This window comes from Oryza sativa, chromosome 7 (genome assembly GCF_034140825.1).
Source record: "Oryza sativa Japonica Group chromosome 7, ASM3414082v1".
NCBI classification, from domain to species: Eukaryota; Viridiplantae; Streptophyta; class Magnoliopsida; order Poales; family Poaceae; genus Oryza; species Oryza sativa.
Window position 1 is genome coordinate 2,711,527 of NC_089041.1, and position 141,984 is coordinate 2,853,510.

Here is a 141,984-nt window from a genome sequence, read left to right on the forward strand (position 1 = left end):
AATAACATTTTGTCAAATTAGCAATTTTGTAATGGATTAGCAAATTTTAATGGCAGGATTGAATTAACCCTCAAAAGAAAGTCGAATACTCAAAAATCATATTTGTTGCTGCATGCCCGGGGAAAGGTGGGATTGAGAATTACTTTTCGTGGGCCAAAATTTTAGTCAGCCTCCGTGGACCGAACTTGACGAAAACACTAGTACTAGAGTTGCCTGAGAACATGTGTAATGTTGTACTATTTAGAGAGTGTTTTATTAGAGAGAGAGAGAGAGAGATAACCGACCCTAACATTTTCTTATTATTAAGGCAATACGTATTGCTTTATATAATGAACGGAATTACCTAATCTATTGCAGTGTTTAATAATCGATACCGATCACTCAATTAAAGGAGTGAGGTATATATCTTATCTACGGCTATCCCTATGTTAGTGAAGTAGTAGTATGTTTGAGGAAAGACTAAATTTAAGAGAACTCCAAAATATTTTATGACCGGAGTTGTAGTGATTTTATATTTGTGTGTCTACTGTACACATCCAATGACTTTTCTCTATCCCTATGTGCGCGCGCTTTAATCTTCAGTAAGGTGGATAACTCGTTTTTATCGAATGCAATATATATTCGCGAAAAAAGGGCCAGCTATCCCTTCCTTTCATATTATAAATAATTTTAATATTTTACTTGTCACTTTTTTTAAGTTGACCAAGTTTTTATAAAAATATAAAAAAATATTTTCAACATAAAATAAACATATTATGAAATTATATAAAATGTTATAGTTTTAATTAAACTAATTTTGTGTTATAGATGTTACTAAAATTTTCTATTAATTTAATGTTTATCTAGGAAAAAGGTCAAAACAAATAATGTAAAACGGATGTAGTATAATAATTCTAAAAGGCCATTCAATTGCAATATTGTCGTATCGTGTAATGTTGAAAAAAAAACAATTTTGAAAATGTACGGGAATGTCAGTATCACAAAGACTCAAAGAGGTAATTAAACACGAGGAAATAGTTAAGATTAATTTGGCATACATAGCTAATTGTTCCAATAAATCATCACATCAACTATACTGATAGATGAAAAATCAACACATCAAAGAAGAAAGCTGGGACGTGGCATTGTTTGCAGTATACTACTAGTAATTTCTCTATCCCATATTAAATTTAATTTTAGCTTTCTCCATTTATCCAAAATACTTCCATTGTCCCATAAAATTTCAAACCCTAGCTTTCCAAGGTGAAGTTAAAAATATTAATATTAATTAATAGAAAATTTATATTGATAAATGGGTAGGCGAGGATATTGAAAGAATAAAATTTCATAATTTACGAACCGATGGTAGATTAAGTTTGTAGAATTTGATTTATTTTAGAATAAAATTTAAAATCTGGAAGTTAATTTATTTTGTAAGGAAGGGAGTAGTGGAGCACTACTCTTTTCTTCTACTCCTATACACTACTCCTGCTAGTACTGTCCAATGAGAACATCACACCCTATCACATCATCTGTAAACGCAGTAGGAGCTCTCCCACAACGCCGATTCGACCGTTCCACTCATATTCCTTCCGGACTGTCCAGAGGACAAACCAGTGCATTCTCCGTACAAGTGGCCAGCTAGCTCTATGGGTGTGTTTAGTTCACGTCAAAATTAAAAGTTTGATTGAAATTAGAACGATATGACATAACATAAAAGTTGGAAGTTTATACTCTCGCCGTCTCAAAAAGAAAGGCAAACCCTGGGTTTCCATGTCTAACTTTGACTGTCCGTTTTATATGAAAGTTTTTTATAATTCGTATTTTCATTGTTGTTAGATGATAAAACATGATTAATATTTTATGCGTGACTTGTCTTTTTATTTTTTTCATAATTTTTTCAAATAAGACGCATAGTCAAACATTGGGCACGGAAAACAGGGTTTGTCTTTTTTTTGGACTGAGGGAGTATGTGTAGGAAAATGTTGATGGGATAGAAAAGTTGAATGTTTAAAGAAAAAGTTGGGAACTAAACCAGGCCTATATATTAGTAGTACCAAGTATTCTACTTGAGTATTATTTCACTGTACTAAGGGTGTGTTTGAGCCTTTGAGGAGAAGGAAATTGGGGAGATTGGAAAGATACGCAAAACGAGGTGAGCCATTAGCGTATAATTAATTGAGTATTAACTATTTTAAATTTCAAAAATGGATTAATATGATTTTTTAAAGTAACTTTCCTATAAAATTTTTTTATAAAAACGCACGGTTTAATAGTTTGGGAAACGTGCGCGAGGAAAACGAGATGCTTTCTCACCCTATGTCTCACAAACGAACGCAGCCTAATTTATCCTCCGTCTCTTAAGCAAAGTCAATAGACCCTGTTGTTAGAGGAATACTCCTTATCTACTTTTAAGCTCATTAACCATATGTAAATTTTGAAACTTAATTTTAGAATGATTTTCTTTGTCATACGAGTAGTATATTTTTTACTACGTAGAGTTTAAGTAGAAAGGTTGCTTTGTTTATTTCTCAAAGTTTATATTAGGCTCAATAGATTCGTCTCGCGAATTAGTCCAAGATTATGGATAGGTTTTATTAATAATCTATATTTAATATTTATAATTAGTATCCAAATATTCGATGTAATACGGATTTAATTTTTAATTTTAGTCCCATCTAAACAGGGCTATGTAGTACTACGGAGTAGCACCAGTGGGATTAACGAAAATCAAGTGTTTTACTGTACCAAAAATCAGTGTTGCATGAGGTGATAGGTGCTCGTCTGGTCTGTTGGCCTGTTGCCTGTTGCTCGATAGGAGCAGAAAGTGGTGCAGACTGCAATATTGATAAGCGTGTCAAGATTCTTGATGCAATGATGAACCCAAGTCCTGTCTGTACTCGTATAACCTCTAAGAGCAAGTTTAATAGTATAAACAACTACTAGCTCTAATTCATCTACAATCAATCTAATAGCTAATTCATACAATAGTTACATACTATACTATTAATATCTGGTCCCATCTATCATAGACACATTGTGCATTAGAATTTGTACTACAGTTGGCTACAAATCTATAGCCCGCTCATCTTCTCTCTCCTTATTTATCTTCTTAAAATATGTTTATAGCTGGCTTATAGCCTTCTATTACTACCTCCATCCCAAAATATAATAACTTTTGGCTATAAATCTGAACACACGGTTGTCCAGATTCATAACTAAAAATATTTATATTTTAGAACAAAGGGAGTACTATTTATAACGATATAAAAGATTTTACCCCCTTCTACTTGTCCCACGATATAAGGGATTTTTTGATATATTATATGTAATATCCATCAACTCCAAATCAAATTTGTGCCTTTTTTAACCCTCAACCACCTGGGCCACAACCAAAATCATATTTAAGTTCTTTTTTGGCTTATCCTATTTGTCTCAAAATAAATTCATTTTTAGTAATCATTGCGTTAGAGTTTATGAAAGCAAATAATTGTACTACGAGTAAATAAGAAATTAATTGCATTCGGATTAGATAAAGTATAGGCATTTTATTCTTTTAGTATTTGTATTGATATGTGGGTGAAAAAATAAAGTTATTTTAGGGTAGAGGTAGTATCCTGCAGCTGATTAAATTATAGTAAACTTTAAATTTGGCAGTGTTCTATATATAAGTTCATGTTAGCTCCAAAAAAAAGATCGTCTTTTAAATTTAAAACCTACAGTAGTTATTAGAAATTTCACAAGCTAGCATGTTCCAGTGTGTATGCTAACAGAAAAAAAAACGAAACTTTAGCTGATAAAGCAATGGCTTAACAACATAGAGAAAAGGTTTATTGGTAAACTTTTCATATAGGAATACGTATCTTAGAAATCTAAAAACCAATATTAGAAAATACTATAATTCAAAAAATCCAAAGAAACATTTGAAAATTACTCCAACATAGGAGTAAGCGGCTCGAAAAAAAAATACAGTGGGGATAGGAGCATCCGAGCAGGGAGTTCTTATCGAGTTTGACATGCTTGCGTCTGCGCTGCTCAGCTCTTAATTGCTTCGTCAGGGCCTCAGGGGTGCAAGACTGCGAGCTAGTAGTACCAGAGTAGACCTACATCACATGTCACTCACCTTATTAACTGTTCATATGCAATGGCCGTGTTTAGTTTCAAATTTTTTCTTCAAACTTTCAACTTTTCCATCACATTAAAACTTTCCTATACACGTAAACTTCTAACTTTTCCACCACATTGTTCTAATTTCAACCAAATTTTCAATTTTAACGTGAACTAAACACACCCGAATTATTTCTGTTTATACAACTATGCAAATTTCTAATAGAAGAACTCATAAATCAACAACGGTTTAGACCACATAACTTCATATTTAGGATGTGTATTATAAAACTATAAATTTAGCACTAAATATATCACGATACTATAGATCTTGTGTCATTTGTAGTTTTATAATATGTCGTATTAAATATGTAGTTTTTCAATTGTTTATTCAAAGTATATGCAATTTTGTGGATTTTACTCTTTCTTGGAGTTCATAAAGTCAAAGGACGAAACAACACACCAAAGTAGATCAATTATTTGAATTAAGTTTTCAAAATTTCTAAAACCTCAAACCGGCCAGCTGGGGCACGCTAGCTATCACGTTTTAATTTTGACCTACCGATAGTACAATACTGCTCATTCGTGTTCCATAATTCTTGGTATTTTTAATATAAAGTTGCGATCGAACAATTAAAATTTTAACTATAATAGTAATTAAACTATTTAGTTTAAAGGCACTCAAACATGATGCATAGATTAGTTTTAAAAATATTTTAGTAAAATTAAATATTTAGTTAATTTTTGTGTAAATTTTATAAAACTCCACCTATTACAGCCAAAATTACAAAAAACTATAGGGATTTTGATAGGTGGCACATAATTTCAAATATTATTATCTTAAAGTTTTACAAAACCAAAATATTTATCATTTTAACTTCGGTCTACACACTTAATATTTATAATGTTTTACAAATAGTACAATAAAAACAAATAATCAAAGACATATTTTATTGGTCATGACGTTGTCTAAAACGTCAGAAAATTAGCTAGGGGTACTAGAGTAGTAGCCAAACAAGAAACAATTAAGGAAGAGTTTATATCGTGTGTAATATGGTTAAATGTTGGGCACGAAAATCAGAGTTTGTCTTTTTTAGGACGAAGGGAGTACTCCCTCCGTCCCAAAAAAAGACAAACCCTGGGTTTGCATGTCCAACTTTGACTGTCCGTCTTATATGAAATTTTTTTATAATTCATATTTTTATTGTTGTTAGATGATAAAACATGATTAATACTTTGTGCATGACTTGTCTTTTTATTTTTTTTTATAATTTTTTTAAATAAAACGGACGGTCAAACGTTGGGCACGGAAACCAGGGTTTGTCTTTTTTTTTTTTTGGACGGAGGGAGTACTCCGTATAGCTAGGGCATATACTTAAAAACTGAGTTTGGGGGGTGGAGTGGTGTGATTAATAAATCTGCCTCATTCCGACATTTAAACAGAAGCATGCATTCATGCTTAATTAGCAGAAAGCATGTACTGGTGCGTACAGGAGAAGAGCGTCATTAATTAATGCTAAGCACGTTTAAGGCTCCATTAGGAAGCAAAGTTGGGGCGGTTAGCCGGTTGTCTTGCCACGAAAGGAACTCAATTAACGTTTAAGGCCATTTTTTTTCCAAACAGTGTGCACGCCTCCTAAACTGTTAAATGGTGTCACTGCTAAAAAAAAAATTTCTTTTGCCGGCTAGAATTAGTCTTTCCTAGTGGTTAGGCTAATCACCTGTGACTAAAGGTCAGAGAAACTCTAAAGTCTTCACATGCGAGACATCAACCGTCATCAATAATTGATTTTTGCTGAAGGCTGTGTTATTGGACGGCCATCGATAATCGATATTTGTCGACGGCTATGTTAAGCCGGCCACCAGTGATAATCAATTTAGCGGGGAAATTGAAAATACCCACGTGCAATTTCCCTCTAACCACTTACAAAGATTAGTTTTGAAAAACAACAATGAAAATGACCACGTGCAGCTGCCTGCATTCCAAAATCGACATTCCCAAATTCCAAATCCACATAACAGAGCACAAATTCCAAAAAATTAGTCATCACATCCCGAATCAAAATCCACATCACCTCTGTCGTCGTCGTGGTTTGTTGGGTCGAAAGCCTTGCTCCCTCCTGGATCTGCCCTCCACCCGCCGTGAATGAGGCCACCGGTGTGGTGGACGAGCTCGCACGCCCACGCGACTTGCCGACACTGAATCCATCACGACGCGACTCGTCACTGGCAAATCTTGCGTTCAGAGGGATGGGAGGGCACGTTGAGGTCAACGAGGGAGGGAGGATGGACTCGGCGAGGTAGGGCGTGGCCAGCCAACGGCAGAACCATCACTCTTGAGGCCCGCTAGAGCCGTATCTGTTCTCTCTTGACTCGCCGGCACCGGATTTGCTTCCTCGCTACTCTCCACCGTCCCATTCCCCGAGCCGCTGCTGCCAAGCGTCGCTGTCGTCCCCGCCCCCTTTCTCCCTCTCGAGCGCCGCTACTGCCGAGCGCTGCCATTGTGCCTTCCCCCGCTCTGCTGCCACCAAGTGTTCGCCATGCCCCCTCCCCCACTCCATCGTCGCCGCCCCTTTCCCTGTGCCGCTACTGCTAAGCGTAGTCGCCGCCGAGCTGAGCTGCTACACCCCATCCATAGCTACGGATCTGGGAGAGAGATGATAAAAGGAGGGAGAGTTGAGGCAGGGGAAAAATGATTTGATTCCAGGTTGGTCAATGTGCACGTCTTCTAATCCTTCCCCATGATTTTTGCAAGTGATGCTCTCAAGACCCCGCCTAAAAAAATCAATTTTTACTCAAATGGCCGTATTTTCGCAAGCGGTTTTTAGGACCACATGTTATTGTTGCAAGGAAAGCTTTTTCAAATTCACCGATGAAAATAAAACTCAAATGTTATGAAAAAAATATTTTTCTAAGTAGTGTGTTCTTTTTTAAAAAAAAATATGCATGGAAGTTGCTTTCAAAAATCATAGTATTAATCTATTTTTTTTAAAAAAAGTTAATATTTAATTAATTATGTGCTAATAAGTAACTTCTTTTTGCCTGCACGAGAGATTAGTTGCCAACTCATTGAGCCGAACATAACCTAATTGATTACGCATTAGCTATTAAATACTTAAAAATGAGTTTTTTTTTTCATATTTAGTGAAACTATTTGATAAAAAGTTTGTTCATAAGTAGCACCGTTTAGTAGTTTGTTAAAGGTGCCCGCTATAATCTAAGGCGATCGATACCACTTTGTCGGAGCTGGTTAGTGGCGCGTGCGATCAAATCATTAAAATAATTAAGTTATAGATATTATAAAATCGGAAAAAAAATATTTATTTGATTTTTTGAAATGAACTTTAATACGTACTTCCTCCGTTTCACAATGTAAGTCATTTTAACATTTTCTATATTTATATTGATGTTAATGAATCTAGACATATTTATATTGATGTTAATGAATCTAGATAGATATATATGTCTAGATTCATTAACATCAAGTGTGCATTTAGTTCCAAAGTTTTTTTTTCCAAACTTCCAACTTTCCATCACATCAAACATTTCATACACACACAACTTTTCAGTCACATCTTCTCCAATTTCAACCAAATTTTAAACTTTGAGCCAATCTAAAGACACCCAATATAAATATAGGAAATGCTAAAATGACTTACATTGTGAAACGGAGCGAGTACTATATATTTGCACGATGCACACTGTTAGTTCGAAAACGATCGATAAAAGAGGAATTAGCCAAGAGCTAGGTGATAAGAAGTCAGCCTAAGCAGTTTTATTACATGCATGATGATAGTAATTAACAGTGACAGGGGAAGCGGGTGGAGGAGGGAGGGTTTAGTATCATCCATAAGACGACAGCGTAGGACAAAAGGTAGCGAGCTAGGAAACCCTAGGCCACCGCCACCGCCGCCGCCTACGAATGGCGATTCCCCGAGTCGCCACCGCGCTGCTCGCCGGGAGGAGGAGGGCGGCTGCGGACATCGTGTTCGCCGGCGTCCGCGTGCACCACCACCAAGGGGCGGCGAGGCTGCTGCAGCCCGGCAACCTCGCCGCCGCCCGCCTCTGGCCGCCGCCAACCGCCTTCTCCTACGGCGGCAGAGTCGGCTCGCTCGGGCTCGGCGCCAGGCGCGGGATGTCCGGCTCTAGCGGCGGAGGTGGTGGCCGGAGCTCAGGAGGCGGCATCCCCGGAGGCGACGGCAAGCGAAGATTGGAGGAATGGACCAGGTCGGTGGATTCCCAGCTTGAAGAGATCCTTACCGAACTCCAACAACTAAGTGCTGCTCAAATGAATGCTGTCAAGGTCTCCACTTCCTCTTTCCAAAGCCTTAAGAGGTAAAAAAAATTCCTTCCTTTTAATGCTTGACCGATCTTGTTTCTTTGAGGCTTAATTAGTTGGGATGTTCTTGATTTCCGTTCTGTTTTTCTTCTTGTTTTTTCATGTTAATTAGATCTATGGAGCGCACTGGAAAAGTCACAACAGCTGTAATTTCACTCAGTGTTACTGCATCTGTGTATCTTGTGCTGTTCGCGCTCTATTGTGTTGGGGTTAAAATGGCCTATATCGTTGACGCCGACGAATTTGCCAAAAAATTCGCACACAGTGTCTTAGATGATGAGGAATTCAAGGCAAAGCTAGATCAGACAGCAGATAGACTTGGTGCCATAGCAGTGTCCGCTCCCTTTAGGAAGGCTCAGGAGTGGTTTTTTGGTAAAGACAGCTCACCTCAAGATGATTTGGATTTGGAGGCTTCAGACACTTGGGAAGACTGGGCAGTTTCCTTTTCCTTCTTTGCTCTGTCATTGATCAGAGGAATGCCAGTTTATGAGAGTGAGTGAGTCAATTTTGTCCTTTTCACCGTTAATGAAGAAACCATGTAACCAAAATGTTTTTTTTTTAAGTACAGATGAACTGTGGATGCGTTTATACCAGCTTGGAGTTAGACGCAACAAGGAAAATGAAGAACTTCTGAACATTTTGGTTGCAGTAGGGTAATGAATTATGCTAGTAGCTTTAATATGATATTATTATTTGCATGTTAAAATCTTATCTAATTTTATTGTCAGGTTGATATCAAAGAAGAAAAAGGGTAAGCTTACTACCTATGCCCTTGTCGAAGAGCAATACAGGGAATGCATTGACGCAGGATTCAGGCCGAAAATTGTTCCGATCCTCAAGAAGGTATATTTTCCTTTTTCCTAGATCCTAGTATTTTATAATTTAGGTGCTACATTAGGGGTTTATAAGTATATTAATATTGTGATTAATATTTTTCAGGAGCGTGAACGGAGGAGTTCCCCCCCTACCTGAGTTGTTTCAATACCTACCTAATGTGCTTTCTAATGCTAAGGTTGGTAACCTGAAAACACAATCTAAACTCTAAATTTTGTGTAGTGCTGCCTTTTTGCCTGCTTAACTTCTTGTTGAATTACCTAGCCGCATAGATTGCGAGAAGCTTATTCAAGCTAAAACTGGAATTTAGGTCGCTTCTTTTGTGTTTGATTAGGGTATGTTCCGGGTGCTGAACTTTGGTTTCTTTAGCTTGAATTTAGCAGTCAGCGAGTCCGGAGGTTGTCAAAGGCACAAGCTTTTAGTTGGGGGCCTGTTAATTAGGAGGCAAATGCTTTAGTCCTTTGTGAGATTTAGGAGGTTATGTTTCTGTTGGAGTTGACGGTGTGCGTGGCGCGTTTCACTAGAATTGTTCCCATTTGTGTTGGGTCTGAATTGGAGGCAGTTTTGAGTGGAGCTTGGCGTATGCAAGAGGTTTCGTGTGCTGAATTACAGGGAACCAATTTGAACTCCCTAGGTTCAGTTTTTCCATGCCAGATTTAGGGTTTATGGGATTTTATAGTAATGAAAGCCACTAGTTTGTGTTGTGGTGTTGAGGTTTTACAAGTGCAAGGACTTCCAGTTTTGTCGTGCCATATTATGGTTTATGTGGTTTTAGTAATGGAAACCACTAGTTTTTTGGTGTGTTGTTGAGGTTTTACACTTTTACTAGTGCAAGGACTTTCATCTTTGTAGTGGCCGGTGGGTTAGTTCTGTGGCAGATTGGCATTTGCTGTGTCCTTGACATGTGAAAAATCTGATTTTGGTTTGTGAGCTGACTTTTGGTCTGGTGATTTGGTGTATATGTGGAAACTTATAGAACTAGGACGTGTATGTAAGTGCTCGAGGTATTTGTTTATGTGGTAGTTTTCGCCTTCAAAGTTCAAACGTGACTACAAGTACTTCCTCCGTTTCATATTACAAGACTTTCTAGCATTGCCCACATTTATATAGATGTTAATGATATGGGCAATGCTAGAAAGTCTTATAATATGAAACGGAGGGAGTACTTTATATACTATGTATATTGTTTTGTCTTGAAGCCAATTTGTTGAGAATAAAATTTAACTATTTATCTTGTCCTAAAATTTGACGTTGCATGTGAACTATTCAAAATCAGACACCAGGGAATACGACAAACTTTGCTTATCTGGTAAACTTTAGGTATTGGGTATTAGAAGGCAGGTGTTCTTTTTTTTTCAAAAAAAAAATCATATTAGGGAATTAGGGATCTTCTTGTTGGATTTTATGGTTTGAGCTTCGCACAATCTGTGTGAATGGTTTGAGCAATTCAGAGTTGACGATGGTGGTCTGCACTGGTCCCTGTTTACCCTGAAATTTTGTCTAAAGGAATTATTTTTGTTGTCTGCAGAGTCAACAGCTTTGGGGAATTCCGAATGTACATATGGTGGACACTTGTTTTGGAGAGCTTTGAGGTTGCCATGTTGCTCGACCCATGGATTTTGGTTGTCTCAAACCTGGATTTTGTTTGTTTTGGGGCAAACTAATGAATCAGTACGTTTCGTTTATTTTGGGAAGCAAACTGGAGTAATTTATCAGTACTACCTGTATGTATGAACTACTTGTCCGCTGGAGCCTGGAATATCACATGGGGTAAACGACTTTGATTTGTTAGTTCCATTCTGTCATCGATCACTGTTGGATCGATTGGTAAAAGGCCTTATTGCAGCAAACCTAGCGTTTCAGTTTGTTTGCATTCTGACTGTCACTGGAATGATCCCACTGTCTCATTTATGTTTATGTTTTGTTCGTATGGCTTATTAACAAATAGACAATAATTTATGAGTAAAACTTTTATATGTATATCTTCAGCTATTGAAAAGCAAATGCTATAAAATGAACCACAAAACAAATTTCAAAATTAAGTTTTGGCTTATAAGCACAAGGGAAAGGATGGGACGGTCCTGAATACCTACCTGAACGCCTGATCCACAATGCAATCAAATCAGAAGACGAAAACCCTAACCAGTTGGCGCTTAAAAGTATTCATCTATCTATTACTTATATTTTCAGGCTTGTAACACATCCTACATCATTTCAGCAACAAAATTACAGCTCCAGTTCAGTTATTCTTTTTCATTTATCTAGGGAGGATGCAGCAATGGAACTGCAAAATCTAGGGACGAGGAAAGACGACTGCAACTTGAAATAAGAGCTAAAGTTGAAGCTGCAAGGTGTAGGAAACAACATTAGTTGTTCTTACCCAGATTACTGAATTAGAAAAAAAAAAGGTGTGGAATGACCAAGAACAGCCAAAGAAACGCATCAAGAGAGAGAACTTTAGTTCAGAATACTGATCGAGAAGCTTGCATAGAAACGTATTTTTTTCGTCAAACTCAATAGTAACAAATAATTTAGCTAGTGTTCCGGAGAACTTGCACCGACCAATTACTTAAAACAAGCATGGCTGAATTTTTTTAGGTCAACCTTACAATAACATACAAGCATAAAATACGTTGTCCTTCGGTATCACTACAACCACAGGCAGTTTAAAATGACGGCAACTTGGTCTTACGTACATAAGAGGTGCTTAGTTTCAACACAAAATACGGCACATACACAAGCGTTGGCCCTTGCATACATATCCACCACATCTTCGGCATAAACAGAAGGGGGAACTGAACACCCCAGGGGGTAGTGCCCAGGCTAGTTAGGAGTACGTGGTGAATACTTGTTTTCCATCTCCAAGCCGACAACATAATACTCCCTGAGGGCCTTCCTGTAACTACGAGTATACCGGACACAGGAGACACCTGCAAGACCCACCCCAAGGACAACAGACCCCATTATACACCTTCTGTGGAACCTGTTGTACCTTATTATCTCCGCTATTTCCTTGCTATCAAAACAAAACAGAGAGAACAGCCATATGTTACTATCATGCCTCAAGACCATTTGAGTTGGTTTAAAACAATGTTAGTTCCTTCACCTTGCAGCTTCCATTTTAGCTACTTCTTCATGTAGCTGTCGAATTGTCTCGTCCACATTCTTCACAACCTTCATGGAAGACGCAAGCTCTGTAGTACTTCCATTGGTGTACTTTCCCTAGATTTAGGTGTTAAAAGAAAACAAGCTGAGATGGCAATATAATGTAGAGGTCCAAACGAACAATTCAGAGTACTGAGTAATAATAAGTAAATCTGAAAAAGAACCAGTTCACGCTTCAAAGTATTCATCGATAGACATCAAGTTTCCACCTACTATGTGAGGTTACCCTTAGCTGAAGGGCTGAGTACGTACTAACTAGCTTGTGTTCAAGGTGCAACAAACAACATGGGCAACATTAGTATAGCACCAACCAATACATCTTTGTGTTATCAGCAACTAAATTGCAGCTCTAGTTCAGTGATTTTTTTTGTTGTTGCAGTAAATGCCTAGTGTGGAATTGTTTGCGAGATAGAAATGGTTTGCATGATACACATTACCTTTCATCTGTATAGAACAAAGTATCTTGAACTGACAATGGTAATAAGCAAACAGAGATAACTGCACCCCTAATTTTCGCAGGAACCCATACCTTAAGCTATAGATTCTACCATCATAAGTTTCTTATGTTATAGGATATCCTATCAGATTTTTTTTTTGGGCTAGCCGCCAAGGTGAGGTCGATTCATTGGCAGACGCGGAACAGATCTGGACACGAACCGATCTTGGTCGATCGAAACGAACGATCTGGGACGAGTCGAGGGGCGAGCCGACCTGGGACTGGGAGGCGTTGGCGGAGAGGGATCGAGGGCGACGGAGAGCGGCGGCGGCGGGGGCGGGGGCCCGCAGCTTACCGGCGAGGTAGCGCATCGCCATAGCAGACGGAGATTGATCGGCGGCGGCGGGCTAGGGTTTGCTCAATTGGGGACGAGGCGAGGCGACGATGCTTGATGCTTCCTCGACTCGAGGGGGGTTCACTTCTCCGTTGGATCCCTTTCTATTTATTTATTGGAATTACGGGAAGGAACACGACTGTGGGCTGGGCCGGTCGTCAGAACGGATCCAATAGCTCCAACTCCAACACGGACTAGTTGACCAACGGATCAAACCGGTCCAACTCCTAAATTTAGCTTTCTGTAGTGAAGTTGTGGAGCTGTCTAAACCTAGCTCCACAACTCTAGTTCATTTTGTGAGAGAGCTCCACCTAGCTCCACTCCCAGTTTTAGTGGAGCTGAAACGGTTTGGTTGAGCTGGAGCTGGAGTTGGAGCTGAAGTTGTGCCAAACATGCCCCAACATTTTCTTTTCATTTTTCTTATATTATAAGTCATTTGACTTTTTATTTCTAAACCAAACATTTTTCAGTTTGATCAATTTTATAAGAAAAAAAATTAACAACATCAAATTAGGTTCATTAAATCAACATTTAATATATTTTGATAATATATGTTTCTTTTGCTTTGAAAATGTTGCAATATTTTTGACATTTTTCTAGGTCGAACTTTTTTAGATTTGACTAAGTCTGTAGAAAATTTAGCAATATTTATCAATGTTATAGATAAAATATACCTAATATTTTTGTGTTAGGATCTACAGGGCTTACCATATATTAAGTCTTCTACGGAATCCAGCCTCATATATGAAAGGTATTCCAGATAAGAAAAACATGCCGAGTTCTACTTGGGCACGGCAACGACTACTCGGATCATATCCATACTCGATTTTCCTAGTTTTACTTGGATATGGGACACCCAGAGTATAAATACAAGACCCCAAGGAGGAGAGGAGACACGCTAAGACAAATGCGAAGGCAAGCAACATGTGAGAGCTCTACGCCACTATGCTGACAGAGACTAAACCAGGTCATTCCAAATATTATACTCGTATGATACTGATATATGTATAAAGGTAACACCGACTTCAACCAACCACAAAGTATGGCTATTACCTGTCAGTTAGGGGCCTAAACATGTATAAAAACAATCTAGCACTCTCATGCTCCACCACCTGCCAACCTCTATTGGTTGTGCTAACCCAACAATCGTCGGTAGCACCTCACGTCCATGGCGGTCACGTCTCCACGCACTGCAACAGTCTCCAACCGTCACCGAGCCGCACCACCACAACGGGCTCGCCTCCACACACTGTAGCGGTCTCCAATCGTCGCCAGCCGGGGGAATTTACTATTTGCCACTCTCTCAAAATGCCAGTGCTCAAATGTCACTCTCCCAAATTTTCATTCCCAAATGCCACCCGGACCCACATGTCAGCCTCACTCATCATCGGGTCCCACATCACTTTTGTTTGAATGGAGAGTGAGGCTGACATGTGGGCTTGGGTGGCATTTGGGAGAGTGGCATTTGAGCACTGGCATTTTGAGAGAGTGGCAAATAGTAAATTCTCCCGTCACCGGCCGCGCCTCCACACCGTGCTCGCCTTCCCACGCCGCGTCGGCCTCGGCCGCTGCCGGCCGTGCCACCTTTTATATATATATATGCGTCTAGATTCATTAACATATATGTAAATGTGGGCAACACTAGAAAGTCTTATAATATGAAACGGAGGAAGTAGATAGAATTATAGTACCTCTGTCATATCAATTTGTCGTACCCCATTAAAATCCTTGATATGAATGGATACTCATATACTCTGTCCTGGACAAGTATATATCCAGATTCATAATTATGATTGGTTTTTTTTTGAACGGAGGGGTATTTAAGAGAGATCAAGATAAAATAACAACTCAGCACGTATAAGGGATGAGAAAACCGTTAGTGGTGTATACATGATTAATTAATTTTTAATTATTATAAACTTAAAAACTGACGTATTTAATATTGTAAGGCAACTTCTATATATAAATTATTTTTTAAAATAGTTTGAAAAACGTGACGACGGAAATTGAGATAAGATGATACGTGTTTACAGAACTCCGGTATGTAGGAGTAATGATGTAACTTTTTGGGCGAAGTTTATAATTTGATGGTATTTTAATTCATCAACATGAGCGTGGCGCCCTTGCCTGTCGTCCATAAAGTTATGTATACCATCATCATCATAATCAACCTGTAAGAATAGAATAGCCTCTTTTCATTTTTGGCCGTGTTTAGTTCCAAAATTTTTCTTCAAACTTTTAATTTTTCCATCATAAACTTTCAACTTTTTCGTCACATTGTTCTAATTTTAACCAAACTTTTAATTTTAGCATGAACTAAACACACCCAAAGGGGTACTTAGATCAGGGACTAAACTTTACTCCATATCACATCACTAAAACTTACTTCCTGTTACATCAAATATTTAGATACTAATTTAGAGTATTAAATATAGACTAATTATAAAACTAATTATACGGATGAAGGCTAATTTGCAAGTCAATGATTAGCACATATTTACTGTAGCAATACATTATCAAATCATGTATTAATTAGATTTAATAGATTCGTCTCATAAATTACTCTCCATCTATATAATTAGTATTGTAATTAATCTATATTTAATAGTTTAAATTAGTGTCAAATATCCGATGTGACCGGATCCAAACACGAACCCCAGATGAACTACCAGTGGAGTATACTGTATGGGACAGCCATTTTAAGCTACAGTATTACATGATACTACTATTACTAGTACGACCATAAATCATTATCCACTGTTCGTATCTGGCATTCTGCGAGTGTTTTTTTTAATCCTCCGTCCCAAAATAAGTGTAGTTTTGCACTGTTTATGTCTCACTTTTGACCGTTCGTTTTATTTAAAAATTTTTTACGATTAATATTTTTATTGTTATTAGATGATAAAATATAAATAGTACTTTATTTGTGACTAATTTTAATTTTCTCATAAATTTTTCAAATAAGATGGACGGTCAAATGTTAGACATGGATTTTCACCGCTGCACTTATTTTGGGACGGAGGTAGTAAAATGGAGAAGTACTCCAGGAGTATACTCCGTACGTGGCTGCCTTGTTTTTCCGAATCCTTGTCAAGTCCCATCTGTAGGAGTAGGATAGTGGAGTACTACTAGTAGACTCCTGTGAACAAAAACAGTGTGCAGCGCAGACTGGGAGCATCCCATCGAGAGAGAGAGGACACGTCTCAACGGCAGAAAGCGATGAATATCGGATGCAGCCTGCAGAGGGTACGGTACAAACTTTTATACACCGTCTGTCACGTTGCATACACTACTCCTTTAATTTCAAACCACATAACAACTTTGGGAAGAAGGAACCTTAAACAATTTCTTGGTACACTACTAACTAAAGTATATTTAGGTGTTGTTTGGATACAGAGACTTAACTTTAGTCCCTGTATTTAGACACTTATTTAGAGTATTAAATATAGACTACTTACAAATCTAATTACATACTTAGAGTAGTAAATGAAAGTTAATTTGTGAGACAAATTTTTTAAGCCTAATTAATCCATAATTAGAGAATGTTTACTGTAGCATCACATAGACTAATCATGGATTAATTAGGCTCAATAAATTCGTCTCACGAATTAGTCCAAGATTATGGATGAGTTTTATTAATAGTCTACGTTTAATATTTATAATTAGTGTCCAAACATCCGATATGATAGGGATTTAAAAGTTTTAGTTCATCTAGACAGGGTCTTACTAGTACTATTTTAAGGATTACTACCAAGTACGTACTGTATTCCTTAATTGACGATCAAGTTGTTTTGTTTTTTGTCAGTCGTCAGGCAGCACACAAGCGAGAAAGGTTTGCAAACACCCATAAAATAAGACCATGGCTGGCTCTCCCGAAGCGAGAATAGAAAGAAAAAAAAAAGCAGTTACGACTAGTCGTAAATACGTCATTCATTAACTGTTTAGGAGTATACTACTCCAGTAATTAATAGTACTCCAGTAGAAGTGTAGTGGTAGTGGAGTAGTAACTAACAGAAGAGAGAGGATAGCTAAGCTAATTAAGCTAGCTTACCATGCATGGAGTCTAACCCTAATCACCGCGCTTAGCTTACCAACCCACTCTCCTCCTCCACTCACAGAAACTCAAAATCTCCCTCCTCCCACTTTGGGAAAGCAAAGGGGAAAACCCTAGCCGCCGCCGCCGCCGCCGCCCACTGGCCATGGCAGCAGCTCGTCTGGCCTCCACGGTGCTCGCCGGGAGGAGGAGGGCGGCCTCCGTCGTCATCGCTGCCGGCCCACGCTACGGCGGCGGCGGCGGCGGCGTCCACGTGCACCCGTGGGCGGCCTTCCCCTCCCCGACCGCCACCACGCGCCACGCCGTCGTCGCTGCCGGCGGTGGCGTCCCCTGCCTGCTCCCGAGGGCGGCCTTCCCCTCCCCGACGCTGCCGCCCAAGCCACGGGCCTTCTCCTCATCAGGCAGCCTGGGTCGCCGGGATGGTGGTGCACCCAGAGGCGGGAGCTTCCTCGGATGGACCAAAACCGTCGACTTGGATCTCTCCCGGATCCTCACCAACATGGAGATGCTCGTCAAGACCACCGGCTCGCACAAGGCCCTCCTCGAAGAATACGCTCAAACACTTGAGAAGCTAACCATGTGAGTTTGAAATTTCTCTTCTTTTTTTTTCCTCCTCAATTTGTTTGCTGTTTGTTGTTTGTTGGTACAATTTAAATTTGTAGATTTGCATCTTTTTTTCCTCATCTCATGTTTTACTCCTGATCTATACTTATTTGCTCCCCTTTTCTTTTCTCCTGATAGAGCGGTGGAGAAAAATGAGAGGAGCAAGGGCAGCCTAGCAACAACTTCCTTATTTCTCATGGCTTCAGTGGTCACTATTTCTTTTGGTGTCTACTTTTTTGGGGTTTTCACTGGGCGAGTAGATGTTAATGGGTTTCTCAAGGGTTTCATCATCGATTTCCTTGATGATCCTACCATTTCCGTCAAAATGCACGATTACGTTGATGATTTGGCCGGCAGTGCAGTGGAGTCCATTAACCCAATCAAAAGATTTGTCCACTGGTTGTCTGGACAACCCAGGCCTGCTCATTATCAGAAGCTCAATGAGGAAGTCCTTAACTATTATACCGACTGGTCATCTATCCTTGCATTTGCCGTCAACTCCATTGCCAAATCAGAAGGGGGCAAAATATCTGAAAGTAAGTTAAAATTAGTCTTAACCAGTCCATAAAAAGCTCTTGTGTTAATAACCATACTATGTGCTTAATATTTTATTTGATTTTTCAGAGGCTTTGTGGCGCTTTTTGATCAATGTGGGGGTGCAGGAAACTAAACTGAACAAGGCATTGCTGAAAGTACTAGTGAGAGAGAGGTAAGTGCTCATTACTATTAGAGTAAATTTCACTTTGGTCAACCTTTTTACATTGGACTAGAGTTAGACTTATATTTTCACTTAACACCATATATTGTTACCATCATTTGCACTTTGGACCGGGTTTCACAAATTACACATAGTATAATAATTGTATATCTGATCTCATTTCTTTTGTGTTAGAAAACTTAGAATTCAACAATTTGTACTAACACTACAGTGTTGGGTATTGTAAAACATATAATATCTTTTCTAGAAAATTAGTTCTTAAACTCAATATTTCTCCAATTTTGTCTCTAGTATGAGGGTTGTGAATGTTCATATGTAGTAGTAATGAAGTCCCATTAATCTGATAGGATATCCTATAACATGTTACAATCGTTGTTCTTGCGCTAAGCATATTTGCATGGCAAAAATTTCCATATCATTGTTTCTTGTAAATTGCTAAGCACCTAGACAACAACTCGTGTAATGGTAACTATAAAACCAGGTCCAAAGTGCAAACAACGGTAATTATACGTGGTGTTAAGTGAAAACATGAGCCTAGCCCTAGCCCAATGTGAAATTTTGGTCAATAAAGATGATCCAAAGTGAAATTTACTCTTACTATATTATATTGCTTCTTTTTATTTTTGCTGTTTTGCTTATTTGTAACATCTTATCTTATATATGTTTGCTAGGTTCATTTTGAGACAAGAGTACAAAGGCGTCATCAGTTACAAGATGGTGGAGAATGAATACAAAACCAATTTCAAGGGCAAAATTCAGGAGAGGATTCGGCCTATCCTGAAAAGTGTAAGGCCGAGTTTAGATCCAAACTTTTTTTCAAACTTCCAACTTTTCCATCACATCAAAACTTTCCTACACACACAAACTTCCAACTTTTCCGTCGCATCGTTCCAATTTCAACCAAACTTCCAATTTTGACGTGAACTAAACACACCCTAAGTTCAAGTTTTGTTCTCCCAATTCCTATGGCTGCGAAGGAACTAATACAATTGAAATCTCTGTTTTGCAGGAGTTTGTGATGCCAGCTGCTGCACGTGGTCCAAAATCTAAGCCCAGCCATTAAGATGTACCAAAAGAAGAATGAGGCTCATCGTGCACATTGGGTTAAGAAGTTCCTAGAATAGCATAACCTGAGATCATCTAACTATTTAGCTAACCATTAAGGAGAGGTGACAGTGGACACCATATTTTGTATTTAATGATGGTTAAGGTGGTAGTGGACACCATTTGTTTTTTTGTAGGCTAAAGCTAAGTGCTGCTTAATTGGTAGTGGACACCATATGTTCTTTTGGTAGGATATATTTGGCTATGTGATGGTTAAGGCGGTAGTGGGACACCAAATTATGTATATTTGGCTATGTGATGGTTAAGGGTGGTAGTGAACACCATATTATTGTTGCATGATCTTTACCTTATGATAAATTTCATCCTTTTGCACTTGCTTTACCCTTGTTCATCCACTGGTAATGACAGATATAAACTTGGTCTAGCTATTTGCACTTGTCATTTTTCTTGCTGTGAAGGATGCAACTGATGAATAATAGTGCTGATTTGCGATGCGTAAGAATGGATTGTGAATTCTGATATGTGCTCTTTGTGATCCATGTGAACAGATTTTTGTTCGGCACTTGTTCTTCTTTTTCTAGCTGTCAGATTGGGAAAGATGGCCACTTTGATTTTGTTTTCAAACTGGATGACTATATGTACGGTTTATGTTCCACAGCTTCAAACAGTACTATCATAGCCATATGCCATTTTTCTGTTAGTTGTTAGTGAAGGATTTTTGTACTGCAGCTGATGGTGTACTGAACTAGTGATGCACACCATGTTGCAAACTCATTCATTTTTGCAAATCTGAGGCCTACTCTTACCTGTATCTTTTGACATTGGCTGGTAATAACAGATACATGTGCCTGTTATTATGCTTATTTTGCCTGAAAATTTGACAATGATGAGTTCTGATGTTGATTTTGCTTCCTACAACAGCGTTTTCATAAGAGCAGATACACTCTTGGCCTATTCTTTTGCTGTAGATGATAGTTACTGATAAAAACAGATTGACTACTATTTTTACCTTTGGTATTCCTGATCTGTTTTGCATCCTAATCCTAATTTATTTATTTGTCACTATTTCTCCTGTAGCACATGATGGTTAAGTAATGCACATTCTTCAAAAAACTGAGGCCATTTTTGCTTTTGATTAGTTCTTGCAAATCTGAAATAATTTTATGTTTTGCAATTTGAGGTCAGCTGAATAATTATAATCAGTTTCCAATCCTCACTACAACAATGGTATGAACAGGCGCTTCTCTTCTGTTGCAAATTGATTTCTTGAATCTCAATTCCATGCCTCGTGTGGTAACCTTAAATTCCAGGCTTGAATTGATGGATAACCAGAAACAAGCTGTAGCTAATTTCATGAAGGACTAGGAGCCCTTTGATTGGACCAAACAGCTTGATTAGATCTGTAAATACAGTCACCAGAATATCTGTAAGAAAAGCCCGCTGGAAATTGTTCGATAATTTTTTGTACGAATCTTGTACTAACTTGTCTTGTATTCATATTAATCAAGTCTGTTTCTTCTCTTGATCTTGAATGTTGCCTAAATCTATGATTTGGAAATAGACATCATATTATACCCGGGGTACCAATGTTCATCAAATAGAACAAGAAAGCTATGAAATTTGGTGCTTGATTGCATCGAAGCTGGTCAAAGCTTCCTTTCTTTCAATGGTTAATTTGAAGTTGAAAGTTTGGATTTTACGTATGAGTTATTGCAGTCTTGTCTAGGGTTGACATTATAAACCGCAAAATTATCAATACTCCAAAGACAGAATATTCTTTGGCACGTAATGAATCAATGCAATGCTTACAATATTTTTTTCTATCAGTGCTTATGATGATATTTAGGCTGTGTTTAGATCCAAAGTTTGGATCCAAACTTCAATACTTTTCCATTACATCAACCTGTCATACATGTTTAGATCCAAAATTTGAATCCAAACTTCAGTACTTTTCCATCACATCAACCTGTCATACACACACAACTTTTCAGTCACATCATCTCCAATTTCAACTAAAATCCAAACTTTGGATCCAACTAAACACAGCCTTAATGTATCTCAATGTGCATCATCAATGACCATATTTTTTTTCTTCAATTGTATATATCGACGTGCATCATCAATAACCATATTTTTTTTCTTCAATTATATATATCGAAGTGCCTTGCACGTACACGCTCACTGGTATATATAATGAAGATGATCAAGAGAGGGGAATGAGCTATCAACGAACATACACCGGACCGAGATGTACTAATCTTTTATCAGCTAGTGTTCCTGAGACCTACAGCCAACCACTTGAACATGCATGCATAACTGTATCTTTCATCTAACCCATACAATAGCAGCAACTTAACCCAGCATAAATATGTCATAGCCACAAGCTGTTTGTGAAAACGACTTCATTTGGTCTTACATAAGAGTTAATTGGTCTAACATAACACGGCACAAGCACATACTGTAAGCTAGAGTGTGCGCTAGCTAGCTCTTGCAAGCATTACCCCAAATCACATGCCATACGCCAGAGTCAAACATTATTACATGGCAACAAAAGGATAAGTGAGCTGGATCCCCAACCCAGGCTACTCAGGCGAAGATGTTGAATACGGCGGCATCCAAACGATCGGGTTGTCAAAATGCTCCTTGAGGGCCTTCCTGTAGCTACGAGTATACCAGGCACAAGCGAGACCTCCAAGGCCGAACCCAGCAAACACAGACCCAATTAAACACCGCTTGTGGAGCCTGTTGTACCTTGTTGTCTCCTCGATTTCCAGTCTATCGCAGAGAAAACAAATGTATGTTAGTTACTAGTATCATGCATTGGGACCTTTTGAGTTTGGTTTAGATAAATATAAGAATAAATAATGTTAGTTCCTTCACCTTAACTTTTCAAGTTTAGCTATTTCTTCCCGTACCCAACCCAGATCACCATCCATATTCCTCGCAACATTCTCTGTAGTTGCATTGCTGCGTCCTCCCTGGATTTAGCAGTTAAAGAAAACAAGCTGAGATGGCAATGTCCAGGTCCAAACAAACTATTCAGAGTAAGAGTATTAGTAAGACAGGACACAGGTACATCTAACCCTTGTAAACAAACCGATTCGCGCTTCAAAGTATTCATCTAGTTCGCCACATTTTCATGTGCCAACTATGTGAGCTCACTCTTAACTGAAGCTCTTAGGACTAGGTACTCCCTACAAGCATCTTGCGTTTTCAGCAACCAAATAGTAGCTCTAGTTCAATGACTTCTTTTTTCTTAGTAAATGACTAGTGTGGATTTGTTGGTGAGATGTGTGGCATCCTAGTGGAAATGGTTGTGCATGATACACATACTATCCTTTCATCTGCATAGAAGATACTTGGTCGACAACGCTAATAAGCAAGCAGAGACTGCACCCCTAATTTTCACAGGGGATCAAGTCTTAAAGCTACAGATTCTTGGCATCATAAGTTTGTCCCGTCATCATCAGAACCAACAGGAATGCAAATTTGACCGCTAAAAATACAGTACAGCATCATGGAAGTGGTACCTTTTCAGACAAATAAAGATATGAGATTTTGAACCACCCAATCTAAACTAACATCTTTTAAGAAAATTGACAGTAAGTCTCAAAAGTGGTGGATGAGGAAAAGAAAAAAACTAATGACCAACTTCTACCTCCACCTTAACTACCCCAGGACACATCAAGAGAAGCCAATAACTAAAGTATGCCACATACCGGGAGCTAAATTTGAAACGCGCGCAAGCTCAAAGTTTGGTGGTTTTTTCCCCAAGGAAACGAAAGGTGGGCATGAACACAGAACAGATCTGGACACGAATCGACCTAGCGAGCGATGCATACTAGCAGCTCAATTGCATGGAGATGCATAACATTCAACGATCAACACGAACAATTTGCGACGAGTCGAGGGGCGAACCGACCTGGGAGGCGTTGGCGGAGAGGGATCGAGGGCGACGGAGAGCGGCGGCGGCGGGGGCGGGGGCCCGCAGCTTACCGGCGAGGTAGCGCATCGCCATAGTAGGCAGCAGCTAGGAGATTGATCGGCGGCGGCGGCTAGGGTTTGCTCAATTGGGGACGAGGCGAGGCGACGATGCTTCTCGAGAGGTTTCACTTCTCGATCTCTTTTTATTATACAGGAAGGAAGACAACTGTGGGATGGGCTGGGCTGGGCTGGGCCAGTCGTCGGAATGGATCCAACAGCTCCAAAACTCGGAATAAGTCGACATTTTATCCCTCATCTTTACGTAAGTGCCCCTAAACCGCAATACCGGAAATCTTGACCCCCTAACTTGGATTAAATTAGGTCCCCTAGCAGTATGGATAGCTGGTTTCGCTGACGTGGCATCCTAGTCAGCAAGGAAAAAATAAAAAAACTTATAGGGCACACATGTTAGTGGCCATATCCTATACTTTCTGTCTCTTTTCTCTTTCCCTCATCTTCTCCATGCCAAGACGGCGTACCCGCAGCAGCAGCACAGTGCGGGCGGCTGGCTGCATGAGGAGTGCACGTCGAGGTCATCGCCGTCGTTGCTTATCGCGCAGACTTGCTGATGTAGCTGCTGGACCACGGTTGACTCGCTGAGTTAGCAGGTGGGATCCACATATCAGCGACTTCCACCTCATAGCATCCATTTTTTTTTACCTCCTATCTATCTTTCGTTTATTTAATTTTCATCCTCCTCTCTCTCTCCCTCACACACACACACGCACACACACACATTCCGGCAACAACAGAGGCGACAAACGGTGGTAGTGAGCTGGCTCCGTGGGTGGTGGCGACAGCGAGGAGGAAGGGAGAGTAGGCTCCGGAGACGGCGACAGAGGCATCATGGCAGCAGCAGGTGGCAACTCCGGCGGCAAGAGAGGTTGCAACAATGGCGTCGAAGCGGAAATAGCAGGTAGATGTTGCAGTGGGATTGCAGGTTGAGGTAGTGGCGGTCGAAGCAGCAGGCGGCGCCTGCGGCGATAAGGAAGAGGAGGCAACAGAAGTAGCAATAGCAGCAGGCCAACTGGCAAGCTCCCTCCCCAGCGCGCAGCCAGCTGGTGAGCTCCCTCCCCGTGTGTAACCCTCTAGGAGCTCATTCCTACGTGCGGCTGACCGGCGAGCTCCTCTACTCATGTGTGGCCGACCGGCGAGCTCCCTCCCCCACACGTGGCCCACCAAGAGCTCCTCCCCTGTGTGCTGTTGGCCGGCGAGCTCCCTCCCCAGCACGCGCCCGGACGGCAAGCTCCTTCACCATGTGCGGCCGGCCGACTCCTCCTCCTGGGGCGTGGCTTCCCGGCGAACTCCTTCCCCCGTGTGTGGCAGGCCCGTGAGCTCCTCTCCCCGTGCACAGTCTCCCAGCAATATTCTCCCTGGTGTGCGGCCAGCCAACAAGTTCCCTCACTAGTGTGCGGCCAGCCGACGACTCCCCTCCCATGAGCGGTGGCGGTGGGGGAGGAGGGACAGCGGCCGGCGACAGCGGTGGTGGATTGGAATGGGAAATGCGGCTAAGGCAATGCGATAGAGGAAGCGAAGGCGATGCGTGGGGAACGCGTGCGACGGCGGTGGGCCACACCATTTTTATTTTTATCCTTGTCACTGACATGTGGGTCCCACAAGCGACAATGCGCCTAGAAGGAGGAGGCCGAGGAGCCCAAGCTGGTCAGTGTCCTTCCAAATGGCCTCCATTCTTCCTGATTGCGCCCTTTACCATGGGAGCTAGATCTAGTGGGTGTTGATATGCCTCAAAAGCATGAGAAGGAGGAGGGCCACGAGATCGATGCCTCCCACCGCCCTTGTTGCCGATGTGCACTCAGGCTAGATCTAGCAGTGAGGAGGGCCTAAGCCTCTAGATCCCTTTTTTGGGGACGTACTACACCACCACCATGCCTGCACAGAGAAGCTCTCTGTGGAAAGGATGAGAGGAGGGGGGAGAGGAAAAAAGAGGGGCGAAGGAGGAGAGGCGGAGAAGGAGAATGGCGAAGGCTCAAGGAGAGAAAGAGATAGGAGGGGAAGGGATAAGACTGGATGGTTATCCACATATCCCGTCTCCATGAGATCCTATAGAGTAGTTTTTATGCATCAGAAATGGGCCTCTCTAAGGCCTAACTACCCAAGTTACATGATATTGCGATTATTCGTAAAAAAAAAAGGTGAAGGGGGGGGTGAGGGGGGAGGGATGGTGGTGTTCAAACTCAAGTTGCTTGGGCAAGAGTTCGCTGCCTACACATTTAGACTAGTTGTTTGACACTGATATGCCATATAAACATATTGAATTATAGGTTTCCTGCTGTGCATTTGAACCGGGGCGACCCGACGAATGGACCACTAGACCTATGAACTAGGAGTTCGCCCGGTTCGACATCCGGTCTAGTTTAACCCTTTTTTCAAATATGATTATTAATTGCTTTGTGTTCTCCGGGTTAGAATAGTACTCTATCCTAAAGAAAAAAAAAGTTCAATTCAATTTATCTCTAATAACATATATTTTATACCCCTCAATTTATAAAATTAGGTGAATTGCTCTTAGGTCGAATTCATGTGGTTTTTTTATCATATGTGGCACACGCATGGAACTCATTTTGGCCATGTGTTCGTCCAATTAGCAAGACTACATAATAAATTGAAAATAAAATTTGGCCAATCCTAAGAAAGGTATGTTTTCTTTGTAATTTTTGCTCTAAGTTAGCTTACAATGATATGTGTATCCAGGAGAACATAAAATTGAATTGTTGTTTCAGGAATTCGCCATGAAGCCTTCCACTGCGGCGTAACCTGTCTACTGTCTAAACATTTTGATCTGGTGATGCTACTAGCTAGCTTTTTGACGTGTACCAGTTGAACTTTGGTGATGTTTCTTAGCTTCAATTATAATTTGAATCTGCAGAAGAGCAGCTAGACTCGATCTGTCAGTGTGGCCGCTATACCACGAACTGCAACTCGATCTGTTCTATGGTTGTGCATGACTTTTTGTAATGATCGATGTTAATTAATCCGAACCCTTAGCAACTCGATCTGTTCTATGGTTGTGCATGCCTTTTGTAACGATGCTAATTACTCCGAACACTTTTTTTTTTGAGAAAATTACTCCGAACACTTAATGGTGCTCAACCTGTCCTATGGCTCTGTATGCCTTTGTTATGACGTAAAGACCGACTTAATGATGTACTGTATCTCTATAGTTCCTATATATGCTAGCTACTTTTGCTAACGTAAACATTTGGATAAAATTATACAATACAACGAGGAATATTTCCATGCCCTATATATACTCATGTAAGCAAATATATATGGCACCGTTCCTGTCAAATTTGCTAACATACACTACTACACCAAATATTTTCCTGGACACTAAATCTGTTTGTTTCCAGGCGGGCCATAATTGACACCGCATGGAATAATGAGGGGATCGGTACCAGGCTGTGGCCCGCACGGGAAAACACATTATCCCGTGCGGGGCAATTTACTCAACCGCACGCGAAAATGCCGTGCGGGCCTCCTTACTCGCGCACGCGAAATCCACAATCCCACTCCTTAACTCTCCCACTCCTCTCCTCCCACTCCAGTACTCCACTCCTTCTCTCCTCCCGGCCTCTCCTCTCCTCACAGCAGCGACAACGGTGGCGCCGGGAGACAGCGCGCGCGCGGCGGCCCCTCCCTCCCTCTACCTTCGGCTCCCCTCCCCTCCCCTCCCCTCCCTTCCCTTGCAGATCCGGCAGAGGGGAGGCATGGGGGCGGCGGATCCGGCGGCGGGCGCAGGCGAAGGCGACAGCTGCGGCGGCGGGCGTAGGCGGAGGCGACAGCGGCGACGGCACGGCCCCTCCCTCCCCTCCCCTTCCTCCCCTCGCAGGCGGAAGGGAGGCATGGGGGCGGCGGTCGATGATGGTGGTGAGCGGCGCCTCCCTCTCTCTCCCTTCGGCTCCCCTCCCCTCCCCTCCCTATCCTTGCAGATCCGGCAGAGGGGAGGGATGGGGGCGGCGGATCCGGCGGCGGGCGACGACGGTGGCGAGCGGCCCCTCCCTCCCCTTGCAGATCCGGCGGAGGGGAGGGAAGGGGGCGGCGGATCCGGCGGCAGGCGACGACGGTAGCGAGCGGCCCCTCCCTCCCCTTGCAGATCCGTCAGAGGGGAGGGATATATGGGGGCGGCGGGCGCAGGCGGAGGCAACAGTGGCGGCGACGGTTGACGACGGTGGCGCGCGGCCACTCCCTCCCCTCCCCTTGCAGATCCGGCGGAGGGGAGGGGTGTCTTCGGCCGGCGACGGGAGCGGGCGGCGGATCCGGTGTGGGAAGCGGGCGACGGCGACAGTTAGGGTTTTGGTTTTTTTCTTTTTTTTTCAATTTTTTATTTTCCTGTGCGGGCGCCCGCATGCGAGCTATTTTCACAGACGCGGGGTTCCAGACGGTCGAAACCACCACACGCGAAAATGAGTTTCCACCGCACGCGAAAATCGTGATTGTAGTAGTGATACTGTTTTTGCTGCGTTTTGAAATACTCACTTGTTAAGATTATTTGCATAAAATTTTTGAAAAAGACGAATGGTCAAACATGTGTGAAAAAGTCAACGACGTCATCTATTAAAAAACGGAGGTAGTACAATACAACGAGGAAAATTTCCATGCCCTATATACTCGTGTAAGCAAATATGCCGTTCCTGTCAAATTAATTAATTAACATACTGGTTTTGCTGCGTTTTGAAATATCACTTGTTAAGATTATTTGCTGCGTTTTGAAATATATTTGCAATGTTATCGTTACCTATAAATCAATACCACATCACAATTCACAAACAAAAGGGGAACTGAAGCGGACACCACCCCAGCCTACTCAGGCGTACTTGGTGCATATGGGCTGATGACCTCGAAGCCGGTAACATGCTCCATGAGGGCCTTCCTGTAGCTACGAGCATACCAGACACAAGAGAGACCTCCAAGGCCGACCCCAACTACAATAGACGCCATGATACACCTTCTGTGGAATTCCCTGTTGTACCTTATCGCCTCCTCGATGTCCCGGCTATCAAAACAACACACACACAGAAAACAAAATGTATGCCACTATCATGCGTTGCAACCTGTTTTGAGCTGGTTTAGACAATAAGATACTGCTTTAGTTCCTTCACCTTAATTCCTCAAGTTTAGCTACTTCTTCCTCAAGTTTAATTCCTCGCAACATTCATGGAAGATGTAACCTGATCTGTAGTTGCATTGCTGCGTCCTCCCTAGATTTAGCAGTGAAAGAAAACAAGCTGAGATGGCAATGTACAGGTCCAAACAAACTATTTAGAGTAAAAGAATTATTACTAAGACGTACAGAACCCAGGTACATCTAAACCTTGTAAAAAAGAACCGGTTTGCGCTTCAAACATCAAAGTATTCATCTAGTTTTGTGAGCTCACTGTGAACGACTGAAGCTCTAAGTAGTAAGTACTAGGTACTCCCTTCTTTTATATATAAAACAAACGTTATCTGTATTTTTAAAAAGGAGGCAGTCCTATTTGTGTGCTCCAGGTGCAACAAAGAACACATTTAACAATACACCACTACAAGCATCTTGCGTTTTCAGCAACCAAAATGTATAGTGTGGAATGATTTTTTTTCTCCGTAAATGCATAGTGTGGAATTGTTTGTGAGATATGTAGGCATACTAGTGGAAATGGTTGTGCATGATACACATACTATCTTTTCATCTACATAGAAGATACTTGATCGACAATGCTAATAAGCAAACAGAGACAACTGACCCCTAATTTTCAAAGGAGATCCTGTCTTAAGCTACAGATTCTGGGCATCATAAGTTCATCCCGACATCGTTAGAACTCAGAACCAACAGGTGGACAATAACAGTTACACTCTGCTAACATGTTTTAGACACGGTCTTAAAAAAATAATGCAAATTTGACTGCTAAGGGCACCCACAATGGTTATCTATAGACTCTCTATAAGAGATCCATATCAGCATATTTTTCTACTTGGAAGATATTAAATGAAGAGAGAGAGAGCAAAGCTATCTACTAACTTAAGATAGTTTATAGAGAAAAACGAGACAATACATGAGAGAGCTATAGATACCCATGTAGACATACTATTGAGGTGGTTTACTGAGATGTACATGTTTTATAGAGAGCACTTTACTTTACCATTGCGGGTGCTCTAAAAACACAGTACAGCATCATGGGAGTAGTACCTTTTTAGACAAATAAAGATATGAGATTTTGAAGCACCCAATCTAAACTAAGTAACTAACATATTTTCAGAAAATGTCTCGATAATGGTAGATGAGGAAAAAAGAACTAATCACCAACATCTCCCTCCACCTTTAATTACCCCCATGATCTCGAGAGAAGCCAAGAACTAAAGTATGCCACATACCGTATAGGGAGCTCAAAGTTTGGGGTTTTTTGAAAACGAAAGGTGGGCATGAACACAGAACAGATCTGGACACGAAATCGACCTAGCGAGCGATGCATACTAGCAGCTCAATTGCATGGAGATGCATAAAACTCATCGATCGACACGAACAATTTGCGACGAGTCGAGGGGCGAACCGACCTGGGAGGCGTTGGCGGAGAGGGATCGAGGGCGACGGAGAGCGGCGGCGGGGGCCCGCAGCTTACAGGCGAGGTAGCGCATCGCCATAGCAGACAGCAGCAAGGCGTCGGCTAGGGTTTGCTCAATTGGGGACGTGTCTTGCGCGGAGAAGGGGCGGCGGACGCGCCGGAGGGAGGAGCGAATTTTTCGTTTCTTTTTGTTTTTTTCCTTTTTTTCGTTTCTGTTTGGTTGGTTTTTTTCTCCGGTTTTTTCGTTTCTGTTTGGTTTTTTTCCTCCGGTTTTTTTTTCGGTTTGTTTTGTTTCCGGTTTCTCTTCTACTCGGTTTTTTTTCTTTTTTTTTTAAAGATTTTATAAATACCAAGTTTGTATTCGTACGTATAGAACGTTTGTATATGCGTATACAAACTTTCTATACGTGATATATTTTCTATTTTTTTTATTTTTAGTGCGTATACAAACTTTGTGTGTGTATATTTTTTTATGCATTGAAATATATTCATAAAAATATATATATACACACATATGTATATAAGTATATACATATGATGTATATATGATGTATATAGTACATATGAGAGAAGAGGGGGGTGCGGCTGACCCCCCGCGCGCGCAGCTGATCGCGTATGAACCACCCCCCCTTCTCATTGGGTTCACTTCTCAACTGTGGGCTGGGCTGGGCCGGGCCGGGGCGGGCCGGTGCTCAGATCAGGTCTCAAAAGGCCGAAAGCTTCCTTTTGTTCCCGACGCTCCTGGCGCTGGAGATGCAGGTGCGTTCCAAGAAAGGAAGGACTCATATATATGTATCTGTGCATCTCTTTTTTTGGTGGTGTTAGTGATCAAATCTATGGTAAAAATCATCCATAATCAGTGCACGATGCTAGTGTTTCTTTTTAATTAATTTAATTTGGTCAGGAATGGCTTTAATTGTTTAACTGCGAGCTCGTGGCTTCTGCAGCAAAAGCGCAAGCACGAGAGTATTCATCACACGCTTTTTTTTAAGACCGTATGTACAGTCTTAAAAAGCTATGTAATTATCATTTATTTTATTGTCACTTGATTTATCATCAAATATTCTTTAAGTATGGCATAAATATTTTTATATTTGCATAAAAATTTTGAATAAGACGAATGGTCAAACGTTATTCAAAAAGTCAACAGCGTCATACATTAAAATACGGAGGTAGTACTTTGTCGACGTTGGATGTCGCAATTCTGGTATTTGCATAGTATGGGGATCGTCGGTGCTAGGATATACGCGAGACTGAGATAAAAGAGATGGAGACAGGGATTTTTATATAGGTTCGGGCCCCTGAGTTGTCAGGTAATAACCCTACATCCTGTTGGCTGAAGCCGGTATTGCTCTTATTCATAATAATCACATCAGTACAATGTTTGGGGTAGCCTATCTAACTGTTGTCGACATGGCGGTCTGACGATCTGACTTGTAGTCGACAACAGGGTAGCCTTCCTCCTCGAATCCGTGCCCGGCGAGATCAGAGATAGCGCTTTCGTCTCTCCTGACAGTATCCGGAGACACCGGGGGACTAGCCGTGCTTATCCCTGAAGTCGATATCCGGTGGCGTGTCTTGGCGTATATAGGCTTCTATGTTGATTGTGTTGGGTGTTGATTGTCTCGTGGTGGGTGTCCCCTCTCCTCCTAGGGGGCTTGTATTTATACCCATAGGTGTCCCCTTGTCCAAGTAGAACTAGGGAAACCAATATAGATACAATCCGAGTAGTCCTTGTCGTTTCCATGTAGAACTCTGGTTGTCTTTTCTTATCCGGAACTCCTCCTATATCCGAACGTTGCTTCCGTATAGGACATGGTATGTGGTGTATCCTGCCGAGATTTAGTCAACTACTATTAGGTATGTGGTATCCATAACCCTGACATACTTAATTCCCGAATGGAATCGTGGGCGCCCCTGCTGTTCCTGGGCTGATTTTTGCCGGCGGTAGGCGCCGCTCTAGCTTGTTCGTCCTCACCGGCGGCGCTCTTCGGTTGCGTTATTAGGAGTGAGTTGGACAGTACAGCGGTCAAGCCTTCATGTGGGCCGCGAGAGCTAACTTGGTCGATCGCTCCCAGCGTAGCCGAATGCCCCTCTAACATAGAAGGATTCGATTCCGACCAATATATACGAGTCTAATTATACTAACATAACATACTTGTAGTAAAAAAAAATTCGGATCGACCGAACCAGCTATTGAAGCGGAAAAGAACAAAACCAGTAACCCTTATGGCTCGATTTACTATGAAGACTGTCCTTACAAACTAGTCAGAGTGAACCGGTGATGAGGACATCCTCCACTATTACCCGCTGGCAAAGACGCCAAAGTTGGGCGGCGACCGTGTGAGCCTTTGAATAATCCCACCTTGCTTAGCTTGGGAGGAGGAAGCCACCTTAAAAGGGAGAGCCATCCTTTCCCTATTGGACTAATCTTTTAGGGAGATTGGGCATTTCCCTGAGTGGGTCCAGGCAACCTTAAGTTATTGGGCCTCGGCCAACCCCACCTGGGCTGGATTGTTATCAACCGGGCGTTTAACTGTATAAATCGTCAAACTAAGACATACCGAACCGGCCAGTTTGTTGCACGATGGGCCTTCACCCATCAAAAAGAGGGGTTGTTAGAGCATAGATGCAGCCGAACCGGCCAGTTTGTTGCTCGATGTGCCTTCACCCATCAAAAAGAGGGGTTGTTAGAGCATAGATGCAGCCAAGATAGTATACTTTATGGAGGCTGACATCATCCCACATATTTTCTTCCTCATCACAAGTCTAGCGTCATCCCACCCCTACTCCACAAGCTCATGCCCCCGCGCTTTGAGCCTGCGCACATGTTGGTGTAGGCAGCGAAGCTATGGTAGCAGCAACAGGGAGTGAGGGTCGAGTCGAGGGGAAGGGAGAAGATGAGATCTGGAGGCGCTGGTGCTAGACATTTTGCCAACAAGCCAAGCAACATGTGCCTTTCCTCCCTGCAACCAATTAACTTGATACTTCACTGGTACCAGGCCTGATACTTATAAGTATTAGGCTATGTTCATTGCAAAGGGTTCCCAACCCCTTTCCCTCATATTCCGCGCGCATGCTTTTCAAACTACTAAATGGTGTGTTTTTTGCAAAAAAAAATTCTATAGGAAAGTTGCTTAAGAAAATCATATTGATCCATTTTTGAAAAAAAATAGCTAATACTTAATTAATCACGTGCTAATGAACCGCTCCGTTTTTCGTGTGGGAGGGATTTGCTCCCAACCAGAAGTAACGAACACAGCCTTAGCCATGATACTCATGAGGAGATGGAGATTCAAACTCAAGTTGCTTGGGCGAGAGTTCGCTGTCTAGACCTTTAGACCTGCAGCTGGTTGACATTGATATGGCATATAAACATATTATATTATAGGTTTCCGGTTCTGCATTTGAAGCAGACGACATAACAGTTGGACCACTAGACCTATGAGTTAGGAGAGTTCGTCCGGTTCAACATCCGGTCTAGGTTTTCCAACATCCGATTCTGCAGTCAGGAATTATAAGGATATCATCGTGATAATACTGGACACAAAATGGCACATGGTAGACGCATGGGAGGTCTTCGTGACAGATTTTACAAGTTTGGTCAATCAGTCAATGTGTAAACGCTGGAGAAATCGCGAAGAAATTCGATCGGATGCGCATATGGATCGGCCCGTCCAAGATCAGCGTCGGCCCAGGCGGAGATCGGCCTACGCGGCAGTTGGCAAGCAGGCCCAACAAGCAGTTGGCAGCCCACAGCCCACGCGGATCGTGTCTCGGTACAGACAGGACACGTGTCGATATAAGATTGGCGCGCACAGGGAGAGTCCGATTGGGATTTTCTGGCGTGGCTACAGGTTTGATGAGGGAAAGAGAGTGTCTCTCTTGGAAAACTTTACTCCCTCGGTTTTAATTTACTTGTCCTTGTAGTAAATCTCACACTAAATTAAGACTCATGACAAATTACATTGGTAGCTTTGTTAATTGTATTCTAATTACATTTGTTAAAGCAAGCACTAAAAAATTCCTTCCGAGAGTACTATTACTAATTTGGCTGCATGAATGGATGAAAGGTAGGAAGAAAAGGAGTTCATCTTCATGCAAAAAAGTTGATACGCTTTGAGGAGTTTAGTCAAGTTATGTTCCTTTTGTTCTTCGGATGTCAAAACGACGGCAGGAGGAAGGTCAGACCATGATTTCATCGGGTTAATTAGTACACTACGATTTTGGGGTTCTCTTATTTTTTAACAATGATTCGATCATTTGGTTTTTCCTAGTATTTATTTTTTTTTCTGATATACTTGGTTTATATATTCGATTCAATAGAAATCTTGTAAAAAAAATGAAACAAAATGCAAAGTGTGTATCATAGAAAGAGTTGGAGAAAATTTGATCCATATAGAAAAAAAAACCAATAAAAAAAATCTCATTTCCAACAAAAGCACAAACCACCTTTTTTTTCTTAGATTTGTAACACTTTGTTGTTTGGGTTAAGTGTTTACCCGTGAGTTGGAATGGAGAAAGACTAATTCGCCCTTGGTCTCCTTCCTCTTTGGCGTTCCCATCCTCGTCTCACCCCGCCTCTATCCTCTTCCTCTTCCCAAGACGACTGTCGACGCCCGATGGCACCATGCGCCGGTAGTCTCACCGCTCATGGGCCAGTGAATAGCGACCTTGCCCCATCTCCTATCCCGTCCCTCCCCCATGCATTTGGGGTTCAACACACTGGCGGTACCCAATCCTTCCTTGCGATACAGCTCTTCACCTAGGCACATTAGCTACAGAGTGCCTTGGATTCCTCGCCACTATTGCACTCCAGCACCAGCAGCAGCCACGCCCAAAGGCCCCCTTCTTCCTGGGCTATTTCAATGGCACCGATATGGGTGTGGCGCATCCGTTCCTCACTTCCCCTAGGATCTCCTTTCTATCGGCATATCTCATCATCTCCCCTCATCCCTTCCTCTTCTCCAGCGATTGAGATAACTTGCTAAATGTGTCGAGGAACTTTCGACATAGCAGTGCCGTGGATCAAGGCAGCCTGGGCGGCGAACTTGTTGCCACGGCCATTGCCTCCCCTCGGCCGGCGAGCCAAGGATGGAGACCATGGGTAAATTGGTCTTTCTTCGTAAGAACTCACAGCTAAATACTTAACCGGGATGATAGCTATGACAAAAGTGCTACGAATAAAAAAAAACGGTGGCATGTGCTTCTGGTTAAAAGTAGAAATTTTTTGGGCTATTTTCTTATACCAACTTGTTTTCTATGTTACATGTGTATGTGCTTGCACAAGGTCATTGACCAGCAAAAACTTAACCCGTTCTTCACTAAAGTTTGAGCCTCTATTCGTGGTTTATATATTAGTCAGGCCGGAGAAAGAAAATCAATAATTTATCAAAAAGTGACCAAACAGGCATCGACCATTTCCGCTTTCCAATTATAAATTGATTGTTCAATATCGATACACCTTTAGGGCTGTGTTTAGATCCAAACTTTGGATCTAAACTTTCAACTTTTTCCATCACATCAACCTGTCATATAGACACAACTTTTCAGTCACATCGTACCAATTTTAACCCAAACTTCTAATTTTAGAAGGAACTAAACACAGCCTAGGTCGAAAGATGCACAAATTTTGGGAATTTGAGTTGGATACGTAGAACTATAACCCTTGCCTGTAACTTGACACAAGGTAAAAGCGTCCTTTCTAAAATTTTCTCTCCAACTAAAAGAATATTGAAATAATGATTATATTAAGTTTTGGCAAATTACCAATGAATCGTGACAAGTTGGAGTGGAAGAGGCGACATTACTTACTCCGACACTGCACGAACAAAACCATATAAATACCAGTTGTAGATGTTGATCTGTACAAGGTTCGGCCCAATTACAGCCCACATCGATAGACTCCATAATCTGGGCCTTTTCTAATTGTGCTGTTGGGGCCCTTGGCAAGGCCACGAGACATAATAAGAGGAACAATTATATTCTTTTTTCAGTTTTGCGAGATTCAGGCTTCCACTGAAACATTATACCACTACAAAGGTAACAAATGTCTAGAAGAGGGAGGAGGAGAGACAAAAAAAATTGCTTATATATATTTTTACACAAGGAACAAATGCTTAGAAATATATAATAGACACTATAAAAATTATGTTTTCTGTCGTCACCCTTTTATTTCTATTGGCGGACTAACAAAACAAATGCTTGTAAACATATATTGCAAGATTTAGAGTTATGAGACGAAAAAAACGATTTTCACTGACGGACACATAGGAGGCCCGTCATAAAAAATAATTCTGTTTTTGAGGCGGACCTCTTAAGTTTCCACCAGCGACGCTGATGATAAGTAAAGATCACCGCTTGCAAAAAAAAAAAAAAATTCACGACACCGACCGACCAACAGGGCCGTCGACGACGGTGAGTTATATATTTGAATGAAAGTATATTTCATTTAAATTAGACATATAATTTTTTTCTCCAAAATTTAGGGCCCCAATCTATATTTTGTCACCATCCACCAAACCCTCCGCCCTCCTCGACTCCCTCTCATTTCCTCCCTCCTTACCCTTACCACTAGTCCCCCTATGTGCTTACCTGTTACCACTCCCTCTACATCCTCTCTTCAGCTTCTCCACCTCCGCCGCGCCACACGGTGCTCTAGGTGACGGTGACGGCGGCTGTGGCGGTAACGAGGGGCAGGTGGGAGGGGATGAGGCCAGTGGAAACGGCGATGGCAAGCCGCGGATCTGGCAGTGGCAATTCCTAGACGCTGTGGATCCGACAGCGGAATGGGAGGAGGCTAGTGGCGACATCGGCAAACTGCGAATCTGGCGGCAATGGTGCTTGGACGCTGTGGATCCGGCAATGGAAGGGGAGGAGGCTAATGGCGATGGCGACGGAAAGCCACCGATCCGTTGGCGGCAATGACTGGAGGCCATGGATCTGTTGGTGGCGGTGACCTAGGGGCGCAAATCTGGTGGAGGCAACAAATCTCATGGCATGGGCACGGGCGGGCTTCGGCGAGGCTCCTATGGTGGATCCTCGTCCACGATGCTGACAAGGAGAGCTCGACTATGGCAGCGGCAGACAGAGTGGCGGCGGATGCTATTTCATTTGCATGTGTTGTTGTTTTTTGCATGCTAAAAAATGGAGTGAAAATAGATGTAGTGCTATCTGGATGTGGATTTGAATATGGATATGATGTGTGTTTGAATTGATTTGAATTTGGATCCCTGGATGTCGATTTGAAAATGCACTAGCTCCTCTAGATGTTGATTAATTTTTTTTGGCAAAAAAACATTTTTTTCTTCTTAGTAGTGCCACCTGCAAAAATCCAATTTTCGCAGTTGTTCCTCTTAAGGGTCAGCCTGCGAAAAATCAATTTTCACAGCGCACCGCAACTGCCAGCAAAAATTGTTGATTTTCACTGACCTTAGCTTGTTGGCGGTTGTGCCAACCGCCTATGAAAATTATTGTTAGTAGTGAGATATACATCACCACTTAATAAAAAAACTTATGAAAAGTTCTCGAAAAATTACTATTAGTAGATATTGGAGCCATATCTTCTTTCTAATTTGCTCTCTATCGTTTCTTTTTTAGCTTATGGAGCGCACATAACCAAAATTTATATTTTAAAACTCAATTTTAAAGTTAATTATGATTTTTTTCATCGTAGTTTATTCTCAACATTACCGTTTAAGTTGGTAAGGACACATAATATAAAAGCTTTACTTACAAACTATTATTGTTTTTGTTTAGTAGATATTATGGGTTGTATAATTAATCAGTTATAGTTGAAACGTTGGGTCTTGTGTCATAAACTTTTTTAGATAATGAAAATAGATTACATTTTCGGCCTCTATCCGTAGACACACAGCCAAAAGGTTCAGAAGTAACTGATAGCTTAAACAAACTAAAACAACCTTCACTTAAACATAGAAATAACCCAGCCTATATAGCTTAATCATTTTTTAACCCCTACTGCTGACCAAGCAGCCAATAGGGCTCCGAAACGTGTCCTAGCCGGACCAACGGGAACTGGACAAGTGGCACCTAGCCAGCAAAAACTGTGCCCATACAACTTGGCACATTAGATTACGCAGGTACACAATTACATGGATTAGAGTAATCGAGCTCTAGCTAGCTAGGCCCCGGATCGATCCATCTGCTGCCTCTCTGATGATGGATTAAACTATGATTAACTCCCTCATGCCAACTCGATCATCAATGCACGAGCTTAGCTTAGCTAGCTCTCTAGGGTCTTAAACTTAAGCACAGCCTTTTAAGCCTCTTTTGATTATTAATTATACTTAATTAGGAGTACTAAACTATGTCTTTGCTTAATTAATTACTCCTGATCCTCTCGTCTCATGCATGGCACTGTACTATCCGTCCTCTCGGCCTCTCCTCCGCCGGCAACCCCCACCGCGTCACCGGCCACGTGTCGCCACCGCCCGCCGGCGAACCAACTAGCCATTCTCGATGACCGGTGGATCGGAGGTGATGCACATGGATGATTAATTTAACAATGTTGGAGGCTTGGAGAGAATAGTCATTGATAACTATTAAACGGCAGCGTTCGGGGAGATTGGAGATTAGATTGCACATCGTTTTCCGCGTGCACGTTTCCCAAACTATTAAACGGTGCGTTTTTTGTAAAAAATTTCTATAGGAAAGTTGCTTTAAAAAATCATATTAGTCCATTTTTGAAATTTGAAATAATTAATACTCAATTAATCATGCACTAATAGCTCACCTCGTTTTGCGTATCTTCCCAATCTTCTCTGTCTTCCCTTTCTCAAACACAGCCTAAGTGGAGTTAACAAGTTAAGTGTAGATTTGATGGGGGATTAGTTTAATTTATGCATAGGCCCCAATGCTAATTGCACCTTAATCCTTGTGGCATAGGTAAATGGGAGTACGAGAATACGCATCTCCAGCTTTTGGATATCGTTCTTAATTTTCATCAGGGCTATAGCCATGACCCATCATCTTTAAGTTTTTTTTTCTGGCCTCTCCTGTGTACGGTCAGTGCCACTTGTCAAATTTATTTTTCTCCTGCCCTGTGAAAGAGGCATGAGATCTTTCCACATTTCCTTTTTATTCTTTTCTCTCTTTACATCAGAGGAGGCAGGGGCAAAGTTGTCTTTTCACGCGGTGTGATGTGGATAGAGTAACCCATAATTTACCCACAGCATCTTGCTTTGGTGTGGGGGCTGTCATGCTAGCTGCTTCATCTTTTGAAGCAATTTGGTTAGGTGTGCGCGATCGATGGCCTCCACACCGCGTATAAAATTACTGTTGAATCTTGACGGGGTCTTCGCGATATTAGTTATTATTATGTTTCAACTTTAGCTGGCTATAATGTTCTAGCATATCTTGAATATATTTATCCGGAAACTCTTGTCGTGCCGCGGTTGAATGGTTGATATATTGGTACAATGAATATGATGGTAGGACAATAACACATGGGAATCAATACTCCTGGCTCAAGGAATATCGAACCACCGAAATGGTAATTAATAACACTTTAATGTATCATATTCCAACACCATAAGGAATATTACTTCTAACTCTATAATAGCTGCAATAACCAGAATGAACATTTCCCGAATTGGCATAAATGGAAATCCAGCTATTAGAACAATCATGCAAAATTGTAATTCAGCATTATTTTTGCTTGGATTATATTCTTTGCTCGCTCTCACAGTCTTACTCCATTCATCTCATTATCCGTTTTATTTGAAAAATTTAGAAAAAAATAAGTCACGCATAAAGTATTATTTATGTTTTATCATCTAATAACAATAAAAAATATTAATTATATTTTTTTAAATAAGAAAAACGATCAAATGTTGGATACGAAAATCCATAACTATAATTAAAATGGAACGAAAGGAGTACTAATTAAGGTTGGCTATGTACCAATTTCAGATGCTTTCTAGATTGGAGGGGCTATATACATGCATGATGAGAATAGGGCTTGTTAGTTGTTATATCTATCTTGAACAATTGATAAAAAGTGTTTGGAGATTCGTGACATGGCCCTCTTTACAAGAAAAGTGGCACTAGTACAATGCAATGCATATAAACCTTTCACCCTCTCTTTAGTTCATGTGAGATGATAAACAAATGGAAAGGGGAGCCTAACCACACCTGAAACAATATCTTAATATACAAGTATCTAGCTAGGCTATACCGGCTAATAGCTAGCCCTATATGATCGCTTTCTCAACAAGTGTCAAGTAGTAGTGTGTTATACTAACGGTGCTGAGTTTTTAAAATAACAATTGACCATTCGTTTTGATTATAAATAATATACTAAATTATAAGTCATATTCAAAGTTTCATTATAAAACATATCACAACAAAATAAATTATATTTCTACAATTTTTTAGTAGGATGGATAGTTAAATGTTATATGTTAACGGTGTCCTCTCTATTAAAAAATACAATGGCCTATAGTTTGTATCACAATATGCCTTGTTCAGAATTCAGATTTACTAGTGACACTGTAACGGACAATACTAATTAGATTAATCCAAGTATTACAGCTCGTAATTTTCCATACAACTGGTCTTATATTACTAGGGAATATAATAAATTGGACATGAAGAGTCTATTCTATTTTTTACCTTATTACGCAGACTTGTGATAGTCATCCACATGTTCATGACAGAATTTTGGAGTAATGCATTATATATTCTCCTTGTAAATTTTACAGCAAAAAGATGATAACATAAATGCAAAATTGAAAACATGCCATTGTTTGTTAAATTAAACATGCCATTAACCCCCACCATCTACCACGGTTCTCTGCAGCGGACATGGCATCCTAGTGTTCATCCCTTTTTACTCCCTCCATCCTAAAAAATACAACCTCTTACTATAACAAATCTAGATATAAGTACGTCTAGATTCGTTGTATTAGAATGTGTCACATCCTCTGTCAACGCCTCAACATTCAAATAGAAAAAAAAAGTTTAACAATTGAATCTGATTTTTTCTGATTTAAATTTTGCTGGAAATAAAAATCAATGTTATCCCTTTCTTGCAACAATTATAAGGAGAAACATGTGGAGCAACAAATGGCTAGACAAATTTGTGTGATAATCTGTAAATACTATAATTATATATTTTTTAATATATACACTATAGAATCCTTTCCTACAGTCCTTTCTTTAAAGAAAAACATGTGGAGCCTAAATTTATCTGCTTTCAAACATGAAACTACTCATCAAAGTGATACTACATCAGATGCCTCTGGTATTATGTTTCAGTCATTCCTTTCACCTCTTTTAACCTCCTCTGAACAAACTCTTCTTACACATGCTAATGATAATGAATACTGGCACAATTAATATTTCCAATGATACTGAAATAGGGAAGGCTGTCTCACACACTGATCTCACATCACCTCACTGGTTGCAGTACCTAGCAGGGATGCGGAAAATGGTGTGGGTACCCACACATGTCACCAAAGCAAAGCCATATGAGATACTCCTTCCGTCCAAAAAGAATCAACTTATGCCCGGTTTAGTTCCCAAAAACTTTTTCCCAAAAACATCACATCGAATCTTTGTACATATGCATGGAGTATTAAATATAGATAAATTAAAAAACTAATTGCACAGTTAGAGGGGAAATCGTGAGACGAATCTTTTGAGTCTAATTAGTCCATGATTAGCCATAAGTGCTACAGTAACCTACATTTGCTAATGACGGATTAATTAGGCACAAAAGATTCGTCTCGCGGTTTCCATGCGAGTTATGAAATTAGTTTTTTCATTCGTGTCTGAAAACCCCTTCCGACATCCGGTCAAACGTCTGATGTGACACCCAAAAATTTTCTTTTCACGAACTAAACGGGCCCTTAGGATAGAATATGATTTATCCTAAGACAACAAATCTGGACAAAACACTTGTCTAGATTTATTGTCCTAGAATAGGTCACATCTTATTCTAAGTTGACTTTTTTTTACGGAGAAAGAGGCGCTGTTTAGTTTCCAAAACAAAAATTTTCATCCTATTACATCGAATGTTTGGACATATGCATGGAGTATTAAATGTAGACAAAAAAGACAATTACATAGTTCGCCAGGAAATTGTGTGACAAATCTTTTAAGTCTAATTGCGCCATGATTTGACATTGTGGTGCTACAATAAACATTTGCTAACGACGGATTAATTAGGCTTAATAAATTAGTCTCGCAGTTTTCTGGCGAAATCTGTAATTTGTTTTGTTATTAGACAACGTTTAATACTTTAAATATGTGTCTGTATATCCGATGTGACACCCAAAACAAAAATTTTGGGAACTAAACTAGGCCAGAGTATATGAGATGAAAGGCCATTGCATAGTGTTGCATTGCATTGGGTGCCCAATAACTGTTTGGCCCCAGCAGCCACCCTGTACACAAGGGAGAGAAGAGGAGGAGGAGGGTCTCATGATTAAAGAGAGAGGGGTACACATGCATTCAAGCCTTCAAGACCTCCTCCTCCCTCACTTCCCTGTTCCTGCACAGGAAAAAAAAAGAAGAAAAAACCATGATCCACACCAACGGCATCTTGGTTCTGGCAATTTGGCCGGCAACTGCAGGGAGAAGAAGACCATTGCCAGTATGATCTGGCAAAAACTGTGCACTGATGATGTTGTTTGTAGTTGTAGGGTACTGTCCAGTTACTACTACAACGCAATTAGTCCACTCGGCGATGCACGAGAGTCTACGCACTTGGTACTTTTAGTGATATACATGTACTCAGTACTTCGGTAATATATATATGAGACGCTAACTTTCTTAAGTATCATTTATATTGTTCAGGTGATGTGCCAAACATTTTTAGCCCAATAGCAAGGGTTTCCTAATATATCATTAATTTTGTGTAATCTGTTCTAGAGAGATTGAGTTTGTATATCAAACAAAAGGGGGCACAAATAGTTGTACTTAGAAAAAAACCATGGGGCACTACCATGATTTGCAATAGATTCTTGCATTTCATATCAAATGCAAGTATGCATGCAACTAGTACCTATATCAGATTAGAGAGATATTTCTGAAAAGAATGTACTCTGATCAACTGGATGATTGGATAAAAGAAAGAGGGAACTGTACTAACTAAATCTTCTGCAATTCTCAGATGATAATAAAAAAAATAGTTATGTATGATCACTCTCCAATTGTTTTTAATAAGGACAATAGTTGAAAACACCATGCATATGGTCCCCAATAACCAGATGCATCTGCTTTCATATAATGAGATCAATACCTCCAAAACAGTTTTTTTGGTACCAAATTAATAATTAGACAAAGATCATAACCTTTCATTATTATACACTACTACCAAATGCGTAAACTAACAAACTTCATTGGTCCCATCAGGTTGAAGCTAGGTAGGTTAAAAAAAGATACAAATAGAATGAGCACGAAGTTGACTTCATGTATAATCAACTTTTATTTAATCCTATCAATTGACTTCAACATAAGTTGATCTCGTAACCGGCATTGTACAAAAGAAAAAAAAAGAGCAACAAATTTTAAATGACCACATTAATTGACTGTCCCTGTTACTCACCTTATATATCTGTGGCATGCATCTTACTTAATTTCTTCTCTTAGTAGCTAGAAAACTGAATACAAGATCTGTCAAAAATGATGCCACATAAAACTATCGCATTCGACAAAAATTTAGAGATAAAGTTTTACATATTTTAGACCGTTGGATCCACACCAAGATTCGTGTATGGGCTTCTTCTCCTCCTACTCCAGCAAACTCCCCCTCTTTTCCGGAGCTGGCGAGGCCCCAACTCCAGCAGGTATAACATACGGAGCAAGAGGCACGAGAGTGAGTGGTGGCATCGAGAGCTCGCACCGTGGTGGTGGGGAGGGAGGAGGATGGAAAAGAGAGAGGGGTTAAGGTTAGGGAGGCAGCACTAATCTTAAAGCATTCAAATGGTCTAAAATTTGCAAGATTTAAAGGGTTTATTTTATCAACAGTCAAATAGACAATCCCTAAGACTATACCCTATATTCTTTATTAGATGTCGATTTAGGATGTGTGTGCAATTAGCTTTGTAAACATTGCACCATGTGTACTCAAATTGAAATTAAATCAATCAATAACGAGAAGAACATAACAACAATAAACACACGTAATGAAGAACAATGATGCTTCCATGCATTTTGCAATGAGCAAAATCAAAGTAGTAAAGGTCAAGTATATATGTGTGAATGATAGATCTGGTTAGGTTGTGGTAGCATGGGTATGGCAAGCAATTGCTGATTTTTCTTTGACAAGGAACAGTGCTAGCTACTGCTAACCCAAGCCCTGTTTTTCTTAGGACAATGATTGTGGATGCTTGTTCGAAGCAAGGACTTGATGCCGACTCCATCAGGCAGAAAGGCAAGCCATGTGCGATGGCAACCACACGACCAACACTGTGCACCTAAAAAAAAACAAGAAAGAGACTCACTTCTTATTCTTTTCAGATTATTCACGAAACGGAACGGATTGTTTAATTTGCTTCATGCTTAGAAAAATATTTTCTTTTCTTACAAAATTCTTCAGTTGCATTACTTAAACCGTTTATTTTAAGCTATTCATCAAGCTTGCCCCATCCGTCCAAAAAAAAGAATCAACTTTTATACACGAATCTACACATTGCCTATGTCCAGATTCGTGTATAAAAGTTGGTAATTTATCTAATTTATCACGATATCAAGTACTACCTCCGTTTCCGTTTCAGGTTATCAGACTTTCTAGCATTGCCCACATTCATATAGATGTTAATGAATTTAGGCATATATATATATATATATATATATATATATATATATATATATATATATATATATATATATATATATATATATATATATATATATGTCTAGATTCATTAGCATATATATGAATGTGGACAATGCTAGAAAGTCTTATAATATAAAACGGAGGAAGCACATAATTAATACGCAACAATAATTCACTCAATAATCTAAATCAAACTGAGCCTAGTACCTTCTCTCTCTCTAAGAGATGAAATGAGATATGTGAGATTGAGAGCTAACATGCAAAAGAAGATGACATGTATGAGGTAGTAGCTAGCTTAGTTCACGCCAAAATTGAAAGTTTGAATGAAATTGAAACGATGTGACGAAAAGTTGAAAATTTGTGTGTAGGAAAGTTTTGATGTGATGAAAAAGTTAAAAATTTAAAGGAAAAGTTGAGAACTAAATCAGACCTTAGCACACTGAAGTTGGTAATTTGTCAACAAAGCGATGTGGCGAGACAGGGAGAAAAAAATGGGATGCATGCAGTGCAGCAGCATGCTTGGCACTAGCGAGCAAAGCAGTACTGTACTTGGTGTGTTTCCTGCAAGTTTTGCAAGTTGCTGCTGTGATCAGTACACTGTGTGCAATATTGCAGAAAAATGCAGGCTCGATCAGCTTTCGGTTACTAAACAGTGCACGGTTTTAGGTACATGTCGGAAGGCATTTTTACTACTACTACCTGTCAATGGAGAACTTAATCTTCAAGAATTATTTTAAATGAACTACTACTAGAAATTTGCAACACTGTATAGTAGCACATCATATTTTAGTGAGATTTTAAATGTACTGTATTATTAGTATGCATGTTTATTATGGCAATGTTTAGTTCCCTTCAAACTTCCAAAAATTCCGTCACATCAAATGTTTGGACACATGCATGGAGCATTAAATGTGAACGAAAAAAAACAATTGCACAATTTGCATGTAAATTGCGAGACGAATCTTTTGAGCCTAATTACGCCATGATTTGACAATGTGATGCTACATTAAACATTTGCTAATGACGGATTAATTAGGCTTAATAAATTCGTCTAGCAGTTTACAGATAGAATCTGTAATTTATTTTGTTATTAGTCTACCTTTAATACTTTAAATGTATGTCCATATACTTAAAAAAAAATTTGACACACGAACTAAACACGGCAGTGCGAGATGAAGAAAAAAGGGGGTTGGATATATGCAACTTGTCTGAGGAGAAAGCTTCCTCTTTTAATGATAAGCTGAAATAAAGAACAAAGGGGGCGGCAAATGATTCAGATGATATGATGTACTACTAGTTGTATGCATCATGCATGAACAATGTGCTTTTTTTTCCCCTTTCCCTCAGGGGTGAGAGCCGAATGTGATCGATCCAGGCCAGTAGGCCATGGCAATAATTTCGCCTGCTAGAATGTCCCCCCCAAATAAAATTCTTCCTAATTTTTCAAAATTCCAAATTTATCCTCTCTATATATCTATTTGTTTTTTTCACCAATATTAGTCACTACATATATATGCATGAATGAGAGAGCTGCATGTTGGGATCAATTATATATCTAGTTAACTAGCACCCTCTCCTTTGCATCTCTTGCATTATATACATATCAAAAAGTTTATTCCTATATGTGTGTATGCTAGCTAGCTAACTTGATGTTTACCAATTACTTAGTAGGATAGTTTTAGTTTATTTTAAAGATCACTTGTAGGGTGATTTTGATATTGCATAGGCATATGGGAGAGAGAACAAGTATATAGTAGTAGTACATGCTATAGCTATTAGATGTGCATATAGAAAGATATACAGTATATAATAGAAAGAACAGTGTACCACATGCCTGGATAAGCTAGGATTAATTAGGAGGACATTGCGTAGTGGCTTAGCTATCTCTCAAAAGCTTAATTGGGAGTTGTGTTCATATCCCAATTCCGTTAATTACCGAACTATAATAAATTGATTTTACTGTCTATATATAGTATATCTATATATCTTCTTCTGAGTTCTGACCATATACAAACCTTTCATATAATATATATGCAAGCTTTTAGGCCATTGTAGCACTTGCATCTATATACTTCCTCCGTCCTAAAATGTAGTCCTAAAATATAGGGGATTTTAGCCGGATGTGACATATTCTAGTACTACAAATTTGAACAAACAGTATATTCATATTTGTACTATTAGAATATATTACATCCGGTTGAAATTCCTTATATTTTAGACGGAGAGAGTAAATACTAACTACTATGAAAGAAGAGGAATCAATTAATACTAAATTTTTAGGCATTGCATTCCATTCCATTTGAAAGATAGCTGCATCTGCAAGGGAAAGATGTTCATAAATGTTGTCTCTCTTGGATATAAAGATGCAGGGAAAGAAACCCTACCAACCGGCAGTAAAAGTAATGTTGCTAACTGCTATACACTGTATTAGATCAGATTGACAAGTTGGGTGTGTGTGTCGATTCACCAACCTGCATCCAGATAGCTTAACTAGATCGATCCAAAACCTTAGATGATAAGTTGGTGAGGTGTTCTCCTTTTTGGATGCATTGCATTTACAGATTGCCCAACCAAGATTCGAATTGAAAGGGCTAATTCGTGAATATTCACCGTGGTAAGAACTGGCGCGAACGCCCGACACACACTTTTATCTTTTCTGTTTTCACCGTGTTTTTATGTTTCTGGTAATTAAATTTGTTCCAAGTTCGATTTGGAATCGAAAGTTTATATGATCTATTTCAATTCAAAATCAAAGTTTGTTATGAATAATGTTTCTCTACAAAAGCGCGCAATAGGACCGACGAGTACGTACGCGAGGAGGACCGAATGCGCGATGCGAACATTCACAAGTTAGACCTATCCAACACCAAAATTTGTTTCATAAAATTTGTAAAAAAAAATTGTTTCATTTAATTTAATATAATCACTAGCAGTCGCAGGTCAATTAGGGAGACATTTCCATCAACTATAGTATACGTGCATTTGTGTTTTAATCAAGAAAACAAACAATTATTTAGCACAAGTGGCGTGTGTCATATATATGGACAAGTACAATGGTCCTGCTTAGTTTCCACACAAAAAATTTTATATCATGTCACATCAAACATTTGAACACCTACATGAAATATTAAATATAGGCTTAAAAATAACTAATTGCATATATTATGACTAATTTACAAGATGAATCTTTTAAGCCTAATTGCTACATGATTTGACAATGTGGTGCTACAGTAAAACATTTGCTAATGATGGATTAATTAGGCTTAATAAATTAGTCTCGTAATTAGTAAAACTTATAGATTCTGTAATTAGTTTTTTATTTGGTGCCTAAAAACCCCATACGACACACACGTAATACCCGATGTGACACGCCAAAACTTTACACCCAGGATCTAGGCCCTGTTTAGTTCGCACCAAACTTCTCCCCAACTTCCAACTTTTCATCACATCACATCACATCCAAAACTTTCCTACACACATAAACTCCTAACTTTTTTTTTTCCAAACTACCAACTTTCCCTAAACTTCTCCCCAATTTCAGAAACTAAACACAGCCCTAAACACCCTGGAATCGAATTAGGCTGTGTTTAGATTGACCCAAAGTTTAGAATTTAGTTAAAATTAGAAACGATGTGACTGAAAAGTTGTGTGTGTATGAAAGGTTTGATGTGATAGAAAGTTAAAAGTTTAAAAAAAAACTTTGGAACTAAACACACCCTTAATCAGCTGAATGTAGCACGTAAATTCCGTAGACATCTCGGGAAAAAAAGGCCGTACGTGTGTACAGTTATAAGGTTGTGTGTCAATACTTGTTTGTCGCCCGTACATACGGTTGGATGGATCATTAATGGTTTCTTAGACGCTTTTGGATATGTTTGTCGACTTGTAATAATTCTACTTACAGTACGTACTTAAAAAGGTAAACAATACGTACCCATTTTATCTGAAAAAAAAAATTCTACATCCATAGTATTCCTTCCGTTACATAAAAAAACAAACTTATGACTATGAATTTGAACGTAGAATACATCTAGGATTTACGTCTAAATGCATAGTTAGAAGTTTGTTTGTTTTGTACAGGACGGAGGTAGCAGTTGAAACATCTGTTGCAATTCATAAGTTGATTCAGAATTTTCATAACGTTAGTCGCATGATATTAGCCATTTCATTTAAAAACAAAAATCAAACGGTTAGGACATACTCATCCAAAAAAAATCAACATAGAAGAAGAATCTGGACAAAAGGATCAAATTCCCTTCTAGGTAAAGTTTTTTTTTGGGACGGAGAGAGTAAGTTCTATCTGTTGATACACTAGTTGTCGTCTTTTCGGGTGGCTCCTTCATCCCTGTAAAAACATACTTTTTTTTAGAATTATATAGTACAACGCATACACTCACAACGCACGCGCACTCATCCCTACGAACACAGACACGCACGCAAACCCTACCCCTATAAGCATCTTCGAAGATTGTGCCGGCAAATAATCCTGGAGATTGATAAAGTCACCAAAGACGCCTTGCTATCGACGGGTATGTCACCTACCACTGAAAGTATAAAGCCGTTGAATTCTAAAAAATTCGCTTTTATAGGGAGTCGAACCCGGTTTAGCGAGAGAAGCACGTAAGGTAACATGAATCATATTAGAATTTGTGATGGGAGTGAAGGTCCAATGGAATTATGTAATCTTTTGTTTGAACGAAGCTAGCTCCGTTCATGAAAGGAGAGGGGTTGAGGCAAAGTGAATTAGGATTGATGAATACGACGAGTGACTTGGTTTGAACCACTTTAGCAAATGAATCGGGTGTGTTTAGTTCACGTTAAAATTAGAAGTTTGTTTGAAATTAGAACGATGTGATGAAAAAGTTGGAAGTTACGTGTGTAGAAAAGTTTTAATGTGATGAAAAAAATAAAAGTTTAAAGAAATATTTTGAAACTAAACACGGCGCAAGCGGAGAAAAATCTTGTGAAAAACACGGAGTACTAGTCTGAGTCGTGTTGGATTCTGACCATTTTTGGTCAGTCAAGGCGTATCATGTGTGACACTGTAAGTCAGGCCGTCCGGAACAGCAATGGAACAGTTGAGCTAGCCGACTACTACTACCGCTAGTAACAGCAACTACGAGCTGTGTTTTTCTCCCACTTCCCAACTCACTATCTTGTTTTCTACTCCCTCCGTTGTAGAAAATAAAAAAAAAAGACAAACCCTGAGTTTTCGTGCCAACGTTTGACTGTCCGTCTTATATGAAATTTTTTTATAATTAGTATTTTCATTGTTGTTAGATGATAAAACATGATTAATACTTTATGTGTGACTTATGTTTTTAATTTTTTTCATAATTTTTCAAATAAGATGGACGGTCAAACGTTGGACATGGAAACCAGGTTTATCTTTTTTTAGGACGGAGGGAGTACGTAACAAAGTGTATTTTCTTTTAAAAATACTATATATATAAATTACTTAAAAAATCATATTGATAAGTTTATAAATTTTGTAAGTTAATATTTAACTAATACATTAATAGTGCGGGAGGTGGAAGGCCCCATCATTTAGCTTTTTTTCTAATAAGCCGAAAGGGAATAAAAATCAATTTATAGATAAAACTTTTATATATTTGTTATTGGTGACTTAAAACCTAATGCTGAAAAAGAAACCACGTTGAAAATATCTCAAAATTAAATTTAAAAACTTAAAATTTGTCTTTTTCTTTAGCTGATTAGGCTATCGGATGGGATCCGGAGACTCCAGAACAGCAGTAAGGGTATCCACAATGTACTTCAAAACCAATCCATAGCCAATAAAATAATACATTCAGCTATCTAACCACATTGTGAAAGTAGTTCATAGGAGAGAAATAGCAAAAGTCATCCATAAACATATGGGCTGCCCATATAGAATAAAATATGTCATTTGTCTCTATTTCCTCTCTCCTCCTCATACTACATAGTACTACCCATATATATTGTGAATGTTGCAATAGTTAAAGTCCACAAATGTGGGACATCTATATGGACTACTTTAGCTATATACATTAGTGTTGCCCTAAGGGCATCACAATGTATTCTAAAAGTGGTCCATAAGCAATATAATATTTGTTTCAGCCACCTAGCAACATTGTGGAACTAGTCCATAGAGAAAAAATTATATTATTTGTCTCTACCTCTTCTCTCATTATAATACTATTTGCTATCCATATACACGGTGAATGTTATAATAGTTAAAGTTGTTGATATAAGTAGTCCAGTGTGACCGTTGCAGCCACCATCCCTGGCACGTCTCCACAACCTTTGAAGTTCACCCGTGCGTGCACCGCGGCGCACACACTACACCACCATCCCCTCCCCCCCTACCGCCTCGTTTCGCACACCTCTCCTCCCCCCCATCCCATCATCAATTCTTCAATCAATCATCCCTCTTCTCTTCTCTTCCCATTTCAATTTTCCTTTTCCCCTCATAAAATCACTCTCCCTCTTCTCTCTTCCTCTTCTCCCCCCAAAAACCTCGCCTCCGCCCGATCGCCTCGCCGCCTTAACCCCCACCCCCGATCTCCTTCCTCACCGACGACGCGCGCCCCACTCCCCCCACCTCAATGCGCGCTTCCTAGGGCATATGACCGGTACTACGACAACCATCACCTCTCGCCGTCACCGTCATCGTCGGGATGGAGCTCGCCGGCAGCAACAACAAGCGGGGGAGGGTGAGGGGGCCCAACGACGACGACGACGACGCCGGGGAGCCGGACGCCAAGCGCCATCACCACCAGCTGCTGTTGCCGTGGCCGCAGCAGCAGCAGCAGCAGCATCCGGCGTCGCGGATCTACCGGGTGTCGCGGGCCTCCGGCGGGAAGGACCGCCACAGCAAGGTGTACACGGCCAAGGGCATCCGCGACCGCCGCGTCCGCCTCTCCGTCTCCACCGCCATCCAGTTCTACGACCTCCAGGATCGTCTCGGGTATGACCAGCCGAGCAAGGCCATCGAGTGGCTCATTAAGGCCGCCGCCGCCGCCATCGACAAGCTCCCTTCGCTTGATACCGCTTCCTTCCCCACCAACCCCGCCTCCTCCGCCGCTGTTGCTGCTGCTGCTGCTCCTCCTCTTCCCCATGCCGAACGCGAGCAGCAGCAGCAGCTCACCAAGTCCGGATGCAGTAGCACGTCGGAGACCAGCAAGGGCTCCGTCCTCTCCCTCTCCCGCTCCGAGAGCCGCGTCAAGGCCAGGGAGCGCGCCAGGGAGCGGAGCAGCGCGGCCGCCGCCGCGGCATCCAAGGACGCCGGGGACGACGCCGCCACCCCCACCGCGCCCACCGCCGCGCCCGCCTCCTCGCAGGCGGCTTCCTTCACCGAGCTACTCACCGGGATGGCCGCAGCCAACGCCTCACCCGCTGACCACAAGCAGCAGCAGGCGTGGCAGCCGATGACCGTCGCCGCGGCCACCGCCGACTACATCGGCTTCGCCGCCGCCGCCGCGCCGCATACGCAGCCGCGGAAATCCGCCGCGGGCCATCACTCCGCGATGCCGCACACCTTCGCATCACCCGCTCCCCACCTCGCCAACATCACCCCCATCGCCATGGCGCCCGCGCAGCACTTCACCCTCACACCCGCCGCCGCCGAGCACCACGCGGAGATGACGCACTACTCGTTCGACCACTTCATGCCCGTCCACGCGGCAGCAGCGGCGGCGGCGGCGGCCTCCACCCCGGCCGGCGGCGACTACAACCTCAACTTCTCCATGTCCTCGGGTCTTGTGGGTGTCCACAGTAGGGGGACCCTTCAGTCCAATTCGCAGTCTCACCTCTCCAGCCATCACCACCACCATCACCAGCAACAGCAGCAGCAGCAGCAGCTGCAGAGGCTGTCTGCTCCGCTGGATGCGCCCAACATTCCGTTCCTCTTCAGCCCGGCCGCCGCGCCCACCGCCGCGGACACCCAGTTCGCCGCCGCATTGCAGCTCTGGGACGGGTTCCGGCACGCCGACATCAAGGAGAAGGGCAAGCACTGATCAGATCAGCAGCCGCGGGCATCGACGGCGACGTCTCTTCTTGGATGGTAAGGGGCCATGAACTGATCTCCACTCTCCCCCAATTGCTTCATGTTCAGCTTTGCTTGCTTTTTGGCAGCTTGTGCCTTGGGGGAATTTGTTTAAGCCCCCAATTGCGAATTTGATATGGTTTAATCTCCAACTTTTGGTGGCTCTCGAGGTGGCCTTGTGTCCCTCAATCGCACAAAACACTCGGGCTGTTCTTGAGCAATTGACGAGTGTCTAAGCTTTAGGGGGAGGGAGCATTCAGCTCAACCCTTTTACAACAGGTGTCGATGCACTACTCACCGGGCTGGGATCTTGCTTCTTGTTCTGTTCCCCCCCAACAATTATTTCATAGGAGACAGGCCAATCGCACGGTTTCTGCTTGCCCGGCATTGGATTTTTAATGCCTTAATTTGTTGTAACCACACCCTCCCTACGTTGGGGTAGTATTGCTATTGCATGGATGGAAGGGATGATGCATCTGTATTGTCAAATGCTTGAACTGCAAATACAGAATGGATGGAGAAAAATACCCTGTAGTCTAAGCTGTTTCCTAGTGTTCTTTTGATAGGCATTGGCTTTGTTGAGAAGTGGACGCTAACCCCCAATGTCTATTGTCTTTAGCAAGAACTAGAAAATTTTCAGAAGAGCTCGGAGCTGAATATGCAGCTCAGCGTAGCCAAAACAAGTTCCTGTTCATGCCATTTTAACAAGTAGTATTTTGGTTGTTGTGCTTGATGTTTGTTTCTGCTTTACTACTAGTTACTAGCAGTTAGCACACAGAGTTGTGTGCCACCACCAAGTCAATGCATTCAATGCCTTGCCTGAAGGATACAACTAGAACTTTTTCTTGGATTGCATAGTTTTGTCTAGCTAGAAAATGTAGCAAGCTCAAATCACTTAGGAAGAAATACCTCCTAAGCAGTACAGCTTCATGAGGTCATTTTCTTTTATCAGGTCATATCTTTTTCTAAGATAGTTTCATTTATTGTTGGGAGTCTAGATGTTTACTGACTTAGTTCGTCAATAGTAGAGATGGAGAATAAGGCATGTGCAATATATGTGTTGTTGAACTATCAGTGCTAGACTGCTAGTGATGGAGTTAAGGTGCTAAAGTCTTGAGGAGTTATCTTAACATCTTTTCAATGAAAAGAGAAAACTGCGAACGATGCGACTTCACAAAAAAGAAAAGAAAATATCAGAGGAAGCTAATCCATATGCATCTACCGATGTTGTAAAAAATAAGTGCACACGTTTTAGCGCTGTTGCTTTAACTGTGAAGTGTTTCCTCAAAAAACATCTAATGGTTGACACTTAGGCCGAGTATGGGACATCTATCTCTGTCAAACTCAAAGGTGCCATGGGGCCAAGCAATCAAACATCAGTCTATATCAAATTCTAAGGGCAAACCATACATCAAAGCATACTATTAGCGATAATTGACAAATGACTGTGATATAAGCATGCTGTTCAAGATTTGGTTGCCCTTTAACTGGATGTGAACTTCCAAGGACCCATCAGGGAGCACTGAAAATCGTACATATTATAGTTTCTGAGTAGTTATATTCACTTACATATCGCAGTATCAGTAGATAATTCACACCATGTTAAGTCATCTTTACAGGGACTTACATAGTATTTCATGATCAGCTCTCGTAATAACCCTTAAGCTAGCGCTCAATTTGGAAATTTAGGCTGTGAGATCTGAATGTTCATATAGAACTATTCTTTCGTTGAAGTAATTTTATACATAGCTAGTTCCCTTTTTTATTCAAAGTTAATAGCAGAAGGAAGTTCTTTTCATGGTCCTTCAGACTTAAAAAGGGAACAAATCATACAAAGTACAACAGCTATGCGGTTAAAAGCTGAATTGCGTCGTTGCAGTTAACACCCAGTGGTTATAGTTATGTTAAGATTTGTGTAATTCTCTTCTGGAAAAACATGTTCTTAGATCTGGGTTAGCGAAAATCATTCTCAGTAGTTAATCCCTCAAGTATTAATACATTATGGATTATGTTGATAATCATTAGATAGTTGATTGTCATGGAAGACATTCTCAGAATTTGCGTCATGTTCCTAGGTGATATTCTAAAAGACTTCATTGTCAGGATCATGTTTCCTAAATTTTGCCTTAATCTTTATGTAACTCAGCCCTTTCTGTTCCTCACCAACTAACATGTGCTACATGTACCTTTTGTCATATTTGATAGGAAAATGTGAGAAGTGCCACTGTGAAGTAGTATGTTGTATCATGAAATGGTTGAGATTTTCTTTTGTGTAGAAGAGTGCTCAAATATTATGCTTTCCTTTATTGATGCTTTCTAGCGCTAAATAAAACTAAACCCGTATCCCGTATGCCATATTGAATTTTAAGTGCTTCGTATTTCAGGAAAGTTATCTCAGCTGGAATACTGTGTACATGATACAAAGCTGAGATTTTAAACAGTATACTACCTTAAGACTAGTTTATCACAAAGATAAGCACCAGAGTAGCCAAAAGGTGCCTTTTTTTATTGTTTTGTAGCTTAGCTATAACTTTGGTCTAACTACTGCTTTTCCATGTAAGTTGTATATATTAAGATAAGCTTGAAATACATCAACATGCTTGTGAATTGACTATTGAGTTTACAAAAAATAACTTTTAGTACTTAGACCCAGTAATCAAACTAATACAATAAGCCTAAGTTAGCACAATCTTGTTCATGGGCCATTATTACAAAGCTTGAATGAATGTCTCTAGCACTTCCTACCTTTTACTGCCCAAGAACTGTCATATGTTTGACATGATTTCTTTGTTTGTCAAATAAAATGATTTGGATCCTTGCGTTATAGTTGCTAGGATTAGAATCTGTTGTCTCAAAGGTCTTTAGTACATGTGGTTTACTATGTTCTTCTAGAGTCCTGGAATATAAATCTACTCAATAGACCAGGAAAAAAAAGCATTATGATTAACATCAATCCGACAGGTGAGATGAAGCTGGGGTTTTATTGTCTTCTCTGATAGAATCATTCCAGAAGGATCAGTTAACTCACCAATATAGTAGGCAACTTATGCTGCTACTGTGATTAATAATATGAAAGTGCTTCATCAAGAAAACTAGAATGACCAAAAGGTGCTCTGCTAAAACAGTTTGGTCCAGCTGTCCATTTTTTTTAAAGCAAAAGTTTATAGGCTGGCCTACTATATGTCTATATCTCAGCCTCTGTCCATCTGTCAGCAATGCCACACTATTGGAGTGACAGATCTGGGAATATATAGACACAGTATTACCCATTGTTTCGTAACATCAGTTTAAAGATTGCGCGCTACCTTTTAAGGTTAAGTTTAGTAGAATTTGCACATAGTTTGACAAGTAACTTGTATTTCTTCTGATGGAGATTTTCATTCTTGATTATTTACAGGAAGTGAAAACATCAAAACGTTGCAAGCCATTCCTGTGAGCAACATCCACAGCTTGAAGCTGCCATAAGTGAATGCTGGATGCATTCTCGGAAGTAGAGCATCAACTGCACATCTACCTTGGTCACGGGAGGACCTCATCATCGCTATTCAGATGATCTTGTGCTTTTCTCTGCCTGTTGTTGTATTCATTTTGTTGAGTTGAGAATTTGGGAGCATTACTCGCCGGAGTGCCCTGAGGAGGGGACGCCCTTGTAATCCTTTCTGTTGTAAACTATGTCAATGGATGCATGCGGCTCTGGACTGGATTGGTTCTTTGCCTCTTTTGACACTGTGAGATCGGTTGCCTGTCAATTTTATTGTTCTCGGTTGTGAGAGAAGTAAAGAACTTGAAATCCAATCTATCAGATGTACTCTATCTGCGGTGAATTCTTGCCAAATACTGTACTCTTGAGAGATGTAAATTCAACTTGTTTCTAGTGGCTGTTGGTTGTCTGCTTCTGCCAGCCCATTTGCTGAACTTACCGAACGTTATGCTGGACTTGGCTTGGCTTACATTACCTTCTGGTTATTTCAGTACTTGCACAGCATGTGCAGAAAACATATGCAAACCTTCATGGTCTTTTATCTTACCAAATCAAAGTTCACACATGTGTTGGATCTCCAAAGCTTTGTGAAAGCTGCTATGTTACATGTGGACTTTGGGTGAGCAGTTCTTTGTTGCTCACTTGCTTGTTGCTGCTGCGTTCTGATAAAAAGCAGGTATTAGTGCATTTCAACCTTACTTTGGTTGAGCCATGGCAGGAAGGATGCATGGATCAGCTCATCACTTTTATCATTGGCTGGCTTGCTGGAATACCTAATTTCGTGTGCCTTGCTGACCTGACTTGCTTGCAGAGTTTGCAGGACACCAAGTCAAAACCAACAGTGGTAGCTGGAAAAAGATGGTCAAGGCATCGACTTTTGGCTGCCGACTGCAGGGCTTGCTTGTCCATACATGATAAAGATGATAATTTTTCCAAGGTACTGTGATTTATTTCCATTTATTTTGTTTTACAGTAAGTTGGCAAGGTCAAAGAGAGGAAAAATCACTGTAGTCAAGAAATTAAGAGCAAGAAAAAAAATCAGTAGATTAATTTGTTATATTTATTATGAGCTCAATATATATACTGTTTAAGTATGTACAATGCAGTGTGTTGCTACTGAACTTTATCAGGGTAGTAAAGTAGATCTTTGTGGACTGATGAACTGAACCTATCTCTGCCTATTTGGAGTGTTTCATAAAGGGAACACTCCAAACTCTGAAATATCTTCCTCCACTGCAGGGTAGTCACTGAAGTTAACTGGACTACTTCAGATCCTTTAACCGATGGTTAATCTTGGTCAGAACGACAGATTTCTTGTTCAAACTGAGGTTAGATTATATCCACAGCTTCTTGGAGCACAACAATAACACATAACCTAGAGGTTCCTCAACTAAGATCTCAGTTAAGTTGTGGATGCTCCCTTGCTAGTTTATACTCAGCTGGTAAAAAAGAATTGAAGACACTAGCCTGCCAAACAAGAAAACAAGCAACTGGTTAGCATATAATGTTGTCCAACTGGTAGTAAATTAATGCGCCGAAAATTATTTCTGGTATAAGTGGCTGAAAACTTGGTGATGATGCATATATTTTGTAGCTCTTACAAGACGTCCTATGAGCCTATGGACTGACAATATGCAATTTTTCTGTAGTAATGTTTCAGTTTCATGCACAACCAATTACTTGACAAGGTTGATCTGTTGGAACTGAAAAAAATAATAGTATAATTGTATTTTGCGCTAAAACAATGTAGCCGCTACCTGATACTATCGTTAACTATAGAATGAAAATAAATCATAGGCAAGATCAATGACAGGCTGCTTATTCAATAATTCTCATCTCACCTCTAATGTTTAAGAGAAGAATCATCTTCTATAGGCGCCTCCGATGCTGGAGACGAAAAAGAATCATAAGCAGAGGCTCTGGCATCCATCAGCATTGATATTACTTCACGCATGCTAGGCCTATCTAGTGGCGACTCGCTGGTGCAGAACAATGCAATCTTCAGAACCAGTGAAATTTCTTCCAGAACCCTCCTTGAGTTCAGATTCAGCCTGCTGTCAAAAATTTCAGAATTTGTTGTCGAACTGTTTGTCATCCGCCTCACTAGATTGACAAGATCCCCTCCTTGCTCAAGAGGTTGAATCGGAGATTGTCCCGTCACTAGCTCCAACAAGACTACCCCGAAGCTATAAATGTCACATTTTTCAGTCACCTTCATGGTAAAAGCATACTCTGCATTACCATAAGAATCATGGAATTAGAGCTTTAGCAGTTAAAACAACTAAACAAACTATAAATTACCACTGTATGGTATAAAGACCAAGTGAAACTATTTGACTTGATGGTATAAATAATTCTGAACTTTTAACCTAACATGGTGAGTCAGTAGCATATCTAACCTGGTGCAATGTAGCCATATGAACCGGCAATAGCAGACATTGTTCTGGAGTTGGAAATATCAATCAGTTTTGCCAAGCCAAAGTCCCCTACATGAGCCTCCATCATTTCATCAAGCAATATGTTGTTCGATTTTATGTCACGGTGAATCACCTTCGGTTTGCAGTCACTGTGAAGATACCTCAGACCTTCCGCAGCCCCGAGAGCGATCCGATAACGGGTGTCCCAGTCCAGTAGACACACATCCTTGCTACCATGAAGCAACTCTCCAAGGCTACCATTTGCCATGTACTCATACAGGATAAGATTGCAGTCCTGATTGGAGCAGAAACCATACAGCTTGACAATGTTCCGGTGCCTGACATTTCCGAGTGTGGTTATCTCAGCTCGAAAGCTTCTATCGACATTGGAACCTTCTCCCTGGCACTTCAGCTTCTTCACTGCAACCCTTCTCCCATCAGGCATGATAGCCTTATAGACAGTGCCACAAGCACCCCTTCCAATTACGGCACTCTCTGAGAAGCTGTCGGTCACCTTCATAAGCTCCTGAAAGGTTATCCGTTCCTTCAGGAAGTAGTGAGGACCTGAAAACCCAGTCTTGCGCTCTTCGTTCGATACAAGATCAGGTATCTTGGATTTCAAGGACCAGCAAACGACTGCGATCAACACCAATGAGACAAACGCGATAACAATGGAGGAAATGCTGATGATCTTCTCCCTGAGAAGCCGCTTCTTCTGCACCGCTGCTTCCCTGCTTGCATAGGCTGACCCTGATAATCCTGAACATGATTTCCCTTTGATACCACAAAGGCCATTGTTTCCCAGGAAATTGCTGCTGTCCATGTGCTGGAACAGCGTGGTGCTGGGAAGCGGCCCGGCAAGATTGTTGTAAGAAAGGTTGCACTCCAGCAGACTCGAGAGCTCTCCGAATGAGGAAGGGACTTCACCTTCTAGCTCATTGTTGTTCAAGTAAAGGAACTCCAGCATGTGCAAGTTTCCTAGTTGAGTCGGGATCTCACCAGATAGCATGTTGTAACTGACATTCAGCGCAATCTGGAGCGCAGTGAGCTGGCCAAGCTCGACCGGCAATTGGCCGGACAAGCGGTTGCCTCCCATCTGCAGCTCGGTGAGCCGGGAAAGGCCTCCGAAACTGCTTGGTACGGTTCCATTCAGACTATTGTCAGATAGCTTCAGTTGCTCCAGGTTCACCAGTGTGCCAAGCTCCTGAGGAATGACTCCAGTGAGGGAGTTCTTACTCAGATCAAGCCTCTGGAGCTTTGTACACCGCGCCAGCTCCCGAGGAATCGGTCCGGTGAGCTGGTTCGACGATATATTGAAGGCGACAAGCTTGGTGAGGTTGCCAATGCCAGGAGGGATCTGCCCAACAAAGTAATTCTCCGACAAAATCAGCCTCTCTATGCTCCTGAACTTGCCGATCTCGGGTGGTATCGGTCCCGAGAACCGGTTCCGGTTCATGTCAAGCGACGACAGGTTCCGCAGCAGCGAAAGCTCGACGGGGAGGCTCCCGGTGAGCATGTTCCCCCCCAATTGGAGCTGTGTCAATGTCCTACAAGCCTTCACGCCCGGGGGGATGTTGCCGATGAGGCGGTTCGATCCGAGGCTCAAGAAGATGAGCTTCTGGAACTTGCAAAGGTGAGGTGGGATGCTCCCCGTCAGCCGATTATCCGACAAATCGAGCACCGAAAGGTTGCTGCCTGCACCAAGCATAGGAGGGATGACACCATGGATTTGGTTGTCGAACAGCTGCAGGTACTCCAAATCGGTGAGGTTCTGAAACTCCATTGGAATTGTGCCGGTGAGGTTGTTGATGGACAGATCAATCCTCCTGATGACGGTGAGCTCGCCGAGCTCCGGTGGGATGCTTCCTTGCAACCTGTTCTCGAAGAGGTAGAGCAGCCGGAGCGTCGGAATCCGGCCGAGCTCGCCGGGGATGACGCCGGTGAGCTTGTTCTCCGAGAGGTCGATCTCGACGGCGCTCTGGAGGTCGCCGAGCTCCCTTGGGATGGTGCCGTCGAGCTGGTTCCGGTAAATGTAGAGCTTGGCGAGGGATGGCAGCGCGCCGAGCTCCCTGGGGACGCCGCCGGTGAAGGCGTTGTCGTTGAGGGCGAGCATCTCGAGGCTGGGGATGTCGCCGAGCTCCGGCGGGATCTCGCCGGAGAGGGCGTTCTGCCAGAGGATCAATGTGGTGAGGTTCTTGAGGCGGGAGAGCTCGCCGGGGAGCTCGCCGGCGAGGTTGTTCTGGGCGAGGCCGAGCACGGCGAGGCTGGCGCACGCGCTGATCTCGACGGGGATCGGGCCGGAGAGGTCGTTGAGCCCTGCGCGGATGATGCGGAGGCGCTGGAGCGCCGCGATGGTGGTCGGGATCCCGCCGGTGAGGTTGTTGCTGTAGATTTCGAGCTCCTCGAGGGCGGTGAGGTTGCCGATGGCCGCCGGGATCTCGCCGGACAGGAAGTTCTCGCTGAGGAACAGCTGGCGGAGGGACGGGAGGGAGCAGAGCGACGGCGGGATGCCGCCGTGGAGGGAGTTGGTGCTGAGGTCGAGCACCTCGAGGGCGCGGCACGCGGCGAGGCCGGGCGGGAGCGCGCCGGCGAGCGCGTTCTTGGACACGTTGAGGACGGCGAGGCGCGGGAGCGCGCACACGGCGGCGGAGAGCTCGCCGTGGAGGTTGAGGCCGTGGAGCGTCACCGCGGTGACCTCCATCGCGGCGGAGCAGGCAATGCCGGGCCACCCGCACGGGTCGCCGCCGCCGCTGCCGCCCGCCGCGTCCCAGCTCGAGAGGCGCCCGTCCACGTCGTCCAGCTTGGTCTTGAACTCCATCAACGCCGCCACCGCCGCCGCCGACGACGACGCCGCGGCGGCGGCAGCGACAGCGGCAAAGAAGACCGCCGCCGCGAGCAACACCCTCGCCACGGATGCCGCCATTGCCGCAACAACCGAGCTCAACCTCGAACGAAAAACGAGCAAAACACGCGCACCGCCTCTACGCCAAGAAACAGCGCGCCATGGATGGACGCACACGCACAGAGAGCAGCAGCCAAGAAGGCGAGCGCCCCCACCCCCCCAACCCCACTAGGCCACCACCACCCAGCAAGCGGGGACAGTCTCACCCAGCCATGGGTGGTGGCACTAGTCGCCCGCGCAATCGGGATGCACAACACGATGGTGGTGGTGGTGGCGGCGACTGAAGTGAGTGGGCGCTGCAGGGGAGAGAGAGAGGTAGAAGAAGCTCAGCTCAGCTCAGCTCGGCTCTCCTTTATGGCGGAGCAAGGGTCAAACCCGCGCTGTAGCATTGACCACCACTGGCGCATTTCGCCGAGCAGGTGGCGCGCGCCGCGCGGGGGAGTGGGGGAGAGGGGTAGGTGGGCCCCACCGTCAGTGACACACACGGCGCGTGTATACGCGTAGGCGGTTTCCGTGTCCTCTATAGGGGTTACGGGTTTTCGCCGAAAGCGCCTCCGCTCGGGGTTCTTTTCGTGATCGGAGGTAGGAAAAGAAAAAAGGCAAAGCGCGAAAGGGATTAAGCTAAGCACTTTTTAGTTAGGGACTAATAAAGCATGGATCAATGTTAACAAGTAATTTAATAAGTATATAATAATAGCAACCTTTTCAGGTCAAGTATCTAATGGAAAGTTGGCATCTTGTCTTCAACTGTTCAACCGTTTCCGCGTGTTATATATATATCCTATCAGATAAAGAAAAAAAAGCTTAAAATGATGAATATATGGAGAGAAATGTTGTATATTTCTTAATTACTACTAATCTAGTATATAGGAGATATTTGGATATATCATAGTGTTAATCTATATGGATTAATAACTAGTTGAACACAAACAACCCCTAGCCTTCAGCTTAAGCATGCACAAAATTTTGAATTATAAAATTTAATTTTAGAGTGAAATTTGGACTTGTTTTATCGTAATTTGTTTTCCAGCTTTGATTTTTAAATTGATAAGGGTGTATGGATATAAAAGTTTTACTATTATTTTCAGTTGTTTCGTTTATTAATTTTTCGTAGCTTAAGTACTGTAATTATTATCAGCCGCAGAGAAAAAAACAGGATTAATACTGATGCACTAGTGGGTCGATCAGAAATTGATCGTTGATCGACATGAAGCCATGATTCAAGGGGAAAAAAAATATATTAGTTAGTGCCACTACTGGTCAAATAACTCTGGCAAATAAGGCCATTACCTGTCATTTCAAGCCCACATATACTAGCTCTCGCTTAGGTTTAATGTCGTGTCGTCTTGATTAACCTCCATCTCACTAGGCTACTAGCAACACAAAGAGCCAGCCAAATTTCACATCACATCAAACCCAGTCCAAATCACAACATGTACTACTAATAGCAGAGTGGTGTTAAGGGCGAACAATTATCCAATTATTCAGAGTGTGATCTGTAGCATCAGGCAATAATTAAACAAGAGAGAAAAATTCAGAATCTTGTGACCATCTCTCTCTCTCACACACACAATACTGAAATGAAGTATATTCGCCCGTACAGCTTGGAAATTGGTCCCCTTTTTGGCTCTATATATTTCTGTGCTCCTGCAAATTAAGCAAGCAATTTATACTTTAATTTAATTGTTGGATGGCAACAATGGAGTACACAACCAACCGTCTAAATTCACATGCCTCTGTCAAGAGATGGATCACTTGTATGGTTGGTCACCTGATCTCACATGGTTCCTGTACCCAACTTGCCTCTCGATAATATTATTATTTTCCTTCAGGTTAATTACAAGCAGTAGTATAACAATTGTACTCTGCAATCTATGAAGAGTTCAGCTTCTTGCAACAGCCCAGCCTTTCAATATAAATATGGATGCTAGTACGCAGTGCAATATGAAAATTAAACATTGGTAATTTAATTGACTGGCTTTGCTGAGAGTAAAAGCATGCAACTTTGTGCTGACATCACGGTTAGGCCAAGATTTCTTGGATCACATGCAGAGATAATTCAACAGTTGAAATAGCTAGAGATAATTAGATCAAACATGAGACTGAATTAAATTAATACAGGCAGGCCGGCAGTTCGTCAATGTATACTAGTACTCCAGTTCCAGTATATATATAAGAGAGACTATCAACTAGGAGTACATATATATGCATATGCATGCATGATCAACTTTGATCAATGTATCTTGTTTGCTTAATTAATGAGGGTCAATCTATTGTTGACATGAAATAACCAATTGAAAAGATGGGACAGAGAAGCAGTAGTCCTTCTGTTTGGCAAAGATACCTTGTCTGTTCTGACACAGAAAGTTAGGCCCTCAGCAACAAAGGTGAGCTAAAGCGTGCATATTCTATTGTGTTTGATACTTCTACATGAAACCTAAATAAAGCTTATCAGCATGCAGCAGCGTCTACACACTGATGTTCCCTTCAAGTACAGACGAAAAGATTGATCATATCAGATCAAAATTAGGCCAGCATGCATGCTTGGCGGCTGTGCCTAACAATGGCAATGGATCAATCAACAGTGTGTGTGTGTGTGTGTGCAACTTAATTAATTGTTTGGTGCAATTATACACACACACACACAGAGAGAGAGAGAGAGAGAGAGAGAGAGATGATATATAGACATGTATGTATGCATGATCAAGTGACTGTGTTGCCACTGAATGATAATCACTGATGCACCAATGAAACAAACAGGGAGAATTATGGGTGGAAATGCAGGGAAACCTCATCTTCTGCCTGTTCAAGTGTTGAGTGTTGCCATTGACCCCTCTCATATTGGGGTTATATGTCCACTCAGAAGGCCAGTGCCTGGCACTCATCCATCCTCCTCAATTGCCTCGAATTATTAAGTCCACTGCCACTGAATTGCACCTGAAATGATGTGTACATAGATTTTAGTTCGTGCCTTATTAACTTTCTCCAATCCAGGTTCATCTCCATTTTGATCATTGGAGAGTTGACAGTATGGTTAAGATATCTATGTTAGATGGGAAGTGGATTCCCACAACTTTGTGTATGTCAGACCCCACATACACATTTTCTTTTTGAGAAAGAAAACATCGCAATCCATTTCCATGTATTTCAATGCTTTAAAAATCTGCTTTCAACAAAATGTGTGTTCAATATTGTGTGGAATCAATGTTATGACAAGCTAGGTTTTGTATGTGCGCTTAAGTTCTAAATTTCTACACATAATTTCTTTTGTTAGAGAACACAATATGGTGTAGTTTGTGAGATAACACTATTCTTCCATTTGCTAGCTAGTACGATATCAATATTAAATAAATTGAGATGATGCTGGGACTATACCGCCTTTGATATAAGGGGAAAATATAATGCTGAAGTACTATGAGTATATATACTTTTTTTGTAGTAACCCTAACAAACATTATTGATACATATATATGCTTGAGGATCACCAGAGCGCATGGTGGCATATCACCATCTTCACTATATATGCTGAAATTTGTGCAGTAAAAGAAAGGCTATATGTACATCTTGCTACATAGATCTAGTCAACATCAAAGAATACGACATTTCAGACCAAGATTAGGCTTTGGAGCTCAAAATTGACAGGGAAAAGATATATAGCCACAGGTCCAATGATATGGATCCCTTTGAGAGTAACCACATAACCATGTGTGTTCATATTGGGTCTGTATGGAATGAATAATCACTGTCCTCACAATGAAAATAAACTTTTGCATGTCGACTAATTCGATCATTAACCCGATCACATATATGCTTGGTTCTTTCATACGACATGACAATGTTAAATTATTACTTACATAAGTGTGGCTTAGCATATCTCTTAGCTAGGTTTATTTGATATGCATGCTACTTCATCATCCAATCAGTAATATTGTCACGCCCGGAATTTCTATCCAAAATTCCAAACGCTTACATGTATGTGAACCCTCGTCCAGAAATCAGCCGAGGCACACAATAACAAATTGATAATAGAGTACAATTATTACTCTAATTAATAAGCGAATAAAATGTCATTACAGAGGTAGATAGTTCCTCTCAATCAATAAAGATCTAAGCAGCGGAAAAATAAGATAAATGGCGCAGACGGCTCCACTCCACAAGCAGCTTGACCAAGGCTACACCTAATCCTCCACACCTTCAGCATCATTGTAGAACTCTTCCTCTGATGAATGATTGCAAGGTGAGTATATGACATACTCAGCAAGCCACGCAGCAAATATGCAAGTGCACAAGGATACCAAAGGATGGCATAGTAGGGTTTCATTTGCAAAAACAGCCTTTAATAAACATTTCAGAATTTAATAAAACAGTTAAGTAAAAATTAATCAATATTAAACCAACGCTATACAACATACCCTATTGCATAGGCCCAACCATTCTGAACAACCATCCCGGCTGCACAGTTCTATCTCCAAACCAGGAATATACCATTCCAAACCAGGAGCTAATCAAATTATCACCAGTTATAGCATCATTTACTATGATGAGAGGTGTGAGACTAATCACGAAAGACATTGTTCGACCCGCCCATAACCGCGGGCACGGCTATTCGAATAGTTTTACTCTGATCAGAGGTGTACCACTGTACCCACAAGACACAACCCCACATCATGTCACCATGTGCCTCAATACCACCACGGTACCTCGGAAAGGAGTTGTGACAGTACCCCTTGCATAACACAATCCACCGCAGCGCACCATTCCTGGATCATAATCACCCCCTTATAAACAAGGCATGGACTCCCCAGCGACCCCCGTGGGCTTATCTCCGCCACTTCTCAGTCTGGTGCCCCGCAATGAACCATGCTATACAAAAGGTAAAGCCGTTGCCCACGCTGGCTTGTGGTTGGCACGGTTAATGTTTCACAACCGAAACTCGTGAACCGGTCCTTAATTGTCATGAGCACGACCATCAAAACCATGTGCTCACAACCCACCATTATCAAGTTTTAGTTGACAAGTAATTAATTAACAAATCACGATTGTCCATCGTGAACTATCATTAAGCCATTATTAAATAATAGTGAATAATAAGTTATCCCAATAGTGAGCTAATGTTTCTAAGCAGGGCTAAGCAATTATATCTAATATCTAGTTGAACCAATATATAAAGCTCAACTAGTCAAATTATAATAACCCAAGGTATCAAGGAATAAAGTAATCAAGAACAAAAGGGCTATAACAAACAATAGGTTAATTCCACCCAATGACATTCGAAAATAAATGCAATAGTTGAAAAGAAACAATAGCTTTAAACGGGATCAACATGCTCAAAGGGTTGTTTGGGATCTGTGTGACTTGCCTTGCTGGCCTTGGAACTCTTCAAACTCTTCTTCTGCAAAAACGGACTCTCCGGAAACGACGGAATCTAAACAGAAAGAAGCAAAATCACCAAAACAGCACATAAACAAGCATGAACAGTACATGTGGATATTTTTAACATGTAGATCTCAATTTTAAAAAAATTTAGAGACTTGAACCAACTAAATCCGAGCTAAGATGAATTAGTTATGAATTTTTGAAGATTTAATCGGATTAAAACACTTATATAGATTTTAATTGAATTATGACGCAATAATGAATTATTTTTGAAAAGGAAAAGATGATTTATTGCGTCAGCGGCTAGGGTTTCGCGGTGGACCGGGCGCACGGCGGCGGCTCACGCGAACGGACGGCCGAGATCGATCCATCCAAAACGGACGGCCGAGATCGATCGGTCCACGACCGGCTCACGGGAGACGGGGACGATCCTGATGACGTCGACGATGACGTCACCACCGGCGGCGGCGGCTCGGCGGCTCGGACGCGCATGCTCGCCGGCGAACGGCGGCACTTCGGCATGAACGGAGGACACCAACGGGTAGAGCGCGACGCGGCGAACTCACCGGTGACCAAAGGAGCGGCGGAAGACCAACGGACGGCGACGGCGACGAGGTTGAAGCGGCGGCGACCTTCGGGTCAACGGCGGCGATGGTGCTCTGGCGATCTTCGGCGACGGCGAAGGGGCGGACGAGGACGGCGACGCGACGGCGACCACGATGACGACCTTCCCGAGCGACGGCGACGACTGGAACGGCGGCGGCGCACGGCTGGAGCGACGGTGGCGATAGCGGCGCGAGGTCTCACGGCGCTAGGGCGCTACGGACGACGAGAGGTGAAGGCGAGGGTGGCGGCGGGTAGAGAAGAGCTCGGGGGTCCTTTTAAAGGGGCTAAGAGGCGGCGGCAAAGGCCCACAGCGACCGGCGACGAGATGGAAACTTCGGGGTTCGGAGGAAAGAGGCCGATCCGAATCGAACTCGATTCCACGAACTTCCAAAACGAATTAGCCGATGCTTCCAAAAGAGAAAAGGTAGAGGAGATCCCGAAGATCATTTCCCCTCTATCAATTCGGCCGGAGAAGAAAAGGATCGACCGAATTTTGGAAGGAGACGGCGGCGGCGCTCGGCTAGGGTTTCGGGCGGCGGTGGCCGAAGGTTGACGACGGGCCTGATAGGTGGGCCCCACCTGTCAGCGACGGGAACGCACGCGCGCGGGCGGCTGCGGACTGGGCCGGACTGGGCCGAGGAGAGAGAGAAGGGTTTTGGGCCGACTTTCGGCCCAAAGCCAAAAGAAGACTTTTTGAAACCTTTTTCAATTAAAATTATTCATGAAATGCAATTCCATTTATTAAAAATACTTCCTTAGCTCAAATAAATCCCATAAAAATCTAGGAATTATAGAATTAAGCAAAGTATTTAATGAAATTTTATCTGGCCCCATTTTATATTGGAATTTATTAATTAAAATTAGATCTTCTTTTCAAGGCTTTTAAAATCATTTCTAAAAATTCCAATTAAACAACCATTTATATATTTTGAATTTTTCAGGGTGTGACAAATATACATATGTAGCACCATTCTGAATTGGGGTTCACATATTTTACCTAAGCTCTTCCAAAAAAAACATTATTAAATAATTTAGAAGGACTTTTGGGACCTTGCTTCGTCAGGCAAGTAAGCTAGAGAGATAGAGATGTTGAAAAATTGACAAGGTTGAAAAGGTTTTGGTTTTTGGACAGAAAGTTCAATAAGGACAGCGGTTGTTCTTTGAAGCTAACTTTTTTTATTGTTGTGGTCTAAATTAATTACTCGCTATTAATTTAAATTAATTCTTCTCCTAATATTTTCACATAAAAACCTTGCTTTTCCACCAAGCAATTAATTTCCATTCCAAGAGACATCAATTTTTGAAGTGATAGCTAGCATATAACTCAATCAAACGACCAGTTAAGATTACCAGTGGTTGTCAGTGTGATTGCAACTTTAGCAGTGATACTAACCACAGTTGGATCAAACAATAGTATGGTCCAATCGTACAAAAATACTGTTTAACAAAGTACTGTAATGGAGAAATAATGTATTCCTCTCTGGTCATAAATATTTGATATTTAGGACAAGGTTCCATCAAATTAAATACGTGAAAATTTAACTGTTGATATTTTCTCAAATATTTAGTCTATAAACAAATAAACTAAAAGGAATGCTTAATTAGATTTGTCTAAAAAAAATACTATCGTAATATTATAAACTTATCCAATATAAAATTAATGGCCAAAGTTTTAAAATTTTCGACTAAATCTTGTCATGAACATCAAATATTTGTGAGCAGACAGAGTAGCTACCTACTATTCGGTACAATACTACTGTTTCGCAAATCTTTGGCCATAAGTTGATGTTTGCCAAAACTTCACCCTCGATGCACAGCTTTTCCTTTTCTTGTGTGCGATGGGAGGCTAAGGATCAAAGATGGTGGGCACATGAATATTGGAGGGTCCCATGAAACAGGGAAGAAAGGAAAGGGTGCAAGTAAGAGGTGGAGGTTCATGTGTGCCGATCCATCTACCACTCTAGCTAGAGCTGCTAGTGCCCTTGTTGCCTTGGCCTTTCTCTCCTTCTATCACTTGGTCACATGGACTGTAGTGTCACATGCATTGACACAATGTGCAAAGCTATAGAGAGAGAGAGAGAGAGAGAGAGAGAGAGAGAGCAGTGCAACAACAACAAGCATTGCAATTGGCGCATGCGGCACTTTAGCACAAACAAACCCTAGCCCCATCAACAAAGGGCCAAGGTCTCCAAGCATCATCATGTCATGGCAATGCAATTTTGCACTCACTCACAATTATATTCTCTCTCTCTATCTTCTCTCTCCTTTTGCTGTTTGTGCGTGATGGTACAGGGAAAGAAGGGACAAGAGAGATAAGAGAAAGAAAGAGAGAGCTAGGCACACAATTCAACATATCTTCCTGATCACTGGATCGATCATGTACATACATTATCAAGAAAATCTGTGTGTGTGTGTGTGTGTGTGTTTTGTTTTGTGCTGTATAGGTCGATTTGTGTTGTGTTGTGTAGCGCTTTATTTCTGTTGGCATCTTGGCATGATTGATCATCGCATGTATGAATATATGGTCGGTTGGCTCCATGCAATGCTAGCTGCTGCTAAACCTTTTTTGTTCTCTTTGTTCGATCGGTAGCTTTCATAGATCTATCTCTACATCCATCGATCTCAATTATATTCTTCCAGGCACAGGCCTTCCGCCACTACAATTTGTTTCAGCAACTGTGATATCGATCAGTGTATGCGTGCTCAAGTAAGAGCTAACACTACTTCCGTTCTAAAATATAGCAGCTTTTGGCTACGAATATGAATATATATTATTTTGGAACGAAGGTAATAGCTAGTTTATTTGGTACACACGTTTTGTAGCGGTTGATATTTGTACAGCTTCAATTAAGGGCTAGAAAAAACCTCAAATTGGTTATACATGAGTGAACAATTTACCATCATCAATTATCTTATTTGTCGAGGCAAACTAACCCTCGTTTAGATGAACACCTACCAATTTAGAATTTTTCATTTTCGAGCCTTACTGGCTTAAATTAAACTTTGCACAAAAAATAATCCTTTTGGCTTTCTTGGATCAATTTCATGGACAAGCCGTGCCCATCATTTAGAGGAACTTTAGCGATCGACCAGAAAACTAGACAAGCTAGCTAGAGAGAGAAAACCGGGTTTTGGGGGTCTTCTATAGCTTGTCAAATGTCAATCACAAAGACTTTAATTGCTGGAACCTCTAGCTATTTCATGCATGCATGTATTCCATATATCAGGTCAATAACAATTTAACAATACGTGATGTGGCTTGACGCGTGGTACATTAATTACAATAGTCATATATCACACATTGTTAATTAGAAGGATTTTATAAATATATAAGATCAATGACCGGATGGTTCAGATATTGACTCCAACAACTCGTACCTTAGAATTTGACTTATTCTCGCTCTTGTTTTTGGTTGACTAATGTTTATCTGTGCGTTGCAATGAAATATATATTAAAGACTACTACTCCGTCCCAATAAAATTAAACCCTAGGTTTAAATCTGGACACACTTGGGTTTGATTTTTTTTAGAACGAAGGGGTACAAAATAATAGTTGTATATTGTTTAGTTTTCTCTATCTAGTTTTATATATGTCAGTAAATTTTGAGAGGGCAGAGGTTGTAGGGTGGGAGAGGTGGGGGCGGTTTGGTTTTTAACAAAGATTTTTCGCCCTGCACACTGCGCCCGGTCACACATAGCATCGGTCAGTTTTGGTGTTAGTCTGTCTTTGGATGTATGCTCATGAGTTGTTAATTACTCCCTCTGTACCTAAATGTTTGACGCCTTAACTTTTTAAAACATGTTTGACCGTTCGTCTTATTCAAAAACTTTTGTGAAATATGTAAAACTATATGTACACATAAAAGTATATTTAACAATGAAACAAATAATAGGAAAAGAATTAATAATTACTTAATTTTTTTTGAATAAAATGAACGGTCAAACATGTTTAAAAAAGTCAACGGCGTTAAACATTCAGGGACGGAGAGAGTAATTAGTATGTGTTGGATTGTTTTTTTTCTTTTCCCTTTCAAGTTGTAATTTAATTTGTAGATCAAACCGTCTAGTGTGTCTTATCAAACACTACAAGAATCCACAATTTTTTTGATATGGCCAAGTGATTTCTTTGGCGGCCAAAAAAACAGCTGCCAATTCGTTCAAAAAATTTCCAGCTCCAAGAACATTTCCTCGAATATATTTCAACACCTAAATGAGATTCAACGAGGCGAAGCGTTATTTATGCGCACGTAAGCAGTGATCACATTGCATCCATGCATGCACATCACTGAGACTGTTTTTCTTCAGAATTAAATCGATCGACTAGTCCAACCTTGACTCGCCATATATAATACCAATAGACCTCACTCCCATTCTAACTATATATCCAAAGTTTTTTATTATTAACAGCAGATAGCTAGCGATTAAATTACTAATTAATCACCAAACAATCGAGCTAATTACTAGAGAACAGCATTCAGGAGAGGAGCCGGCCATGGCGAGTGAGGAGGAGCCAGGAGGGGGTGACGTGGTGCGCGTAGGGGTGGTAATGGGCTCAACTTTTTGGCCTACAAAATGTGAGGGTTGAGCTGAAATTTAGTATTTTTTTTGGCTAAAAATATTTAAGGCTGAGATGGGTTGTGAAACATGGGTCCTGACCAATTACCATCCCTAGGTGTGCGTGGACTTCTGGTGCAACAAGTTCGGGATGCAGGTTTGTGATCGTGATGAGGCCTGCGGGTTGGTTTTGGGTTTGTCAAGGGGATCTCCGGATCCGTGAGAGGAGTGAGCTGGTGCGGCGGATGACGAATAGCCGCTGCACCAGGGTACGTAGGTGTGTTACCCCTCACAGGATGTCCTAAAATACCTTACCAACTTGTAATATAGAATCATCTTTAAAAAGATTTATGTCAGAGCTGAAATATGCTAAACATAAATACTCCTTGTCGGTGATATGGGCCCGGGGGTATCATGTTTAGAGGGAGGCAGCTGCCCCCAAACCCACGTGGCGTCCCCTAAGGGGGGCGGCGCCCGGGTGGAGCGGCGGCTGCCCCCTCCCAGCTTGGGTACCGAGTTTGGAGGGAGGAGGCTGCTCCAGGCGCCACGTGGCCCTCCCCCGAGGGGGGATCAGTCCCAAGTAGGGCGGCGGTCGCCCCCTCCTCGCTTGGGGGTCGGGCTCCCCCAACCCCCTCCGCGGGTCACCACGTACGGTGGGTTAGGTGGCCGCCTCCAAACGCCTACCTACCCACATTTATAGCGACCTGAGCCGGGCTGCTGCCCCCTCCCCCCCTCGGTCGCATTTAATGCGACGTGGCAGGGCGTGCAGCATGTGCCTGTGACCGATCTGCGACCGGGCGATGAATGGATGGGACGGCGGCAGGCGCACCTACGCCCCGAGCTCGTGTCAGGCGGCATGGGGGCAGGTATGCTCTGTCCCATCATGGATGATGAGGAACCCTACGTCCCCTGTCCAGTCAAACAGTAGGCTTGACTGAATCGGACATGACCGGTTCCACCGTCTCGATACGTGCATGCCCTCGAATGACAGGGGGTGTCCCCCGTATCCGCTGGAGAGGTCTGATGGGACCTGCACGGTAGCTGGCGTGCGGATCGCTTCTAGGCCAAGGCACAAGACGTGTATTAAATATAGACAAATTGGCTCCCTCTTGAGGGGGGCTCTGACGGCATATGTGGTATCCCCGTCGATTATAAAAGGAGGACCATGCCTAGCAGGAAAGGGGATTGAACTCTGGATCCCTGAGCCAAAGCTTGTCTAACCCTAGCTTGTATACCAGAGATTCTGAGACTTTGTAAGCTTAGAAGAATCATCATAGCACAGGAGGAGGGTATTACGGTTCTCAGCGGCCTAAACCTGTATAAACCCCTTTTGTCTCATCGTCTTGGAGGGGCCTGACCCCCTAAATATCACATAGCTTCGTTCACCAAGCCCTCAAATCTCACCCACTGCCCCGGCCGAACCAAAAAAGGGGGGCCTCACGGTTCTCTGGTGGAGGAGTTAACCCTCCGACACCCCTGAAGCCACCGGCATAACACCTGGCATGGATACCCTCTTGAGTGAAAAAGATACCACGAGCATGATCTTTTTCAATAAAATCATCACACAATAAATCAATAAAACCTAAAGTCATTTCGTGTTCCCCTTCGAACTTAGTAGTCTACTGTACCAGCATGGATATAATCTCCACAGACATATGCAATGCTTTAAATAATTCACGCAAATGCATACCATGATTTTTCTATCTATCAATAACTACATGCGTTGCTCGGTAGGCCGTTATCACGGCAATCATGCCCACCATTCGATTCCAATCCTGATCCACCACGGTCATCCGATATGTGGCTCCTTGAACACATCGTCGAGTATGTCAACGGGATTGGGGTCAGATGGATGGTGTCCGGCTACTCCCTGCTGACCCGCTTGAGAGGGCTAATGCTAGGTCCTGGGCCCACTTTATTGACCAAAAGGTAATAAAATAAGTACCTTGAGTATTTTGCCCCTTGATTCTTAACACGATAAGAAAAAGTTCAAGAAACCGCATGTGTGATGACTACTTTGTGTTAACTTTGAGCTATATGCATGCGAGATGATGTTATAGGTGTGTGTGTTTGTTTGTTTATATATATAAATAGGTGTGTGTGTTTGTTGCGTGTGTTTGTTTGTTTATATATAATATTATATATATATATAAACAAACAAACACACACACCTATAACATCATCTCGCATGCATATAGCTCAAAGTTAACACAAAGTAGTCATCACACATGCGGTTTCTTGAACTTTTTCTTATCGTATTAAGAATCAAGGGGCAAAATACTCAAGGTACTTATTTTATTACCTTTTGGTCAATAAAGTGGGCCCAGGACCTAGCATTAGCCCTCTCAAGCGGGTCAGCAGGGAGTAGCCGGACACCATCCATCTGACCCCAATCCCGTTGACATACTCGACGATGTGTGTATATATATATGTATGTATATGTATGTATATGTATGTATGTATGTATGTATGTATGTATATGTATGTATGTATGTATGTATGTATATATGTATGTATGTATGTATATATATATATATATATATATATATATATATATATATATATATATATATATATATATATATATATATATATATATATATATATCTCGCTCAGGCGAGATTCTTTAACAATAAAGATAACGAGAAGAAGACGGTGATAAAGTGAGTTTAGTTTCCTCGACATTGTTCTCCACCGATCTCAATCATATTTTATGTGAAACACACATAGTCTCTTCCAGCTAGCTCCATAAGGTGGTGGGCTAGACGATCTGGGTTCGAAGCCTCACCAATTCTAATTATTTGATATTAGATCATTCCCTAATATTCGTGTCTTTTTTCAATCATAGAATTTTTATGGATACGAGCAATATGCGTGGTGCGATGGATATAAAAACGTACGGAATGCCCCAAGCTGATGACTAGTTGGGGGAGAGAGGGAGGACATGTACAATTACAACATCCATAATATAAGGAGTTTTATGGCATTGACCATTGAGTGACTATAAGATCATTTAACCAGTGTGCATGTACGACTATGCATGTCTACCCGGTTGTGTGTGTGTACGGTTTCTTAAAGTGGTAGCGACTCTTTTTTTTTCTGGGCCGAAGTAAGGCCCAATGTTGTCCGGCTCGGTCCCTCCCAAGTTGGGCCCACTCTATCGTCCCAGTATGGGCCTTGCATTGAGAGACGGCCCACTTGAATATCCTGTGCCACGCGCGTCCCTGGCGAAGAATTTTTTTTATTTTTAATTTTTTTTATTAAAAGTTTTACAAAAATAATTTTTCATTTTGAAAATTGACAGAAGTGGTCGCCTACCGCCCTATGGGAGGGCGATTTTTAAAAATCGCCATCCCAGAGGGCGGCGAAAGTGACGTGGCAGACGGCCGTTCGCTCTCGGGCGACGGCCGTCAACGAAATTTGCAGGCGGCCCCCTTGCCGCCCTCCGCTAGGGCGATTTTGTACTGTGCGGGGGGCCGCCTGCAAATGGGCGGCGGGGGGCCTGGAATTTTGCAGGCGGCCCCCTTGCCGCCCTGGGGGAGGGCGATTTTGTACTGTGCTTTATATTTTTTTATAAATATCAATAGTTATTAAATCTTTTTATATTAAAAACTATACAAGATTAAAATCTCCAAGACTGGTAAAATACAATTTTATTATTTTTTAGGGCCTATTTGGAATGTTACCGTACAAATATTTTGTTAGTGCCAAAATATAAGCAAGTTTTGGCACTACCAAATATTTGGTAAGGTAAAATTGCATTTGATCATATTTGGTTTGCTGCCAAAATGTAAAATTGTAGTGAAGAATGTTCTACATAATCTCAAATCTAGATTACGTATTACCAATGAATAGGCTTCAATCGAAATCAAACACAAGTACTATTCAAATTACCAAAATATTGGTAGGGCATGTTTTTGGTAGCAATCCAAATAGGCCCTTAGTCTTACGCATACAAAAAATCACCACCATAATTAAACATTGTAATGATAAGATAGATAAGAAGTGCCATCGATACACGGTACAAATTTGTCGATCCCGACGAATCAAGCATGCGGTAACCTATCGGCCCCTTCTAGGTCGGTCAGAATGCATTGCATTCTCGTGGTCCTTCAATCGTTGATACTCTACTTGTTTCTGACTCTGTTATCTTCTGGCCATGATATGATGGAGTGACATTGTCGATCCATCGAGTAAATCCACACATCCTTGGATTGCCCTGTAAAAATAGTAATGTTATTCAGTTTGGGTAGTAATTTTGTGCAAATCATAGCGGATTTTGTAAATGGTTAGACATACAACGAAATCGTTGTCTACATTGGGGCAGACAAAATATCTCCTTCCAAATGTTTGTTCAGCAAAGGATGTAGCCACCTGCCAGCGATATCTGCACCCACACTTTGGACGCTCGGACCATTTAGGTAACCCTAATGGATTGTTCCTCCAGTCTAAGCTTGCAATTTCCACCCGACGTTCGTACTCCATCCAAGCATGAATGAACTGTATGGTCGGTTCAGGTTGCGTTATCGGCCCGCCACTTAAAGTAACTCTGACTGTGTCAATCCATTGTACGAATTGACATTTCCTTACATCCTCCTATGTACATCTATTTTGGGATAGTTAAGTTAATGATAGTACTGAGGAGTGATGAAAAGAATAGTTGTAATTACCACGAAATCATCGTTGACAATGTTTGGACACACGAAACACCTTTGTCCTCGAGTTCGGTGCCTTACGGACCTTATGACCTGACAACGGTCACCACAACGACACTCCGGACGCTCACGCCACGTGGGGAGTCCTAGGGGATTTACGTGCCATTCTAAAGCCTCAGCAGCAATTCGACGTTCATGCTCATCCTTCCGCCTTAGGTAGTCCGATCTTGTTTCACTACGTGGGTAAGCACGTGTTCCGTCGTTTTGTGGGTTCTCCATGGCTACCCACTCGATGAAGTTGCACATTGGACGATATGTCTGCGTAAGATGTTACAATTGTGTACGAAGAAGTTAGATTTTTTTATCCATTTGAACTTCGAATAGATGAAGCATACCTGATCAAAGTTCGCGCATTGGAAGAATCTCCTTCCCCGAGTTTGTATCATGAGGGAAGACTTGTGTTGTGTGCTAGTGGGAAAGAAGATATGAAGAGGTTGCCTTCAGATTGTCAATTATATAGCGTCGTTTTCACTGCAATATATGTGAACTCAATGAGATACATTATTCATTAGATGTGACAAGACGATCACGCGTGGGCGTGATTCACTTTATGTCAAGAGGCAGCGCCGAAAGTTGATAGTGACAACTCGAGCTGCCGCTTTTCATGTGTGCTGTTGTGGACTGTGCGCGCTACTGGATCTGACACTACCGTGAAGCGCCGAAAGTGTGTTGTCGTGAGCATAAGTTGTTCTAGCACCATATGAATGAAAAGAACTATGTAGACGAGACAAACACAAGTAGTACTGCAGTAGTAATAGCAAAAGTAGTACTGCTTTACAAGTTTGTAAGCCAAAAGAAACGGTCACATAAGGACTGAAGAGGTAGAACACTACTGACGAGGCCTCTTGCCCCTGTCCCTCCTACCCTGCGCCCTAATGTGCCCCTGGGAGTACGTGAGTCGGTCCGGGGGTATGGCACGGCCAACCCGTCCTGCCTGTACAGGTGTGACCTCTGGCTGCTCCTGAGTGTGCGCCTCTGGAGCTCCTCCAAGCTGAGAGGAGCCTAGTACGTCGTGCTGGTGTGCACCGTGCAAGTCGTCGTCGTAGAACTGGCTAGTAGATCCAGTCCTACCGGCGTGAGACGAAGAGGCCCCAGTACCGAAGATCCCGGCTGCAAATCCTGCTGGACAAGGACCATCAGTTTCATACAGGTATTTAATAGTATTAATAAAAAGTAAAGTACCGTGTGGGCGAGGGATCGACGCTCCGTGAGAGGAAGAGCTGGCGAACGCGCCCGAAGAGGTGGCGAACGCCCCTGCGGAGCTCGCGGAAGCGCCGGTCGTGCCTGCGAACGCGCTCGAAGGCAGACGAGGTCCTGCGATGAGGAAACGTGCAGTTAAAACATGGTGACATTCGTGCAAAAGCTGAAACAAAAATGAACTAATCTCTGGGCTGAACTGTACCGTGCGAAACCGGTGCTGTAGGTCGCACTGCTCCGAAGGTAGGGGCGCTCGAAGGCAAACGAGGTCCTGCGAGGATGGAACATCAAGTTACGACGGGGTGATGTTTTCGTACAAAAACAGAAACAAAACTTAAGAAACCTCTGGGCTGAGCAGTACCGTGTGAAACAGGTGCCGTAGGTCGAGGTCCTGCTCCGATGGTAGGCGCGCGAGGCCGTGGTTGTACCGGACCAGCTGGAGGTACGACGTCCACGGCGCTGCGACAGGAGAAGACGCGCATGACCGCACGCATCTTCTCCTGCATCCGGTCGAAGGTCACCCTCTGCTCAACGTCAGTCAAGTGCAAACCTCTGTTCAACCTCACTTGGACTGCGGTTATATCGGCACTGATATCCCGTGCGGCATCAGCCTATGCAAGATGGAAATAAAAAATTCAGTAATTGTCCTATATTATGCAAGATAAATGAAATAATTGTAAGAATTAATACAAATTCGACGTACCCCCACGAAGTAGTCTCGGTCACGGTGCGTGGGATACGCGTCCGTGACAGCGGCAACGTGCGGCTCTGGGGCGTCTGGAGTGAAGGTCACACGCGCACGAGTGCGAGGAAGGTACCAGCGAAGGTAGTCACGGTAGTTCTCCTCCGTGTGTGGGAAGAGCTCGTTGATCACCTCCTCTGTAGCTAACACCCAGTCGTCAACGTACTGCTGTACACGTGGAGCCCAAAGTGCGCCTGCTAGCTGTCCCCGTCGAGTCAACCTGTGAAGAGAGGTAAATTATATGGCTCGATGAAGTAATTATCATAAAAATTTAGAAATGAACAATCCGAACTCACGAGTGGTCGGCAGGGAGGACGGTCGGCTGCACGTTGCCCGGAAACACATGCCTAAGTCCGAACTGTCTCATCACACGCTGCGGGCAGTGAGGCTCAACGAAAATGTCGAACACCATCGGCAGGATGGTGAGCCAGTAAGCCTGGTCGCGTGTGCACAAGGACAAAAGTCCTAGCGGTGCTCTCGCAGCGATGGCCTCTTCTGTGTACGGCTCCCAGATGACGTCGCTCGGCTGGAGACGGTCAAACTCGAACACGAAGTCCGGGTAACCTCGTCTCACCTGGACGTGAGCGTAACGACGCTGCAATAAACATGATCGGAATTAGACATGTTATGTGAAGAAAAAAAAGAAGATGACTGATAAACTTATAACGCAGCGAAGTTGCACTAACCCCACGTCGACACCAGTAAGTCCCCATCGTGGGACCGTCCTCTGGCCACTGCGCGCTGCGACCAACCCCATAGGGTGCGCTGTCCACCACTGGTCGACCTATGGCAAACCTCTCGGCTGCCCAAAGCTGAAGCAACATAGGGCAGCCAGCGATGATCGCTCCCGCGTCAGTCTTCGTGCACGCCTCACAGAGGGCACGGTACGTGGCTGCTAGCACGGCAGAACCCCAGCTCCACTGCGGCACGTCCTGTGGCTGAGCATCCGCGATGGACCGTGCGTAGTGGACCAGCCGGAAGTCCACAGCGTGCCCGTGGGTGCTAGTGAACATCACCCACCCGAACAACCACAACAGGTACGCCTCAAGGGAGCGTCGGACCGAGTAATCATCAGCGTCAGGGTGCAGAAGGTCCGCCTACAATTAAGAATGAAATGTTAGTACAAAACACTCTGTTGATCGCAAATAAGCATGTATGATAATAACAACTTATTTACTTACAGTGAACTGGAGCAACCAAGCCTTGCTAGGCCCGACTGTAGAGTTCGGAGGAAGGGTGTTGGCCGGTCCTAGGTGTGGAAGGCGCATCACCTGCTCGAAGCGTGCAGTGATATCCTCCTTCCACCCAAAAACACCGTCCACGGGACCAACTGGTGCTCCCGCCAGCGGTAGCCCGAGCAGGTATGACACGTTCTGCAGTGTCGGAGCCATCTCCCCACAGGGAAGGTGGAACGTGTGCGTCTCAGGTCTCCAGCGGTCTACCAGAGCGGCAAGGAGTGACCGGTCTGCATCCCACCGCTTCGCTGGGTCACGGTCGTCCGCCGCCGCCTCAACAAGCCTACAAAGTGGTAGAAGGCCTGCCGCACGCAACCTGTATAGAGCAAACTTCAAACATAAGTACAACACAAAGCAAAGTTGAGTTGAAATGTGAACATACGCGTACCAAGGAACGTGACGGGGGTCGACACGCAACCACTCGCGCGACGTGCGTGGACGGAAGGTGCCGAGCTGTGCACCCTCGACTGCTGACAGGAACGAGCGGTGGTTCCTGTCAATCCCACGGTTGAACAGCGCCGGTGTGTCGTACGCCATACCTGCATCAAATAGATTGATCAGAAACATATAAATAATTAGTTCAACATAAGTAATAAATGTTCATAAGCGAATTACTAACACATATTAAACAAGAGTACAAACAAACAAAAGTGTCACCATACGGAATATTTCTGATTACAACAATAATTGCAGTTACACGATATGAGTACTTAGTCCGAACACTCATCACGATAACATTATGATACAACACCGAATAGTTCGCAATACTACTAGTACAACAATAGTCGGAGGTACTCATTACAACAACATTCAATTGAAATTACACGATAGAAGTATTTAGTCCGAACACTCATCACATCACAACAGCATTTTATTTCCTAAATCGATAGCATTGTTACACCATGGAATCGCCTGCTGCGCGACGACGCCTTGGCCTTGCGCGCCTGCTTGTTGTTCCTTCACCAGGTGGTCGCCTACCATCACTTGCCTGTCCAGATGGACTAGCATCTACGCCGCTTGGAACTTCTGCATTCTTCGGGCATTTCTTGTAAGTATGGCCGCGCAGATCACACTTGCTGCAGCGTAAAGTCCTCCCACCTGCTTCTGACTCATCCATATCATTTCTGATGCGTCTAGTTTGGCGTCGACCCTTTTTCACCCTTAACTTAGATGGATCTGGAATATAAAAAACTTGGGCACTCAGCGTTGTGTAAGATCCTGAGATCCCGAACCCATATATCTCCTCACTCCATGTATGAAAGATTGCTTCTTTCCTGAAATAATTTGAGACGTACACATTGGGAGATATGCCACAATCACCGGCAGCAGCAAGAACGTGTGAGCAAGGAAGGTGATGAAGCTTCGGCTTCATACAACTGCAGGTACATCCACCATCCGCCTTCAAGACACATTCCTGCACGGCTTGCTTGCGATAGATGCCACGCCTGCTCCTATCAACACACATTATTTCATACCGATGCACTTGTGTGCCTTGAGCAACAACTCTATGTCTCCGTGCCTTTTTGATTTTATCTTCCATGTACTTTGTCACTACGTTGCCAAACACTATGTTGTTATCGGCCATGGACGGACCAATTTTCTTGTATCGATCTCTAAAGTAGGCTTGCGTGCCGTGAAGGATGAATTCAACAATAGCAACCAATGGAAGTACCCGAACTCCTCGCATTACCCAGTTGTACACCTCTGCCAAATTGGTTGTCATTATGCCATACCGAGATCCATCGGTGTCGAACAATAGAGACCACTTCTCCTTAGGCTCATTCTCAATCCACTGAGTGAAATTTCTGATGGACGACCCTGACCTCCTTCTCATTGTTGGTGGGTCATCATGTAATGCACCAAGAGGTATGGGAGGCTCGTCACCTTCAACTTGTGGTCTGCGAGATTGCTCATCTGTTTGCTTCGTTGTCAACTCATCCAACTTGTCCCACAACTCATTAAATTTCTTCTCTTGGTTCTGTGCACAGAGCCTCTTAAAGAGCTCCATAAGATGCTTGTTCTTGAATTGCTTGTAGAAATTTGCACCCATGTGACGCATGCACCACCGACTCCGAACATCAGGCCACTTAGCTGGAAGTCCCTTCTCATCCCAACCGTTCTGCAAGTAGTCAATAGCCCGCAACATACCCGCATGACGATCATGTATAAGGCAAACGTTGGGCCTCATACGCACCACTGCAATGTGCACTCTCTCTAGGAACCAGTACCAGCTTTCAGTGTTCTCACTCTCTACAAATGCAAAAGCCATAGGTAGAACCTGGTTGTTCCCATCACACCCAATTGCTGTCAATATCTGACCTCGGTATTTACCTGTCATAAAAGTTCCATCTATGCATAGAACAGGTCGACAATGCACAAAAGCATTGATGCAAGCACCCAATGAGAAAAAGGCTCTTTGCAGCACACTCTTTGTTCGATCATCAACCGATGTAAATGTATGTAGGTCATAGTAAGTATTATTATTCCTCTGGGCAATGGTGGCTAACAAACGAGGCAAATTATCATAAGAAGCTTCAAATGTGCCATACCTCATCTCAATAATCTTTTGTTTGGCTCTCCAGGCCTTTGCATAGCTTATGGTGTACTTGAATTTGTTCTCGATGTGCCTAATAATTGATTTTGGTTCAAAGCCAATGTTACCAACAACACTGCTGTACATCTCACTTGCCACAAAAGCTGAAGTGATGTTTCGGTGATACTTCTCCATCCCTTGTAAGTAGCACTTGTGCTCGGTCACAATGCTAACTTTCCAATAATCATTCCATTTACCCTTATATGCATGGACACGCCACGGACAATCTTCCTTCATGCACCTCACTTCATACACATAATTTGTTGACTTGACCACCCTAAACTCTCTCTGCAAGGAAACTGCCCAATGCTTCACCGCCTCCTTCATCTCATCCTTATGAGCATACCTTGCACCCTCAATTACCTCGTTCTCCTTATACTCCCAGGGTACATGATCACCCTCTGATATAACAAGCCCAGAGAAGTCCTCATTTGCCCAATCAGTGGCCATTACATCACCTTCCTCATCGGATGATGCGTCGTCGTCCGCTTCCTCATTATCCGAATCTTCCCTCTCCATTTCATCAACAATTATACCGACTCTCTCCCCTTCATCCGCCATGCCCATGGCCTGCTTCTCCCTTGGTTGATTTTCCTCATTTTGCATCGATGGTCCAACAACATCCCCTGCATTGATAGGACCCTCTACATCTTCGGTTTGCATTGAAACATTTATATCTTTCTCTTGTACCGACACAAATATAACGAGGGGCCATGACCGTTCAAAAGCCATTTCCACATACCGTCTCCAAGCAGCAGTGCTGTCCATCGGCATTAGTTCCCAAAAATAACCTTCTGTTGCACGACTCACTACAACTGATACTGACATTGTGTAGACTTCTTGGTCTATTCTAAATCCTCTCAACAACCAACTATAAATCGACTGAAATGTTCTCTCCGCAGGCCTATCGATGCCCTTAGATGTCATTACAAAATCTGATAGATCAACACCATCTGAACCAAATCTAATATTTCCTTCACCGTGAACTATCTGAAATGTGACCTTATTTGACATTGTGCCTGATGAAAACAATAACTGCGTTAACCTTGCATTTCTGTACTACGCCCTAAGTTACATTCTCTACAATATTGTTCTCCAAAATTCTAAAAGTAGGTTACATTCTCCAGATCAAACTAAACTACATCTTACAATTAACACTACTGTCTATGTCTCAATTCATACTATTATATTCTATGCTCTGGATCTACACATATGTGCTGTGTGCTACAGATCTGCTAAAATATATGGAACTAAAACTAAAACGCAACATATATACTCAAACATAACATATTAGTACAAATGCAAAAGATGTATGGGAGCAAACCTGTGATGAAGTGAGCTAACCAGCAGGGCTTCGCCGCTCCCCTTCTGCTGCCCTCCCCTCTCTCTCTTTCATTTTTTTTTTGGATTTTTACTGAATATAATGAAATTTCAGAGAGAGGGCTGGGCTTTATAGGGGGGAGGCAAAAATCGCCCTCCCCCAGGGCGGCAAGGGGGCCGCCTGCAAAATTCCAGGCCCCCCGCCGCCCATTTGCAGGTGGCCCCCCGCACAGTACAAAATCGCCCTAGCGGAGGGCGGCAAGGGGGCCGCCTGCAAATTATGGCCGTCTGCCACGTCACTTTCGCCGCCCTCTGGGATAGCGATTTTTAAAAATCGCCCTCCCAGAGGGCGGTAGGCGACCATTTCTGTCAATTTTCAAAATGAAAAATTATTTTTGTAAAACTTTTAATAAAAAAAATTAAAAAAAAAATTCCCTGGCGAACACCGGCCGGAGCTCCTCCACGCGGCGTACGGCGGCGCATCTTGCAAGGCAACACCCCACGTATCAGAACACCGTCGTCGTCGTCTCCCCTCGCGCCGATCGGCGTAATACGTACGGCCGCCGCCGCGTGATCGCCGGAGCCTCGACGCCATACCTGACGCCAGCATCAGCTCACAACATTCAACAAGTGTAACCGCGTACGTCAGCCGTGACGCCATCCATGGCTCGGACTGCAGAGCTTAAATTAGCTTGCCTATATATATATATATATATATATATATATATATATATATATATATATATATATATATATATATATATATATATATATATATATATATATATATATATATATATATATATATATATGTATGTATATATATATACACAAATTTCTTCTCTACGGATACCGATTCTCCAGACGCCTATGCAAGATGCAGGCTAAAAACGAGAACAAACCGAAGAGGTTTCTCCTATAGGGTCCTTAGCATAAACACTTGTCTAGAACAAACGTGCAGGAATACTTAAGGAAAATACCTTCATATTAAATAGATAAGCTTACATACGGTTATCCGTATAATAATTTATTAATATGTGTATATACTATTAATTATGATAAATAGTGTTTTTGAACAGTGTTTTTTGTCCGAAGCATATTTTATTTATATATACGATTATGAGTCAAAATTTGACTTGAAAATTTTGAGAAATATTTACTACCTTGTATTCTATTAATCCATTCTCGCTTATTTGGGATATTATAGGCATCTTCTATAGTATTATCATTTAGTCTTTTATAATTTATGACCATCCTAGATTTACCTCTAACTTCTTCTGCATGATTTCTTACTATGAATGCTGCAGACAAAGATATTATGAATCTTTTTTGTCCGAAGCATAAGTGTGGTATCAGAGCCAGTCATCATAGAGAAATCAAATTCAGAAGCTAATATTGGAAAGATAATTACTACCAAAGATAATCTGAGTATAAGGTGTAGATTAAATCACATTGAAGACCATAGTTGGCACTCTAACAATAGTCAATTAAATTTAATTGTTGATCTGATATATAATTTTTATATAAATTGGGATAAAAAGCAGGAAGATTTAAAGCGAAGGATTGAAGATTTGTTTAAAGAACGAAAGCAATCTGAAGAACAATATTTGCTTGTCAGTAATAAATTAAATTCAGTGCTAAAAGAGCTAGAGGATTATAAGATAAGGCAAAATAAGATATTACAAAACAGTGACTATATCAAAGAATTATTAGAAATAATAAATTATAGTAAAGAAAAAGAGATAGTTTTGGCTTCAACAGGCATAATTACCTCGTCTCAAGCTATTAATTCAGAAAAATGGACCTATCTAGGAGTTTGTTTAGAAGAATAGCAAGCAGAGACGATAAATCTTTAAGCTGTATTGATAAACAAAAAGGTAAAAATGAAGACATAGATGAGCTTGAAGATATTGCAGAAGTAGACAAACAGCTCGAAAGATATCAAAGAGATACTCTGAGGGCAATAAGACCTCAACAAATATATTGCATGGGATTTTTTGAGAATAAAAATGGGTTATACAGAATATCTAGAGAAGTAGAGTTAAGCGTTTTAACAAAGCCAGTTGAGTTAAAAATTGTAGCCAAGGAATTTGAAAATGGATTAAAGTATTCAGGGTATAAATATATTCACCAAGGTATGTATATAATAGGAATCAAAGGTATGACAAGAAAGAAATTAGGAGCTAAAGTTTTAATAACTCTGTTAGATAAAAGGTGGGACACAATAGATAAAGCAGCATTAGGATTTTTAGAAGGTGATATGAATGAGAATATGTTGATAACATATATAGCCCCAGATCTAATGATGCCTATAAAAGAATTTATAGATAAAATGAGTTTTGGTTTTCAAACAAAGGGATACGAGGAATTTAAAGGAACAAATTTGCTAGTAAGCATAGAATTTATAGGAAGATTAACTAATAGAAGTGCCTCCAAATACAAAATAAATGTAAATGACGTGATTGAAAATATGCACTCTAAGGGAATAACTTTCAAGAGCCCTTTAAAAATAAGTTCTGAAGAAAGGGCAGGAGAAGAATGGAAAATTAGTGATTTAATTGAAAGCAAAACTTTGAGTCAGCCTGAAAATTATATAAGTTATCAAAATAGTAAAGGAAATACCAGCATTAGATTTATAAATTACAAACCCAGAACCACAGATGACTTAGAAACAGAAGCATCTGATAGAAATATAATAGATAATAGAAGACATAGTGTTTCAGAGTTTATGGAAAAATTAGATCAAGAAAGTGAGATAAAATATTACGAAAATAAATTAAAGGAAATAAATGAAGAATATAATAACTCTATGAAGTGTGAGTGGCCTAAAATAAGAGATAAAGAACTTTATTTCTATAGAGAATTAGCTAGAGTAAAGAAAGTAAAGAAGAACGAAGATATGGCAGTAGAAATTTTTAAAAACCAAGAAACCAAGATAGAACAGATAAAGAGGAAAGAGCAAGATAAGCATGGCAAAGAAGAGCAAAATCTTGGTAAAATTTTAAGTGAAGAAGAGCAATGGGCAAAGAATGAAAGATTATTTCTTGAAAGTTATGAAGAAGAAATTAATCTAATAAATGAGATGGAGAACATAGAAAACGAAATAGACAATGCAGAACAATATAATGATTTTATAAACACATTAGATGAAGTAGGGTTACATAATCTTGATAATGCAATGGAAGCTATGGAAGTGGACTTAGGAACAGGAAAGAGAAAAAGATATGGAGAAGGTACTGTGAAAAACGAAGGAGAAAGAGAAAGACCAGCTAGGGCAGCAGGAAAATGGCCCCCTGATAGAGAAGAATTTTCGTATAACTATATACCAGGTCAATATAGGCACATGGGTACTAAGAGAAGAGACTTTGAAAAGCCTGTTAAATTTCAAAACCAGAGGAGTGATGGTGCTATATTAAATTTAGCCGCACATGACCCTATTGATTGGCCTAATATTATTAGTATTTGGAAAGGATTAATAGTCCAAAAATACATACAAAACCAACACAATATAGGAAGTAAAGTTGAAGATATGATAACCTACTTAGAAACATTTTTAGGTGAATATGCTAAGGTTCTATGGGAACAATGGGTTGAAAAGAATCCTAATAATTATGAAGAATTGAAAAGAGCTGGTAGTAATCCGCATAATTTTGCAAATGTTATATCTAACATTATTATAGCTGAAGATCCGGAATTAGGTTATACAACTTTGCAAAATGAAAGGTTAAAAGAGATAGAAAATTTAACGTTAACAAGTTGGAAAGGCATAAAAGAATTCTCCCAACATTATTTATATAATGCTACAACTGCTAAACAAGGATATAACAGGGGAATAGTTGAACGTTACTTCAATAAATTACCTGACCCACTAGGAAGTATGATATTTGAAGAATATAAAAAGGAAACTGAAGGAGCTGAAATCAACATCTCTCAAGCCATAACTTTTGTGTTTAAGCAACTAAGAAAAATATGCACGGGTATCCAAGCCCAAAGATCTATGAAACACTCGGATTACAATTTCTGCAATAAAATAGTTTAAATACCCTTGTCATATGGAGAAGACAAGCCTAGAAGTAAAAGAATTTATAAACATCAAAATAGAAACCATAATAATATTAGAACAAAGAAAAGGTATTTCTTAAGAAGATCAGATAATAGAGCACCCTTCTTACATAAAAGAAATGTAAGAAGATATAATCCAAAGAAAACCTATGACAAAACATGCAGATGTTTTATATGCAACTCGCCAGATCATTTAAGTAGAACATGCCCAAATAAAGATCAAAAGAGATATTCTAGTAAATATGAAGAACAAGAGAGGGTTCTAATTATAGATAGCGTAAATGAAAACATATTAGTATGTGATGATGAAATAAAAGATGACGAGTCAATATATTCTATCATAGAAACAGACGAAGTTGAAACCATCAACGAAGAATATGAATCATCCGATGAAGAGTTAGATTTAATTGACGAATTAGCAGGTTTAAAGGTTGAAATGATGGATCAATTAAATTGTGGACATGATTGGATTAGAGGAAAGGGTGACTATAATATCAAATGTGCTTTTTGCATATATTACCCTAGTCAAGAAAATAGAGTGACTTGTAGTATATGTCTAAAACAAGCTTGTGCTGAATGTATAAAAGCAAATAAACAAAAATGGAGAAAAGAGATAGAATTAAAATCAGATGAAAAGATTTTATCTAGTAGAGTACGAGTGTTAGAAAATAGACTAAATAAATTAGAAGTAGAATTAGAGAACCTAAAAAATAATTGTGATATTAAAGCATTACCAGAAAATAAGGACATACAAAACACCGAATTTAAAGAGCAATTGATAACACTAAAAGACAGTAGTACTGCTAAAATAATTCAACTAAGAGATGCCATAACTAATTTTGGAAATAAATATATAGTAAGATTGCCTTTCAAAGAAATATTAGGTATAAGAATCCCTGTTAAAGTAAAATTGACACCCAAAGTATCTTATAAAATATTAGCACTAGTAGACACTGGGTGTACAAAGAATATTATTCATGACAAATATTTCACAAGATGTCCTGAAATAGTTCACACAATTGACGACAATAAGGCAGAAGTTTCCACAGACATGTCCGGAATAAAGAAAATTCATAATCAGTTAGCTTATAATATGGAGGTTTACATTAATGCAACTAAATATATAATAGATGAGATTACAATAAGAGATTTGTCAATGATTAATGATGACATGATAATTGGCCTAAGGTTCCTTCAACAATCAGTACAAACCACAGTAATACATGAGCAAGGAATTACTTTTATCCCATATCAAAATAATGTTCCATATATCTCAGAGGTACGAAAGCGTGGTGGAATCTCCCCCAAACTCGACAACTTAGAAGTACCTAATCTTGAGTCTGAAGAAAGAATTAATGAATATGAGCTTAGTGAGAATATAGACAACTATTATATATCAAATTCCAATATAGAGTGCATAGGACTACAAGCATTTGCACCAAATTGGTATAGAGATATTAAGTCTAAAAGGGATATAGAAAAAATTATTCAAAGATTAGAAGATATCCAAATTATAGGAGAAATTCCTATGAAATATTGGGAGAAAAATGCTATTGAGTGCAAAATTAATATAATCAACCCAGAATATATCATTAAGACTAGCCCAATAGAAGCAACTCCGAAAGACATAGAAGAATTTAAGATGCATATAGAAGAACTGTTGAAACTAGGAGCCATAAGAGAGAGCAGAAGTCCACACAGGTCTGCAGCATTCATAGTAAGAAATCATGCAGAAGAAGTTAGAGGTAAATCTAGGATGGTCATAAATTATAAAAGACTAAATGATAATACTATAGAAGATGCCTATAATATCCCAAATAAGCAAGAATGGATTAATAGAATACAAGGTAGTAAATATTTCTCAAAATTTGACTTGAAAGCTGGATTCTGGCAAGTAAAGATGGCAGAAGAATCTATAGAATGGACTGCATTTACATGTCCTCAAGGACATTATGAATGGCTTGTTATGCCATTAGGATTAAAAAATGCACCAGCAATTTTCCAAAGGAAAATGCAGAATATATTTAACGAAAACCAAGATTTTATATTAGTCTACATAGATGACCTGTTAGTCTTCTCAAGGACTTACAAAGAACATATTGCTCATCTTGAAATATTTTTTAGAAAGGTGGAACAAAATGGGTTAATATTATCGAAAAAGAAATTGGAAATATGCAAAGAAAAAATTAACTTCCTTGGACATAAAATAGGAGAGGGCAAAATTCATTTGCAAGAACATATTGCTAAGAAAATTTTAGAATTTCCTGATGCTATGAATGATAAAAAGAAATTACAGCAATTCTTAGGACTTGTAAATTATGCTAGAAATCACATCAATAATTTAGCAAAGTTAGCAGGACCGTTATATGCTAAATTAAGAAAAAATGGTCAGAGATATTTTAATTCTGAAGACATTAAATTAGTAAGATTAATAAAAGAGAGGGTGAAAGAATTAAGACCTCTAGAATTACCATTAGAAGAGAGTTACTTTATTATTGAAACTGATGCATCGCAGCTTGGTTGGGGTGCTGTATTAAAACAAAGGCCTACTAAATATTCATCTAAGTCAGAAGAAAAAGTTTGTAGGTATGCTTCTGGAAGCTATAAATTAAAAACCGTAGGCAATACAGATAGAGAAATACTTGCAATAATCAATGCGATAAATGCCTTTAGGTTATATTTAGGGTTCAAAGAATTTACGGTTAGAACAGATTGCGAAGCTATATGTAGATATTATAATCAGCTTAATAGCAAGAAGAGTTCCACTAGGAGGTGGATTTTATTTGAAGATATCATTACTGGCAACGGATATAAAGTTATATTTGAACATATTAAGGGAAAAGATAATCATTTACCTGATCTACTCTCGCGATTGCCTATTTTGCAGGAATGAAGAAGTCCATGAATTATAGTGGAGTTGAGTTCTTCACGTTTGGAGAAGACAATAAGCTCAAAGTATTCCCACCGAATACCTATAAGTTTAAGCCAAAAACCCACATAATATTAGATGAAGTCCAAGAATGCATTTTAGATAATTTCTGGTATCAATACAATAATAAGAGGGAAGAAAAAGGCTATATGCTATCAATATTAAACAGTCTTGCTGAATATTTCCATCTAATAAATGATATAATGCCAACATCAGAAAATAATGAAGTAATACAGCAAAAACCCATATATGTTGTTTTTGACGGAAAGCTTCCTGGAGTGTACATATCTTTTGAAGAGATAGTAGCCCAAAAAATAGATGCAAAATTAATGGGTGGATTGTCATGGAAAAAAATATATAGATATTGATGAAGCTTTAACTCAGGCCAGAAAAATTTTAGGAATAAACTACTACTTGGAACCAGCAGCAAAAGAATATATACAAAAATGCAAAAAAGCCAAAAATAAGAAAGCTCCAGAGAACCCATATTGTTCAAATATTAAGAATGAAGGATCATCCCAAAAACCTACGTATAAGGAATGCTTGACTAAGGGAGTAGATCCTTTGGATGGCGAATATATCGATTGGAAAATAATTGAAAAATTTGAAGAAGCATCCCCCAAATTTAAAAAGAATTGAAAGAAGAAATACTTAAAGAATTAAAGAAATAAATGAATGATAAATTTGAAGAAATGAAAAAAGCATATGATGAAAAATTTGAAGTCTCCTTTTCTGATGTAGATACTATGGATTTAGGTGGTCATGGGCAGCCTGACCAATAAAGCAATATAATATAAATTGATAATAAATATCCATTCTTTGGGCGTGGGAAGACTATATTTGCGAATGACCAAAGTATGAATTGAATTTGAATCAATCCAAAATGCAAGGACAGTGAATGACATTTGACTGTTAAAAATACTGTGGAGAATATTGCTTTCGGCGGAAAAGAAAGGCGCAGGTACAGAGGTGTCTCCACCTTGGCCAATTCAAGGACAAAGTAAAGCCAAAAAGAAGATAAGCATCTCCATGGTGCGAGCCAGCTCGTGAAAATACAGTATCTAGAAGATAAGCTTGAAGCACAGTCGAGCCTCCCGAGCTCCTATAAAAGGAGGGGTTTGCCCAGCTGAGGAGAACAACAACGAAGACACCATTCAGAGCAAAGCTTCCAAGCGCGCTCTCACCCTCCATTCCACAGTTCTTAGTAGTAGTGACTTTAGCCTACCTTGCATAGTATATTGAAGCAAGGAGGTGTGTTATTACGCTGTGTAAGGTAAGAACAGCTTGCTTGTACCTACCTTCGGGTTTCCCGAAAGGGAAAACCGTATGTAAGCTTATCTGTTTAATATAAAGTAATTTTCCTTAAGTATTCCTGCACGTTTGTTCTAGACAAGTGTTTATGCTAAGGACCCTATAGGAGAAACCTCTTCGGTTTGTTCTCGTTTTTAGCCTGCATCTTGCATAGGCGTCTGGAGAATCGGTATCCGTAGAGAAGTGTTCCCTTCGGGTGGAACTGCCTGGGGAGACGATAAACTCTTAGCTAGAACAAGTGTGACTTGGAATATCTTTTTAAGTTGCTTCTAAAAAGACAGATAGGTGAGGCATACGGTGAGTACCGAGTAGGACTTTACTTCATCTGAAACAAGCTTCTGAGGCTGTCTAAATAGGATTCGCCACCCTGCAAAGATCCTAAAGTTAAAATATCTCTCGAAGTGAACAGTATTGAACAGTAATTTAAACAGTAAACTGAATAGTGTTTTTGAATAGTAATCAGCCGAATAAACAGTAAACTGAATAGTATTCAGCCGAATAAATAGTGTTTTTGAACAGTGTTTTTTGTCCGAAGCATATTGTATTCATGATATATGAATAACAACCCAGGGATCAAATTACTATTTATCCCTGGGTTTACATCATCTATAAACCCAGTTACAATATAAATACATATATAATTCATAAACACATAAATATATATATATATTATATATATATAATAACTTTCGTCATATGTATATAATAACTTATATATATATATATATATGTATATATATATGTATATATATATATGTATATATATATATGTATATATATATATGTATATATACATATGTATGTATGTATGTATGTGTGTGTGTGTATATATATATATATATATATATATATATATATATATATATATATATATATATATTAAATTTGTTTGGTGCTCCACAGTGCCCGGGCACCATTGTTGAAATTGAGTATATACCCAATTCAAATGAGTATGAAATTTTTTCAATTACTTATATATTAACATTAACTACTTTACTAACTAGTTGCTTTGAACTGAATTTGAACTTGTTTTTGTTAGATTTTGATTCTAGGTATATAGCATCCATACATATAATTAGTTAGGTATCTAATCATGGATTGTGAATAAAGTTAAATTTGAGTTGTTTTATTGATAGGTATAGGTATGAATCGAATTATTATAACTAGGTATATACTCACAATTTGAAAATTTTGAAAAATTTGAGTGATTTTGTACATTAGATACCATGGTGCCCCATATGAGTGTCATATATATATATATATATATATATATATATATATATATATATATGGTGGTGTTCTTTTCTCCTGAAGATGAAGATTAAGTTTTTTTAAGGTAAAACGAGGTGGTATTAACGTGTGATTTATTGAGTTTTAATTATTATAAACTTGAAAAATAGATTAATATAATATTTTATAACAACTTCCATATAGAAAGTTTTTACACGAAACGCACCATTTAGCAGTTTGAAAAACATGCAACGAAAAATTTAATTTTCATCCAACTCTTGTTGGAGAAAAGAACGGAGCCGACGAACCAACTGACCAACGGAGCCATCAAATCCGGCTGGGCTGTCATGCATCCGACGCCCGCCGCCGCCGCCGTCACCGGCGAGCACGACGACGACGAGCTAGCGGCGTGCGTCGTCGTCGTCGACTTCTGGGCTAACAGGTTCGGGATGCGGGCGCGGATCGCGCTGCACGTGCTGCAGGTCGGGTTCGGGTTCGTGGAGGAGGACCTGCGGATCCGCGAGAGGAGTGACCTCGTGCTCAGGATGAACCCGGTCCACCGCTCCGTCCCCATCCTGATTCATCGTGGCCGTCCGATCTGCGGCTCCATCAACATCCTCCAGTACATCGACGAGGTCTGGGCCAAACGGGTCGGCACCCGCTTGCTTCCGCCTGACCCGCTTAAGAGGGCCAGTGCTCGCTTTTGGGCTGACTTCGTTGACCATGAGGTCGGTCTCTCAATTTATTCTTGATCATCTGCGTGTATAAATGAGTTCAGTTTTGTGCATAATTATCAAGATGAATTGAGTTGGTGTTGAGACTAAGGCCCTGTTTCTTTCAGTTTGGGATTATTATAATCTAAATTATTGAGTCAGATTACTATAAGCTTGATTGTTATAATCTGTAGTAGAATAAATGGCTAGTTGTTTCTTTCCTAGGTTCCTAGAGCCTAGATTATTGGGTTTGCAAGTCTAAAGAGAGAGTGGGTGACATGGTCGGTAATTTTTTACCTAATAAACTGAAAAAGCTCACCTAAATGAGCTTATCATATTATAATAAGCTAGGCTCTAGATTATAATAGACTACTTCAATAAGTTGTATATTTCTTTTAGCTTACTCCCAATAATCTGGATTATAATAATCCCAAGCTAAAAGAAACAAGGCCAAAATACTAATATACTATATTTTACTATATTTCGTTTTATCTATGATAATTTAGGTGTTCAGCACGCAAACGAGATTCTTAAAGAGCAAGGGCGAGGAGAAGGAGATGGCCAAGGCAGAGCTCCTAGATCAACTGAGACGCCTCGAGGGAGTTCTCGGGGACAGGAGCTTCTTCTCCGGTGACGAGTTTGGGTTCCTAGACATCGTGCTCATACCTTTCTCAAGCATGTTCCATGGTTACAAGCAGCATATGGTGGGTTTGATCTAAAGTCGAAGTGTCCATTCCTGATGCAGTGGGTGAAGAGGTGCAAAGAAAGGGAGAGCGTGAGGCAAGTCCTTCCCGACGAAGGAGAGATGTATGAGTTGCACAAGAAATGGTACGGCATAGAGTGAGCCGGTTTTGCTTATTAGCCACAAGTGGTGCGACATATCTAGAAATGTTGGTATACGTGTGTGAGTAATGTGTGCGTATATATGAGTATATGCATATGTCCTGAGAGTCGGAGCATGACAGGTGGGTCCATTGGTTAGTAGAGAGTGCAATGTGGAGTTTTATTGGAATAGGATATAAATTTGACTCCCTAAACTTTTGTTAGAGCATCACTAACAGTCTACCTATATGATTCCCAAAACTAATTTTGAGGGATTTTAGTCCAAAAATCAGCTCCAACAGATCCCCTACTCTCCTACCCGAGTTTTGGAGTTCCCTTCCCCCGGTTCCTTGCTCCGTTTATATACGGGCGCGAAAGTCGCTCCCAATCACGCAATCCCGCCTCTCTCCTTCGTTCCCGCGCATGGGAGATAGCGATCTTTCTGCGCGTGAAAAAAAAACGGAATTTTCTCTTGGTAGTTTAACAAAAGGGTCCACTTTTAAGTTTTAGGGATTGAATTTAGGCTATCTGTTGGAGGGAGGAGTTTTTTCACTTCCTATTTTCAGTTTAGGAAACCTAAAAACAATTTTTTAGGAGAAAATTATAGATAATCTGTTGGTAATGCTCTTAGACTGGCTAAATAGGTATTTGTAGAGCCAAAAATAACCACTCCATTGGAGATGCGCTCTGATGCGTTTCATACCGATCGAACAGCTCCTATTTCATTTTGGTTTGTCTAAGGCACTCTAATGATGATCTATTTAGTATTAATAATTGCCCTATTAATAACACATGTAATTAAGCCAACACTAATCCTAATTCTTTCTTTTTACTAAATTTACAATGTACCATTTCAACACGTGTGAAGCCATAAGATGAGTTATTAAATGTTGTGTGTAGTATTATTCCCTATTAATTACTATAAAACTTCAATTTAACTTATTTAATACTACATTCGTCCCAAAATAATTATATATATATATATATATATATATATATATATATATATATATATATATATATATATATATATATATATATATATATATATATATATATATATATATATATATATATATATATATATATATATATATATATATATAAGGTTTGAGAAGAAAAACTATATTGTTCTTCATTAAATGGTGTTTATGTGAATGTAGAAAGATGATTGAGAGGAAAATAGGGAGAAATTTAAATAGATGATTAATGGACAATTAGTACTCTACTCTAGAGTGATAATTATTTTGGGACAAATTTTAAATCCTAAAAATATAATTATTTTGTGACGGAGGAAGTACTTGTTAAATGTAGTTATTATTACTGATTTTTGATTATCTACTTTATTTATCCGTAACAATATACTATATATGTCCAGATTCAAATTTAGGATTTGATTTTTTTTGGACGGATGGAGTACGTGGTTTCACATGTTCGTAGATTCAACAACCAAACCAGGGAGAAGTCGAGCTGGAGCAGTAATAAATGGGTCCCAACTCCAATCTGCGGACGGTACTGGGCCCACGTGTAGACGAGAAGATAACGCACGCTTACCTCGCGGTGGGCCCCACCTGGCAGTGACCTCCCGCCCCCACCCTTCCCCACGTGTTCTCCTCTTCCCCGCCACGACGAAGCAGCCAAGAAACAAACGTAGCATCTCCTCCCCCCGCTTCCTTCCGGTGGGAGACGAGGCGAGACGCGCCTCGGTTTTATCCGCGTCCCTAGCTTAGAGAGAGAGAGAGAGAGAAAGAGAGAGAGAAGGGCGTTTGACCTGTGACCCCGGCGGCGGCGGCGGCGACGACGAGCGCGCCATGGCAGGTTCGTCGCGCGCCTTTCCCCTTCCCCCCTTCCCGAACCCTAGCTAGATCCCCTCGATCCCTAGGTTGCTCCGCCCGATTGGGCTCGATTTTGCGCCGCCTGTGTTAGGGTGGTCGATTTGGCTTCGAATTTTGTCCTTGTGGGGGACTCGAATTGGTTTGCCCCAAGAGGGGTCAGGGGGAATCGCTCGCGGTAGGTTGTTTGGTCGCTTGAACTGCTTCGTCATGGATGGGAGGGGAGACCGGTGTTAATGTTGGGGGGATTTATTTATTTTTTTTTTGAAAGTTCACCGGTGGGGAGAGATTCCATGGGGGGGTTTCATGGGGGCGTGGGGGTGACAGAGAGCGCGCTAGGGACTGGAGAGATGTCGCTGGTGTTTTTTTTTTCTTTTTTGTTGAATTATTATTACTCAGCATGAACACGGGGGATGAACTGGAGCTAGGCGTAGATGCAGGGGGGCTACTTATGATTTCATTGCCTTTGAGAGTGTTCTCATGTTCTCCGTGTTAGCGCTGGTGATAATTTCGTAGGCGGCGCTTCAGCGGGAGAGTTCTTTTACCTCTGTGGCCATGTCAGCTAGCACTTGAGCTTGATTTGATTGGTGCCTCAAGTAGTGCCTATGCTTGTGTTGTTGTTATTCCTGAATCGCCAATGATTCTCGATCCATACTTGCTTAAGAGCTAGGTGTGTGTGAATTACGGCCTGACCTTTTCGATTTTGCACTGATAGCTTATTTATTCCATTGCATGCCCGATCCGTTTTCCCTACAATTGTAATATTTGGTCTTAGCATATGATGCTCGTCTGTCATGTTAACTTGGTACACTCGATAGCTTTAGGTGTTCTTTCCATTCTAAAGATGGGAGTTACTATCGCTATGCTCTACGGTTATTCAACTTGTGCCTAGTAGCATTTTGGTTGCCCTTAATGGTTGGGATGAATTCTCAAGGTAACATGTGAATGCACTTTGCAGGTTCACCACCAAAGCCGTGGGAACGTGCTGGGGCTGAGGGAACTTCTGGCCCAGCACCTTTTAAGCCCCCATCTGGTGGCACCACTAGCGATGTAGTTGAAGCTTCTGGTACAGCTAAACCCGGAGAAACCGTCACCGCGACAGAGAGGAACCTCTCTGCCAATGTAAATAACCCTGTCTCGAGGCCTATGCCACAACGTCCGTGGCAGCAGACATCTGGCTATGGAAATACTTATGGAGGTAATCAACTTCCTTGAAACCATTGTTTTGTTTGGGATTTCTTTGATAAGCCTCAGATGATAACTCTTCCTTTTTGTTACAGGTTATGGATCCAATATGTACAGTTCGTACGGTGGATTTGGCAATACCTATGGTAGTGGTGGACTCTACGGAAATAGCATGTATTCTAGTTATGGTGGAGGTTATGGTGGTAGCCTTTACGGAGGTTCTGGGATGTATGGTGGAGGCATGTATAACAGTGGGTTGGGAGGCTCTTATGGTGGTTACGGCATGGGTGGCATGGGTGGCATGGGTGGTATGGGCGGTATGGGCATGGGCCCTTACGGTAACCAGGATCCGAATTCATTTGGCCCTCCTGCACCACCACCAAGTGTCTGGGTGTCCTTCCTACGAGTGGTAAAATACTTTTCTTTATTCATTATTCTGTTTTTTGTTTTACTTTGTCCAGTGCATGTCAAGATTCTGCAAACTATCCTCTGTATAACATTATCGATTACAATCATCGTTAGACTAAAAGAACTCAAATCTTTCTTTACATCTTCTTTTTTTCCGGTTTTCAACCCACAAATACTTCATTTTGGTGAACTTATGTCAAACTCTGTAGTTCTTCATATTTGTTTGTTTTCTTTTGTTTGATGCCACAACCTTTTTCCGGTTTTCAACCCACAAATACTTCATTTTGGTGAACTTATGTCAAACTCTGTAGTTCTTCATATTTGTTTGTTTTCTTTTGTTTGATGCCACAACCTTTGTGCTTTATCATGCCAACTAAGTATTACATTTGATCATGTTCAGTAACATTATTTTCTTTTCGGATAAATATTGCTTTATCATCTATGAAACACACAACACCATGTCTGTGAAGTAGCATCTCATTTTAACAGCATATCCATTCAAGGATCATTATTTTCCTTACTCCTTGACCTGTGCCTAAGCTAGTAATTATGCTCTGAGCTTGCTGCAGATGCATGGTGTTGTCAATTTCTTTGGGCGAGTTGCATTCCTTGTTGAGCAGAACACACAAGCATTCTATTTGTTTATCACAGCTATGTTGCAGGTATTTTGATCTTACGGCTTCCCTTGGTTTTGGTTCTAAATTTGCTAATACTTACACGAACTTACTGAGTTCTTGTATCGTGGTCACGACAGCTCTTTGATCGGTCTGGGATGCTTTATGGCGAACTTGCCAGATTTGTCTTGCGCATGTTAGGAATCCGAACAAAGTCAAAGAAGGGCAAGGTTCAGGGCCCAGATACCCCAGCTTTCGAGGGACCTGCGCAGCAGTTCATTGAGGCACCAAAAGGGAACAACTCATGGGACAACGTTTGGGGAAACTGAGACGCCTTCTATATAATGCAAAATTTAAGTTGAACATACAGTTTACAAAGGAATTATCATGGCATGAGAGGTTGCATGTCAGCAGTGAATCGAAACGAAGAGTACTGTTGTTAAGGTGAATTACCTGCTGGAATCGGGTTGACAGATAGATACTCTACTTTCTGAATTTCACGCCGATCTGTGATATATCCGAGTCCTAGTGGACAGGTCCAAGATGTTGTGGGCAGGTACAGTTTTTGCCCAGATGATGCAATGGTATTTAAAGTAAGTATGTTGTATCTTGTGGGTAATCAATACTGTACCTGGAAGAGTTGGGCAAAATGTATTAATGTATCGTTTTCCTTGTTTTTCATCATAACATATGGAGTTGATTTTGACTGAAGTTTGCCTCGGACGTGCTGGTGGAGTGGTGGTACTTCATCAGGACTGTCATGCAAATGCTTTGGTTTGTTCTCTGTACATTCCTGGTCACTGAGAATTGCAGCAACATATAAACTCAAATCTCCAATTGTTTCCGCTACAAATTGAACCAAACAACTTTGTGCTGAATCATCTATATCACCTGATAGTCTGTCGACTGTACCGCATCGGAGCAGGTTAAAAGCAATCGAATGAACAGGCAGTGCAGGAAAACAACTATTCCGAAAAACTGTCATCACTAATAAAGTACCCAGAAAAAGTAGCAAAACTGCCAAAACCGCCACGTCCGTAGCACGCTAAAACCTCTGATGAATTCCGAGACAAAAGCTGCCGCAGTTATCTCCAACGAAAATACCAAAACATTCGGCAGAGAAATGGACAAATAAAAGCCATTTTTTGTGATAAAGGGAGGAGATAAACCCAGTGCAGAAACAAATTCCTAGACAAGTGAATTTTCTTTTCTGGGGCTGGAAGAGCAGGAATGGAGGTGCAGGAGAGGATGAGGAAGCAGTGTAGGAGAGCCATCCTCTCTGCACACCTCCAATAGCTCATCCAAACAACAGCTATCTCACTCTCCCTCCATGTCTCTACACTCTAGCAATTCAACAATTATTTTCCTTTGTTTTGTCTTCATCTACAAATGCTTGGTCATCACCCTCATCTCTTATATTACTCTCACTTCCACCACACCCTCCATTTCTTGCTTCCATTTGTCTTGCTTGGCTCTTCACTCTCCCCCTGTTCCTGCAGGGGTCAGGCACTGCCTGCTACAAGGTAAAAAACTCACTGGAGATTAAGAACAATTATTAATTTCATTCTTGATTCAGTACATGGTCCAATTTACATGCTCTATTGAATTGATGGTGTCTTAATTTGGAAAACATTTTGCATGGATGGATTTCAACAAGTGTTCTGATGATGAAAGCCTGACTGTTCTTTACTTTCTTCAGACAAAGAATCCACTTGCATGTAGTAGAGGGATTTGAAGTTATTCTTATGTTTTCTTGGTTAAATCAAGCAGCTGTTTTCTTGTTTGGTCCAGAGTGGTGTAGGTGATTCGGCTAGCTCAGCGCGAAGATGGGGGAGATCACCAATGTCACGGAGTACCAGGCCATCGCGAAGCAGAAGCTTCCGAAGATGATCTACGACTACTATGCATCTGGGGCCGAGGACGAGTGGACTCTCCAGGAGAACAGGGAGGCCTTCGCCAGGATCCTGTAAGTATTCAATGTTCTTTTTTGCTATGTTACAGCTCCTGCCACTGTTACACTTTTGTGCATGGTTTTTTCTTGTGGGAGTGTATGTGAGAAGTGTAAAATAGCTGGGCCTTAAGTATTGTTTGGTAATCAGCCTTTAATACACATTTTTTGGGTAAATTTTACTTCCCTAATCCTTTTGGGGTAAATTTTTAGTGGTTATTTGTGAGCAATAACATGTTTGTTGATGCAGTTTTGGTTCTATGCTTGGTATAAATAATTGTTCTCTTATTATACTGAATTTTCTATTGTATTTGATTCACCTAACATAACATTATCGAAAAAATTAAAAAAAAAAGCCAGCATGTTCATCGTTCTTCGACAACTTTCATTTGTCATAGTTGATCCTGAAAATCCATTCTCATACCATACCATAACTAAATGTTTCATGTTGCTAGATACTGAAGAACAGATGTGGTTTTCCTGTTTATGTACAGTTGGTTGCTCAAATAATTTATCAGTACAAATTTTTGCAGCTTCATCATTAGTTCATTACCCATCTCCTCATATGTTCTGTTTTGGCCAGGTTTCGCCCACGCATACTGATCGACGTATCCAAGATTGACATGGCCACAACAGTCCTGGGGTTCAAGATTTCAATGCCCATTATGATTGCTCCCTCTGCCATGCAGAAGATGGCTCACCCAGATGGTATGCTTTTGTGAGATTTTCATTTGGTTTTGCTTAATCATGTTAGAGTAATAGAGCTATATGTCTAACACAAAAGGATATCATGTTAGAGTAATCCATAAATAACTGAAGCTGCTGAACTTTTCAAAGCAACATGTAAATTCTTTCTGCTTTGCCTACCATGTACAATAGAGCTAATATTGGTCCAATCTTTATATTGATTCAGGAGAGTATGCAACTGCGCGTGCTGCATCAGCAGCGGGCACTATAATGGTTGGTCGATGTTCCAATGGATCACAAATAGAATTCTACTTATGAAATTAATCAATCCAGTTAATGACACTGAAGTACTGAACACAACCTTGTGCCCTTTTTTTTTAATCTTCAGACATTGTCATCATGGGCTACTTCAAGCGTTGAGGAGGTTGCCTCAACTGGACCAGGGATTCGTTTCTTCCAGCTTTATGTAAACACACTACACAATCTCTGCTAATACTATTAGTTTCTTCGTTTGATTGTCCTTATCAAGGATCATGTACCTTGGATCTCTGTAGGTTTACAAAGACAGGAGGGTGGTGGAGCAGCTTGTTAGGAGAGCTGAAAGGGCTGGATTCAAGGCGATTGCGCTTACGGTGGATACTCCGCGACTTGGCCGTAGGGAGGCTGACATCAAGAACAGGTGCCCTCCATCTTTTCCATGGACTGAACACACCAGTTATATCTTCTGCATTACAAAAATGAGCATGGGAAGCATACACTGAAATGAGCAAACATAAGATCCCACATGTATCAGGATTTGAAACAAGCAGCCTGTCTGTGGATGTTGTTGCAGGTTTGTTCTGCCACCATTTTTGACACTGAAGAACTTTGAAGGCCTGGAGCTGGGGAAAATGGACCAGGTGAAACTCATCTCTCAGCACACATCGTGGACACCATGTTCCTCTAATCTCTCATGGAACTAATCTCCCATTCTGATGATCAGGCTAGCGATTCAGGACTGGCTTCTTACGTCGCCGGGCAAATCGATCGCACCCTGAGCTGGAAGGTAGCATCACGCCATTGCCAGTCCTGTTTATCTGCTTCTCTGATCGAATTTACTGACATGAAGATGACAATAGCTGCTTGATTACTTGTTCATCACTGTGATCAACTGATGAATCATATATCAAATGTTAAACAATGATGTGAATTATATTTTGTGCAGGATGTGAAGTGGCTGCAGACCATCACCACGCTGCCGATCCTGGTGAAGGGAGTGATCACTGCAGAAGACAGTAAAGCCATTGCCTCATCTCTACATTACATGCTCCGATCATTAACTCGAATGCAAAGCCACTGACAGTGTGATCGAATTGCAGCGAGGCTCGCCGTGGAGAACGGCGCGGCCGGCATCATCGTGTCCAACCACGGCGCCCGCCAGCTGGACTACGTCCCGGCCACCATCAGCGCCCTCGAGGAGGTACTCGATCATCTTCAACCTCGCATCGATGGTTTCTGCAGATTCGATCAGTACAGTACAGTGATCGATCTCTTTGGTTTTCGGCGGTGTGCAGGTTGTGAAGGCGGCTCGCGGGCAGCTCCCCGTCTTCCTCGACGGCGGCGTCCGCCGCGGCACCGACGTCTTCAAGGCGCTCGCCCTCGGCGCCGCCGGCGTCTTCGTGAGTACACCGGCGAACTAGCAAATCCATCAATGATTGCGAGAGGTGAATTCTCAACTGGTCGATTTCGTGTTCTTGCAGATCGGGAGGCCGGTGGTGTTCTCGCTGGCGGCGGCGGGGGAGGCCGGAGTCCGGAACGTGCTGCAGATGCTCCGCGACGAGTTCGAGCTCACCATGGCGCTCAGCGGCTGCACCTCCCTCGCCGACATCACCCGCAACCACGTCATCACCGAGGCCGACAAGCTCGGCGTCATGCCGTCTCGCTTGTAAACAACAACGACGGCGAACTTGTCGCCGTCGATCGATCACCGGCCGGCCGCCGCGACACGCTTTGCCGGCCGACGGATGATCGGCCGGGAATGAAGAAGAAGGTAGTAGCTGCCGAAGAAAAGATTGGAAGATGCAAAGTTCTATAATTTTGGATGATGCTGCGTCATGTACTTTTGTTAATTGTCGAGTGATTGATCACCTGTACCTAATTAAATGGTTTATTGGATTATTGGCGGTTTATACTAAACGAACAAATTAATACCATACGGTCTCTTCGTGATTGCAAATATTTTGCATGTGAATTATTCCCTCCGTTTCAAAATAATCTGTTAAGATTCCTAGTGTTAATGGTGTCTAAATGAAATAATTGCTAAAGTATGTGAATTTATTTCCCTAATTCGGTATAAACTTTGAAGCCACAAAATCCAAATGTAGTTTACGGAAACAAAATCTAAAGTATTTAGCTAGTTAGTTTTTTTTTATGATGCAACCTTATTCAAGTTTAAATCTTAAACTTGATGACACAGGTCACGCATGTATTAACTTTATTAATCTCAACATATACCGGATTTAGAGATATTCATAAGAGTAAATTAAGCTGTCTTCATATAGGTAAATGTACACGCATGTACATATATGGGCGTCTGTGTATATATCATGTTAAAAAAAAAAACTCAACCAGTTAGTACAAAATTTGGTTGAGCTAAAAACAATTAAAGAACCTAATGAAACATAACTCATCAATTAAACAAACTACTAGGTACTCATATTTTGTCATGTGTGGATCATAACAAAGAAAGAAAAAGAGAAGAGGAGAAAGAAAATAAAACTTGTGTCGTCTCATCGGCGGCGCTGGCGAGCGGCTGGCCTATCGCCGGGCGTACAGCGGCGCGGCGGCCCTCGTCTTCCTCTTCTCGAGGAATCGCTGCAGCGACCGCTTCATGGACAGCCCGCTCGCCGCCGGCGGCTGGTTCATCGTCGGCGCCGCCGCCGCGGCCGCCTGAAGGCCCGCGCGAGGAGAAACCAGCGCCGGCCGGGGCGGCGTCGCGCTGCCGCTGCCGCTGCCGCTGTGGCTGCTGCTGCTGCCGGCGACGTCGCAGTGCCGCGCCGCCGCCGTGGAAACGCCGCCGCCGCTGCTGCTCTCGCCCTGGTGGTAGTGGTGATCGTCCCTACCCTGTATTTGCTGCTGCTGCTGCTTGCCGAAATTTCCTTGGCTCGCCATGGATATGATCGTCCTCGCCTGGATGCCATAAATCAATCAGAACACAAAAATCAAACCGAATAATTTAATCATTACTTGAAATTACAAAATGCACAACAAAACACTAATCAGTTATTACCAATAGTACCTACACTTTTTAATATATGACACCATTATTTTTTTATAAATACTTGACCATTCGTCTTATTTCAATTTTTAAAAATTTATGTAAGTATAAAATAAATTAAATCAGGCTTAAAGAATCAAATCATAATAAACTAAATCATAATTATATATTTTTTTTAATAAAATGAAGGATCAAATTAACATATCTAAAATGTTAACAACACCATATATTAAAAAATGCGAGAGTACATGTACTCTATTTGTTGTCGTGAAAATATCTCATGTCGACAGGAGTAGATCAAATCAACGATATGGATTGCATGAATCTATCAGAGTCAAAAGCATCGGTGAGCAAAGTGGTTGCTTTTGTGAATATATAAATGTTAGTTTGTGCTGGCGACAGCGATGGATTAAGACCAAAACTAACATTGTTTTAGTTGGTCAAGTCTAAATTAATGAATTGAGGTGTGTTCTCACTACCTAGCTGCTTGGTTTGCCGGGGAGCCCAGCAAAACAACGTGCTTGCATATGATAGGTATGCATTATTAATTCCGCGTTAATTATTATTAATTGGTCAATGACGCAGCCACCAGCTAAAGGTAGACTAGTGTTCTACAGTAAGTCTTTACTTTTGTTCTGTCCCCTTGATTTGGTACAACACGTGGTATAAATTGTTCAGTAGTAAGAATCTTCAAGTTTCAACCATGCTGTTGGACCTACCCCTGTTAATTAACTAATCTAGATGGAGACCAAATTTTGGTGTGTTAATTAATTAATTAAAAAATTGATAATATGTATATAGTTTGTGAACATATTGTTTTGTGTATCTACACAGCCTAAATACGAGAAATGATAACGGAGATACTGCTGTGAACTTGAAATTGACAGATTGGAGTGAGCTAAACTTCAAGTTAATTTGGATATTAGTAGAGGTCTAGACTTTGCAAAACGGAATAAGCTAGGAAGTAAATCAAGGGAGATATTAGCATTCCTCTTAATGCTTCTATCCCAAGGTTATTTGAACTATATATAGACGCATTTCGTTATTAAAAATAAAAATCATATATGTGTATATGCTTGAGCTAATTAAAGTTTCATTTGTTTGGGGAAATAAGCTAGATATAGCTAGGATGAGGAACAAATAACATTTCCCATCCCATAACCAGCTGTCAGAATGCTATATATCAACAATGAGGTTAATTAACTAAGTTCAGAGATCTCCCTAAAAAAGGGGTTAATTAATTTTTTTAGGTTTGTTAATTAATTTGTTAGTAGTGATCTATAGATCCAGGCTGGTAATTAGACGATCGATGATCATAATAAGAACACGAAAATCCAGAGAGATTAACAGATGTTGATCGAAATGAATGATCAGGAAACCCAAATTAATTAAATTAATTAATTACCTGTAGCTCGGTGACGTTGACGGCGCACATCCGGCCGTTGTAGAAGATGGTCAAGTTCCTCCTCGCCTCCGCCGCCACCGTCGCCGGCGCCGGGTCAGCACTTGTACTGTCGTCCCCGGTCCTCAGCCGGAGGCTCAGCTCCACCTCCACGTCGCCGCCGTCGTCTCTCCTCCGCTCCTCCGCCATCGATCGATCGATCAATCCGACGACTATATATATAGCTTCGTCGTCGATCGATCAATCAAATTCTTCTTCCTCTCTGATCAATCGATCAATCAATCGATCGATCGATCAATTCTTCTTCTTCCTCTTCGATCGATCGGTGGATCAATCAGCTAGCTAGCTAGCTATAGCCAATTCGTCGTACGTCGTCGTCTTCTCCACCTCCGGCGATTGGTGGTGGTCGTCTTGTTATCATATGCGGGGAATTGAATGAAGAAGAAGAAGATGAGGATGAATAAAATGGAAGGGAAAGGTTGGGCGCGCGCGGGTGGTGGTTTTGGGCGCGAGAGTAGCTGGATGGCTTCGCTGGCACACGCCTTAATTAATTCCTCATCGGTTCATATAATCCAATCAAGTATATATACGCGCCTCGCGCACGTGGAAAATGCGCGGCAAATTAAGGAACGAAACAAGAAAAGAATAAGCGGTGGCTGGCCGAGCTCATCTAGCTGGAATTATATATATATATATTTCATCTTATTTTTTCATTTTGTTTTATTTTTGACCACATGAGACATTAATTTGAGAATATTTGTGACCAATCGATCTCGATCTCATTTTGTTAATCGTTTTAAATGGAGAACGTGCAGAGCTCAAGGGCCCACATGTCATCAGCATGTCAATGGCTGTCCTTCCTTAATATTCGCGTTTTCTTAAGCATGTCAATGGCTGGTTATTACATGGTGTATATGTGTTAACATATTGGAAACGTGCCTTTTTCTTTGTTTGTTCTTGCATGTTTCTATTTTTCGGTCTATGGGGGGTCAAAAATTACTGACGTCCGGTTCTACATCCTCTCCCTCTGTTTTTCTTCCCTTTAAAGTTTTGATAATTATCTAGATGCATGTTGCAACAGTTTTTTTCCCCTGTTTTCTATTTTTGGCATTACATCCTATGATTGCCCACCTCACTAAAATCCTGTTTAAAAGCCTATTCGCATATGTACGCGTGTGTAATATTTATAGGCAAATTAGGCACCACACATGTGTTTCCCTATCCATTGCTTCGTTTTTCTTTCTTTAGTTTCCATATTTAGTTGCTTTATTCACACCCGCACGGCTAGTGCATTTTAATTTTATATTGATCACTCATGAGTCACAGAATCCTTTATACCGTTTGCAAATTAATGATCAGTATTAAATATTTTTGTATTTGTTGTCAAAATTAGTGATTGCTTGTTTTGGTATTATAGGTCAACTAAAATACCAAATGAATATAATCTAAACTTGCATAGCAACAACTGAAATATATAACATTCTGCAACAACTTTAAGTATTATTTTTTTATGGATTAACCTAGATAAAAATTTATATTATCGAGTTTTCTTTTCATATTGGCAAGAATCTACACCAAATGAAAGTATTGTTTTTACCTTTAAGCTATAACATAGTAGTATATTCCATGTATCACCCCAAGAATTTTTTTTTAACATATGTGCACGTGGTTGGATTTAGATATAGCAGGTAATTTAAAAAGGTATAGATTAACATAACAGGGGAAAATCAATCACTTGACGCTAGAGTACTTGTTGGAGCTCCATAATCGATCTCTTGTTATCCCGCACAACGTAGGCCAATATATTAATTCAGTGGCGACTTCGTGAAAAAAAGAAATAAAAAAGGACATGAATAAAAAATGTTCCATCGATAGATCGATGTAATGGTAATGCATAATGCTTGTGAATATGCAGTAGTATAGGTGTACGTCACATTGAACATATGTACTTACTGTGTTTCATGTAAGACTTTTTAGCATTGTTCGTATTCATATGTTAATAAATTAAGACTTTCTATGTATGTCTAGATTCATTAAAATATAAATATCGACAATGCTAGAAAGACTTATATTATGAAACGGAGAAAGTATATATACATATATTCATTAAAAGTCTCTCCAAGAGTTGGAATCAAGAACGTGCAGGAGAGAGCGAAAGTTAATTAAGAACACTATATATATTAATTAAAAGTGACACATTTCCAAGTACTAGCCTACAAGGAGAAATATTTGTCATATGTTGCACTTTCATCCATTAATTTCATCTTCTTAATTTTTGAAGGCTGGCTAGCTTTAATTATATATTTGTCATGTCGATCGCATCCTATATATGTACCTAATATCTCGGCGTCTATATATATATATTGCAACGTTGTCAACCACATATTCAGACGTGAACCGCAAAGCATACCGATTATGCATATCCCTGTGTTTCGAATATCTCGTGTTCCATGAGTAGTATGGTGTCTATACATGTATGCATTCAACTTGTACTTGAAAAAAACAATAATTTTAAACTCGCCGAAGCTCGATTGATAGGCCCTTTGGTAGAACCTGTTCGACGATAGCTAGAGATTGAGTCTTAAAGATCGGATAAATATGCGGTGAGAACTTAAGTTAGGTGGAAAATCATGCATGCAAACGCTGATCAAAAAGTCATTTCATTAAAAAATAAAACATCTAAATGAGATGATATACACAACCATCACTACCAGAAACTAGATTACTTATGACGGCTAAAAACCGTCAGGATAAAACAAAAACACGTCAGGAAAATTGTTTGTGACGTGTCAACGTCAGGAAAATTCCGTCAGGACTAGCTTGTCAGAGAAAAATAAATTTGGGTGACGGAGGCGCGTCAGGATTAATTTTCCTGACGTGTACTCACGTCAAGGATAGTTTTCCTGACGTTGATGTGAGAAGTCAGCGATATTCATCTATCGCTGATGGTCTCCCCTGTCACAGTTTTGCAGTGGTTTTTTCTGATGGTTATGACCGTCAGGAAAATATATTTCCCTGACAGTTAGACAACTAGCCGCAAATCATCAGGAGAAAACCTACCAGAACGTAGGCATGAATCAAATATACACAGTACAATATCAAAAGTACTCATTTCCAGTATTCATCATGATCACATACACACCTCCAGTTCAAGTTCAATATTTCATTAACTTATGGATCAAGTGATACACATAGATCCCTCATAACAGTATAATGTAGTTCCAGTTCACTATTTGAACATAACACAAAAGTATCACTTTGTGGAGTTTGCATGGCCAAGAGACTATGTAAGAAACTTAGTACTAATTTTGGAGTCCCACACTCTATCGAGGTCTAGAACCATAAATACAACCTATCCAAAAGTATTAGTATGACACAACTCCATAGTCAGTATATCCAAAAGCCTTAGCCCATCTTGCATGATCTGTTAGTGAAGTGAGTGGCAGCATCATGGAGAGGCATTCAAGATGTGCTAGTATTACAACCACCAGAGTTGTTGTTCCTACCGATGTTGCTTCCATCATTGGCATTCAAACTGCTAGTATTATTGCCATTGCAGTTGTTGTCGCCGTTGTTATTGCCACCATTGCCAGAGGCGGTGTTACATCCATCACTGTTGTTGTTCCCATTGTCCTCAACTGGCTGTGAGACTACATGGGAAGAACTTGTTCCCTGCAGCAGTTCGAAATGAAGTTTATAAGAATTCAGTCCAATTAACCAGTACTGAAAACGCATGCCGATGCAACTAGAAAAAATAATAAGTAAAACACAGTGGTCTATCAAAGTTCATATGCAATCCTTTTGTACTATATTGAACAAATGTTGGAGTAACTATAACCTTCTAAACCAATTTTCTGTTTTGTGCAAGATGCAAGTCATCTCAAACTAAAATAATATATTTTGTCTTACCATCTCAATTATTTGAGAATGTGACTACAAGGCCAACTGTTACAACAATCAACATGAGCCCAATCCCTCACTGTAAGTGCTGCATTGTCTGTTCTCACTCTGACATACCAATATGAATTAGTTTGCTATTTCAATAGGGCAACCAAATTGTACTGGCACAATATAAATATTCAGCTAGTTCATCTATGAGTAACCACAGCAGTATAGGAGAAAATACTTAGGTAAATAACTAAAATAATTGAACTCCGCTTACCTGTGCAAATGGATCTTCCTCTTCTACTGGACAGTCCAATTCTTGTGGTACTTGTTCACCCAACTTTTCATAAAGTGCCTACATTTAAAAAGTAGCCAACTGGGTTTAGAAACTAAAAACTAAAACTGAGAGTAAAAGTATTATTGTAACTTAATACCAATAACAACTTGTCAGTTCGTTCCTGTTTTTTGCGCATGTATTGATTCTCCCGGAGTAGTTGTTCATTTTGTCGAGCCATATTCTGAGTTTGTTGAGCCATATTTTGGAAAGCAATTGAATTGGCAGGTCGAACATTTGTTGATTTGGCCACAGCCAAAATATTAGCCTTCCTAACAGGTCCATTCGCTATCTGTACGCGACCATGTGGCAAGCCACCATTGGTGCTGTACAATACATTCTCATCTAGGTCTCTTTGTTGCCAATCATTTGGATATTTAGCCCTAAGACCTGTTAAATAATCAGTCTACAAAAAGGTTGGAATTTAGTACCAAACAAAACATTCCTTCAATGGAAAGAATAGAAGCAGAAACCATACCACACGCTTTTGTGCTTTCTGGCTTGGGATTGGTCCAATATTTCCATCATTATCTATATTTTTAAAGCCAGTCTTCATTGCACTAAAAGTGTTTAGTGTTGTAGCTTTCTCAGGTCCAAATTTTACTCCCTAAAACATAATTGGTTTGATGAGCAATACCCTATGAATAAAACTAATGAAAAACCATGCTGAAAAGATATGGTACCATATATTGTTGTGTCTCTGTGAATGGCCGGGAACCTCCTCGTTTTTGGGCAACATCCTCAGAATTAAGGCGTGCTTGTTGGCCTCTCTTTCTTTTTGCCTTGAACTCTTCAGTACACCAATAATCTGCAAGGTATGAAAATCCATTGTCTCTGCACCAATCAACGGGGCCATCCTTATATTCATCAACTTCAAGTTCCTTTGGGCGTGCTAATGCATCATCAATCTGCTCCCCAATTTTATCATGGTACACCTTGACAGAATCGACACGAAGCTGATTTCGCTGCATAATTTTCCAAAACACGGCCAGCCTCTACCTTGTCCGCCTCACTGACACAGAATGCATTCTGCATGTACCAAGTTAATATATATTAGATAGCAATTTAATTGCTTGTCAATGTAATTTGAAGGACATTTTAACAATGACTTATCCAAAATTCTTGCTTCACCTTATCTGCCTTTGTGACTCCTGAGTCGTCTTCCTTTTCATAGTAATCAAACCATGAGGTTGCTGGACGGCTGCTGATGATTAAACCATTCTCATCCTTCTCTTCAATAATGCAAGGGTATTCTCGTTTAAGAATAATTCCCATATGTGTACCATATTTGGGGTCTGATTTCAATAGAGGGTATGTTATGTACTCAAATTGCCTAAAGAAAACACCCATGTGAGAATTGTTCCATTAAGAGGAGAAAAACATAGACAACACATGTACAGAGCTTTTGTATACATACCCATATTAGATTTGAAGAACATATATGCTACTCAATTTATCACGTCACAAACATATCGGCTTTGAACAATATAAATTCTATAGAACAGAAATTAAAATAGCCTCTAATTTATTGGAGCAGTTAACAAAGTAATAAGCATTAGTAGAAAATCTGTAGGGTTCTAGAAATGCAGATACTTACTCATCACCCCGAGGTTTCAGCGCGATCTTTCGACCCCGCGGAGGTACTTTTAGTGCAGTTCTTGAGCCCTTCTTCCTCCCTCTTTTATTTGGTGGCGCACTGCTCATGCCACTTCTAGAAATATTGGTGGCTTGGGAGGCATTATCAGTATTGCTACTATTACCAGCACAAAGTCTCTGGGAGGAGTTAGCACCGAAGTTATTACTGCCACCTCCATTGATCATTTCCGGGACTCTGTTTTTTTGCATTAGTAGCACTAGCATTGCTCCTTGTGGAGATGTTCCTGCCTTGTTGCTGTCTTGCAAGCCGCTTCCGATGAATGCTGTTCATTTCCTGCAATGTTATATCCATTTATTAGTTTTAGAAGAGCACCATCGGTCCATAAAAAAAGAAGAATAATAGCATATATTTTCATAGCATGGAATCATTCAAACAAATAATAATCCATCAGTGCTTAATATAAAACCTTTATAAAGTACAAAATGACCTTAGGTACTTAAAGGTTAAAAAGTCATATGAAAGTTGGCAGCTGCATAAATAAATTAACAGACACAAAATACAATAGATATTTATAGATATTTCAATCTCAATAGCTTAAACTAAAAATCATTTGGATCATAAGCTGGGGGCTGTGTCCCTTCATCTTCTTCATCTTCTTCTTCTTCTTCTTCTTCTTCTTCTTCTTCTTCTTCTTCTTCATTGTCATCTTCATCGTAATTATCTTCAGCCTGCGTTTGCTTTTCTAGGAATTCTAAGTCTTTTGCATTGGTTATCTCATCCAAAATAGGTGGAGTCATATTTCCTAAGTCAGCCCCAAGGTCAATAATAAAAGTGCCTTCCAATCCATCTTCTTGATAGAATGATACATCTTGGGTTTGATCATCATTTGGGTTAGAATCATTATTTGTGTTCTCAACTTTCTGGACATAACCCCGTGGATTGACATGATGTACAACCCACCATTCTGATAGATCACGTCTTGTAGTGCATGGGTAAGGCAAATAATATACTTGTGTAACTTGACTAGCCATCACAAATGGTTCAAAATTTGAAAGCCTAGACATGTGCTTAATTTCAACTAAACCCATATTGGCAGTACGCCAAACACCGGTAGATGTTGGGTCAAACCAATAACAGTCAAACAAAACCAATTCAAGGTTCATGCTGCCTTCCCAACTAATCTTGAGTATGTCTTTAATAATACTATAGTACTCTAGCACATCATTGTTTTCGCCAACACAAGACACACACACCCCACTGTTGGTTGTTGTTAACCCTGATTTCTTGCTCTCATACTTCTCTGAACGAAACCTATATCCATTGATATCATAAACTCCATAAGTGGAAACTGTACTTCGAAAACCATAAGACATTTGACGCAAAGCATTGTGTATACTAGATGACTTCATGCACTGCAAATGACAGATATTAGTGTTAGTTTTAGTTGATTGCAGATTGAAGGAAAGACAATGTCTCAAGTGGTTAGAGTCATACTTCAGTTCTGAACCAATCAAAGAAATTAGGCCCATTTCTAATGCCACGACCAGATTTCCATCCATTTAATCGCAAGTCTCGCAACTGATTTGGTGTTGGTGAAATTCGGCTCTTCCATTGTTCCTTATCATATTTACTACATTAACAAACTTATTTAGAATTATGGCATAAAAATATATGAATGACTCATAGTAGATTTGAAACGTACTTGAAGAAATCATCCATTTCTGGTGTGTTTGTCAATATGTATAAGGTAGCAGCCTTGTACTGTTCTATTGTGAGTGCACGGCAGCCCCGTGGGCTAATACACCGGCCAGGGTACTGAAATATTTCTAGGTTGCATGTACTATCAAATTGTGAGCTGCCATCATCATAATGATGCATCTTGTTTCTAGCAGACCAAACATTAGGATTGAAATAGAATGAAAGAAAATTAGATGTTTCCTCAACTAGGTAGGCCTCAACAATGGAACCCTCAACTCAAGCTTTATTTCGCACTTTCTTTCTAAGTTTTTGGATAAACCTACATGGCAGGACCAAATGCATTAGGGTTAGTAAACTCTATAAAAACAAGTTAATGTTTTACTTCTTGTTTTACCTCTCATATGGATAATTCCAACGAAATTGGACAGGACCTCCAAGTCGAGCTTCATAGGGAAGATGTATGATGAGATGTTGCATTGGATTAAAGAAACCAGGTGGGAATATTTTTTCCAATTTACAAATAAGAACAGCTACATTCTCTTCTAAAGAGCGGATGGTATCCTTGTTTAGTTCTTTTGCACATAACTGCCTATAAAAGAAACTGAGCTCTGCCAAACACTTCCAAACACTCTCTGGAATAAATCCACGGAATGCAACAGGTAGCAAACGTTCCATGAAAACATGGTAGTCATGACTTTTTAGGCCAAAAAATTTTCTTTGTAGTAGGTTAACCCCACGCCTAATATTGGCAGCATATCCATCAGGAAGCTTTAGTTCTTGAAACCATTTGAGAATTGTTGTCTTGTCATTCCTATCAATACAAAATGATGCCCTTGGTTTATGCCATTTTCCATTACCCTTCGACACTAATTGCAGTAATGGACGACTACAAATTTCAGCCAAATCTTTCCTTGCCTTCACATTATCCTTTGTATTATCTTGTATGTCAAAGCATGTGTTCCATATAGATTCAGCTACATTTTTCTCATTGTGCATCAAATCAATATTGTGCCGCAGCTTCAGCTTATCAAAGTATGGAAGTTGCCAAAAACAGCTTATATGAGTCCAATGGTGTGTTTTACCAAAGTTTTCCATATCATCCACACACGCGTACATTTCTTCTTTAATTTCTTCTCCTGTCAGAATCCTTGGTGGCTCATCAAGTATAAATGTGTTCTTTCTAAATGCATTTAGTTGAGTTCTGAATTCATGTTCGTTGGGTAGAAAGCATCTATGACAATCAAATCAACAAGGCTTTCTACCATTACGGAGCTAAAAAGATTGAGAATCACCCATACAAATTGGACATGCCAAACGACCATGAGTGCTCCACCCAGCAAATATCCCATATGCAGGAAAATCATGGATTGACCATAGAAATATTGCCCTCATTGTAAAGTTTTGCTTGCGTAAAGCATCCCAGGTTTCTACCCCCTCCCATAACTTCAGAAGTTCATCAACTAAAGGTTGCATTAGAACACTTAATGTTTTCCCTGGATGCTCTGGTCCAGGGATGACAAGAGTAAGGAATGTGTACTCGGGCCTCATACACACACCGGGAGGAAAATTTAAGGGAGTTATAAATACTGGCCAGCAAGAGTATGGAGCAGCACCTAAACTATATGGAGTAAACCCATCAGTTGCTAAAGCAAGACGAACATTTCTTGGATCTTGTGCAAAATCTTGAAAGTCCTTATCAAATTGTTGCCATGCCTCGCCATCACATGGGTGAACCATGTTACCAGATTGTGAGCGACTATGGGACTGCCGTAATCTTGCTATCTCCTCATGTGCATATAACCTTTGTAATCTATCCTTAATAGGCAGGTAGTGCAAAACTTTACGTGGGGTTTTGTTTTGGACATTCTCATAACGAGAAGTACCACAGAAATCACACTTCTTTTTATGCTCATCTTCCTTGTAGTAAAGCATGCAGTTGTTGTAACAAACATCAATTTTAACATATGGCATACCAAGACCTTCTAGCAATTTTTTTGAACGGTAAAAGTCCTTAGCCAACTTAGACTTAGGAGGTAAGAATTCATGGATTATCCCTAAAACATCATCATAATGTGCAACTGACATGTTATACTGTGACTTCATAGCTAGCAAACGAGCTACAGCTGAGAGACATGAGTGTGTTGTATTCTCATGGATCAATTCATCAGCACTAGCAACCATCCTATAGAATGCTTTAGCATAATATGCAGGTTCTTCACTACTTTCTGGTGGTTGTGCACTGGCTAAGTCAACCAACATATTATCCATCCTATCAGATTCACCAAATCCCTCATGATCTATTAATGAAGGCCCAGGATCATTGTCATTTATCACTGGTCTCTCACCATGTGATGTCCATATTCCATAGTTCTCTTTATATCCGTATTTGCACAAGTGCAACTCTATTGTATCCCTTTTGTGCCTAAAATAATTCCGACATTGGGCGCATGGACACTTAATAGTACCATCTTTAACAACTTCTTGCATAGAAAATGCACGGTTTAAGAACTGTGTTGTATTATCAATCCATTCATTAGTGGGAGCTTTGCCACGTGTCCAACCACTATACATCCATTCACGACTTGTCATTCTGTGGTTAAAAACAGATTCAATTCTTAATAAATTATTTTAACATGCATATATGTCACTCTTATTTATCACACCATAAATAACATCATCTACATAGCACAAAAAGAAATTATGTACAATATAATCAACATTTAGAATGAAAAGGTTCATGTGAAGGTTGTTATTGTTCTATCACTTACTGTACAAAATATATTACAGTGAAGTAAGTTGAAAATCCTGGTTACCTCGGATTTGGTATTGACAATGAGACAATGGTAAGCAATAACTTGTCAGCACTTCAGATGAGTTCGACGCAATATGTAAATATTAGCCAACATTACAGTTCCATTTTGCATAGTAAAGGTGAAACTTTCAAGAAAAATATGTATGTCATGCTTTTACTAAGATGCACCAGGATGATGGTATATCATCCTTTAAGAGAAAATCACTCTTTTTATGAAGCTCAAAGTTTATTCACTGCCTACAAGCTCAATTGTGCTAAAATTACTATTCTCTCATAGGAACATAAATGTTGTACAGTCCAAACAACAACAAAATTACTATTATCTCAGAATAAAGCATTCATTGACAGGAGGATAGTGACATGCTTAGAGTGCTGAAGAAATTAATACTTACGAATAGTGAGGGATTTATTCAAACTAGCAGTCAAAATTTAAAGATCTTTGGGATAAATTCCATGCTACCAGTATAAAGCTTGTAATTAAATTCTAGAGAAAAAAAACCAGCAGATCCATGGGAGTATTGCCTCAAATCATATGAAAATCCCTAAGAACTGCAAGCTTTATCAGAGTTCGTTAAAAATAAACAAAAAAGTACCTGCTTCCCTACAGCTTAACAAGTGCAGCAAGAGGAGTCGACGGAGTCCCGGGATTAGGTCCTGATCTGGATGGAGATGAGGCAAGGATTAACTGCAGCTTCAGCTCTGGACTTGGAGCAAATCCACAGGCGCTACAGCCACAGATCGACGCAGCAACATCTTCTAGTCCACCATTGGAGCAAACCCTAGCCACAGGAGAGCTACAATATGAAGGGGATTCGAGGGGAGAAACCTACATGGGTGGATTTGAAGGATTTGGAGTGGGGAAGAGGAAGAGGTTGGATGGATTTGAAGGATTTGGAGTGGGGAAGAGGAAGAGGAGGCTGGAGGGGATGAGAAGAGGAGAAGGATTAGATGGAAGTGAAGAGGCTTCTGGATAGGGTGGTGAATGAAGTGGTTTTTTCTCTCTCTCTTTTTTTATGTGTGCCCACGAAACACCAATTTTTTTGGCGCTCTGTCCATCCATCTGGCGCCAAAGCGAAAATAGCTACCCACCTAACTCCCACCAAAACCTATTATTTTCACTGACTGCCCCATTCACGTTAGAAAAATCGCATTATTGTGACAGGTTGTGAATCCTCGTCAAGAAAATTCTATTTTTCTGACGTTAGTACAGGCTCATCAGGAAAATTAGATTTTTCGCGATAGGAGCCATTGTACACGTCAGTAAAATAATTGGCCGTCAGGCCTAGTCCGGTTTCTGGTAGTGCATATAAAAAATGTTGTCGAAAGTTCCGGGTTGAATTATTTTTATTTTTATATCTCACAAATGAGTGTAACATTGTTTTATCTATGTGTGATTTTTTTTTAGTTTAGATGACATTTTTTTGACTAGGAAACAGTGGGGGAAGCCCCCACGGTAATTTTCATTTATATAAAAAAAAGAAAAACTGTACAAAAGAATTACAAGTTATCAATCCATGACTGAAGAAAAGATCTGAAAGCTATTTAAGCCTAGTTAAATGTAGACTTAGCTCCTCCTTGAGACTTGATTTCCACCTTGGGAGGGAGGGAGAAACATTGTTAAAAATAAAATCATTCCTCTGCTTCCACAAGAGCCATGCAGCAACCAGAAAAATTTCCATAAAATAGTTTAGATGACATTTTAATCAAGGTCTACATGAGTTTTCATTTAAGTTGGGGGTGGACCTAGGGGGTGTGCCAGCATACCCTTTTTTTTTTTTGGAAAACACTAGGATGCACTCCAGTATACAATCAAAGGACATAAAAATGGAATCCTCTCAGAAAATAGAATACAACAATGATGTCTGGAGATCTTGTAATCGCTAAGAAATCAAATTAGGGGAAGAGAAAAGGACTAGATGAAGAGAAATAGTGTGGACAAAAAGAAACAACAGCTAGATAGATTAGGACATGGGATTGGTTGTTCTAAATTTTATAGATTTTTCATGAATTATGTACCACATTTGAATAGAATTTTGAAAAATCCGACCGAAATCTGCCAAAATTCTTCCATCGGAATTGGGTGTTTTCTTTAAAAAAAATATGGTGAAGTGATCGCTAGAATGGGTACACCCAGTGTAATTTTTTTGGGTCCGTCACTGAACACAACATATCCTTATAAACCTGTGTAGGGGACTAGAGGTCGATGCATATGTTCAACTTTTCTGAAATTAAATATTGGGAAAGTAGTAAATGTATATGTGGATATAAGTTGATGGTTGCCCTCTCTATGAAGTGCTCCCTCCATAAAAAAAAATCCAATTCTGAATTTAAATTTGGACACAGGATTAGGTTTTTTTTGGATGGAGGGAGTATGTGAGGTGGTTAATTATAGTCTTCTAAATTTATACGTGTGCAAGAATTAAAGCATGCATCCACATGAATATGACCTTTGTAGTTTGGGCGCATGTGTTCAATACTATACATACTAGGAGTCCAGGATATGTGCAAATTGTCATAACCGACGCATGTCATGGTGAATTAATCATGAACGGAACCTAAACTAATAATTGAACACGTGCAAGATTTCCGCTAAAAATAGTGAATTGAGAGTTATAGTTAAATAATTAATATAGTTAATGCCGCACACCTAATTAAACTGGGAAAAAAAAACTATCACACATGGCCTTAATCGTGTTATTTTTCAAATTTATAGTACAAGGATCGTACACATTAACTACACATTTACAAACTTTATAATTGTTGAAGACGATGTATAGTTAATTTTGTTCTTCAAGTATATATCTTTTTCCAAAGGGCACACTCAAGTACTTCTGTACTTGTACTACAATGTACTTTTATATAATGGACGTTCACTAAAAGATTGATCAACTTGTACGTCAGTTTTCTAAAAGTTCTAAAAAGTTTTAATAATCAATTAGTTCGAGATTTGAAAATTTTGTCGGCCTCACACGAAACATATGCTCTTGACGTAAACAGTGAGAGAAAGACGTCGTCGTACCTAATTTTAGGCGTGTGCAAATTAATCTCCACGTATCTTTGCCGATCTACGCTCGTGACTTCGTTGTCAAAGCTGATAGTCATTTTCAGACTTCAGTCGTCTATATGGTTAACCTAGAGAGAAAGACGATTAATGGTCTTAATTGTAAATTTGGCAGGACGTTGGAGATTAACCAGATCAAGACTGATGGAAACAATACAAAACAAGAGTTTTTTTTTAAAAAAAAATAGATTCTTAATAACTTAAACTACAAGTTTTGTTTTCTAGTGGTATTATAGATCAGCCAACTAGCTGTTATGCACTAGTATATCTGTTTTCGAAAGAATGTACTTTTGACATCGACACAGTTTTTAATAAGCATGTAAAAAAAAGGGCAAATTCTAGCTTTAAATCTAGACACACATATATCTAGGGATGCAAGCGGGTTTTTAGCCCGCTTATCCCACTTCTAATTTATTTTTTCGTCTAAATTTTATACTACCATATGAAAAATAAAATAACAAGTGAGTTTTTATGCGGGTAGTGGGACTATCTACTTGGATTCCTACATATATTCAGGCTTGTAATTAGGATTGGATTTTTTTTATGGACGGAGGTGGTGTGTTTTATCATTACTTGCTCAAATTATGTATTTATGAAAACATAAAAGATAACTACACGATGACGTTTTTTAACAAATTTATTAATAATATTTTCTTTTCATATTTTAACTTATGCGTTATTACTGATCCTTTCTAGAAGGAGATATTTTGTAGCGTAACAACCGGCGCGGATCATTGTTTATGCAGTGATCTGACTTACGCTACAGTGATATATTATTAGCACAGTAGGTCGCTTGATAACAACAGTGCTCTAACAGTAATTGGTCTTGTTATCGAACACCTTTTTATTATAGCACGCTAATTTGTGTCGTTAGATGGAGATTCAACGCATCAAAACATGAGCGACATCAAACAAAAATCAATGTAGTGTAAAAGGAGTCCATAAGCAATAGAATATTCCATTCAACCACCTATTATTATTGTGCAACTAGTCCATAAAGAAAAAATAGTAAAAGATACCCATATGCATATGGACTACCCATATGGAATAAATTATACTTCCTCCGTTTCACAATGTAAGTCATTCTAGCATTTTCCACATTCATCGTGATGTTAATGAATCTAAATAGATATATATGTCTAGATTCATTAACATCAATATAAATATGAGAAATGCTAAAATGACTTACATTATGAAACGGAGGGAGTATTATCTATCTCTACTCCTCTCTCTTCTCCTAATGATACCTTGTATCTATATACATTGTGGATATTGCCATAAGAATAAACTATTTATGTGAGTCCCATCTATATGGATCACTTTGCCATATAAATTGGTGATGCCCTTATACATGTAATATTATACATATCGGATATTGGGTAATTTTTGTTTTGGATTCGTCACTGGTAGCACATCTGTATTTTGTTCTTCGATGCAGAGGATACAAATCCGTGGGCAATCGCAAAATAGTGTTGCTTTTGACCTGAGACACGTGCTGCGGTTAACTAATTTTATACGTTAATGGCGCACTAAGTTGCCTTACTAATCGTGATCTCGAACCCCTCTTAATTTGACAAACACACACTTCTTTCTCTTTCCATTTTTTTCTCTCATTCGCACGTGCAAAAATACACCAGATAGACAAAGGAAAACAGAGCACGTATGAACACGTGTTGGACGTGCAGCCGCTCAATCTTCACCGTCCGATACATATCGGACGTCACAGAGAGAAATATGAGTTTGCTTCTCTCAGCGCAAAAACATTGACCCACATGAACTGGCTGCTAAAACTTGAAGAATGAGCACTTCATCTTAGCAGCAAGTGCACATGCCAATTGAAATTAAGCAAAGCCTAATCATAGCATGATTAGCATCAACAGGGCATTACACACTCGAATTTAGAACATTAGTATCCGATCGGGTCAAAAACTGGTCACGATACTGAAGAACATGTTTTCTTCAGGGAACAAAAACATGTGATTAATTAATTAGAAAACATTCAGCTTTCTCACTGTCACACATGAAAGAAATAAACTAAAGTTAGTTGACACTTGCAACAACTTGCAGTATAGTACTGAATCCACATCGATCGAATGGTTGGTGAAGTTCTATTATTCACTCATGGAAGGAATAATTAAACAAGAGTGTAATACTGAATCCACATGCTATCTCCTCCAGTTCTTTCCCTTTCTTTTCTGAAAGACAACTTGGTGCTCTTTGAATCATGACCATGGCCATTGTGCATCTGTCCACACACACCACCTCTTCACAACGCTCTCCTCACCATTGTGATCATGATGATCTGTGATTTCAGCAGTTTCATCGGCGCGACCGGTTCTTTGGTCGTTCAGCTTCTGTTTCTGAAGAAAGCTGCACGATGAACGGATCTCGAGATCGCGCTTCTGAGCTTCATCTCTGTAATTCAAGTTCAAGTATCTTGGATGGTCCAGGAATTTGACGTTCTTCAGCCAAAGTCTGATGGCCTAGAGAAGGAGTAGCAGAGCATACCAGTTATTAAGACCAGGAAGGAAATGAAACGGCATGTTTGAGAGGAAAATGCCAGTTTAGGTGTGAATCAAGCTGGGTCCTACTACTTTGTAGTCACTAGAATTATCTGAATTTATTATATGCTCTTAGCAACCGTGATTCTGACAGAAATCACCATGCCATGAATTGCTTAGTTGCTTAGAATAACTTGATGAGTTGATGCAGACACATTACAAGTTGCAAGTATCCTATTACAAGTTTTCAAGATAAGCTCCAGATCCTAGTTTGCTAGCTCAGAATATTCTTTCTCAACAAAAATCAAAACGCTAAATATAATAGAAGATTCATTTTTTTTTTGGCTTTGATAAAGTAGCAGAAATGAGATGCTTTCCATGTCTTGAATGGTCAGTACGAAGACATGCTACCTCAAGATGTGAATTTATGACATGGCCTGAAGAGAAGTAACAAGCTTTACTTATGTCTCATGTAATTTGGGCCTGGTTATGCTCCTATGAATTTCATGACTGTGAAAAGGTGATAAGCATAGAAGCATCTAATTGAACAGAACTACCAAAGTTAAGATGTCAATAAAGGGTATGGACTATGGACATGGTACAAACTTATTTTTCACTCAAGTGACTGCAGTTTTTGACAGAAAGACTAAACTTGCATCGCATCAAAGATTCTCTTATCAGACTAAGAGCTTATGCGAAGTGGGACTCTGATAGATTGCAGTAAGATGAGCGGAGATAAGGATATGTTGGAATAGTTAATAAAGCTTTTACAAAAAGTGTCAGTCCATGGTATCCAGTATATCGATAGCAAGGGTTGCCACAACAAGGGACTAAAGTACAAAATGAGCTTGACACTGCCAACAAAAACATGGTGCCTTGCTGACTAACATACGAAAAATGCATTATAACAAGATAATTTCATGGAATGAAGCTGGACGATGTGGGAAGATGTGTCTAGCAATGAAAGGGACATTTGGTGAATATTTATTGAAATATGCACTGATGGTGATTGTTGAGGTTAAGTCAGATCCTGACATCTCTGTCTAACAAGCACATTATTATCTTTTGTACTTGTCCAAGTTAGGCTATTCTGAATATTTGTACCAATCTGATTGTACCATGTCAACTTCCTTGCGTATGTCGGATGTTATCGTGATTATTGTGTGGATTTCATTTTTCAACTGTTTAATGTTGTGTTAGGTTTGTGAGAATGATGTCATGGAATCTGTTATTGCGGTTTCCAATGTACCCCTTTTGGTTTTATTAAAAAGAAATCAGGCATAAAAGGAATCAATGTTGATCTGATTCCTAGTGAATACTGACATAAGAGTTTTAAACATAATTCAAACAAAAGCTAATCATGGAGACCATGAATTAAGCCTCGAAGCTTTTCTTGCATTTTCAACTTAAAACTTGGTTAGTCAAATGTAAACTCTTAATAATCATAATTTGCTCATATGTTAATTCAGTTTGTACTATCAATTCAATTTATTCTAAAACCAAATTAACAAGAATTAAAAGGAAAAAGTAGCCATCGAGTTATTCTAGTTTGTAGTCCTCAGACGCTAACTGCTAGAGTTTCAAGATACCATCTATACAAAACTTAAAATGCTTTTGCAAGTGTGGTATTGGAATGGTAAGAACAAGTACAGGACACTTACCTCCCAGTATATCCCTGCAGCAACTTTATGGGGCATCAGCCAGAAGAATGTTGCTAGCCTAAGAGAACTACTCGTCTTCTCGACTAACTTGGCGTGCAATGCTGCGGTGAAATAGTTGCCGAGTGTTGGATGCTGAACTAAAATAACCACATAGAGACTATCCCCAGGGGACTCAGCACGAATACTCCAATTGCCAAGCATATCCTACAGCTCAAGCAAAACAAAAAGGAAAGGCACTAAGAAGATATGATCCAAGTGATTAAAGCGAGCAAGATTTTCAGAACTACATAATAACATGGTCTAGACAAAGACGCAAAGTGGCATCAGAAATACCCATAACATGACTGAATGTGCGGTAGATCATATGAAACTGAACCGAGGATCAGAATATTTAAGTTTTGATGAGATCACAGCACATTTTCCATCTAAATATTAGTACCATAGTGTAGTAATCCACACATTGGTATGTGACTATGGTCTTACCATGAAGGGGCTGACATGTAACGGTTTCGCGACGAGATCAGAGCCTGGTTGGAAGGTGAACATTACCCTCTCCCCCCATGGAGTGTTTGTGACCTGAATCCAATAACAACAGATTAGAAACATCTCAATGAACTAATAACTAGAAACCAATCAAAATAAATCGAACACACAGAGTATTCACCTCAGCAATGCACATCTTGAGCTTCTCATCTTCTCCTTGCTCTGCTGAATCATAGCAGTAGTAGATGCTGAGCGGGTTCTGCTCGTACCCTACGCTCTTGGGAATCGTCAGGAGATGCCTTCATCAAACAAGAGAATTTTCTTTTTCATGCCACCACCCCTAGTGATTTCATTTCCTCTAAAAGAGAGGAGATTTTGACAAAACATAAAAAGAACAAATTTTACACGGAATTTTTCTGCCTTTTGCTCTTCTACAGCATACAAATATTCATTTTTAATGGGTTTATCTAAAAATACGGCGACAGACTTTTAGATAAAAATATATCAAATGTAATTATATAATATAAATCTAATGTAATTACATATGTAATTTTAGAACTTATACATATCTAAGTTAGGATAAATACACTAAAATTACATATGTAATCTAGGGAATTATAATGTAAATACATGCTCACTATTTTTTCATGAAAAATATCGCAACATATTTATAGCAAATCCGTTAAAAAAATACGCGATTTTTTTTACAATAAAATGCTCGAAATTTCATGAAGGAGAAATAATAATAAAAAAAAAAAGCGTCACAGAATCGCGGCGGCGGCGGCGGCTTACACGGGGCCGGAGGTGGAGGCGACGCGGCGGGCGTCGTCGGGGGAGAGGTGGCCGGGGAGCGGGAGGCGGTCCAGGTCGACGAGGGCGTATCGCACGGGGTACTCGAAGGCGTGCGCCGCCGGCCGCCGCCGCGAGTGCCGGACGCGGCCCTCGTACAGCCGCACGGCGGCGCCGCCATCGCCGCCGCCGGCGAGAGGAGGGCGGCGCGTGAGGAGGAGGCGGAGGAGGAGGAGGAGCGAGAGGAAGGTGGAGGTGAGGAGTGTGGTGGCCAACGACGCCACCAAGTAGAGTGCTTCCATTGCTGCTTCAGCTGCAGATTTCTCAACTAAATTAAGTTTCAGATTTCTGGGCCAAATTAGTTGTAGTAGTTACCAAGTTAAACATATTTTCAGGAGAATAATCTTTGTGATGCAGATAAAAATATTGGTTTTTTTTACTTGCGGAATTATTGTGATTTTTAAGTAGCCAAGTGTTTCATTATTATCTAGAAAGAAAAATATGTAGTCAATTGTGCTTGTAGCTCTGATCGTTTCGTTTAAAACTATAACAGCTGGAGTAATCAATAAAAGGAATAATACTACATCCTTTTTAAAATGGACGACGTTGTTAACTTTTTGTACAATGTTTGACCATTTATCTTATTTAAAAATTTAGCGTAAATATGTAAAAGTATAAGTTAATATTATATATTTTTTATGATAAAATAAATCACAACAAAATAAATTATATTTATATAAATATTTGAAATAAGACGAATGATCAAACATTACGCGAATAGTTAACGGCGTTATACATTTTAAAATGTGGGGAGTAATTTGCAAGTAAAAACTTTTACTTTTCTACATTCTTAACGATTTAAAAGCCAAGTAAAAAATGAAACTTTTATATTGTCTTTGATCGATGTTTCCATGTTGACTTGAAGCCTTGGATGATGGCCACAGGAGAGCAATTGGATTGGATTTTTCTTGTTCTGTCCTCGAGAATGGATTTGTGGTAGATAATGCATACACACGGATTGGATTTTTCTTGTTCTGTCCTCGAGAATGGATTTGTGGTAGATACACATGTGTGTAGTAGTAGCTGTGGTGTTGGTCAATCCTCACACTTGGCTGTAGGCCTATCAGAGCACTGCATGAGTGGATAAGAATACAGCCTATCTTTTCGCTTCTACTTATACTTATCAGCCAAACTTTAAATTTTCAACCTTAAATTTGAAACCGATTTTGAGGTTTTGTCATCGAAGTTTATTTTTCAACCATTTGCTTTTACATCGCTAAGAACATGTGTATAAAAATTTTATTCACAAATTACTTTTCGTTTGCAAATATGCTGTTCGGCTTATTCCGCAGATAAGCCAAATGATGGGGCTCTTTTTCCTCCCATTTTACTGTTAAAGAAAGCACTTTACAAGAAAAGAAAATGGTTGTGATATTTGAAGTAAGAATTGATCTTCTTGTTTCTGGATAGTTGTGATATTTGTTCTAGAAACATTGGTGTACTATCATGGTTGCTACAGTAGTCTAGGTACTGTAGTATAGCATGTACGTACGTGTACTGTAGCAATAGGAATATAATCCAACAACATATTGCCCTGAATTTCAATAACAGAACAACCATATTTAAGGTATTGTAAAATGGTTCAGCTATGCAATCATCTACAAAGAAAAAGAAGATCCTTTCATCTGCTAGAAATGAAGACTAAGAAAATCTATCAGCACAGGTTCATCTGAATATTCAGAGTCTGGCAGTGCACTGAACAAGAAGTCAAAATCAGTTTAAAGAGCAAATACAACAAATTGTCTCAAGTACCGGCAAACTTCTACTTACAACAATCTCTTGAATTTTTTTATTTATTTACTGACATAACACTTACAGGCTGTAAAATTAACTGGGAAAGAGACTAACATACAGAGGAGAACAATTTTACAGCTCAGAATAGGGCTTTACCCAGTTGGCCAAATAAAATGAAAGAACAACAATGGCCTCTCTGCAGATCCGGCATTTTCAGCAGTTAAGCATACAAAATCTGACTGTTTGAAGGTGTCAGATCACCAAATTCCCTAGGAACATCCACATCTTGCCACTGAATTAAGTAGCTTGAGCTCCTACTATCAGGATGGCTGCCAGGTTGCTTCTTGACATGGCCAATAGCTACATGGAGGCCTCGGCCAACAACAACAATCTTATTCTCCAAACAACTCACCGAAAATGGCTTCATAATTCGTTCAGGCATAGGAGGGCCTTTTACAGAGTCCCATGAGTCCGTTTCTGGATCGTAGACTTTAACCTTCATCCTCTCATATTCTGAAATGACGAACAAATGTTTGTCGATGACAACACTTAAACCGGTCCACCCTTCACGCATTCCAACTGGCATAACCTCCCAGCGGTCAATCTTTGGATCATAAACCTGACCTCTCGGCGAGGAGAAGAAAGGCCATGCACAGCCTTCAGTGACATAAAGCCTACCACTGATGACAGCAGAATCCGAGGATGCCATGTTCATGCCCATACTAGCAACTGGTTGCCACACACCCTTAACCGGATCAAGAACCTCTGCTGAATTGAGCTCAAACTGGTCAGTACTATAACCTCCAGCTACATAAACCCGTCCATCAATGACGCCACCCGCAAAGAAAGACCGTGCAGCAAGCATTCGAGTCATCACGGTCCATCGGTTCTTATAAACATCATACTTAAGGACCAAGTGCAATGGGCAATCCATGTCCGAGACCAACCCGCCGCAAACAAGGAGGGTGCCGTCACTGGGGATAGCAACGCAACCGAAACCTCGGGGGCAAGCCCGATCCCGACACGGCATGGCAGGAATTGTATGCCAGGTCAAGTAGTTCAGGTCCAGCACCTTCCACTGTATCTTACCAGTGCAACGGTGGAAAGCCAGGGTGAACAACAACGGTGACCGAAAACCCATCACCTTCCTCTGCATGAAGAACCGCGCCTTGTCAGCTAGGAGGTGATGCCACCGGCGACACACAAGCCTGCATGCCTCATGGGTCTCAACAGGTAGCCGGAGGAGACAGTTGAGAGCAGCATCATCAGGAAGGCCAGGTATGAGGGGTGTCTCCCATGAGGCTTGCTCCAAATCAGAGGCCGGCATCGACGACGGCAATGCGGAGGTTGTGGCAAGCCGGAATTTGGGTGTCAATTTCATCTGTGAATCACCAAGCTTGTGGACTGGAGATTGGTGGGATGAGACCCGGACGCGGCGCATACTCGTCACAGATTTAGCACAACTGAAGAGGACACCAGCAATGCCCTGAACAACACACACACACAAAAAGAAAAGAAAATCAGTACCAATTCAGGTTTTCTCACAGAAGTAGAACACTGAAGAATCAGCTGAGGTGCTAGTATTTCAGTGAGGAGAATGGTGGCGCCATGGTGAACTGAACTCCTGCTTCTAAGTATGTAAAAATCCCCAATTTCTTGGCCTTAGAGAGCCCAATCTTACATCCATGAACATTCCAAGAACCAACCCATCTACCTGAGAGAAATAACAAGAAAATAACCTGATAGAGCAAGAATGGAGTTGGGAGAATCCTCTAATTTCCCCCAAAACCACAACGAATCGAGCCGCGCCTACAAAGAATGGAAACTAAATCAACCCTAGCTTATACTAGCTTATTAAACCTGGCACCACTCAATTCGCACTCAAACCTCAACTAAAAACGCAATAGGGCATGCTTGCGTCCTAGCAAGAAGCTGTTTTCGCCGAAGATTATGGGGGAAAGAAAGGGGATTCTTGCAGAACTTTTCAACTATGATTGATACTACTTCAGAGAGAGAGAGAGAGAAAAAGAAGAAAAGGAAAGAAATTGACCTGAATTCCTGCAGAAAGAAAGGATCTTTCCTCCAAAGATCTATACAGGAAGCCTTTGATTCCCTGGTCCCTTTTCTGCTTGCTGCTGTTCTCCAACAGAAGATAGTATGGAGGAGAGGAAAAGCTCCTCCTCCCCCTGACATTTGCAAGAGTTGTGTGTGTGCTCCTTTTTAACTACCAACCAAAGGTAGGATTAGGAAGGGTCAAACCAACCAACAAACATGGTCAGCTAAGCTCAACCTCTTGATTAACCAAAACAAACCCTGCAATTTCAACACCTTGTTTGGTGGGTGGGCCCCCACCTTCTTGTTGGACCTACTCCTTCCTCCTCTTTTGTTATTATAGTTCTTTGTTTATCCTCCATTTTTTTTTCTGTTTTAAGTTCATGAAAAAGAATAGCACAACAGAGTACATGAGTTTAATTTTTGCCGAAAGAGATCAGAAGATTAGGTTGCCATTTAGAGATGTGTATATATACACAACACACATCAACTTTCAACATTAATAATACTATCAATTGCAAATCCTATTGCAGGTTTGGTGATGCTTTTTTTTGGGGGTTCCTACTCCATTTTAATATGTAGAGAAGCTTAATTTTAGAATGAGTATGAAATATTTATGGCTGATGTGTACCTGTTAATCAGTAGCCATCAGTATTCATCAATTCTAAGAGAGGGCAAATTAAAATAAAATAAACTATCAGGTAATAATAGATTCCAGCTCAGTGTTAGGTAAGGGAGGTTGGTGAACCATAACCACATCAATTAGTGAGTAACCCACTGATTAATCTGACGCATATTGACTCGATCCATGACATCATGTTAATTCCTAACCAAGAACTCTTGAAGATAACCTCTGCTCCATCGTGTGATTGGACTCGAGACAATTAAGAATGTTTATTTTTTTTCATATGGTAATATACATATATACGCATTTTTACTTTATTAGCAATTTTGAGTGACATATTATTATAGGGACAAAATTAGAGAAGAAGAAGCAAAGGAGAGGATGCAGTTTAAATTTGTGAGGGCAAATAAAATAAGCTGTTGATTTTAAGGGGTAAATGAAGAATGTTCTCAAGATTATAATGATGTGCAATTTGGACAGCAATTATATACGTTGTTGATAACGAACGAAGTTATTATAAGCATGCATTTGAGGTTGGTCTTGGAAAATATTATAATTAAGAACCGGGAAATATCAAAGAACAGAAGAAAAAAAAAGGAAAAATGATAATAACTGGGCCGAACAATGGGAGAGTAAGAGAAGAGGACCATCTATCCTAGCGCCAGGATAAGGCTCCCGGCACGCAAAACGAAGCACCTATTATTGCATGATTAATTAAGTATTTGTTATTTTTAAAAAAAATGAATTAGTATGATTTTCAAAGCAACTTTCGTATAGAAACTTTTTGCAAAAAACACACCGTTTAGCAGTTTAAAAAACGTCCGCGCGGAAAACGAGGGAGAGGGGTTGAGAACTAACACTCCCGAACGCAGCCTAATTAATTTGGGTTTCGCGGCCCAACTAAATTAATATAAAACGAGAATATGTCATTTTAGACATATCTACAACCAAACTTTAAAAAAATTGAACAACTATCAATAGCTTTCTAAACATTCAGGTTAGATGACATTGTAACTTTATTGTTTTTTCTTATAAAAAAATCTCTTAATCCACTACTTAAAAAACGTTTTTTCTTACAGCCAAGAAGCATTTTTTGCAGGTGGCCGGGCGCCCGGCTAGCAACTGCTCTTTGCTTTTTCACCAGCATTCATGGGACAGCTATTTATGCAAGTGCATGGCTTAAGAGAATCGAGTACATGGTTTAAGAAAATCGTATGCAAAAATTAATTTTCGCAAGTGCTTCCCTAAAGAGGACCGCCAGAGAAAATATTCTCTAATGTAAAATAAAAGAAATTCATATTAAAAGCGATTCGCATATGCCTAGTGATGCAAGTCCGCAATTACATATTCAAGCATCGATTCAGATATGCTGGCCTCACAATGCAATTCCACAATCAACAAATCAAATAAAAGATTGAAAACGATGCCGCTGATCATGCAAAACAAAACAAATCTCCAAATCTGTTCCAATCCCAGCATGCTCACCGCAAGAAAAACGACAGGCTGCTAGGTCCATCAGCCGCCGAACCCAAGACGCATCTCACCGTCGGCTCCAAGGCGGTGGCTCGTGCACGGAGGGAAGGAGTGTCACAGCGGTGGCTTGGTGCAGAAGAAGGAGAGCCATGACAACGGCTTGATGAGGAGGAAGGAGCTCCATGGCGGTGCCTCGGCGTGGAGGAATGAGCTTCATGGCAGCGACTTGGTGCGGAAGAAGGAGCTCCAAAGTGGTGACTTGACGAGGACGAAGGAGCTTCACTGCTGTGGCTCAGCAGGGAGAAAGGAGCTCTATGGAAGTGGCTCGACAAGGAGGAACGAGGCCGAGGTCCTCCATTGCCACCGGATTTGGTGGTCCCAAGCCAGCCCACCACGGTCGTTGTGGTCTACGCCGTCATAGAGGTTCACATTGTCATCGGAGTTCACCATCGTGTCGGAGTCCGCTGCTAGCAGATCCACCTTCCTGAGGCCCGACATCATCGCCGTTGGCTCCTCTCTTCACTCCTAGTTGTTGTTGCCACCATGTGCCACCTTCCAATGGTTGGTTCTTGTCACCGCCACCCTCTTCCCTTCACCGTCAACGGGTTCAAACGGGGAGAGTGAGGAGGGGAACAAGCTTGTAGAACTGCATTGTGGGGAGCGAGAGGAGGAGAAGGTGCAGGGAGGGTGGGAAGAAGTCACGAGCTGATGGACATCAGTGTATTTATTATGTATCTTTAAGGAACTATAGGTACCGGTTCTATAAAAAAACTGATACCTATATTATTGGTAATTTAATGGTTAATTTAGAATCAACACCTATAATATAGTTTAGGTACCACTTTTTAGAAAAAACTGTACCCATCACATTTTTTCGCCACCCAGCTACTGCTTGCGCCACCCACCCATCCTTACCAACCATCTCCTGATGCCTCTCTCTCTCTCTCTATCTATCTCTCTCTCTCTCTCGCCATCTTCCTCTCTGCTAGCTCCTCCCCTCACCGAGCCGGCCGCGTCTTCCCTCCGTCCGCCATCCCTCCTCCTCCTCCCCCCGGAGTTGCTTCCACCTTGTCCTCTCTATGGCAGCAGCAAGGCAACGAGATGGAGCACCAATGGCGACCCCCGAGGCGAAGAGGCGGTTCCGCGGTGGCCTCGGTGGAGGTGCCCTCGGTGACGGAGGCCTCGTGGTGGCAGCGGTGGAGGGCCTCGAGGTGGAGGTAGCGAAATGGTGGTGGCAGCGGTGGTGGCAAAGAAGGTGGCGATGTGGCAGCAACGTGGTGGCCTCGTTGGAGGACCTCGAGGTGGTGGCGCCGAATCTGCACCTCGCCGGCGACTCAGCTCCAACCATTGTCAGCGTCGTCATCGCCGCCGCCATCTCGAACCATCCTCTCCTCTCCTCTCATCTCCGCTGCCTTCTACTTTCCATCCAGCAACGACGCCGGTGGTCGAGAAGGCTAGCGTAGCAGCGACAGTGGTGGCGGTTAGGGGTGAAAACGTTCACAGAAATTCCCGATCAACCGAGCGACGTTTCCATATAAGGGGTATTGTTTCCGACCGTACTGTTTTTGGCTATTTATAATTTTTGTTTTTTTTCTAATTTCTTTCTGCATCGTATTAATGTCGACATACTGAGTAGTTAAAATGATAAATATGGTCAATTACCGGCCAATCGAGCGTCGTTTCCAAAGGTATGTTACCGATTTCATCCGTTTTCACCCCTAGTGGCGGTGGAGGTGGTGGTGGTGGTGTAGAAGGTGGTGAAGTGGTGGTGGCGATGGCCAGGAAGGAGGTGGTGGCCGGCTGCCGGCGGCTGGGATTCTTTTTTTTATTTGTTCAATACTACAGGTACTAGTTGTGGAGTAAGAACTGGCACATATAATCTTTATAGCTGCCAATTCTAAAACCGGTACCTATGTGATTGGGCATTAGGACCACCAAATTGGTACCGACTGGAAAACCGGTACCTATGGGTGGTTTCAAACCGATACTAGTAATAGTCCAATTTATCCCCTAAACTTAGCGGACAAAAGCATCTCCTCAATTTTTTAAACCAAACAAATTACGCTTCTTGACTTATTTAGAGGTGGGGGCATTAGTCCTACGTGGCACACATATGATAGCAATTTAACGACGTGGCAATCTAGTCAATAGGTAATAAAAATAAACCTTATAAATACTATGTTTTATATTATATGTCGTTTGACTATTTTTACTCAAACTTCTTTAAACTTGACCAAATATTTTGAAAAATGTACTAACATTTTTAATAAAAAAAAACATATTATCAAAATATGTTCAATGATAAATTTAATGAAACTAATTTGGTATTTTGGATGTTGCTAATTTTTTCTATAAATTTAATTAAATCTAAATAAGTTTGACTTTAAAAAGTCAAAAGAAGGGTTATAAAACGAAGGGAATATGGTTGATCCAATGGTCTTGCCCACCTAGGGGTGAAAACGGTACATAAATTTTTGAGATATTCGACTGCCGTTTCCGGTTTGCACCGACCGTTTCAGTCGGTGTCGAAAATGAAAATGGTAACTTCTAGAACGGTAGTGGAAATGGGATGGATATTTTTCCAACCATTTTGTTCAGTAATTTCCGTCAAAATTCCGAAAGTTCCGCAGCGGCCCGGCCTGCCTAACCCATTGGAAGCCCATGAATAATGAAAGCCTAGCAGGCTTGTAGCCCATTAGAAAGGGGAAGTGACCAAGGGAAAACTTTGTTAACCCTAGGGCGTGGCATGTGGATTTTGTTAAACTTTGGTCTTCTCAACTTATCGATGTTGAAGTATTTTTAAACTTTGTTTATATTATTCGTCGAACTTATTATCATATCGTTAATCATCATATAACGATGTTACGTGAAGTGTGATGATGCAAGAATGAAGTTATAAAGTCATCTTTATGGATAGTTAAATGTGTGACTGTGCCACACTCCGCTGTTTCTGATATGAATTTTGACTTCCGATCAATATCGGTATATTCCGTTCTGACGGTCCCGTTTCCGATATAACAATATTACCAATACCGTTACCATTTTCGAATCTATTATTCCGATTCTGATTTTGGAAAATAATACGAAAATGAAAATAGTAGAGAGTTTTTCCGACCGTTTTCATCCCTACCCCTAGCTGGTCAGTGGATTGGCCTGTCGACATGCATGGCTGTGTTCGGGAGATGGAGTTTGGAACTCCAACTCTCCGCACGAAAGCGAGGTGGTTTATTAATGATCAACTAATTAAGTATTTGCTAAAAATAATGTGAAAAATGGATTAATATAATATTTTTAAAACAATTTTCGTATTTTTTTAAAAAAAATATACCGTTGAGTAGTTTAAAAAGCGTGTATATAGAAAATGAGTGAGTTAAGTTGGGAAAGTGAATCAAAAGAACTCAGCCAAAGGAGCGGTGAATGTTCTAGAACCAAAATCTCCCTTGCCACCTGGAGACCTCGAGCCCCTCACGTTCCTTGCTAAGCTTCAAGAGCCACCTGCCAGCCTCTCCTTTTGCAGCTAGCTTGGTGTCGCTTCAGATCATCTCCCTTTTCTTTGTCCTTCAGCGAACTTGCCCCCCCAGATTTGACCGATGCGAGTTCAGTCACTGCCTCACTGGATTAATTTTTAATTAACTTTTAGGAGGAATGGAGGAAATTAAGCGGGAAGAAAAAGAGAGAGAGAGAGAGAAGATATATGGAGTCGATCGGAAAAACAGAAATAGAGAACTAGGGTATAACTTGTCTAATTTATACTACTCATCCCAATTTAAGTGTAGTAATGCGTTTTCGTGTCCAGCATTAATTTGATCATTCATCTTATTTAAAAAATTTATAATTTTTTTTTAAAAAATCATACATAAAATACTATTAGTATTTTATGTTTTATCGTCTAATAATAACAATAAAATATTAATTATAAAATTATTTTTAAATAAGACGGATGGTCAAACTTTAAACTTTAAGAACAATACAAAACTGTACTTAAATCGAGACGTAGGTAGCATGATACACTAAATCTATAGGTGTTGGTAATAATACAATGATAGTTAACGTACTGCATATCTGCATGGTATACTATATGTAGCACGTGAACATACTGATCAGCAAGCAGGCCGCCAGAGAAGCACCTTTACATGTCTAGCCAAAATAAAAGGCCAGGTATATAGTACGTAGTACGATATTCATCAAAATGCAATAGGAAACATTAATTATAAGATTCAACTTTGAGAAGCACTAATTACTGTGTCTACCACTATCCACGTACAAGCTTTTGTTGCTATATACTCCTCCATTCCAAATTAATCTACATATTTCATAAGTACACCAAGATAAAAAAAATTAATAACTCTCTCGTAATATATTTACTCTAGCAACAAACTCAATGCATGCACCATCCTCACTATTTCCTAGCCAATAACAAATAAAGATATTGCATGTGAATTATAAATACTTATGTGCATGGATGCATGCATCAATGTCCATTTACTCCAATGCACAAATAACAAATAGACTTAATAAATAAACACAAATATGTAGATCATTTAGGAATAACCTTAAAAAAAACTATATGTAGATCAATTTGGAATGGAGGGAGTTTAAGTGTTCTTCCCACTAGCAGGAACAAAATAAATGATACAGTTGTTAGATGCTGTAGCTATTCGTCCTAAAATATAAGGTGAAACTAGCACTAACACAAAGATCTAAAAAGAATTTTTCATCGCATTCTTATTGGTACAACTTTGATAATAAATACAATACATACCACCAATGGAATTAGAGATTTTAAGGGTGAAGGATTAAGAAAAGACAAATTAAAGAGAAGAGGGAGGTACTAGTTAATTTGTATGAATGCATGCGAATCTAATATTGTGAAACATCGAAAAAAAATGTTTGTGTGTTATATTTTGGGATGGTGGGAGTAATAAATTAAAGAAAATTTCTTTCCTTAAACACTATAAGTATACATAACTGCACTCCATTACAAGATCGTTTGCGGTTAACCATGAGAAAGATTGAAAAGGTTATATACATGACAAGCTAAATCAACTCCATGATTACATATAAGAATGGGAGCAATTAATGTTCCATTTTATCAAAATCTACAAAGCCAAATAGACTATAAATTAAAGATAGCCACCTGATTCATAACATGCGTATTTTTTGAAGTAAATTGGACACACTAATTTATATATATATATATATATATGTATATACATGTATATGTATATACATGTATATGTATATACATGTATATGTATATACATGTATATGTATATATATGTATATGTATGTATATACATGTATATGTATATATATGTATACATGTATATGTATATATATGTATATATATATATGTATATGTATATATATATGTATATATATATGTATATATATATATATGTATATATATATATATATATATATAGTAGCTCTATTATACACCTCTCCCCTAGAATAACTATTCTACACCCCCCTCCCACCTCCCATCGGTCCCCACCTCCTTCCCGTCGCTCCTTTCTCCCTCCCGCGCCCCCTCTCCCGTCGCTCCTCCCTCCGATTCCCCCTCCTCCCGATTTCTCATCCTCCCCTCCAATCTCAACTTTTCTTCTTTTTTTTTTCTCTCCCTCCTTCTTCTCTCTTCCTCCTCCCGATTTCTCATCCTCCCCCAATCTCAACTTTTCTTTTTTTTTCTCTCCCTCCTTCTTCTCTCTTTTTTAGAAAAATTAAAAATACCCCCTCTCCCCTCCTCCCTCCGATTCCCCCTCCTCCTGATTTCTCATCCTCCCCCAATCTCAACTTCAAAGACTTGAACCCATGATCTCATGGTTCATGGCGAGCACTTCTAACCAAATCACCCTATGATGATTTGTGAACAAATCAGTTATGTACCTATAACAATCATACCTTGTTATTATGATTCGGCAGTAACATTATCTCAGAAGGGTAGTAACATCATATGTTACTGCAAAAATATATAGGTTGTTACTGCAAACTTTATAGGTTGTTACTGCACTTTTGGCAGTAACAATATAACAAAGTTTGCAGTAACAGAGAACATGCATAGCAACAGTGGCCCTATAGTAGTAATGTTTTTTTAGATCTAGAGTATTTTAAATCTTAATCTTTAGAGAGTACTAACGTACACGTCATGTCTTATTTTTCTAACCCATTTGTATCATGGCGTTGATAAAAAAAAGTGCTTAACGAAACTAGAACCATCATAACTACTTTTTAACGTTGTTACTGCGAAAAGCAGAAGTGTTACTGCATATTGGCCATCGTCTTACTACGCTATTCCAGTGAGACGAGGACTAAAAAAGAGGTAAATCTCAATCTTTAGAGAGCAATATCTCTCACATCATATCTTGTATTTCCAATCCGTTTGCACCATGAAGTTCATAAAAAAACGCTTAACGAAACTAGATCCATCATGGCTACTTTTTGACGTTGTTACTGTGATAATGTTGTCTTGTTACTGCAGGATGACCGTCCTGTTACTGCATGATTCCTGCAAGACGAGAGCAACAAAGTGATGGGCAGGGGAGGGAGTGGTGGGCGGGTTTGACCGGCGGGAGGACGCTTTGACCGAGGTGGGAGGGGGGTTTTGGACCCTAGGGAGGGTGGGGGAGGTGGGTTTGGCCCATGGGAGAGAGGGTGTAGAATAGTTATTATAGGGGAGGGGTGTAGAATAGATTCACTATATACATATATATACATATACATATATATATATGTATGTACGTATATACATGTATACATGTATGTACGTTATATATACATACATACATACATACATACATACATATATAGACATATATATATATATATATATGTCTATATATATATATATATATATATATATATATATATATATATATATATATATATATATATATATATATATATATATATATATATATATATATATATATATATATATATATATATATATATATATATATATATATATATATATATATATATATATATATATATATATATATATATATATATGTATATATATACACACACACACATACATACATATATACATATATACATATATATATACATATGTATATATACATATGTACATATATTGCAAAATATAATGGCTAAGAGAGTTCAATATACATTTCAAATATAGCAACCTAATACTTAATTATAAACAAAGACTTTTATTACTAAATTACCCATACTATTCCTTGGCTTTATTACATAGTTAGTCATCTCAGTACGTATCTCACCCATCCCATGGGGATAATAAATTTTTTTTATTCCTCTCCATTTAATACGAATATCAAATGCTAAAACTTATTATATTTTAAAATGAATGTAATATATATATACCACCCGCCAAGCAATTAGCAAAAAACGAGCACGAGCTAGGCGTTCATGGTTATGACAGCAAAATTTATATTAGAGCAAGTTTAATAGTACAGCCCACTACTAGCTTCAAATCATCTATAGCCAATGTAATAGCTAATTCATACAATAGTTGCTTACTATATATTAATACCTGGTCCCACCTGTCATACACACATTACGTCTTGGAGTCCGTGCTGCAGCTGGCTACATATATGTAGCCCGCTGCTCTTCTCTCTCTTCCTTTATCTCTTTAAAATATGTTTATAGCTGGCTTATAGCCTGCTATTGTACCTGCTCTTAGCTCTAGCTGGATGCATGTATAGGGGCATGTACAAAGATAGAGTTTAATATGAGCACTTTGTATTAATTAATGTCACTAGAGACTATCCTCCTACAATATAAGCTTTCTAAATCATTAATATACTAAATATCTTTTTTATTATACATCTTTCCTTTTTCCATCCTCATGCAACAAATTTTCCGTTAATAAATGCTAATAGTCGACTCTGAGCCGTTGTCATACGTAGCAACGATGTTTCTCCTTCCTTTTCATCTCTTTCTTTCACGTAACCAAATTTACTTGCATGACAACGAAGAGAGTCCGTTATTAAACACAATTGTACATGCCCTAACGCAGTTAATTAGTTTTTGTCGAAGAATCAGGGACGCTGAGGTAGGTAGTTACATGCATGTAGGCCAAGTTAGTCGCTGTCCGTAGAATAATGGCGTTGATATATAGTAACCCTGAATTATTTCTCAAAAGAAAGGGGAACAAATTAACACAGAGTGAGATAGAATAATGGAAACCCAGAAATGAAACGTCAATAATGCCGACAAAAGGGGAGCACACATATCTTGCTCACTGCAAATGGCCGGAGATGCTCGACACGACTTGCTTTCAGCCTTTCAGCAGGTACGCACATGCTGAATTATTCTTTTTTTTTCTTTTCTGTAATGTTTTTTCCCCTACACAGCTCCAGGGTTTACCTTTCATTTTATCAGTCATAGCCAAAAGTTAAATTTAATTTGAAGATTAATTTTATAGTTGATATCGATTTTTCATTGTAGTTTATTTCTCACATTGGGTTTTAAGCCTTGCTATAAAAACACAAAAACAAATTATTCATAAATTAAATAAATCACTTTTATCGTTAATTAGCGTTACGGTTATATAGTTAGCGATATAATGTCCGTCAAAACAACTTGGTCTTTGCATGCATGCAAGCACGGATGACAAAGTCTGAGTGTGGTGTCTCAAAACAACGACAAAGTCGGAGTGTGGTCCTCAATATATGGACATCACATACATGTTCGACAAATCCCAATATTTACATCAATATTGCGCCAGAACAATCAATAATTAATCAATTGATTGGGAGAGAGATCTAAGATCATTGAGCAAAAACAAAACTAAATGACATTTTTTTCCCGATTACACGGAATATGCATACGCGCGTCCATACAACCAGCTATACCAATACCTTAGCTAGCTCCCTAAAGTTGTATTAAAAGCGCACAAGTGAGTATATTATATATATTCGTGGGGTACCAGGATTTAAATATATATTGATTGATGATCTCACATGTTCGTCAATTCATTCCAACAATAAATACTTCATTGAGAGAGACCATGAGCAGCATGCATCCATATGCATTTGAGATCTCACCGTACATTTGAAACTGCAACAGATCTCGTGGATAGCCTGCATTCCTGCTTGGTAAATATAGAAATTGAAAAAAAAATCTCACATTTAAACGGTGATATCAGACAATCATATAAAGTTAATTCTGAGAATAAAGTAAAATTCATTTGTGAGATATAAAATTTAAAAACATCAGAGAGTGTATATCATAAATGAAGTTCTATAATTAATGTTAAGTTTCCATCTAAGATTTCTCTGTTTGCTTGCATTTTTCTATCACAATACTTATGACAAGAGTAAAGAAGCTAGATCGTTTAGATGGCATCAGTGGCTAGCACTATAAATAGATACTACAACCATCATAAAATATAAATAATTTTACCTATGTAACTACTCCCTCCGTCCCCAAAATATTTTTTTTATTATGAACCTAGATAGTCCAAAAAGAGACTCTTCAAGGCTGTGTTCTGCGGTGCATGATAAAAACTAATACCTCTCGTTTTTCGCGCGCACACTTTTCAAACTGACAAACGGTGTGTTTTTTTGCAAAAAATTTCTATATGAAAGTTGCTTTAAAAATTATATTGATCTATTTTTTTTAAAAAAAAGGCTAATACTTAATTAATCATGTGCTAATAGACCACTCCGTTTACATGTAGGAGGGATTAGTTCCCATCATGCAATGCCGAACGCAGCCTAAGAGATGAACAGAGTACATGAACAAAATACATTGTATTTGCGGAGGTACATTGTAGATTATAGACAATATAGATCCATAATTCGTCATTTCTTTTCAGATTATCTCGTGCATAACTGTCAACGCTGATAAGTTTTAAATTCCTTTTTAAAATATCGGTTGCAGCATGTATGCTTAATTTTTCATAAGTATAAAATCTCTATTTCAATCTCAAGTATATATAGGTTAAATTTTTCATTATAGAATGAATCTATATTTGAGCTATACAGCATGTGTCATGAGGGAGTTCTCACATATAAAATGGAAATACATATTGTTGAACTTAATTAAAGCTCTAAAGAATTGATCGTCTCCAATTCGTAATTCGTAATTTCTGCTGCTTTTGTTTTCAATCTCAGCAAAGTTTATGTGGAGAATAGAGCAAACTAGATAGGAGTTGGACGTGAATGTCTTTTATTTTTGTTCCAGATTTGAAAATTTTGAAACCTGTATTTCTTATATACTACCAACATTTTTTTAATAGATGATGCGGTTAATTTTTAACATTATGTTTGACGACCATTCGTCTTGTTAAAACAGTATGTAAATATAATTTATTTTGTTGTGACTGGTTTTAGTTAAGCATGACTTACATTTGTGCATTAGTTTTTAATAAAACGATGGTCAAATGTCATGTCAAAAGTCAACAATATTATTTACTAAAAACCGGTGGGAGCATAATTCAGTGAAATGAGCGTAGGTCTTTACTAGTTAGGATTCTTATGGTGGAACTGGCCCGTTCGGATTTAAGTTCTAGACTTAGTATATGTGCTCCAATATTTTTTTTTTGAGATCAGACCAAATATGATTTGATCCGGCTTTTGGGAGATATGTGCTCCAATTTACGGTTAATTTTTCTTCTAGTTAT

At 40.4% G+C, this 141,984-nt stretch overlaps 12 protein-coding genes, 1 long non-coding RNA gene and 2 pseudogenes across 34 annotated transcripts; 6 read left to right on the plus strand and 9 right to left on the minus strand.

The window, feature by feature from the left end:
- The first annotated feature begins 7,965 nt into the window (after window positions 1-7,965).
- On the plus strand, window positions 7,966-11,132 carry LOC107277919 (uncharacterized). The gene is made up of 6 exons (XM_015790927.3): window positions 7,966-8,421; window positions 8,538-8,917; window positions 8,994-9,078; window positions 9,154-9,268; window positions 9,365-9,437; window positions 10,788-11,132. The coding sequence occupies exons 1-5, from the start codon at window positions 8,009-8,011 to the stop codon at window positions 9,395-9,397; spliced, it is 1,026 nt and encodes a 341-aa protein (XP_015646413.2). The 5' UTR covers window positions 7,966-8,008; the 3' UTR covers window positions 9,398-9,437; window positions 10,788-11,132.
- Window positions 11,133-11,824: 692 nt separating this feature from the next.
- On the minus strand, window positions 11,825-13,337 carry LOC107277032 (uncharacterized). Of its 2 annotated transcripts, none has more exons than XM_015790829.3 (3): window positions 13,136-13,337; window positions 12,366-12,481; window positions 11,825-12,275 (listed from the first exon to the last, which is right to left on the minus strand). In XM_015790829.3, the coding sequence occupies exons 1-3, from the start codon at window positions 13,235-13,237 to the stop codon at window positions 12,083-12,085; spliced, it is 411 nt and encodes a 136-aa protein (XP_015646315.1). In that variant the 5' UTR covers window positions 13,238-13,337; the 3' UTR covers window positions 11,825-12,082. The 2 variants fall into 2 exon arrangements, with proteins under 2 accessions (XP_015646315.1, XP_015646312.1); XM_015790826.3 differs by having other exon boundaries at window positions 13,082-13,337.
- A 4,031-nt stretch (window positions 13,338-17,368) lies between these two features.
- Window positions 17,369-20,075, plus strand: LOC9270215 (uncharacterized). The gene is made up of 5 exons (XM_015790898.3): window positions 17,369-17,887; window positions 18,050-18,447; window positions 18,536-18,620; window positions 19,301-19,415; window positions 19,639-20,075. The coding sequence occupies exons 1-5, from the start codon at window positions 17,454-17,456 to the stop codon at window positions 19,690-19,692; spliced, it is 1,086 nt and encodes a 361-aa protein (XP_015646384.2). The 5' UTR covers window positions 17,369-17,453; the 3' UTR covers window positions 19,693-20,075.
- Window positions 20,076-22,036: 1,961 nt separating this feature from the next.
- On the minus strand, window positions 22,037-23,795 carry LOC4342415 (uncharacterized). Its single transcript, XM_015789895.3, has 3 exons — window positions 23,617-23,795; window positions 22,575-22,672; window positions 22,037-22,469 (listed from the first exon to the last, which is right to left on the minus strand). Exons 1-3 carry the CDS (start codon window positions 23,710-23,712, stop codon window positions 22,277-22,279), a joined length of 387 nt encoding a protein of 128 aa, XP_015645381.1. The 5' UTR covers window positions 23,713-23,795; the 3' UTR covers window positions 22,037-22,276.
- A 4,573-nt stretch (window positions 23,796-28,368) lies between these two features.
- On the minus strand, window positions 28,369-30,394 carry LOC112939563 (uncharacterized; annotated as a pseudogene).
- A 21,045-nt stretch (window positions 30,395-51,439) lies between these two features.
- LOC4342416 (transcription factor PCF6) lies at window positions 51,440-56,866 on the plus strand. The gene is made up of 2 exons (XM_015789400.3): window positions 51,440-53,085; window positions 56,465-56,866. The coding sequence occupies exon 1, from the start codon at window positions 51,701-51,703 to the stop codon at window positions 53,036-53,038; it is 1,338 nt and encodes a 445-aa protein (XP_015644886.1). The 5' UTR covers window positions 51,440-51,700; the 3' UTR covers window positions 53,039-53,085; window positions 56,465-56,866.
- Window positions 56,867-57,588: 722 nt separating this feature from the next.
- On the minus strand, window positions 57,589-62,182 carry LOC4342417 (leucine-rich repeat receptor-like serine/threonine-protein kinase At1g17230). The gene is made up of 3 exons (XM_015789558.3): window positions 58,948-62,182; window positions 58,390-58,780; window positions 57,589-58,015 (listed from the first exon to the last, which is right to left on the minus strand). The coding sequence occupies exons 1-2, from the start codon at window positions 61,886-61,888 to the stop codon at window positions 58,392-58,394; spliced, it is 3,330 nt and encodes a 1,109-aa protein (XP_015645044.1). The 5' UTR covers window positions 61,889-62,182; the 3' UTR covers window positions 57,589-58,015; window positions 58,390-58,391.
- Window positions 62,183-78,184: 16,002 nt separating this feature from the next.
- Window positions 78,185-78,561, minus strand: LOC136357170 (uncharacterized). Its single transcript, XR_010742335.1, has 3 exons — window positions 78,521-78,561; window positions 78,301-78,432; window positions 78,185-78,237 (listed from the first exon to the last, which is right to left on the minus strand). It is a non-coding gene; the product is annotated as an uncharacterized lncRNA (long non-coding RNA).
- Window positions 78,562-93,940: 15,379 nt separating this feature from the next.
- On the plus strand, window positions 93,941-95,504 carry LOC4342418 (probable glutathione S-transferase parC; annotated as a pseudogene).
- Window positions 95,505-96,950: 1,446 nt separating this feature from the next.
- On the plus strand, window positions 96,951-100,174 carry LOC4342419 (peroxisomal membrane protein 13). Of its 2 annotated transcripts, NM_001403023.1 has the most exons (5): window positions 96,951-97,090; window positions 98,063-98,302; window positions 98,385-98,698; window positions 99,267-99,359; window positions 99,452-100,174. In NM_001403023.1, the coding sequence occupies exons 1-5, from the start codon at window positions 97,084-97,086 to the stop codon at window positions 99,638-99,640; spliced, it is 843 nt and encodes a 280-aa protein (NP_001389952.1). In that variant the 5' UTR covers window positions 96,951-97,083; the 3' UTR covers window positions 99,641-100,174. The 2 variants fall into 2 exon arrangements, with proteins under 2 accessions (NP_001389952.1, XP_066168051.1); XM_066311954.1 differs by lacking the exon at window positions 96,951-97,090 and having other exon boundaries at window positions 98,050-98,302; window positions 99,452-100,099.
- A 417-nt stretch (window positions 100,175-100,591) lies between these two features.
- On the plus strand, window positions 100,592-104,161 carry LOC4342420 (peroxisomal (S)-2-hydroxy-acid oxidase GLO5-like). 2 transcript variants are annotated; one of them, NM_001403018.1, is made up of 12 exons: window positions 100,592-100,834; window positions 101,103-101,277; window positions 101,843-101,967; window positions 102,173-102,219; window positions 102,335-102,412; window positions 102,501-102,625; window positions 102,779-102,845; window positions 102,929-102,991; window positions 103,151-103,220; window positions 103,305-103,405; window positions 103,500-103,604; window positions 103,686-104,161. In NM_001403018.1, exons 2-12 carry the CDS (start codon window positions 101,138-101,140, stop codon window positions 103,872-103,874), a joined length of 1,110 nt encoding a protein of 369 aa, NP_001389947.1. In that variant the 5' UTR covers window positions 100,592-100,834; window positions 101,103-101,137; the 3' UTR covers window positions 103,875-104,161. The 2 variants fall into 2 exon arrangements, with proteins under 2 accessions (NP_001389947.1, XP_015646860.1); XM_015791374.2 differs by lacking the exon at window positions 100,592-100,834 and having other exon boundaries at window positions 101,181-101,281; window positions 103,686-104,138.
- A 296-nt stretch (window positions 104,162-104,457) lies between these two features.
- Window positions 104,458-107,155, minus strand: LOC4342421 (protein TIFY 5). The gene is made up of 2 exons (NM_001421968.1): window positions 106,608-107,155; window positions 104,458-105,114 (listed from the first exon to the last, which is right to left on the minus strand). The coding sequence occupies exons 1-2, from the start codon at window positions 106,791-106,793 to the stop codon at window positions 104,743-104,745; spliced, it is 558 nt and encodes a 185-aa protein (NP_001408897.1). The 5' UTR covers window positions 106,794-107,155; the 3' UTR covers window positions 104,458-104,742.
- Window positions 107,156-109,752: 2,597 nt separating this feature from the next.
- LOC9270230 (autonomous transposable element EN-1 mosaic protein) lies at window positions 109,753-117,914 on the minus strand. Of its 18 annotated transcripts, none has more exons than XR_010742775.1 (12): window positions 117,524-117,914; window positions 114,513-116,708; window positions 114,123-114,437; window positions 113,915-114,050; window positions 113,775-113,832; window positions 112,421-112,753; window positions 111,955-112,156; window positions 111,507-111,852; window positions 111,302-111,430; window positions 110,767-111,229; window positions 110,514-110,612; window positions 109,753-110,276 (listed from the first exon to the last, which is right to left on the minus strand). XR_010742775.1 is itself a non-coding variant. In XM_066312742.1 (12 exons), exons 7-11 carry the CDS (start codon window positions 111,792-111,794, stop codon window positions 110,562-110,564), a joined length of 852 nt encoding a protein of 283 aa, XP_066168839.1. In that variant the 5' UTR covers window positions 111,795-111,852; window positions 111,955-112,156; window positions 112,421-113,832; window positions 113,915-114,050; window positions 114,123-114,437; window positions 114,513-116,708; window positions 117,524-117,914; the 3' UTR covers window positions 109,753-110,276; window positions 110,514-110,561. The 18 variants fall into 17 exon arrangements, 5 of the variants coding, with proteins under 5 accessions (XP_066168839.1, XP_066168837.1, XP_025882434.1 ...); XM_066312742.1 differs by having other exon boundaries at window positions 110,767-110,844; window positions 110,924-111,229; window positions 112,421-113,832; XR_003243230.2 differs by having other exon boundaries at window positions 112,421-113,832.
- Window positions 117,915-121,921: 4,007 nt separating this feature from the next.
- LOC4342422 (uncharacterized) lies at window positions 121,922-125,728 on the minus strand. The gene is made up of 5 exons (XM_015791300.3): window positions 125,429-125,728; window positions 124,818-124,935; window positions 124,637-124,729; window positions 124,154-124,357; window positions 121,922-122,474 (listed from the first exon to the last, which is right to left on the minus strand). Exons 1-5 carry the CDS (start codon window positions 125,725-125,727, stop codon window positions 122,214-122,216), a joined length of 975 nt encoding a protein of 324 aa, XP_015646786.1. The 5' UTR covers window position 125,728; the 3' UTR covers window positions 121,922-122,213.
- A 1,383-nt stretch (window positions 125,729-127,111) lies between these two features.
- Window positions 127,112-129,410, minus strand: LOC4342423 (F-box/kelch-repeat protein At1g30090). Of its 2 annotated transcripts, none has more exons than XM_015791301.3 (2): window positions 129,270-129,410; window positions 127,112-128,705 (listed from the first exon to the last, which is right to left on the minus strand). In XM_015791301.3, exon 2 carries the CDS (start codon window positions 128,658-128,660, stop codon window positions 127,440-127,442), a length of 1,221 nt encoding a protein of 406 aa, XP_015646787.1. In that variant the 5' UTR covers window positions 128,661-128,705; window positions 129,270-129,410; the 3' UTR covers window positions 127,112-127,439. The 2 variants fall into 2 exon arrangements, with proteins under 2 accessions (XP_015646787.1, XP_066168840.1); XM_066312743.1 differs by lacking the exon at window positions 129,270-129,410 and adding an exon at window positions 128,959-129,224.
- Between the last annotated feature and the right edge of the window lie 12,574 nt (window positions 129,411-141,984).

Excerpts from the sequence above, each read along its gene's own strand:
- LOC107277919 (XM_015790927.3), top strand. The coding sequence starts at position 8,009 with ATGGCGATTCCCCGAGTCGCCACCGCGCTGCTCGCCGGGAGGAGGAGG. Across the intron at positions 8,918-8,993 it reads AGGAATGCCAGTTTATGAGA|ATGAACTGTGGATGCGTTTA; the intron begins GTGAGTGAGTCA and ends TTTTAAGTACAG. Across the intron at positions 9,079-9,153 it reads AACATTTTGGTTGCAGTAGG|GTTGATATCAAAGAAGAAAA; the intron begins GTAATGAATTAT and ends TTTTATTGTCAG.
- LOC107277032 (XM_015790826.3), bottom strand. The coding sequence starts at position 13,237 with ATGGCGATGCGCTACCTCGCCGGTAAGCTGCGGGCCCCCGCCCCCGCC. Across the intron at positions 12,482-13,081 it reads GTTTCGATCGACCAAGATCG|GGAAAGTACACCAATGGAAG; the intron begins GTTCGTGTCCAG and ends ACCTAAATCTAG. Across the intron at positions 12,276-12,365 it reads GCTAAAATGGAAGCTGCAAG|CAAGGAAATAGCGGAGATAA; the intron begins GTGAAGGAACTA and ends TTGTTTTGATAG.
- LOC9270215 (XM_015790898.3), top strand. The coding sequence starts at position 17,454 with ATGGCAGCAGCTCGTCTGGCCTCCACGGTGCTCGCCGGGAGGAGGAGG. Across the intron at positions 17,888-18,049 it reads ACACTTGAGAAGCTAACCAT|AGCGGTGGAGAAAAATGAGA; the intron begins GTGAGTTTGAAA and ends TTCTCCTGATAG. Across the intron at positions 19,416-19,638 it reads TTCGGCCTATCCTGAAAAGT|GAGTTTGTGATGCCAGCTGC; the intron begins GTAAGGCCGAGT and ends TCTGTTTTGCAG.
- LOC4342415 (XM_015789895.3), bottom strand. The coding sequence starts at position 23,712 with ATGGCGATGCGCTACCTCGCCGGTAAGCTGCGGGCCCCCGCCCCCGCC. Across the intron at positions 22,673-23,616 it reads TCTCCGCCAACGCCTCCCAG|GGAGGACGCAGCAATGCAAC; the intron begins GTCGGTTCGCCC and ends TGCTAAATCCAG. Across the intron at positions 22,470-22,574 it reads GCTAAACTTGAAAAGTTAAG|ACTGGAAATCGAGGAGACAA; the intron begins GTGAAGGAACTA and ends TCTCTGCGATAG.
- LOC4342416 (XM_015789400.3), top strand. The coding sequence starts at position 51,701 with ATGGAGCTCGCCGGCAGCAACAACAAGCGGGGGAGGGTGAGGGGGCCC.
- LOC4342417 (XM_015789558.3), bottom strand. The coding sequence starts at position 61,888 with ATGGCGGCATCCGTGGCGAGGGTGTTGCTCGCGGCGGCGGTCTTCTTT. Across the intron at positions 58,781-58,947 it reads ATATGGCTACATTGCACCAG|AGTATGCTTTTACCATGAAG; the intron begins GTTAGATATGCT and ends ATGGTAATGCAG.
- LOC4342419 (XM_066311954.1), top strand. The coding sequence starts at position 98,050 with ATGCACTTTGCAGGTTCACCACCAAAGCCGTGGGAACGTGCTGGGGCT. Across the intron at positions 98,303-98,384 it reads CTATGGAAATACTTATGGAG|GTTATGGATCCAATATGTAC; the intron begins GTAATCAACTTC and ends TTTTTGTTACAG. Across the intron at positions 99,360-99,451 it reads TTATCACAGCTATGTTGCAG|CTCTTTGATCGGTCTGGGAT; the intron begins GTATTTTGATCT and ends TGGTCACGACAG.
- LOC4342420 (NM_001403018.1), top strand. The coding sequence starts at position 101,138 with ATGGGGGAGATCACCAATGTCACGGAGTACCAGGCCATCGCGAAGCAG. Across the intron at positions 101,278-101,842 it reads GAGGCCTTCGCCAGGATCCT|GTTTCGCCCACGCATACTGA; the intron begins GTAAGTATTCAA and ends TGTTTTGGCCAG. Across the intron at positions 101,968-102,172 it reads GAAGATGGCTCACCCAGATG|GAGAGTATGCAACTGCGCGT; the intron begins GTATGCTTTTGT and ends ATATTGATTCAG.
- LOC4342421 (NM_001421968.1), bottom strand. The coding sequence starts at position 106,793 with ATGGCGGAGGAGCGGAGGAGAGACGACGGCGGCGACGTGGAGGTGGAG. Across the intron at positions 105,115-106,607 it reads TCAACGTCACCGAGCTACAG|GCGAGGACGATCATATCCAT; the intron begins GTAATTAATTAA and ends TATGGCATCCAG.
- LOC9270230 (XM_015791295.3), bottom strand. The coding sequence starts at position 111,794 with ATGCAGCGAAATCAGCTTCGTGTCGATTCTGTCAAGGTGTACCATGAT. Across the intron at positions 111,431-111,506 it reads CAGAGACACAACAATATATG|GGAGTAAAATTTGGACCTGA; the intron begins GTACCATATCTT and ends ATTATGTTTTAG. Across the intron at positions 111,230-111,301 it reads AGAAAGCACAAAAGCGTGTG|ACTGATTATTTAACAGGTCT; the intron begins GTATGGTTTCTG and ends ACCTTTTTGTAG.
- LOC4342422 (XM_015791300.3), bottom strand. The coding sequence starts at position 125,727 with ATGGAAGCACTCTACTTGGTGGCGTCGTTGGCCACCACACTCCTCACC. Across the intron at positions 124,730-124,817 it reads TCAAGATGTGCATTGCTGAG|GTCACAAACACTCCATGGGG; the intron begins GTGAATACTCTG and ends TATTGGATTCAG. Across the intron at positions 122,475-124,153 it reads CTGCAGGGATATACTGGGAG|GCCATCAGACTTTGGCTGAA; the intron begins GTAAGTGTCCTG and ends CTCCTTCTCTAG.
- LOC4342423 (XM_015791301.3), bottom strand. The coding sequence starts at position 128,660 with ATGCGCCGCGTCCGGGTCTCATCCCACCAATCTCCAGTCCACAAGCTT.